The sequence below is a fragment of the Myotis daubentonii genome, chromosome 16, assembly GCF_963259705.1.
Source record: "Myotis daubentonii chromosome 16, mMyoDau2.1, whole genome shotgun sequence".
In the NCBI taxonomy this organism is placed as follows: Eukaryota; Metazoa; Chordata; class Mammalia; order Chiroptera; family Vespertilionidae; genus Myotis; species Myotis daubentonii.
Window position 1 is genome coordinate 4,538,438 of NC_081855.1, and position 129,911 is coordinate 4,668,348.

A 129,911-nucleotide genomic window follows, 5' to 3' on the forward strand; every position below is an offset into this window, starting at 1 on the left:
GCACTCGTGACTGGAATCTGACTTCCCAGAAGGCAGTGCGGCCGTGGTCACCGGAGGACATGATGGCGGCAGCAGACACTGAGTTAAGCGGCACTACTCGGATTTGACAGTTTCTTTCGCAGTTTAGACTCATTTTCTCATCAGGTTGCAGCTGTCCCCGGAGCTAGAAGCGCTCACAGGCCTGTGGCCAGAGGATACGGTGGGGCTGTCCCTGCCTGACCGCCACCACCGGTGTCCCTGGGCCGGGGCCCTCCTCGGAGCACGGGCTCTCCCCCAGGGGCACGGGCTCTCCCCCAGGGGCACGGGCTCTCCCCCAGGGGCACGGGCTCTCCTCCAGGGGCACGGGCTCTCCTCCAGGGGCACGGGCTCTCCCCCAGGGGCACGGGCTCTCCCCCAGGGGCACGGGCCCTCCTCGGAGCACGGGCTCTCCCCCAGGGGCACGGGCTCTCCCCCAGGGGCACGGGCTCTCCCCCAGGGGCACGGGCTCTCCTCCAGGGGCACGGGCTCTCCCCCAGGGGCACGGGCCCTCCTCGGAGCACGGGCTCTCCCCCAGGGGCACGGGCTCTCCTCCAGGGGCACCGGCTCTCCTCCAGGGGCACGGGCTCTCCCCCAGGGGCACGCGCTCTCCCCCAGGGGCACCGGCTCTCCTCCAGGGGCACGGGCTCTCCCCCAGGGGCACGGGCTCTCCCCCAGGGGCACCGGCTCTCCTCCAGGGGCACGGGCTCTCCCCCAGGGGCACGGGCTCTCCCCCAGGGGCACGGGCTCTCCCCCAGGGGCACGGGCTCTCCTCCAGGGGCACGGGCTCTCCTCCAGGGGCACGGGCTCTCCCCCAGGGGCACCGGCTCTCCTCCAGGGGCACGGGCTCTCCCCCAGGGGCACGGGCTCTCCCCCAGGGGCACCGGCTCTCCTCCAGGGGCACGGGCTCTCCCCCAGGGGCACCGGCTCTCCTCCAGGGGCACGGGCTCTCCCCCAGGGGCACGGGCTCTCCTCCAGGGGCACGGGCTCTCCCCCAGGGGCACGGGCTCTCCTCCAGGGGCACGGGCTCTCCCCCAGGGGCACGGGCTCTCCTCCAGGGGCACGGGCTCTCCTCCAGGGGCACGGGCTCTCCCCCAGGGGCACGGGCTCTCGGCAGGGTGCCCTCCCTCGCCGCTGCCCCTCTCCCTGTGCCTCGCAGTGAGCCCTGCGGTTGCCCAGGCCTGGGATGGGGGCTCTGCTGGGCAGCTGGGCCTCCCTCCCGCCCTGTCCTCTAACCTGTTGTCCACGCGGCAGCCAGAGTGACCAGGCTGCTGCCTGGGTGTGACCAGTCCGTGCAGTCTTCTGGGGAAGCCGCGGCTTGGAGTGTGTTTCAAGTGCAGTCTGACGGGAAAATGGAGCATGCACCCTCCCCCCCTGCCCTTGTCTTTCCCGTCTCCATGGTGACTCACCACTTTGCCTGCCACATCCCAGCATCCCAGCCTCTGCCAGGGACTCGGAGCCGGCCGGTCCCTCCCTCCTCCGGGCTTGTTCCGGCAGCCCTGCCTCCTCCCCGGGCGAGTCCAGGGGCAGCCTCCTCTTCCCGACCGACCGACCATCACATCTATTCTTCAGCTCTGACAGCCGGCTCTCGGGGAGACCATCCCCACACCCTCCACCTGCACAGCCACCAGCCCTTCCATCCTCCGCTGCGCCAGGTCTCTGGGCCTCCGCCCTGGCCCCGGCCTCCGGACCCATCCCCACTCCCAGCCTCCCATGCCCAGGTCCGCCTTCTCAGTCATTTCCCTTTGTCACCGGTTTGGCAAACAGGCAAGTCTTCTCCTCAGATGTGGGGAGAGAATGGGGGTGGGAAGGGCCTCCCTGGACGGGGCGGGGCGCAGAGGGGCGAGGGAGAGGCCATGAACTCAGGACTCAGGACTGAGACAGGGATCTGGATTCTTTTCTAAATAACGTTTTTGTTATTTCCCTGCCAAATTCTCTCCAAGGAGAGGAAACAGAGCTTCATGGGAAACAGCAGCAACAGTTGGTGAGCGGTGGGGCCTGCTGGATGTGGGTGCAGGCCTCCCAGGCCGGCCGGGCGGGAACACGGGCTGCGCTGTCCCGGGAGGGAGCTCCAGGTTGGATCTGCCCGGATCTGGAGAGGAGGTGGTGCCGGAAATGGCGGGTGCTGCCGGGAGGCCGATTGGAGCCCAGACGGGGAGCGTGGAGCCTCTAAGAACCAGGCCTCTGCCCCACCACCAGGGCCCCACCCTCGGATCCCACCTCCAGGGTGTTTAGGAGGCTGAAGAAGGGATCACTCCTTAGGCGGCCCTAACTCCTCCAGGGAGCCCTGGCATCAGGGGGCTATGGGTGAGGTTTTCACGAGCATTTGTGCCAGGTGCTGGGTGGGGTGCAGGCGCTGATGGGGTGCAGGCGCTGGTGGGGTGCAGGCGCTGGGTGGGGTATACGCACTGGGTGGGGTGCAGGCGCTGGGTGGGGTGCAGGCGCTGATGGGGTGCAGGAGCTGGGTGGGGTGCAGGCGCTGGTGGGGTGCAGGCACTGGGTGGGGTGCAGGCGCTGATGGGGTGCAGGAACTGGGTGGGGTGCAGGCGCTGGGTGGGGTGCTGGCGCTGGGTGGGGTGCAGGCACTGATGGGGTGCAGGAGCTGGGTGGGGTGCAGGCGCTGGGTGGGGTGCTGGCGCTGGGTGGGGTGTAGGCGCTGGGTGGGGTGCAGGCACTGATGGGGTGCAGGAGCTGGGTGGGGTGCAGGCGCTGGGTGGGGTGCTGGCGCTGGGTGGGGTGCTGGCGCTGGGTGGGGTGCAGGCACTGATGGGGTGCAGGAGCTGGGTGGGGTGCAGGCGCTGGGTGGGGTGTAGGCGCTGGGTGGGGTGCAGGCGCTGATGGGGTGCAGGAGCTGGGTGGGATGCTGGCGCTGGGTGGGGTGCAGGCGCTGATGGGGTGCAGGCACTGGTGGGGTGCAGGCACTGGGTGGGATGTAGGCGCTGGGTGGGGTGTAGGCACTGGTGGGGTGCAGGCGCTGGGTGGGGTGCAGGCGCTGATGGGGTGTAGATGCTGGGTGGGATGTAGGCGCTGATGGGGTGCAGGGTGGGAAGCAGGCGCTGGGTGGGGTGCAGGCGCTGATGGGGTGCAGGCACTGATGGGGTGCAGGTGCTGGGTGGGGTGCAGGCGCTGATGGGGTGCAGGAGCTGGGTGGGGTGCAGGCGCTGGGTGGGGTGCTGGCGCTGGGTGGGGTGTAGGCGCTGGGTGGGGTGCAGGCACTATGGGGTGCAGGAGCTGGGTGGGGTGCAGGCGCTGGGTGGGGTGCTGGCGCTGGGTGGGGTGCTGGCGCTGGGTGGGGTGCAGGCACTGATGGGGTGCAGGAGCTGGGTGGGGTGCAGGCGCTGGGTGGGGTGCTGGCGCTGGGTGGGGTGTAGGCGCTGGGTGGGGTGCAGGCGCTGATGGGGTGCAGGAGCTGGGTGGGATGCTGGCGCTGGGTGGGGTGCAGGCGCTGATGGGGTGCAGGCACTGGTGGGGTGCAGGCACTGGGTGGGATGTAGGCGCTGGGTGGGGTGTAGGCACTGGTGGGGTGCAGGCGCTGGGTGGGGTGCAGGCGCTGATGGGGTGTAGATGCTGGGTGGGATGTAGGCGCTGATGGGGTGCAGGGTGGGAAGCAGGCGCTGGGTGGGGTGCAGGCGCTGATGTGGTGCAGGCACTGATGGGGTGCAGGTGCTGGGTGGGGTGCAGGCGCTGGATGGGGTGCAGGTACTGGTGGGGAGCAGGCGCTGGATGGGGTCCAGGTACTGATGGGGAGCAGGCACTGGTGGGGTGCAGGTGCTGATGGGGTGCAGGTGCTGGGTGGGATGTAGGCGCTGGGTGGGGTGCAGATGCTGATGGGGTGCAGGCGCTGGGAGGGGTGTAGATGCTGATGGGATGCAGGTGCAGTGCCTGGCACACCATCGCATCAGCTCACTCGATGGCCGCACGTGGCCGGCACTGCCCGCCTGCTGGGCACTGAGGGAGGCCGGGTGGAGGCAGCCTTGCCCAGGCGGCACTTGGTCTGAGAGCCAAGGTTTCACCCTCCAGGCAGCTCTCTGCTGCCCCGGTTCTGACCCTGAGTCCCGGCCCCACATGCTGCTCTCAAATGACCCGTCTGCCCCCACCCCAGGCACCACGCACCGTCCCCCAGGCTGGAGTGGGGCCTGGGGTCCCGGCCCGGGGCGCCTCCGGAGCCGCCCACCTGCGCCCTCTGCCCGGAGCAGCGGCGCGAGCCCTCGCGGGACCACGGCCCCGACGCCCGCAGCCGGTGCTCCCAGCGCCGCAGGGGCTGCCGGCGGAAGGGCCTCCGGGGCCTGGAGGAGAGGATGGGGCGCCTGCTGCGGAGGCCGCCGCCCGCCGTGCAGGTCAGGACCAGGCCCCCTGGCGGGGTGGGTGGGTCCGAGAGGGGTGGCTCTGTATGTCCTGGGGCGCCGGGTGTCCTGAGGCGCGGGGTGTCCTGGGGCGCCGCTGAGAATGGGGGTGTTGGACGCACCAGCTGGGGACGCGCAAGCGGGCGCTGAAGGACCCCCCTCCTCGGGCAGGAGAGCTGCGCGCGGCCGGAGCCGGAGCCGCTGCTGCTGGTGCGGGTCGGCGCCGCTGGAGGCCCGCGGCTGAGGATGGGGGCCGTCAACCGCTGCCTGAAGCACCCGCTGGCCCGGGACACCCCCGTCTGCCTCCTCGCCGTGCTGGGGGCGCCGCGCTCCGGGAAGACCCTGCTCCTCGACGGCCTGCTCCGGGGGCTGCCGGGCCTGGCGCGGGTGGGCTCCGCGGGGCTGGGTGGCTCGGGGGGAGCGGGCTGGACGCACCCTGATGCCCTCCCCTGCCCCGCAGGAGGCGGGCGAGGGCTGGCCGAGCGGAGGGGGCGCCCTGCCGGGGTGCAGATGGGGCGCCGACAGCCTTGACCGGGGCGTGCGGATGTGGAGCCACCCCTTCCTGCTGGGGAAGGAGGGGCGGGAGGTGAGGGAAGGCCCAGGAGGTCAAGGTTGGGCAGGGAGGGCAGGGGAGGGAGGAGCTGAGATGGGCCAAGGGGAGGAGGACGGAGGAGAGCTGGGGCGGACGAGGAGCCATGCGGAGGCCGGAGGCAGGCTCGCCCGCAGTCTGCCCGCCCTGCACAGGTGGCTGTGTTTCTGGTGGACACGGGGGACGCCATGAGCCCTGAGCTGAGCCGAGAGACAAGGACCAAGCTGTGCGCCCTCATCATGATGCTGAGCTCCTACCAGGTGAGGCGCTGCCTCCTGGCCCCGGGGCGCCTTGCTGGGTCTGGCCCTCAGAGCCGGGCGGGCACTCGGTCTCGCAGGCTTTTGTGTCCGGGGCCCTGCAGATTCTGGGATGTCCCTGCCAGGGAAGGATGCCCCAGTCGGTGAAGGTGGGAGCATCGCTTGTTCTAAAGGAGGTTGAAGTCGCTGGGGGGCCGTTGAAGGTCAGGGTCATCCCGCCTGCCTGCGGTCCCACAGGCTGTGCGGACCCTGGGCTGCGCTCTCCCAGGTCCCGAGACCCACAGCCGGACTGGGAGCGCCCTCCTCACTGGGGTCTGCCCAGTGTCTCTGCCTTCGCACACCCTCTTCCATTTGCTCTTGTTCCAGATCCTCAGCACTTCCCAGGAGCTGATGGACGCAGACCTCGAATACCTGGAGGTGAGGAGTCATCTGGTGTTGGGGTGCCACCCCGTCCCTGCCTGACCGTAAGGCCAGCGGGGGGACCAGCCGGAATCGGGTGCCCCCCGGTTCCGACCCAGCCTCCCCTGACCTGGCTTGGTGGGTTCGAGGCAGAGGATGAAGCCCGAGACGCCCGGTGGGAGGGAGGCTGGGAGCGTGCATGGTCCTGTGGGCCCCTGGGGCGGGCGGGCGGCCACCCTGGGTGGCCCAGCTGTGACCCTCGTTGCCTCTAGATGTTTGTCCACGTGGCTGAGGTGATGGGCAGGCATTATGGGATGGTGCCCATCCAGGTGAGATCCCCGTTTCTGGACTCGTCACTCAGACCCGGACACCCGCTGGCTGCCGGTGTCAGGAGCCCTTCTCTTCCAGCGCCTGGATCTCCTCGTTCGTGACTCACTCCGCCCCAACCAGGCAGGGCGGGGGCCCGCGGGGGACGCCCTCGGGGTGAGTGTGCGGAGGGCGGGCTGCGGGCGGGCGGCAGGCCGAGGCGAGGGTCCTGTGGGTCAGCGAGGAAGGGGGCTGGGCCGCAGCTCAGAGATCTCCTCCTCCGTCTCTCCGAAGCCTGGCAAATACCCCAGGGTCCGGGCGCTGCTGCGAGGGAGGCGAGCCCGCTACTGCCTGCTGCCTGCTCTGCGGCGACCATGGGCCGGCAGAGACCACGGGAGCCCGGGCAGTGAGTGTCGCAGCAGCAAAGGCCCCCAGCTTGCCCTCCTCTAGCGACCGGACCCTCCTCCCTCAGCAGGTCCCCCCTCCCCCCAGCAGGTCCCGGCCCCCTCCCCTTGCAGCGGCCCTCAGTGAGTCTCTTCTCAGGCCCGGAGGACGAAGCCTGCCCGCTGCGGGCCTACATCGCGGACGTGCTGAGTGCCGCCCCGCAGCATGCCAAGAGCCGCTGCCAGGGGGACTGGAGTGAGGGACGCCCGGTGGCCAGGGGGGACGGCCGCCTGCTCACAGGGCAGCAGCTCGCTCAGGAAATCAAGGTGTGACGCCTCTCCAAAGGCCCAGAGCGTGCCCGCCCCTCCCGCCCTGACCCCTCACGATGTTTCCGCAGAACCTCTCTGGCTGGATGGGGCGGCCAGGGCCCGGCTTTGCCTCTCCGGATGAGGTACAGAGCTCCCGGGGGACCCAGGGGGACGGGGGACGGGGGACGGGGCAGGGCGGGGGCCCGGGAGGAAGGAGAGGCAGCCTGGGCTTTCCTGTGGACAGATGGCCGCCCAGCTGCACGACCTGAGGATGGTGGAAGCTGCCAAGAAGGAGTTTAAGGAGTACGTGCGGCAGCAGGTGGGGCCCGGCCTGTGTGGGGCACAGGTGCCCAGCGAGGCGGGGCCGTGGGGGAGAGGCTCTCGAGCCTCCTGGTCAGGGAGCCCTCTTTCTCCGCCGACATAGGACGTGGCCACCAAGCGCATATTCTCTGCGCTCCGAGTCCTGCCAGACACCATGAGGAGCCTCCTCGCTGCCCAGAAAGACGCCATCCTGGCGCGCCACGGAGCGGCCTTGCGGTGCCAGGGCAGCGCGCAGGCCCTGGAGGCCCTGGAGGCTGAGCTGCAGGCCCAGGCCAGGGCCTTCATGGACACCTACACCATGCGCTTCTGCGGCCACCTGGCCGCCGTGGGCGGGGCCGTGGGGGCCGGGCTCATGGGCCTGGCGGGGGGCGTGGTGGGCGCAGGCATGGCCGCAGCGGCACTGGCCGCGGAGGCCGGGATGGTGGCTGCCGGAGCTGCGGTGGGGGCCACAGGGGCCGCCGTGGTTGGGGGTGGCGTGGGTGCTGGGCTGGCTGCCACCTTGGGCTGCATGGAGAAGGAGGAGGAGGAGAGGCTGCAGGAGGGGGACCGAGAGCCGCTGCTCCGGGGAGAGTAACAGCCCCAGGAGACAGGAAAGGAGGGAGGGATGCGAGGCGGGAGGGAAGGAAGGGGGGTTCCGAGGACCCCCATGTCCACGCTGCCCTAGTGAATGCCCAGGTCTGGGTGGCTGGCTGAGCTGGAGAATCCAGGGATCCCGGGGAGGGGCCCAGGGGCAGGAGCAGTGGTGGGGTGGTAAGTAGGATGTAGGGCCTGTTTTTGGCTGCAGGCGATTGCTGACTGGCCACTGACCCAAATAAACCTGACCACGTGTCCCCAGCGGTTGTTTGCTCCACCCTCCCCGCCCTGGCTTACCCCCGGCGGGGGGCTGAGCGAGCTGGACCTCCCGGGGGGAGAGGGCCTGTCCTTTCAGATGGGGGCAGCCCTGGGCTCAGCGACCTTGGTGATCAGTATTGGGGAGCACTAAAGTGGCCTGACCCCTGGGGTGGAGAAAGCTGTCCCTGGGACTGCTCCCAAGCTGCCCAGCAGGGGGTGTCCCTGCTCCTGCACCTCGGGGAGTCTGCAGCGGGGCCTCGGGCTGTGCCCTTTGTCACGCTGGTCAGGTGCAGTGTGCCTGTGCTTTGTGTGGGGTGCCACCCCGGCGCCGGGCTCGCTGCCAAAGATGAAACCCCTGCAATTGCATCCGCTCTGCACAGACGGCCCCGGGAGCATCTGCGAAAGTGCTCGAGCTTCAGCGAGGGAGCACGCTCAATCCTGTGCCCCCACCAGCCTGTGGGGAGACCCTCTGCTCCAGGTCAGCAGGAGGCCTGGGTGCAGCCCACAGGGAGCCTGAGGGCCCAGGGCCTCCCAGGGGGCCAGGAGGCCCTGCCAGGAAGACTGCCAAGCTATTGAACTTAAAAAGTTGATGGGCACATTGTACGAAAAATAAAATGTGTGCTTGAATGCTCGCTTCCCAGTCAGTTATCGAAACAGTTCTCTTCAGCCCCCAGAGGGTTTGGGGCAGGAGGAGGTGGACCAACCGCTCCATTATGGGGACTCATGGACGGGAAGAGGACGCATGAAATTCAAGAGACCTGGGAGCTGCGTGTCCGAGGCCCCCACGGGGCAGGGGGGGGGGGGGCTGCGGGATTGTAGGAGGGATCAGGCCAAAGGCTTGTCCACTCGGACTTGGGTCTTGCTCCCTGGGTCCCTGCTGCTTCAGATGGGCCTGTGGTCAGGTGACCACCGGCCTCCGTCCTGGCAGGAGGAGAGTGGAGGTCTAGTGGGAAGTGCTTGCTGGAGTGGAGAGAGGGGGCCAGGCCACTTCTGTGGGGCCGGGCGGCTGAGGGTTCATGGGGCGTCTCCCCCTGACCCGGGCCGCCAGCTCAGAGTCGCCGCAGTGGCCGTGGTGTCCGCACCCCGCCTTCCACAGGTGCAAACGCAGAGAGAAGAAGTCTCGGCTAAGGCCCCCCAGCTGGTGACAGCAAAGCAGGGGCCCGAACGCCTGATCTGCAGCCAGGGCTCCTCCCAGACGCGGCCTCGCTGTGCTGACACTGAGATGCTCCTCTTGGGGATTTCTTGCCCCCGCCCCCAGTCCGGCTCTAGGAGGCAGTGTCGGGGGGCAGAGGCGGAGGACCGGCCGGGACGCCTGGCTCAGCCGTAGAGGTTGCAGTTAGTGAGATGGGGGCAACACAGTGAGCGGAGAAGCCTCTCAGCCAGGGTGGAGCACCGGTGGGTGGAGATGAAGGGCCGAGCGGACCTGAGGGCGGAGCCCGCGGGGCGGGCCCACACTTGGCGAGGAATTTGCTGAGAAAGGCTCCCTGAAAGCATCTCGTCGGTCCCTCCATCTGGCGGACATAGAGCTGCAAAATCTCCCAGACCTGGGGCGCAGGGTTCGGACGTGGGGGTGTGGGTGGCATTGAGGAGCCACCCAGGCAGGGGTTGTGCTTAGCTAGAGTCCACCCAGTGGCGCTGGAAGGAACTGCAGCGGCCACTCCCTGTCTTCGGGAGGGGACACGGGGTCACAGGGGGTCGCGCTCCGCAGAGGCAAGAGGAATCTATGAAGTGCTGTTTGTCTTGTGCCTGATAGTTCTCTTCTTAATTCTCGCCCCGGCCTTTTTTTCATTGGTTTTCAGAGAGTGATGCAGGGAGGGAGAGAGAGACACACACACACAGAGAAACATCTGTGTGAGAGAGACACATCCATTGGTTGACAGGGGCCAGGGGACGAACCTGCAACCCAAGTATGTGCCCTTGATCTGCAATCAGACCTGAGAGAGAGCCTTTGGTGTGCAGGCCCGATGCCCTACCACTGGGCCACACTGGCCAGGGCTGTGCCTTCTAGCTCTCCAAGCATTTCCCCAAACACCATCTCTCCTCAGCCTCAAAACCGCCTCATGCAGCATGTACTTATTTTTTTAAAATATATTTTATTGATTTTTTTTACAGAGAGGAAGGGAGAGGGATAGAGAGCTAGAAACATCAATGAGAGAGAAACCTTGATCAGCTGCCTCCTGCACACTCCCCACTGGGTATGTGCCCGCAGCCAAAGTACATGCCCTTGACCGGAATCGAACCCGGGACCCTTGAGTCTGTAGGCCGAAGCTCTATCCACTGAGCCAAACCGATCAGGGCTTATTTTTTAAAATATGTTTTCATTGATTTTAGAGAGCGAGGGAGAGAAACATCAATTGGCTGCCTCCTGCACGCCCCTCCTAGGGCTGGAGCCCACAACCCAAGCATGTGCCTTAATGGGAATCGAGCTGGCAACCTCTTAGTACCTGGGATGGTGCTCAACCAACTGAGCCACGCCGACCAGGGCTAGAGTACTTATTTTTACAGAAGCTCAGAGGAATGATGTGACCAGTTGAAACAACTAGTCCAAGAGAAGCCAGAAAACTTGAACCCAAGTTTTCTGGTGCCAAATTCCTTGCTCAAGTGAGCCCTCTCCCAGTCTAGCCAGACTCCAAGCCTTGGCCTCTCGGTCCCAGCCCAGTTAGGGGGAACCTCTGGCTTCCAACTTTAATTCACAAGAGCCTAGGTGACGCTGTCCCAGGGGTCAGCCGCAAGCTGACGTAGCTGGCTTCTCCTCTCTGCCCTGTGGAAGGTCACTCCAAGGTACTTTAAGATTCTTGTGTGACAAGTTTCTGGGGTGGAGATCCGGCGGCTTACTTTCAGTTCCTGCTTCTGAGGGCTCCCTCCTGTTGAAGACGGCAGTACCACAGCACAAAGGGACACAGCCCTGCTTGGACTGAATGCTCGATTTCCTCAAACTCATGTTGGCATCAGTCCTCCCTGTGATACAATTAGGTGGTGCGGCCTTTGGGGTGACTAGGCCATGAGGGTGGAGCCCCCACGCGTGGGATCAGTGCTTCCACCAGGTGGGGACATGGCCACCGATGAGCCGGGAAGCGGGATCTCATCAGCTTCTGTTACCAGCGATGTTGGCGGCAAAACGGCACCAGTTGTTATCAGTGAGGTTGGGCCTTGGTTCTTCTTCTTTTTTTTTAATCTTTATTGTTGAAAATATTACAGATGTTGCCCCTTTTTTTTTTGGACCTGGGTTCTTGAGCTCAGCAAAGAAAGAATTCAGAGCCAGGAGCTCAAATTACAAAAGAAAGTTTAATTAGAACATTACAGAAGGAAGTGAGCCAGATGGGCTGCGTGGGCTCAGGAAACAAGCTACAGGAGCAAAAGAAGGGCCCTTGGAGCTTAGGAGAGGGAAAGGTAACGCTCTGAGGGGGAGGGAAGGTGATGGGAAATGTGGGGTGTCTCCTGGGAGGGAGGGCATGCTGGGTCCTTTCTCATGAGTGTTTTGTTGTTGTTGCTGTTAATCCTCACATGAGGATATTTTTTCCATTGCTTATGAGACACACACACACACACACACACACACACAGAAAAACAATGATGTGAGAGAGACACATTGATTGGTTGTCTCCTGCATGAGCCCTGACTAGGAATTGAACCTGCAACAGGAGCCCCTTTGCTGCAAGGGCTGGTGCTCTAACCACTTAGCACACTGGCCAGGAGAGTTTTAAAGACTGAGAGTTTAGGGGAGATCTTATGGGGGGGATCTCAATAAAATTCAATAGCTTTATGCTGATGCACAAAAAAAAAAAAAAAAAGAAAGAAAGAAAAAGAGAGAGATTTATTTCTCTGACTTATCTGTCCTTGGGTGTGGTTGGCACAAAGAGCACTGGATTGGATTTCTGCTGTCTGTCTCCCTGAGGCGGGTGACTTAAGCTATTTTCCCTCTGGTTGGGAGGAGAAGTATAAGCCAGTATTCCTAAGTGACCTTGGGCAGGGGAGACAGGAGTTTGAGATTTACTGCGTGGCCTTTTAACTATGTCAGTTTCTCTATTGCGCGGTCCTGGCTTACTAGCCTGTCTCAGCATCTCACCGCATTTGCTGGCCCCAGGATCTCGGGCTCCCGATACTCGGAACTGTGAGGTAAGTGTTTGCTGCTTTTAGCCACCTGGTACTGTGTTTTGTTATAGCAGCACCGTGACCGCATGGAGCAGGGCCCCTGACTGCATGAAACCATGTCATGAGCAAGAAGAGCCCATGAGAGCCGGAGACGCCACACGCAGGAGGGGCTTGGAGGGAAGGGGGACCTAGGTTGTAAGACACCAGAGCTGGGGGTGAGGAGGTGCACCTTGGGGTCTTGCCAGGCCATGGCAGGACAACAGGAAGGGCGGATGTTAGGAAATAGAAGCTTGCCCTGCCCTATAGATACGTCAAAAGAAATCTCTGCCTGGCCAGCGTGGCTCAGTGGTTGGAGTCATGAACCAGGAGGTCACGGTTCGATTCCCAGTCAGGGCACATGCCTGAGCTGTGGGCTCCATCCCTAGTGGGGGGCATGCAGAAAGCAGCCAATCATTGCTCTTCTCTCATCATTGATGTTTCTATCTCTCTCTCCCTCTCCCTTCCTCTCTGAAATCAATAAAAATATATTTTCAAAAATTATCTCTGGTAATCTCCCCTGGTGGGCAGGGTTCTTCATTCAAGTCCTTCTAGGAAGTCAGGGAGGGACAGAAGTTTCTCTCGAGCCCGTGGCTAAAGCCGCCTCTAGCACAGAGCGATCTGCTACAGAGGCACCACTTGGGGCGACTCGTTCAGACTCCACAGTGCGATACGTGGGCTTATTTATTACCACATTACAGCCTCCTCTACTCTAACTAGACAGAGATTTGTCCCCTGAAGGGGGTGGTGCTCCAACAAAAACCTGCCGCGCCCATGGCTGGGGGGAGGCCTTACGGAAGCACTGCTGGGTCCGCCGCAAGCGCTGGCACAGCGTTTGGTAAAACTCTCCCGCGATAACATGGGGGGCAGACCCTGTGCTGTCGAGGGAAATTTTTAAAAATCTGCCGTTTGCGGAGGTTTTCTAGAAAACCACCGTAAATGTAGAGAAGAGATAGTTTTGGTATTGAATAAGCATTAAACCAGACTGGGCTGTGTTGAGGAGTTAGGAGCAGGCCAGGCAGTTAGGGGTGGGACCGTGGGAGAGGGATATGAAAGGGAGGAGCAGCTGAACCCCGTGAGCAGAAACCAGTTCGTCAGCCACATCCTGTCCCATGTAAAATCGCCAGAACAAAGGGCCCTGACCCCAGGCTGAACACCCAGGGCCCAGAAAATGAGCCCAAGCCCTGATGTGTATGTAAAATGTATGGCCATTGCTGGGGCCACATTTTTAGAACCAGCCAATGGGAAGTTAGCAGGGCGCATATCAACCTCTAGACAAAGGAGCTGCCGGCGGCCCACCTGGGTCCCCGCCCTGCAGCAGGGCGTCTTTATGTAAGAACACTTGGCTTTCACGCGTCTCTTTGTCCCTGAACTCATTCTTCCATTTCGTGAGACAACGAACTCGGACCCGAACAGAAATGTTGGATACCGGTGTCACACGTAATCTCCTATTTATAAAGGAGATTACAAAGAGAGAAAAGAAACCCCACCATTTTCATACAGCCAAGCAGATACAACCCAGCACATGCGTGTTCTCAGGCATGAGGACTCGGCCTAGGGCTTGGCAGCGGCACCTGCTCTGTGTGCCTTCCTAGTTCAGCCTCTAGTAACTGCTCCGGGGCCTGGCTGGCACCTGTGCTGGCACAGCCTTGTCTGAAGGAAACTTAGAACCTGTATCTATAAGGAGCTGGCTGTCAAGGTGTCTCAGCTACAGGCCCAGGTGACAAGGAGATGGGAGTTGGTGTTGATATTGAAGAGTTGACTCCCAGGCCCTTCTGGAAAAAAAAATTCCTGGGTTTTAATGCTGGTAAAAGGCTTATTTAGCCTTTAAACAGATTTGCGTATTATTAAAAGGACAAAGTACTTGCAAATACAAGTTTGCTCTAAGAAAAAAGAGGGGGAGAAAAGATCTCTTTCCATTTTGGTAACAGGGAAAACTCGCTCTCATTTTTACTTACCCTACCATTTCCGCCCTTTGTCACTGTTGTGTCGCAGCCATGTCAGCACAGGTGGCTGGTTAGCTACGGGAGCCAGTGGAATGGACAGGAAGCCTGACTCACTAGGAAGCCACAGCATTCACAGGCCCCCGGAGGACAGCTGCGGGCTCCCCCAAGGGGACTCCATCCCCAAGCGGGCAGGAAGAGTCCCTGCCGGTTCCCTCAAACTCCCAGCCTATAAAGCCCCTCAAACAAAGGTCCCGGGCACCCTCCTTCCCAGGGGCCGCCCGCGCCTCTGCCCCCTGCCCCCCACAGGCCCGCATCTCCTAAACTCTAGGGACCCCACGAGGCTGCGGCCAGGGCAGCAACGGGCAGAGGCAGTTGGTCTCAGGCTACCCCCCGCCCCCCCCGCCCGGCTACCTGCCCCCAAAGCCCCCTTTTCTCTGACTTCTTAGTGAGCCAAAGCAGCCCGGCCGAGGCCCATTCCCCGCCCTTCCTTGTGTGAGGTCCCCGGCGCTAGCACACGTCCTCTAACAGTCACCGGGACCCGTGATGTGACATCTTCCCTGCACCGAGCCAAGAACACACTCAGGGGCAGCCTGCAGCCGGGAGCTTTTCTGTAATGAAACTGCTTTCACGCATCAAAAAACGAAACAAAAAACCCCACAAAAACAAAACAAAAACACGCTCATTACCGGCTGACCCCAGCAGACCCGCTCAGGGCCCGGTCCCCTTCCTGGGAAAAGTCGTGCCTGAGAGCCTGGGCACCGGGAAGCGGTCCTTCACTTTGCTCACTAAATCTCACCACTAACCTCACCTTCCTGTGCCTGGGCCCCCGGAAGAAGCCGATTTCCACCGGCAGCACTGGCACCATGTCTAGCGAATGCCAGTGCGGCTTCTGCCCTCCTCCTGGCGTCTCGCGGCGTCAAACAGCCAGCGCGTCTATAGCAGAACGCAGAGCAGAGACCAGACTCGCCGTGGGGTGAGTGAGGAAATGAGGTAAGTGTGTGGCGTGGGGAACAACCTTTAAACACGTGCAGCACCTATGTCAGGGAGGAAAAAACATGCTTCTTCTACTTGTGAGACACAAGACAACAGCCCCAATGGCGCTGTTTACGCTCAGCTCTGCATCGCTGGACCGAGACGGAACGTAAGCAGAGTTTCTGCTCCCTGAGAAATGGAACCTCAGCCGGTCAACCAGGATCCCGGGTCAGCACTCGTGAGGTCACGGGCCTGCCGGACCTGCCACCCTGCAGGAAGTGACCTTGCAATGCCCAGCTCGCTCCGTCCTAGAACAGCTTTCTTGTTCCTGCTGCCTTCTGCCTGTGAAGGTCTTTCCTTTTCCGCAGCCCCTCGGAGCTCCCCTTCATCTGCTGGGCGGGAGGCTGCCTGCTTCATTGAATAAAGTTAATAAGATCTTTAAAATGTACCCAGTTGCCCAGCCGGGTGTGGCTCATCGGTTGAGCTTCAACTCAGGAACCAAGAGGTCACCGGTTCTATTCCCGGTCAGGGCACATACCCGGTGGTGGGCTTGATCCCCAGTGTGGGGTGTGCAGGAGGCAGTCAATCAATGATTCTCTCTCATCATTGATGTTTCTATCTCTCTCTCCCTCTCCCTTCCTCTCTGAACTCAATAAAAATATTTAAAAAAAGAGCAACTGGAAAAAAAATAATGTACTCAGTTGATTTTTTAAAAATATATTTTTATTGATTTCAGAGAGGAAGGGAGAGGGAGAGAGAGATAGAAATATCAATGATGAGAGAGAATCATTGACCAGCTGATTCTGCAAGCCTGGCACAACCCGGGCATGTGCCCCTGACCAGAATCGAACCCAGGACCCTTCAGTCCACAGGTCCTCACTCTATTTACTGAGCCAAACCATCGAGGGCAGTTGATTTTTGTTTGTTTGTTTGTTTACATGTTTTCTAAATTCTTGGCTGGATCCATATAACAAAAGGCAGATTAATAAGATAAAAGCATACACATTGTGTAATACAAGTTTTATGTGACATGGGAGCCTTCGTAAGAAAACGGAGACCCAAGGCTGGGGACGAGGGTTGGCTCTGTCCCTGGACTGTGGGGGGCTTGGTGGCCCTGGGAGCGCAGAGGGGGTGGGGACTGGGGGTGGGGGCCTGCCCACCCCCTCTCCCCGCCGAGCCCCCAGCTGCTCGGTCCTCCCGGCCAGGACGAGGGCGGCAGTCTGGCATCCAGGGGCCGGTGCAGGCGCCTCTCCAGGCTGCTGTGTAGGAGGAGAGCCGCCTGCAAAGCCTAGACCTCCCTGCTCAGCCCCGGGACGCCCCAGCTGCCCTGGTTTACCGTTTACCTGGAGAGGAGCTCCCTGCCGAGTGGCGACACCGACTGCCGACTGCCGGGCGGTCGGGAGGAAATGTCTGCTGGGTGATGCGTGAAGGCAGCTGCCCCTTGCCTCCTCCCTCCGCTCCATCTGTCCTTGCCGGCAGGTGCGACAGCCCCACAGCAAACCGCTGAGGGGCGCCTACTCGGGAAAGGTGTGTGTTTGATTACATTTAAACGCTTCCCTGCCATCCTCTCCATCTTACCCCCTCCTCCTAGAAGAAAGATCACAGACTAAACAGCAATTACAGCTACCGCCCCGCCCGAGGTCTCGTGGCTCCTGGTCTCTCCAGGGGCAGTGTTCCCTCAGGGTCTGCGTTCTGTCTCTGGGTTTGCTACTCCTCACCGAGGACATTTCCCCATTGAAATGTGAGAGCGTGGAAGGGGCGAGGAGAGGGAGAGAAACAGGGATTGAACCTGCAGCCCGAGTACGTGCCCTTGAGGGGAGTGGAACCCAGAATGAGACCCTTCGGTGCTCCGCTGCCCTCGAACCACTGAGCCACGTGGGCCGGAGCTTATCTCAGGATCTTTAGGAAACGCTTTCCTGAGGCACTGGCTTCTCTGATTAGCTTTAGAATGTGTGTGTGTGAGTGGGAGGGGGACACAGTACCAGACAGAATGGATTTTGTTTCTAACTAACGAGAAAAGTGCATTTTCTGTGGTTTGGGGTCTACTTTGCTGGGAGTGAATGAGTGGCCGCGTGCAGCCTGCGTGGCAGCAGCACTGACATTTCGTCACCTGGCCGTCTGCATGCAGTTTGACCTTCCCCAGTCTAGTTTCTAGTTTCGAGGTTTCAGAGCTTTTTTGTGCAGATGCACAAACTAAACTCAAGAAACAAAAGCATACCACGTGTGGCCGGGCCGGTCTGATCTTTCTGGGTCGCTGAGTGCTGTTTACACTCTACAGGCACCTTTTTGGCCTAGCGATGTCTATCAAGTGTGTCTGCGCCGAGAAAATCAAGTGCACCCCTGAAAACTGTGCTTTTTAAAACGCTGGGCCCCTGCACCAGGTCTTTAAGGCACCGTGCTCTTCAGGTGATGGCATCACAGGGCCCACTCACCTTAAACGTCACCGCGCGTTGGCTGAAGTCACACGCAGCCTCTGTTCAGCTCCGCGGAGCAAAACAAAAATCTCAGAGAAACAACTCCTTTCGGAGACAACGGAGTGGGTAGCGTCAGACCAACTTCCCGGGGAGGACCTGAGACAGAAATGTCCTGTGGAGCCCGGCCAGGGTGGCTCAGGGGCTGAGCACCGACCCACGAGCCAGGGGTCACGGTTTGATTCCCGGTGGGGCACATGCCCGGGTTGCGGGCTCCATCCCCGGTGGGGTGTGCAGGAGGCAGCCGATCAGTGATTCTCTCTCATCATTGCTGTTTCTCTCTCTCCCTCTCCCTTCCTCTCTGAAGTCAATAAAAATACATTTTTAAAAGACGTCCTGTGGAATCTGCTGTGACAAGCACGGCAGCCGCACATGGTGTCTCCAGGCCGGTCCCTGAGTCTCCCCTGAGCAGGCGTTTCCCTCGGTCACCACTTCAGTCAGGCACGGGCCAGCGGTGCCTGCGGGGCCTGCAGACGCCAGCCGCCCCATGGGAACCGGGACTCGCTGGAGAGCCGGCTTCCTTCGCCTCGGCAGCCAGCCGCTCCCGACAGAGGGTGCTGCAGGACGTCCCGACACGCTGAAATTCCGGTAGCACCGCACAGAGCCCCGTGTACAAATATAACAAACCTAATAAAGAACAGGCCTCCCTAATATGCACACAGTATGAACACTGGCTTATTTATTGATATTACAATTTATGTTAAAAAACACCAGTCAGAATTTTTAGAAAATGTAGCGTTTTTCCTAACATTTAGGTAAAAGGTTTTAAGTCCAGAAATACTGTACATTTTGAAAATGAACAAAAACGAAGTGGAAAACACACAAAGAGATATCGAGATACGTTTTAAAACAAAAAATTAAACATGATGAGGCTTTTGCAGAGACTGAAGAGAGCACGTAGTCAACCAAAAACCCACGCTCAGGGAATCAGAACGCGTCACCTCGGAGGCCGTGGACGTGGGCACAGACTGGCGCCCGGTGAGCTGCGAACACCGGCCTGACTTCCGAGCGCTGGCCTGGGGTGCGTGCGCCCCGACGCCAGCTGTGGGTGTGCCCTGTGGTCCCCACACGCTGCTCCAAGAGGCCCATTCATGCAAGATCCCGGCCTGAGGCCCTCGTCCTGGGCTCGCTGAGAGGGACTCAGCCGTGTCCTCCCTGGCCTGGCAGGGCTCCCGGAGCAGGAGCTTGGCCCCGGCTCTCACAGGGGTGGAGCTGACTCCCATCTCCTGGGCCTGGGCGTGAGCTGAGTTCAGCACCAGGGCCCAGGGCCGCCTGGCGCTGGATGGACCCTATTCGCCTGGAGCGAGGCCTCCTCTGGCAGAGGGGGAAGAAAGGAGGCCCGAGCAGCCCAGCTCCTCTGTGGGGTCAGAAGCTGCGCCAGGGCCTGGACCCGCTCCTCCCAGGACCCCTCCTTCACTGCACAGGCAGGGCCGGGCTCCTGGGGCCAGGTCTGAACGATCAGCTTCTCTCCGTTCAGGTCAGTTTCCTAAGAAGCTTTATCCTGGTCCTGGCCCGTCTCTGACGTGTGTCTGTCTGCGGGTTCCCTCTGCCGGCCTGTGCTGACTCAGCCAACCTCCTCTGCTTCACCAGCGACAAGGATCAGGCTCACTGCACCCCAGCAGGTGCGCCAGCGTCCGAGGCTTTGCTGGAGGAGGGCAGCACAGGGGCCAGGAGAACAACCGTGCCTCCTGTGGCTTACCCGCCTCAGGAAGTCCCAGGCTCCGGGGTCCCGGCCGCTTCTCTGGATCCAAAGCCACCTGGATGAACTCAGATGTTCTGCACATCACTGGGCTGGAGCCTGAGGACCAGGCTGTTAAGATACAGGACGGGGCGGCAGCCGTAAGACGGACAGGTTCAGACCCACGGTGACGGGAGCCAGGCATCGCCCTGCCCCCCGCCCCCCCCCCCCCCAGCAGGTGCAGCCCCTGCTGGTCCGCCGGACGTCCATGGAGCTCGGCGGTGACTCCTGCTGTCAGGTCTCCGTTGCACCTACTTCTCTGTGGACCCTTAGCTCTGCCAAGGTCACATCCTCGTCTTCATTACAAGCAACTATTAGATTTATTTCCTGCTCTTATTCTCACTGTGTTCATGGTTTTTACAAGCAGGGTTTTCTAGGTCAGAGATAAAAACTTCCCAGTGCGGACATTTGAGGAGTCAAATCAGGTTGGTTCCGGCCATGCCAGCTCGGGCTGAGGAGGGCCGGAGGTGCCTCTGGTCAGTGTGCTCCAGTCCGAACTTCGTGATACAAGCCACACACAGAGGTAAGCTGTGCTCCCTATGTGAGCAGAGGATTGCCAAAACGTTTGGAATTCACATCGATACCATTGGCAACACCAGCTCTCTCCCCGCCTCCTGGCCGCCACCACACTGTCGTGGCCAGGGTGAGCACCGATGTTCTTCAGCTGCTCCCGTCAGCGGCCGCATCCGGCACCCCCCCACCTCCTCCTGGGCTCTGGCCAGGCTGTTCCATGTGGCCATGCTTCCCCTTCCATGTTGTCCGTTTGTCTTGTTCATTACGTCTCACGTACAGTATTTGCCTTCTTCTAACGGCTTGTTTCACTTAGCACAGTGCTCTCCCGCCCATCCGCGCGGCGGCAAAGGTCAGAGCTCCTCCCTTTCACAGCCCGGCTGGGCCCCCTTGGGGTGGTGAAGGCGGGCAGCGGGCGGGGAAATAGGGAGGCACAGGCGAGGATGTGAGCATTACACATTAAAAAAGGAGACACTTAAGAAGTCTGAGAATGCCTTGGTCGGTATACACACCAAAGGGTCACAGGTTCGATTCCCGGTCAAGGGCCTGGACCAAGGTTGCAGGTTCAATTCTGTCCCTGGTTGGGGCAGACTCAGGAGGCAACCAATTGATGTGTCTCTCCCACATCTATGTTTTTCCTCAGGTCAGGATTCACACACACACACACACACACACACACACACACAATAAATTTGAGAAAAACGTACAGTGAAAACTATAAAAATTACAAGGAAATTAAACTTGAGTAGATATTTCAGTTTGCTGTTCAAAATACCCAGTGTCATTGAGATAACAGTTTGCCCCTAATTGAATTAAAAACAACTACAAGAGCCCTAGCCGGTTTGGCTCAGTGGATAGAGCATCAGCCTGCGGACTGAAGGGTCCCGGGTTTGATTCCAGTCAAGGGCACATGCCCGGGTTGTGGGCTCGATCCCCAGTAGGGGTCAGCCAATCAATGATTCTCTCTCATTATTGATGTTTCTCTCTCTCTCTCTCTCTCTCGCTCTTCCTCTCTGGAAAAAAAAAAAAAAGCTACCAATCTGAAAATGTACCAACGGGGTGTGATTTCCCCAATGCTTGTAGGGGCCATGCGGACCAAGCCACCTGAAGGCCACTGACCTCGTGCAAATCTCTTGGGGAAGGTGAGGAAACTGAGGCCGGGAGGAGGAGACAGACTTGCCCACGACCGCACGGGTGTTGGTAAGACAGAGGCAGGGTGTACAAATGACCAGCGGGCCTGGGAAAGGTGCTGAACGTCCTTAGTCATCCAGGAAATGCAAACCCAAACCACCAGGAGATGCCATGCCCCCGTAGCAGGGCTATAGTCACTTAAAAAAAAAAAAAATATATATATATATATATACACTAGGGGCCCGGTGCACGAAATTCGTGCACTGGGTGTGTGTGTGGGGGGTGTCCCTCAGCCCAGCCTGCCCCCTCTCACATACTGGGAGCCCTCAGGCATTGACCCCCATCACCCTCCAATCGCCTGATCGGCCCCTTGCCCAGGCCTGACACCTCCGCCAGAGGTGTCAGGCTTGGACAGGGGACCCCCATCTCCCCCTGATCACTGGCTCTGGCCCCCGCCCAGGCCTGAGGCCTCTGGCCCAGGAATCATGCCTGGGCAGGGGACCCCCATCTCCCTCTGATCGCTTGCTCCACCCCCCGCCCAAGCCTGACGCCTCTGACCCAGGCTTCAGGCCTGGGCAAGGGGACCATCATTTCCCCCCAATCCCCGGCTCCGCCCCCCACCCAGGCCTGATGCCTCGGCCAGAGGAGTTGACCCTCATCACCCTCCGATCACCAATCACCGGATCGGCCCCTTGACCAGGCCTGAGGCCTCCGGCAGAGGTGTCCGGCTCGGGCAGCAGGGACCCGCAGCTGCAGCGGCCCCGCGATCGTGGGCTCCGCTTTAGGCCCAGGCAAGGGACCCCTAGCTCCTGGGACTGCCAGCTTCGACCGTGCCCAGCTCCCATCGCTGGCTCCACCCCTACTTCCTGCTATCACTGGCCAGGGCGGCAAAGGCGCCTGATTCTCCGATCATGGCTTTGCCCTGCCCCCAGCTCTTAGCTCCCCCCTGGGTTTCCGATCACTGTCAGTGGCAGGGGGCTTCTTCCTGCTTTCCCTTTCGCCTCCCTGCATTGTGCCTACATATGCAAATTAACCGCCATCTTGTTGTCAGTTAACTGCCAATCTTAGTTGTCAGTTAACTGCCAATCATAGTTGGCAGTTAACTGCCAATCATAGTTGGCAGTTAATTTGCATATAGCCCTGATTAGCCAATGAAAAGGGTATCATCGTACGCCAATTACCATTTTTCTCTTTTATTAGATAGGATATATATTGATTTCAGAGAGGAAGGGAGAGGGAGAGAGATAGAAACATCAATGATGAGAAAATCATTGATCCGCTGCCTTCTGCATGTCCCCACACTGGGGATCGAGCCCACAACCGAGGCATGTGCCCTGACCGGGAATCAAACCTTGACCTCCTGGTTCACAGGTGGATGCTCAACCACTGAGCCATGCTGTCCAGGCAATCCTGTGTATTTTGAATAATTGTTAGAGGTCTGTGTGAGCCATGTCCTGCGTGGCTTAAGGTTCGGGATCTGGAGAAGGGCCGCGTGCAAATGACAGAGACAAGACAAGAAATAATAATTTGGAAATAATGGGGGCCAGGCAGAGAGTCCAACACAAGGGGAAGGACTTCACTGGTGCCCAGGCCTTGCCAACCTTTTATTCAATTTTGGATACACATATAGCCCTTAGTCAGGCAGGCAATTCCAGTAACAGACGGACTGCCTTAAAGGTTAGTAAATATTAGTAAAGATTTACTCTGAGACTATTTGGTCAGGAAATTGCTTGAGCCACCATTGTCTCAACTAAACAATCAGTGCATAGCTCTGGCCCTTGCCAGGGCTCAAGGTTCACCAGCGTTCCAGGCTCCTTGTTTACACTTCTCTGGTAGGGAAGACAATGGGTAGCTTCCAACAGAGGTACCCAGATATTTAAAACTACTCTCTCTCCAGTTAATCATCCTATATGATAAAAGGGTAATATGCTAAATGTCCAACCGATTGGTCAACTGTTTAGTTGACTGCTCGACCAGTCGCTATGACACGCACTGACCAACAGAGGGCAGATGTTCTGGTAGGTTAGCTTGCTGCTGGGGTCCGGCTGATTGGGACTGGGCGAGAGGGCTGGACACGCCCTGGAGCCCTCCCACAGTCCCTCCCCGGCCGGCCAGCACCCATTGGCCCCGACTGGGACTGGGCAAGACGGCCCCGATTGGCCCCAACCACCAGTCAGGCCAAGGGACCCCACCCGCGCACGAATTCATGCACCGGGCCTCTAGTCTATCTATATAAAAGGCTAATATACTAAGTGTCCTTCCCACTATCCAACCAGTCACTATGATGCGCACTGACCACCATGGGGCAGACACTCAACGCAGGTGCTGCTGGGAGGCACACTTGCCATTTATAGACAAACGGCAGCGCGGACCTGGCCAACAAAGCAACACTCGGCTTCCCCCAAGTGAGTCACAGGCCCTGCCACCACCCTGGAGTGACACCCCACCAAACTGCAGCCAATGCTGCCGAGAATCCATGGCCAGCCTGGAAATGGCTCCGGGTAATGATGTCACATAGCAATGCCCAGCTTCCTCTCCCTAGCGACTAGCCCAGTGGTTGGAAAACTGCGGCTCACAAGCCACATGCAGCTCTTTGGCCCCTTGACTGTGGCTCTTCTACAAAATACCACGTGTGGGTGCGCATGTACAGTGCGATTGAAACTTCGTGGCCCATGCACAGAAGTCGGTATTTTGTGGAAGAGCCACACTCAAGGGGCCAAAGAGCCGCATGTGGCTTGCGAGCCAGTTTTCCGACCACTGGACTAGCCTCCTTGCAGTTTCTTCAGCCCAGGATCATGACTTGCTTTATAGCCAGGTGGAAACACTTTACACTTTAACCAAATGTCTGTGAAGCGTTTTCATGTGCCTCATCTCATTTGATCCTCACAGAAGTCCTGGAGTAGGTAGATAGGAGACTCAGTGGAATCCTATTTTCTTTTTATTAGCCAGAAAACGGAGATTTAGAAAGCTTAGAAACTTGAACCGACTGAAAAGAAGAAATGGTGGATCTTGAAAATGACTTCAGGTTTTCTCATTGCACAGAATATAGTCAAACACTGCTGCAGTTAAATATTTTACCCTTTGTTCTCCCTGCGTGATCTACAATAATAATCTGCTTCGTGTTGATATTTACTGCTGTGTTGCTGACAATTACCTGAAAGAGAAGTTGGGGTGCTTCACTGGGCTGGAAAAAGTTTTGCTACATCAGAAAGCAGGTCTAATTAAGCAAGTTTATTCTATATCTATAAAAGGCTAAGTTGACTTGCACATGCATGATACATATAAAGCTCTCGCTGGTGCCAATTGCACATGTGTGTTTCCATCTGTCATTGTCGATCGTGAATTTGGTTGACACTTCTATTATAAAGGCCAAATAGCGATATTAAAACATTTCTTCTAATTAATTTCCTTTCAATGTGCACGAATTCGTGCACTGGGCCACTAGTATATATCAATAAGAAGATGTCCAGAAGCTTCTAAAACAAATGAAACACTAATTATTCTTAAAAATTTCTAGAGAAGATAATTTATTCCCTTTCCATGCATATCCTACAAAAAACAATTCCCACAAGTGGAATAAAACAACTAGAAAAGGTGGCTCAAAGCTGTCTCTAACCTTCACAAGTCATAAATAACGTCACTTTTGTCCCCAAGGCCCAGCAAACGACAAACTGTTAACTAAAGCGTCGTGAACAGTCGTGTGGTCTTTGATTTGCTCTTAGCCAGTCGAGGGGAGCTCATGCTATAGCACACATTTCTTATGAGGCCTACACAGGGACTCCAGGGCACAGAGAACAGCGTGACTAAGCCGGAAGGACACGGACCCAACTCCCTAAAACAAACGCCACGAGGTTCTGGGCCCCCTGGCGTTACGCCCGTTCAAGCTCTAACCGTCATTTGTCTCTTTCAGTTGGTTCCTATGTCCTGTCTGGAGTGTTAATGCTGCTGCACAGCCATTGTCAGGCCAGGTGGCTCAGCAGCTCATCCTGCAATGAAAGGAAAAGAGAGGCCGACCGTGGGTTAACTGCAGAGTAAATTTAAAACGTGTGCATCTGATCTTAACAAGACCGTGACCAGGGCTAAACCCCGGACGTCATGAATGACAGGCCTGTGGCCTGATGTTTGTGCGTGGCCGAAGGAGAGCCGGAGAGAGCCGCTGCTGGGCTCCGCCAGGCCACTATGTTCCGTGGGACATGAAATCCTCACAGACCATCAGCCTCAGAGGTTACCCAAGACCAGGACGAAATAAAACAAAACAAGGCTGCTTCATGATTTACCCAAGAACAACACGAAGTGCCAGTCACGGACCTGCCCCTGCGTCCCGATGGCATTCCATCTAGATCAGAGGTTCTCAACCTGTGGGTCGCGACCCCTTTGGCGGTCGAACGACCCTTTCACAGGGGTCGCCTAAGCCCATCCTGCATATCAGATATTTACATGACGATTCATCACAGTAGCAACATGACAGTTATGAAGTAGCAACGACAATAATTTTATGGTTGGGTCACAACATGAGGAACTGTATTTAAAGGGCCAGAAGGTTGAGAACCACTGATCTAGATCAAATTCCCGGCTTCCTTGGACCCTCCACCAAATCACCCACCTAACACCCAAATCCTGCCCTGGGCTCGTTCTAACACCTTCTCGCTCAGCCCTGCCCCTGGTGTCCTCGCTCCCTCTGCGCAGCCAGTCCACGCCCAGTGCGCTCCCGGTGCGTGGCTGAGGGGCGCTGCGGAGTCAGGTACACGTGATGCAGAGGCTGCGAGTGGGCTGGGCGCGGGCTCCCACGCCTCCTCCCTGCACCCTTGTCCCACCCACTCGTGATCTTCTGGACACCTACCGCCCAAGGACCCCCTACCAATTCTAGGAGACCTGCTTTACCAAATGCATAAAACGGGAGCATTGTATCGCAAAGGGGGTGGTGTGAACAATGAGAAGAGGCAAAAAAATAACGAAAGATAACAGTGACTGTTACTATTTCTTCTTACAATTGTAAATTATTCCAATCACAACGCAAGGTCTGAGGTCTGCAGTGCAGGTGTCGCTCCTGCAGGCAGCACCCGGAGCCCCACGGCCACCACTGCGGCTCCGCAGGCCACCGGGGGGCCACGCTGGCTCAGGGTGGCTCACCCTCCAGGTGTGGAGAGGGCCCACGGACCTGTTCCCCCTCCATCTCACCAGGGAGCTCGGCCGGTCTCCCCAGCCCCCTACTCCTACCCTGAATGGAAGTATCACCATTAGCTTTATTGTATCTGTGGCCAAACCCTTCTGGGGTCTATAGATTCTCTCCCAATTCCATCAGGAGAGGGAACAAGTGGCCAGACCCCGCCTTCCACCTGGGACTGGACTGTCTCTAGTTCGTTCTGCCCGTGGCAGGGAGAGGAGTGTGGCAGCAGAAGTTACCTCCCTCCTCAAACCCGCGTCCTTTACCCGTGACCCAGTGATGGATGGAATGTTTAATTCACCCAGCACCCTTAACATTTTTCAGTTAAAAATTAAGCTATTTATATTTGTTGTGGTAAAATATACATAGCATAAAATTTGCCATTTTGCCATATTTCAGTATACGGTTCTTGGGCATTACGTACATTCACATTGTCCAAGTCAGCAGCATCACAGAGCAGCGAGATGCTTGTCTGTGTCCCCTATAACTCAACGCATGGGATGCCCGGGAGACCCACACACCTGCACCCCGAAGGTGGTGGGCTAGCACGCGTAGGGGAGGTGGAACTGGGGAAACAGCAGGGATGGTGCCCACAGCCCCGTGGCCCCTGCCATGGCAGCTGAGCCCACGGCCAGTGTGGTGGGGATGGCAGATGAGGCCCGTGGCTCTGCCCCCACCCCACCAAGCCCACGAAGGAGAAGGAAGGCGGCAGCCACATCTGTGCCCACCACTCTGGCTCCCTCCACGGGCTGTGGCAGTGCTTGGTGGCAGAAGTGGAGGCCGTGCAAGTGACTCAGGCATCCCAGCTGCAGTGGCACTGAGGCCACAGGGCACTGGGCAGCAAGACCCCCCACCCCCCCAGCCCTTGGTGCAGAGATCCCGACGCCCCAGGAGCAGCAGGGACACAGGCTGTCCTGGTGCCCCGTGGTGATACCTGCAACTGCAGTAAAATGCGTGACTGCAGTGACATGGCAGCAACACGGCCCAGTGACTCCGGAGGCACAAGCCGGGACAAAGAGGGCACCTGGGAGCCTCGGGCCCAGGCAGAGGAGGGTGGAAAGCCCTGGCTCTCAAATGTAAGGAAGCACAGGCGAGAAAAATAAAAAAAAAAAAAAAACCAAAAAATAAAAAAAAACTGTGCTGTAGCGCCACCTATGGGAGACAAAAGAAAGGCCTCTAACTTCCAACTTCCTGAATTGTTAAATGAAATAAAAAATGTACCTAAGTAAGAAGTGTTTGCTGCTTCAAATGTGCTGACAGAACAACAACCCATCAAGAACCACGAATAATCACAGTAACACTGTCTCACCCAACGGACGTGACAATTCTCCAGAAGCAAACTGGAGGCGCAGAAGATGTGATGTGAACGACAGAGAACTAAGTGTGGCTCTCAGGGAAGAACTCAACGAGATACAAGGAAACGGAGAAGGGCAGTTCAGTGAGTTCAGGAGTAAAATTAACGAGCAGAAGTAGTACTTTACCAAAGAGATCTAAACTCTGACAAACACATTCTGGAGCTGATGGACTCAATAAATAAGATGAAAAATTTACTGAAAGCAATGGAAACAGAGCAGACCATGTAGGAGAGAGCAGCAAGCTTGGAGATGGAAACAGAAACGGCTCCTGTGGCAGAAGGAGCTAGGATGTTCTAATGAGAGAACTCTGTGGGCACTCGCTGACTCTAACAGGAAGGGCAGCAGAAGGCCACGGGAGTCCCAGCAGAGAGGGAGAAGGGAACAGAACCTGCTTGAAGAAATAATAGAAAGAACTTCTCAAAACTGGGGGCGGCGCGGGGCATAAGAGTACAAGAAGCTAATAGAACAGCTAGTTGTCTCAACAAAAAAAGACCTTCTCCAGGACATATTAAAACAGCGACAAAGTTTATGGTACAGAGAGAATTCTAAAGTCAACCAAGGGGAGGAAAGACAGTCCCGTAGAAAGGAAACCCCGTCCGGCTGTCATCAGGTTTCTCAGCAGAAACTCCAGACCAGGGCAGGGTGGAGTGCCATATTCAAAATATTGAAAGATGAAAGCTGCCAGCCAAGAATAAGCTCTCTAACACGGTTCCACTCCAGGTGTGAAGGGGAAACAAAGGCTTTCCCAGACAAACAAGAGTTGAGGAGTTCACAACAGAACCTTCTAGACACGAAATGTTGAAAGGAACTTTGCTGCCAGAAAGAAAAAGGCAAAAGTCCGTCAAACTTTGAGTAGGATGACGGAGTCAGAAAACTGAAACTCTATTACAGGACAAGGGTGTTAACACAGTTATAGCAGAAAGGTCCAAGGGGGGAAAGCATGAAACATAGCTACAGCCACTTCAACGTGGTAACGAACACACAACATGAAGGGAGAGTCTGTGACAACAAAAAGGAGGGAAGGAAAAGGTCTGAGGTTGTACAGGCAAAAGGAAATGATATGCTATCGCCTAGGAGACACTTTAGGTCAGCGGTTCTCAACCTGTGGGTCGCGACCCCTTTGGCGGTCGAACGACCCTTTCACAGGGGTCGCCTAAGACCATCCTGCAGATCAGATATTTACATGACGATTCATAACAGTAGCCGCATGACAGTTATGAAGTAACATATGGTTGGGTCACAACATGAGGAACTGTATTTAAAGGGCCAGAAGGTTGAGAACCACTGCTTTACGTAAACCTCAGGATGACCACAAGACAGAAATTTAGAGCAGAGACGTAAAACATTTAAAAAAGGAAAATAGAGAAAAGTTATACAAAACCACCAAACTAAAAGGGTAAAGAGACAATGTAGAGAGAACCAAGCTGGCGGCCCAGGTAAATGCCTGTACTCGCCGCCTCCCTCAACCACATCAACATTACAACTAAAATACAGAACCTCCTGAGAGCTGGCTGAGTGGAAGTCCTGCAACCAGAGACACAGGGAAGGCACAGTGAGACTGTAGGAGGGGTGGAGTGCGGATGGGCTGGTCCGGCACCCACGTGTGCCATTTTTTAATCAGGAGGGAGATCGTCTCTGCAGAGGCCTCCATGAGGAGCAAGGGGTCCCAGCCCCACAACAGATCCCAGCCCAGGGTCCCAGAGCTGGGAAGAGAAGTCCCCACAACTATGGGCTGTGAAAACCAGCAGGGATGGTGGCTGAGTGTGTGACACGGAGGCTATGGGAGACCCAGGTGTTCCTCTTAAAGGGCCAGCGCATGAACTTACTTGGACTCACTCCATCTGAGCTCCAGCGCCTGGCACTGGGCGGTGGCTCTGGGGGACCCAGACACATATGAGGAGGAACTGGAGTGTCTGGCAGTGGGGCAGGGACTTGGGGAGGCTTTCTCCAGACGGAGGTGCTTGCAGGGGTCATTGTTCCTGTGCTGGGGCCTCCCGGCCTCGGCTGACTGGCAGCCATTTCTGTTTGCTCCACTCTGGTGATTCCCTGAGACCCCGCCTCAACCAATTCGCAGCCCCACCCAGCACAGTTTACAGTAGCTAAGGTCTGGAAACAGCCCAGTGCCCATCAGTAGATGAGTGGATAAAAGCTGTGGTACATTTACACCATGGGATACTATGCAGCTGTAAAAAAGAAGAATCTCTTACCCTTTGAGACAGCATGGAGGGACCTGGAGAGTATCATGCTAAGTGAAATAAGCCAGTCAGAGAAAGACAAGTATCACACGATCTCACTCATATGTGGACTCTAAGTAACAAAATAAACTGATGAACGGAGTGGATCCGGAGCCATGGAAGCAGGGAACAGAGTGCAGAATCTCAGAGGGAAGGCTGGGGGGGGGGGGCAGATGGGGGAGGTGGGGGTGGGGGGGGTGGGAGCTAGTCCACCAAAGTCCTTGTATGCACATATGCATGGCCCTGCACAGACAATAGGGTGCTGAAGGCCTGGGGCAGGGGGTGGGGCGGGCTGCAGGGGGTCAGGGGTCAATGGGCGAAAATGAAGGACATATGTAATACTTTCAATAATAAAGAATTAAAAAAAAAAGAATTAACATGAAAAAAAAGGGCAGGAACTTAAGATCCCCCTGAGGTGGGCAGGAACTTAAGATCCCCCTGAGGTGGGCACGCACCATTTAACAGGATGCTAGGGAAAAACATGAACTCCGGAGGCCAATATAGCAAGTGAGAAAATTAGCGTCGTGTACAATATAATCTCCCTGCAATTGTTGATGTTCTCTTTCTTATCTGGGTGCTGGGCCCAAAGTATTTGCACTTTGAGAAAGTGATGGGTATTCTGCCAACTGAAGATCCAAAAACACATTTGGAGATACAAAATCAACACCCAAGAACCGGTGGCTTTTTTATACACCAATAATGAATTCTCAGAAAGAGAAATCAAACAATCCCATTTACTACTGCAACAACAACAACAACAACAACAAAATTAAGATACTTAGGAATAAACTTAACTAAGGAGGCAAAAGACCTGTACTCAGAAAACTACAGGACGTTGAAAAAAGATAGAGGAAGATATAAACAAGTGGAAGAATATTCCATGTTCATGGATTGGTAGACTCAACATCATTAAAATGTCCATACTACCCAAGGCAACCTACAGATTCAGTGCAATCCCTATTAAAATACCAACAGCATATTTCACGGATCTAGAACAAATACTCCAAAAATGTATATGGATGGGATCAAAAAAGACCCAGAATTGCTGCAGCAATTTTGAGAACAAAAAAATAAAGTTGGAGGAATCACATACCAGATTTCAAGTTATACTACAAAGCCGCCGCACTATAAATATATTTGGGACATATATGTAGCCAGTAAAGTCCTGCTTCGGTACTATTCCTCCTTTCCGCAAAGAAAATGCTTACAGTTAAAAAATAATAAAACTGCGTTTCCCAGCTCCTTCATCAAGCCCGCTGTCCTCTGGCGCGGGAGTGGCCGGCCGGGGTGGCCGGAGGAGCCGGCCCGGGTCTCGGCGCCCAGGGGACACCGTGGGGCCTCTGTCCGGCTCCGCGTGGGGCTGAGGCTGGGGTCAGGCGGGGTGGGTGCTGCGCGGGGTGCGGGTCTATGAACCGACAGGCCCCCGGATCCGGGGTGGCCGGCCTGGGCGGGAGGGAGCTGGGGGGCGGGAGGGGAGCAGAGGGGCGGTGGCGCGGGGCTGCATCCGTGATGCTCAACATTAAGATTTAAAGAACGAAGCAGCAAAGTGAAAAAAGCAACTTAGGGAATGGATTAAGTTATTTGCAAATCGCGTATCTGATTGAGGTTAATATCCAAACGACACCGCCCAGTAGCAAACACTCTGACCTTTAGAATCGGCAGAGGAATTAGACGTTTTCCCAAAGAAGACGTCCCGGGGAGCAGCAGGCACAGGCGGCGGCGCTTCCCTCCGGGAGGTGCGGCCGGGCCGGGCGGACCGCGTTCCCCGCCTCCAGCCGGCCCCGCGGCGCAGTGAGGACTTCAGTGAAGCGGAGCCTCCCGCCCGCCAGGACCTCGTGGCGCAATGGTAGCGCGTCTGACTCCAGATCAGAAGGTTGCGTGTTCAAGTCACGTCGGGGTCAATCGGCTCTTTTTCTCCCCCGACTGCGGGGGAGCGTCGCCACCAGCCCCGAGCGAGCACTTGGGCCTCGCGAGGCTCGCTAGCTCCCGACAGCCCAGAAAAGCCCGCTCCTTTTTCCTTCATCGCGAAAATGACATAGAATTTACCAGCTCCGACCGCGAGGGCTTCCTTCCGGAGGCGACGGAAGCCGCCGCGCCGCGCCTCGCGGAGCCCCGAGGGGCGGGGACTGACCCGCCGCCCACGGCAGCGGCCCCACCGGCCCCGCACAGCCACGCTCCCTCCTGCCCCCAGGTCACTCCCCCGGAGCCGTCCAGGTGGGCCTCCTCCCGCCCCGCCTCCATCATCTCCCGTGGCCGTGGTCCTCCTCTCACCGCTGGGCGGTCCCCACTCTCAGGAGCTCCATGGACCTGGTCACATCCAGAAGACCGAGGCATTCACGGCAATATTGTTTGTTAATAGTTTTTTTTTTTTTTAAAAAAAACATCCCTGCCTGCTCACCAGCAGAGGAATGTATAGGAAAAAAGCAGGTTGCATGGCATATTAAAAACAAAAAATGTAATATGTACATGTAGCCATATTAAAGCTGTGAATGGGAATTACACACCAACTCTGGAATATGGTTACCTCTGGGGAATGGGGAAGAAGGGATAAGACAATTTCTAATTTTTGTTTTTAACGAACATTTTCAAAACGTTAATATTTGTTAAATGTGGTTAGAGGGTTCATGGAATCTAGTGCTGTGAAGCATGAGTTTCAGGTTGGAATTCACGCTACGTGCATAGTCCAAAACCTCCGAATAGAGAAATCCATTTACAATTTCCCAGGTTAGTAGGACCCGGAGCATGTCGGCAGAAGCAGAGTTAAATTCTCTGAAAGAGATACACCCTCAACACAGGCCTTCTAGTTTTCACACATACAAAGTCCCAATCAAAATTTGCTCATAATATATTTTATTTTTATTTAAAATAAATGTTCTTATTGATTTTAGAGATGAAAGGAGAGGGAGAAAGAGAAACATCAATGATGAGAGAGAATCATTGATCAGCTGCCTCTTCACTGGGGATTGAGCCTGCAGCCCAGCCCAGGCATGTGCCCTGACCAGGAATCGATCGGTGACCTCTTGGTTACTAGGTCAACACTCAACCACTGAGCCACACCGGCAGGGCAAAATTTGCTCATAATATATTTGAAACGAAAATAAATTGATAGAGAAGCCCTCATAAATAGGAACCAGCAAAATCAGATCCACAGACTTCAGATATGGGGATTAACAGTTATATAATGCACAATTACCCATTTAGTCTCTTAAAAATAAAAGAGAGAATTTTAAAAATAAATAAAAATAAAAGAGAGGACTAAAAAATGGACCACAGAATAAGGGGCAAAAAAACGGACCAAGTATACTAGTATTGTAAATAACTGAAAAGTATATATTTCTAAAAATGAAAGAATTAGGAACAATAGTTATATTAAACAGCAGATAAAACACAGCTGAAAAAAAGATTAATAAATGGAATATTTCGGTGGTTCCAAATATGCCCACAAATTCTTGACACTCCCTTCAACAGGTGATGCCTCCTTCTCCTTCCCTTGAGTGTGGACGGTACCTAACGCCTTGAGTCTAATTTAAAGAAAAAGCAGAAGTTGTAGCATGTGACTTGGGAGGCGAGGTCATAGAAGGAGCTCTGGTTCCCTGCTTGTGTCTCTGTGGGCCACTGGCTTTGGGACAGCCAGCTGCCATGCTGGGGGGGCACTTAGGAAGTCCTATGGGGAGGTCCACTCGATGCAGAACTGAAGCTGCCAGCCAACAGCCGTGTGAGTAAGCTTGCCCACGTCTGTGGCCCCAGCCAACATCTTGACTCCAACCTCATGGGAGACTCAACCAGAACCAAGCAGCCAAGTCACACCTGAATTTTGGACCCTCAGAAACTGATGCTTGTGAGATAATTAATGTTAAGATCTTAGATTTGGGGGGTTCTTGCTTTCTTAATTTTTTCTATTATTTTTTATACTCTATTTTATTTCTTTTTTTTTTCTTATCTGATTGTTATTATTTCCTTCCTTTTACTCAGTTTGGACTTTGTTTTCCCTTTTCTAGTTACTTAAAGTATAAGGTTGGATTATTTATTTGAGATTTTTCTTCTTTCTTGAGATAGGCCTACATTGCTATGAATTTTCTTCATGGAACGACTTTGGCTGTGTCCCATAGATTTTGGTCCGTGTGTTTTCATTTTCGTTTGTCTCAAGGCACTTTTTGACTTCTTCCTGCTCTCATGGTTAACTATTCACTGTTTAGTAACCTGTCACTCAACCTCCAGGCGTTTGTGCGCTTTTCCGTTTTTTCTTGTCATTGATTTCTAGTTTCATATCATTGTGATCAGAGAAAATGCTTGATATGGTTTTAACTTTAAATTTATTGAAACTTGTTTTATGGCCTAAAATGTGGTCTATTCTAAAAAACATTCTATGTGCACTTTACAAGAATGTATATTCTGCTGCTTTGGGGTGAAATGTTAAAAAATATCAATTAAATTTATCTGGCCTAATATATTATTTAAGGCCACAGTTTTTTTGTTGATTTTCTATCTAGATGATCTATCTACTGATGATGATGATGATGGGGTGTTACAAGTTCCCTACTAGCTTTGTAATTAGTTGATCCACTGCTTTTACTAAGTGTTTGCTTTTGTTAGTTAGAATATGTTTCTTTCCTATATCTTCTTACTCATATTTAGATCTATTCTTTTCTACTTAAAGAAGTCCTTTCAATACTGGTTAGTGGTGATGAACTTCTTTACCATTTTCTTGTCTGGGAAACTATCTCTTCTTCAATTCTAAATGATTGCCTCTGCCATGAAATATTTCTGTTGAAAAATCAGCTGATAGTCTTATGGGATCTCCCTTGTAGGTAACTAACTGCTTTTCTCTTGTTAATTTTAAGATTCTCTCATTGTCTTTAACCTTTGGCATTTTAATTATGATGTATCTTAGAGTGGGCCCCTTTGTTTTCATTTTATTTAATTAACTAGAGGCCCGGTGCACAAAATTCATGCATGAGGGAGTGGGGGGGGTCCCCTCAGCCCGGCCTGCACCCTCTCCAATCCGGGACCCCTTGGGGGATGTTTGACTGCCGGTTTAGGCCCGATCCCACAGGGTAGTGGGACATCCCTCTTACAATCTGGAACCGCTGGTTCCTAACTGCTCACCTGCCTGCCTGCCTGATTGCCCCTAACCGCCTCTGCCTGCCTGCCTGATTTCCCCTAACCACCTCTGCCTGCTGGCCTGATCACCCCTACCTGCATTCCCCTGCCCGCCTGGTTGCCCCTAACCGCCTCTGCCTTGGCCCCCACAAACGTGGCTTTGTGCAGAAGGATGCCCAGGTGGATGTCTGGAAGACGTCCAGTCTAATTAGCATATTACCCTTTTTTTAGTATAGATTATTGCCTATTTTTATTAAATATATTTTTTATCAATTTCAGGGAGGAAAGAAGGGAGGAAGAGAGAGAAGAGAAAGAGAGAGAGTGAAATATATTAATGATAAGAGAGAATCATTGATTGGCTGCTTCGTGCACGCCCACCACTGGGGATAGAGCCTGCAACCCAGGCATGGGTCCTGATGGGGAACTGCACTGTGACCTCCTGGTTCGTAGGTCAATGCTCAACCACTGAGCAACACCAGCCAGGTTATTATTATTATTTTTAGTCCTCACCTGAGGACACGTTTTTCACGTATTTTAGAGAGAGAGAGAGGAAGAGGGAGAGGGGGAGAGAGAAACATTGATGTGAGAGAGAAATATCGATTGGTTGCCTCTCGTATGTGCCCTGACTGGAGATAAAGCCGCAGCCAAGCCCTGATCTGGAATCAAACCTGGGACCCTTTGGTGCACAGGACGTCGCTCCAACCAACCGAGCCACACCGGCCGGCGGGTTGGTTTTGTCTGCGACTCTCTGCACTTCCTGGATTTGTGTGTCTGTCTCCTGCACCAGGCTAGGGAAATTCCCAGTCATTGTTTATTCAAATAGGGTTTCCATCCCTTGCTTTCACTCATGATCTCACAGTCTTTGCATCAATCTTAGAAGGGATTTAGTCTCTTTCATCAGATGGTAGTTTACATTCAAATAGATAAATGACTTGCTCAGTGAGAGAGGACTGGAAATAGCTTCCTCCTCACTCCAGAGATAGGAGCGGGAATAAAAGGTCGAAATTTAAAACCAGATAATTAAGAGACAGGAATATCCAACTCTGCCCATTTGGTCATCAGTCACCTAGCAAATGCATGTGATCACTTGCTGTCCCCAGAAACTAACATTAAAAATAAATAAACTCTGTATCCTCTATTGTGAGGGGTCAGAAAGAAAGGCCATCATCTCTGACATGTCAGGAGCAGCCTAACCCCCAGAGTCTATGAAGTGTCTGTATTTGCAGTCATTCTGGCTGTTTGGCTCTTTCTCTAAGATGCCTCAACTTTATTTCATCTAGAATAGGAGAGCAGGGGGGCCTGCTATTTTTTTCCCAGGGTGGAATATCTTTAAATTTCTATTTACTTTAATAAATACTATATGGGTGGGTTTTTTCCCTAATTTACCATACGAAGAAACGTATTTCTAGTTTTACTTTTGAAGTAGTTGTTCAAAGCAGCAAACTCCGGCGTTAACCTATGCCGCCATCTTGGTTCTCCTTGAATATTTTTGAAGAAACGTATTTCTATCTGTATTAGGAAAGACTTGTAAGTTAAGCAATTGCATCAAATACAGTCACTCTTTATCAGTAACTGAAAAGACTGATCAGCACTGATGATCACACATAATTACCCAGTGGAAAAGGAGCCCAGCACGTAATTAGCACTAACAATCTACATGGGCACAACTGTGTTTCAGACATTTGATAAATTAGCAAATTATCTAAAAGTAGTAACTATGCGGAAATAGTCTTTTATTTCCTGGTAGATAAAAACTTAATAGCTCTACATAATCTCTCTCTATAAAAGCCTAATATGCTAAGTGTCCCCTTGGGAGTTTGACCTACTGGAAGTTCGATCACTCGCTATGATGTGCGCTGACCACCAGGGGGCGGAGCAGAATGAAGGAAGGCCCCGGCCAGCAGCTGGCAGCCAGGGAAGGGAGGCCCTGGCCAGTAGCCAGCAGCCACTAGGGACCCTACCCATGCAGGGTTTTGTGCACCGGGCCTCTAGTAAAGACATAATCATGAAAGTCCATGAGTTTTTAATAACATTAATATGCCAGGCACATATATAATAACAGGAACATTGTAACTTAAGCAAATGATTTTGTGAGGGGACACTAATATTGGATAAAATTAAAAGCTGGGGTTGAACTTTAAAAAAAGGCCTAACGGCATATAATGAGTAAATTTTCATTGAAAAAGTAAAGTCCAACCTGATGGCCAGTATCCTGAGTTTAAATCATCTCTGACTGAAATTCCAATGACTAGGCAAAAGATTATGTCGCTAACAACCTAGAATACACCAATTTAAGAGGCAACCTTTTTGTTTTTTTTTAAGCAGGGTATGGTTACTAAATCCAAGGGAAGTACAAAAATAGACTCAGGTATTTCTGAAATCTCAGGGAAACAAATCTTTGTGAAATTCAGATTAAAAGTCCGTAAACCTGAGGGGGGCTCTGCATTTTACTCCAAGACATGCCTCTGCTCCAGGTGGAAGGACCACATTGTGAGTGTCAAGGCTGGAGAGAGTGAGATTGGAGAGTGTTCACCTGGACGGGCCTTAAAGAGGATCCAGTACAGTCCTTGCACTGAACACCTTGGTAACTCGGCCGAAGCGGGAGAAGAAACCTGCAAATGACCAACCGCACAGGAATTTAGGGGAAGAGCTGACCTGGAAGTCAGTGACCTTAGACCAATCGGTATGAAAACAACATTGGTCAACATTAGTATGAGGGTAACCAACATTCTTTAACATCTCCGGGCCCTGGAACACATTACGCCATTTGATTCCTATTGGGGGAAAAGAGAGCAAGTTAGGCATTTTATTCCTTATTATTATTATTCAGTTTAAAAATGTTCAAGGCTTGCCCGACTGGCATGGCTCAGTGGTTTTGCATTGCCCTATGAACCAGGAGGTCATGGTTCGATTCCCAGCCTGGGCACATGCCTGGTTGTGGGCTCGATCCCCAGTGTGGGACATGCAGGAGGCAGCCAATCAATGATTTCTCTCTCATCATTGATGTTTCTATCTCTCTCTCCCTCTCCCTTCCTTTCTGAAATCAAGAAAAATATATTTTAAAAAAATGACCTACATAAGGTTTATAGCTCTACATAATAAAGATGTAATCATGGAAGTACATGAGTTTTTAATAACATTAATGTACCCGGCATATACATCATAACTAGTAGCTGGTACATGAATTCATGCGCATTGAAAGGAAATTAATTAGAAGAAATACTTTAATATCGCTATTCGCCCTTTCTCTATAATAGAAGTGTCAACCAAATTCACGATCGACAATGACAGATTGAAACACACGTGTGCAATTGGTGCCAGTGAGAGCTTTACATGTATGGTGCATGCGTGAGTCAACTTAGCCTTTTATAGATATAGAGTAAACTTGCTTAATTAGACCTGCTTTCTGATGTAACTAAACCTTTTCCAGCCCAGTGAAGCACCCCAACTTCTCTTTCAGGTAATTGTCAGCAACACGGCAGTAAATACCAACACGAAGCACATTATTATTGTACGTCAGGCAGGGAGAACAAAGGGTAAAATATTTAACTGCAGCCGTGTTTGACTATATTCTCCACAGTGAGAAAACCTGAAGTCATTTTCAAGGTCCACCATTTCTTACTTCTTTTCAGTCGGGTCAAGTTTCTAAGCTTCCTAAATCTCCATTTTCCGGCTAATGAAAAGAAAATAGGATTCCCTTGAATCTCCTATCTACCTACTCCAGGATTTCTGTGAGGATCAAATGAGATGAGGGAAAACGCTTCACAGACATTTGGTTAAAGTGTAAAATGTTTCCACCTGGCTATAAAACAAGTCGTGTTTCTGGGCTGAAGAAACTGCAAGGCGCTAGGGAGAGGAAGCCGGGCGTTGCTACGTGATGTCATTATCTGGCACCCACAGCAACCATTTCTGGGCTGGGTTGGGCTGGGCTGTGGGCTGCATTTTGTGCCATAGGGTCTTGGCCACATTGGCTGCGATTTGGTGGGGTATCACTCCTGGATGGTGGTGGGGCCCACTTGGGGGAAGCCAATGGCCAGCACCTGTCATGGCAGCTCCTGCGTTGAGCATCTGCCCTCTGGTGGTCAGTGTGTGTCATAGCGACTGGTAGGACAGATACTTAGCATATTAGCCTTTTATATATATAGACTAGAGGCCCGGTGCACAAAAATTTGTGCACTCGGGGGGGAGGAGGGTCCCTCAGCCCGGCCTGTGCCCTCTCGCAGTCTGGGACCCCTCGGAAGATAACGACCTGCTGGCTTAGGCCTGCTCCCAGGTGGCAGAAGGCAGGCCCAATCCCTAGGTGCAGCCCCTGGTCGGGCTCAGAGCAGGGCGATCGGGAGGTTGTGATGCCACCCTCAGTCACACTCAGGGTAGGGCTGATTGGGGGGTTGGGGCACCATCCCCTGTCACACTCAAGGCAGGGTCGATGGGGAGGTTGTGGCGCCACCCCCTGTCACGCACAGAGCAGGGCCCATCAGGGGGGTTGGGGTTCTGTACCCTGTCACGCATAGAGCAGGGCCAATCACGGGGTTGGGGCGCAGCCTCCTGTCATGCACAGAGCAGGATCCATCAGGGGATTGGGGCGCTGCCCTCTATCACCCACAGAGCAGGGCCGATCAGGGGGTTGGGGCGCCGCCACTCTCACACTCAGGGCAGGGCCGATGGGGAGGTTATGGCTCTACCCCGTCACACACAGAGCAGGGCCCGTGGGGGGGGGGGGGCGTTGGGGCGCCGCACCCTGTCACACACAGAGCCGCAGGGCAATCAGAGGTTGGGGAGCTCCCCCCTATCAGGCACAGAGCAGGGCTGATCCGGGGGTTGGGGCGCCTTCCCCTGTCATGAACAGAGCAGGGCGGATAGGGAGGTTGTGGCCCCGCCCCCTGTCACACACAGAGCCGCAGGGTGATCAGGGGGTTTGGGCGCTGCCCCCTGTCACGCTGATCCCTGTGCTGGGAGGCATATTACCCTTTTACTATATAGGGTAGAGGCCTGGTGCACGGGTGGGGGCCGGCTGGTTTGCCCTGAAGGGTGTCCTGGATCAGGGTGGGGGTCCCCACTGGGGTGCCTGGCCAGCCTGGGTGAGGGGATGATGGCTGTTTGCAGCTGGTCACACACCCTTCAGGGTGGGGGTCCCCACTGGGGTGCCTGGCCGGTCTGGGTGAGGGGCTGAGGGCTGTTCTCAGGCTGGGGGTGACTGAAGCTCCCAACCACTCCTTTTTTTCTTTTTCTTTTTTTATTCTGGGCCAGCTTTAGCTTTGAGGTTTGGCTCCAGCTCTTAGGCCTCCGCTGCTGAAAGTAGGTTTCTGGCCTTTGCTTACAATGTTGCGATCCTGCTGGCTGAAGCCCGGTGGACTAAAGCAGGTTTCTGGGGTTTTGTTTAGCTTCTATATTTGTTACATAGTTGCTTAGAGTTGCAGCTCAGAGGCCTGCAGCGGCAGGCGGGGAACGTTGGAGTCCTCCGTCACTGAAGCAAGCAAGCCTCATGTTAGTTTCAAGCTGCCTGGCTGCCGGCCGCTATCTTGGCTGGCAGTTAATTTGCATATCTCCCTGATTAGCCAATGGGAAGGGTAGCGGTCGTACGCCAATTACCATGTTTCTCTTTTATTAGATAGGATAACAGGATTTGATTGTAAACTAACTTCAAGACACACACATATTTATCCTATTTCAAAACATCTAAGACCAGACAGCATGCATGATTTTCAAATACCAGGAGACTCAAACTGCATTCAATTACAAACTATCCCTATTTTTCAAAATGAAAAAAATACACACACCAATGAGATGGTTTTCAAATATTTTGATTTTCTCATAATCAAATTCTACTTATGTGGCTTGCTGTAAACAGAATTTAAAGTTCTGTAAATTACTTCAATGATCCAAGTAAGACAATCCTAATATATAGAAGCCCAGGGTTGTAACCACCAATCACAACTGAAGGCTGACCAACCCTGAAGTCCTTCAGTCAGAGCTGGGTTGCCATGGCGACCCAGCACTGACTGTCCAGGGTGCTGAGACCCACAGAGAGAGGCAGGGTCTGATCCACGGCTCAGTAGCAGCTGTTGATCAGTACTTGCCTCTCTCTTTCTCTCCCTCTTTCTTTCCAGGCTTCCACGTCAACTGGGCCTTTCTTTCTCCCCTGGCATCCTCGGGGGGCTGTTGTTCAGCCCCACCTCTCTGACCCGGCCTGGAGATAGGCCCGGAGATGCTGACTGGCATAGGAACCAACCAATCAGAACCAAATGTGGGTGCTGTGAAGAACCAATGGCTGCCTATGAGGCAGAGCTTTTGACACTGACTGGCATAGAAACCAACCAATCAGAACCAAATCTGGGTGCTGTGGGGAGCCAATGGCTTCCTAGCAAGCAGAGCTTTTGACATGACTGGCATTGAAACCAGCCAATCAGAACCAAATTGGCCAGCAGAGGAGGGCAGTTAGGGGCAGTCAGGCAGGCAGGTGAGCAGTTAGGAGCCAGCGGTCCCAGATTGTGAGAGGGATGTCTGACTGCGGGACATCCCCCAAAGGGTCCCCAATTGGAGAGGGTGCAGGCTGAGCTGAGGGAACCCCCCCCCCCCATGCACGAATTTTGTGCACTGAGCCTCTAGTCCAGCCGTGGGCAAACTACAGCCCACAGGCCAGATCCGGCCCGTTTGAAATGAATAAAACTATTGAAAAAAAAGACTGTACCCTTTTATGTAATGACGTTTACTTTGAATTTATCTTAGTTCACACAAACACTCCATCCATGCTTTTGTTCCGGCCCTCCGGTCCAGTTTAAGAACCCATTGTGGCCCTCCAGTCAAAACGTTTGCCCACCCCTGGTCTAGTCTATATAATAAAAACCCAGTGGTTGTAATGCCGTAAGGACCAAAGGCCAGTTGCTATGACGCCCACTGTGACCAGTGAGCCCGGCCCCACAGCAAATCAGCCTTTCCCACCACGATTGAGGGAGGGGCAGCTAGCTAACCCCCCACCCCGCAGCCCCTCCCCCAGGCCCGTCCAGTGCCCCAGAGGGGACCCCGGCCACGATCAGGGGTGTGGCCAGCTTGCAAACTGCCAGTGACCCCTCTCCCAGGCTGGCCCAGCACCCCAGAGGGGACCCCCGCCTGGATTGGGGGCACAGCCGTCCTTCAAACTGCCGGCGGCCCCTCGCCCAGGCCGGGGCGGCACTGGGGGCCGGGCGTGTGAGGCGCAGCCTTTTAAGATAAAGAAAGACCCGCTGGTGTTCCAAGGCGCCTCCCAGCACTGGCCGCCCTGCCCCGACCCCCACCGCGTGGAGCCCCAGGCAGAGCAGCTCGGGTGGGTGTGGGCCGTGCGGCCCCGGGCCCCGTGGGGGTGGAGAGGCTCGCACCGCAGCCAGTGTGGCCGGTTGTTTGCTGGGGAGGCCGCGGGCTCCCGTGTGCTCGGGGCAGCCTGTTCATGCCGGGACCCAGGTGCGGGGCGGCACACACGCGGTGGGCATGTGCTGGGAGCGCGGTGCAGGCATCATATGGGCATCTGTGCGTGAAAAGGTGTGCACACACACCTCTGTTTCTCAGAGGCGTACCTGGAAAGGCGCTTTATCTGTAATAGCAGTTTTCAAAATGTAACCCGGAGCCAGGGATCTGCCGTGAAAACACGCCCACAAGGAAAGGATTTGATACTAAACACAGAGCTGGAATGGAAGTGTTTATGCCCAAATTCACTGTGAGTCAGACGTATGGTGATACTTACCTGCTGGTGGGTCTGTGTGAAAGGTTTGGTCGATCAGTTCTCATTTCAGAAAAATAAAATAAGGTACCTAAGTGATTCCTAAATGTACGCTCTAAGGCGAGTAGTTTGCCGCTTTGTGTACTTTTTGCACGGGTGCAGCGCATCAAGGCTGTTTATAAAGTGTAACCGGGATGCTGTGACACCAGGTTGAGGAAGGGGGGGTGGCCAGTTGTTTTTGAAAATTAGGCACCTCACAGCTTTAAAGACAAACGTGTTAACCTACAATCTCAGAAGGCAGGTCGGGGTCTTTGAAGACCCTTGTATAGGCCTCAGACATAGAAAAGCAGCTGCCTTTTTAGGATGTGGCCTGAAAGAAACCTGCTATTTTCAGTTATGACTGTCTTCCAAGTAAAATAACATTTTTGCAGCCTTTTATATGTGAGGGTTTTTTTTCATACTTTCATTGCAATATTTGAAATAGGTGTCGTTATTTTAAAGCATTAGTTTTCTCCTCTCAGTGTCGGAGACCTAAACTTTCACATGCACCCCCCCCCCCCCCAACAATGTTTATTTGAAGTAACTTATGCGTCTGGACTCCGGTGGCCTCATGAGCTCAGTGATGAGGCAGGTGCTTTTATGGCCAAGGTCAAAGGCTCTTTCCCTGATTAGCCCTTGACAGGGAAGCAGCCAGGGGCCTTCCTGACCAGCAAAGAGAGAGGGGGGAGGGGCAGGTAAAGAAGTGGGATTGGAAACTCCCTCCCAGCCACCCTTCAGAGAGTTCAAACACTGCAAGCAGCTGTGGGCGGGTGGGTGGGGCGCATTCGGGTGGGCGGGGCTGCGGACTACTGCGTGATTTCGAGCACTGGGCCTCTAGTTAAGTATAATATAGACATTAGTAATACTTATATAGTAAAACTATTTAAAATAATATAAAACATTTAGAGTAATAAAAACCAATAGAATTTGACAAATTTCAAAATCATTTATGATAAAAACTCTGCAAAGTGAGAATAAAAGAGCCTGTGTAGCTCAGTGGTTGAGCGTTGACCTATGAACCAGGAAGTCACAGTTCAATTACCAGTCAGGGCACATGCTGGGTTGCTGGCTCGATCCCCAATATGGGGCATGCAGGAGGCAGCTGATTAATGATTCTCTCTCATCATTGATGTTTCTATCTCTTTCTCTCCCTCTCCCTTCCTCTCTGAAATCAAGAACAATATATTTAAAAAAAATAACTCAAAATAATAAAGGTCATATGTCACTGAGAGCTAACATCATACTCAATGGCGAAAAGCTGCAAGTATTTTCCTTAACCCTTTGAGTGCCAACCAATATCCTAGGAACTATGCTAAAATTGCCAAGGCATTTTTGCTGATTTTACAGCAGTTTAGGAAAATATTATGAATCACAAGTAAATGAAGTTACATATTCAAAAACGTAAGGAAACCTTTACTACACTGACATATTTAGCAATATCATCATCACTAATAAAAGCAGACTTAGAACTGGACGCCATTTCGAAGCTTTGATAGCGCTCCCGGCACTTCTGGCGAAAGACAGGAGGAGCCCGCTCGCTCGCGCTCCCCGGCACTCTAGGGGTTAAGATCAGGAATGTGACAAGAATGTACCCTTTCACCACTTTTATTTGACACAGTGTTGGAAGTCCTACCCACAGCAATCAGACAACAAAAACTAACTACAGACGTACAAACTGGAAAGGAAGAAGTAAAAGTGTCAATGTTAGCAGATAATTTAATCTATATCTATGAAAGCCTAAGTGACCGGTACGACCAGACAACTGGAACGACTAGAACGACCGGTCGACCAGTCACTGTGACGCGCACTGACCACCAGGGGTCAGACGCTCAATGCAGGAGCTGCGCCCTGGTCAGTGTGCTCCCACAGCCAACCTCCCCTGGTCCCTCCCCCCAGCTGGTCCCTCTCCCCAGCCAGCAGGCCCTGATCAGCACGGTCCTGATTGGGACTGGGTGAGATGGCCCCAATCGGCCCTGATCGCTGGCCAGGCCCAGGGACCTCACCCATGCACGAATTCGTGCACCAGGCCTCTAGTACTATATATAAAGAACCTTAAAGATTACACCAAGAACTATTAGGACTAAAAAATGAAAGAAGCAAGATAAAATTGATATTCACCAACACAAACTTTTATATGGCATTAATAAGCTATTATAAAGAGAAATTAAGAAACCAATTCCATGTACAGTTGCAACAACAACAACCTATGAAAAAAATTTACTCTATACTTGGAAACCTGTAAGACAATGCAGAAAAACAATGAAAAGATATAAGTAAGTGGAAGTATATATTGTGCTAATGGATAGGAAAATCAGCATAGTTAAAATGCCCATATTATCCAAAACAACCTACAAATTTAATGCAATCCTTATCAAAATATCAATGGCATTTTTTCATTATATATATATTTAATATATTTTTGTTGATTTCAGAGAGGAAGGAAGAGGGAGAGAGAGATGGAAACACCAATGATGAGAAAGAATCATTGATCAGCTGCCTCCTGCGTGCCCCACACTGGAGATCGAGCCCATGACCTGGGCATGTGCCCTTTACCAGAATTGAACCCGGACCCTTCAGTACACAAGCTGACGCTCTATTCACTGAGCCAAACCAGCTAGGGCAGTGGTTCTCAACCTTGGCTGCACATTAGAATCACCTGGGAATCTTTTTAAAATCCTGATTTCTGGGCCTCATCCTCCAGAATTCTGTTTCTTTGTTCCTAATGTTGTGGCCTCACCCCATAACAAAGAAACAGAATTTCCAGAGGATGAGGCCCAGAAATCAGGATTTTAAAAAGATTCCCAGGTGATTCTCATGTACAGCCAAGGTTGAGAACCACTGAGCTAGGGCATCAGTGGCATTTTTTACAGAACTAGAATAACCTTAACATTTATATGAAACCCAAAAGTGGAGGTATCATGCTGCCTGAATCAAACTATACTATAAGGTCATAGTAATTAAAACAGCATGGTACTGGCATAAAACAGATTCATAGATTAATGGAACCCAGCAGAGAGTCCAGAAATAAATACATGGCTATTTGGTTAATTAACCCATGATAAAGGAGGCAAAACTATATGATAAGGTAAAGACAGTCTCTTCAATAAATGGTATTGGGAAAACTGGACAGATACATACAAAAGAATGAAACTGGATTACTTTCTTATACACAAATAAACTCAAAATGGATTAAAGACTTAAATGTAAGACCTGAAACCATACAACTTCTAGAAAAAAACATAGGCAGTAAACTCTTTGACATCGCTCTTGGTAATACTTTTTGGATATGTTTCCTCGATCAATTGAAGCAAAAGAAAAAGCAAACAAATGAGACTACATCAAACTAAAAAGGTTTTGCACAGCAAATAACTTATTTACATAATTGGAAATTTGTTTTGTTATCCAGGATTGATTTCATTTGCTTGCATCTCATAATAATTAATATTTTAAAGTTTTTTTTATTAACTCTGTCTTAGCTGATTGTTTTATTTTTCTTTCAGCCTCATCCCAAGTGTAAAATTAATGAACTACAATGAAATGAATGTACTTTTAAAAAAATCCTCACCCAAGGATATTTTTTTCCACTGATCTTTAGAGAGAGAGCGGAAGGGAGGAAAGAAAGAGAGAGAGAGAGAGAGAGAGAGAGAGAGAGAGAGAGAGAAAGAAAGAGAGAGAAACCGACTTGTTACCTCTCGCACATGCCCCTACCAGGGCCAGGGACTGAAACTGCAACTGAAGTATGTGCCCTTGACCAGGGACTCAAACCTGCAGCATTTGTTCCTTAGGCCAATGCTCTAACCATTGAGCTCCCAGCCAGGGCAGCTTGCTACTTTGTTGTTGTTGGTAATCCTCACCGGAGGATATTTTTCCATTGATTATTAGAGAGAGTGGAAGAGAAAGGGGAGACACAGAGAGAGAGAAACATCAATGTGAGATGAAACATATTGATGGGTTGCCTTCCACATTCGCATCAACCTGGGCTGGAGATTAAACCGACAACCCAAGCATGTGCCCTTGACCAGAATCGAACCCAAGACCCTTCTGTCTGTGGGCCGGCGCTCTACCCACTGAGCCGCACCGGCCAGGCAGCTTGCTACTCTTTCTGGAGGAAGATGACAGTCGCCGCTCACATCGGCATGATGCAAGCGCCTGCGTCTTTCCCTTTTAGAAGCAGCGCTGTGCTCCGGGAGTTGCCAAGCTGCTTCGAGGTGGTGCCGTTTCCCTAAAAACAGAGAACATAAGAGGCCCGCCCCACTTACTTTATTTTTTCATTTTTTAAAATTCATTTATTTTTAAGTGGTTTTCTTAAATGTATTTATGTCTTTAAACATAACACGAGAAGGAGTTAAAACTGTTGTAAGAGCTCAACAGAATAAGTATCCGGACTGTGGGGAGGGGTGAAGGGGGAGCCGGTCAGAACCCTTCGCCAGAGGCCCCACCTGATCATGGATTAGTGATGTGCCTGTGCAGGTGGTTATGCTGGGGTCCAACCCCAGCAGGTCCAGGGGTCCCCAAAGGTGTGGACGGAGTCGGCGAAGAAGGAATGACACGGAGACAGCGTTCAGTTGATCAGCAGCCTAGCCAGGATCTCTAGCCAAGTTCTGGTCAGGATCTCCAGTGAAGTTCTGGTTAGGATCTCCAGCCAGGTGCTGTGTAGGATCTCCAGCCAAGTTCTGTGTCTGGGTTCTCTAGCCATGTTCTCTAGGATCTCCAGCCAGGTTCTGTAACCATGTTCCCTCGCTAGGTTCTCCAGCCAGGTTCTGTCCAGGTTCTCCAGACAGGTTCAGTCACCAGGTTCTAGTCAGGTTCTCTTGCCATGTTCTATCTAGGTTCTGTAGCCAGGTTCTGTCTCTAGGTTCTTCAGCCAGGTTCTCTCGCTAGGTTCTGTCTCTAGCTTCTGTGGCCAGTTTCTGTCTGGGATCTTTTGCCATGTTCTCTCACTAGGTTCTGTCTCTAGGTTCTGTGGCCAGTTTCTGTCCCGGATCTTTTGCCATGTTCTCTCTAGTGAAGTTCTTCTGTCTCTAGGTTCTGTGTAGGTTCTGTGTGTAGGTTCTGTCTCTCTTGGTTCTGTCTTCTAAGTTCTGTCTTGTTACATCTGTATTTATACCAGTTGATTCCAATCCTATCAATCTCTATTCCAAAGGTTAGGGCATTTCTTATCTCCATTCCAGGGAGTAAAGATTATGTAGCTTAAGCATGATTGTTCGTAGTTAAAGTGATTAATTACTCGCCTGGCACTTAGTTAAGGGGTTTTATTCCCTCCCTAACTTCAGGGGAAAATCCCTACCTGGGGAAACAACCTTTCTCAGAGAGGTGACCTTGGTTAAAACACATAGTGCCAAGAAGGTGAGCAAACATATTAAGAACAGTATGCCATATATGCCAGGTCCCTTGAAACAGCAAGGATGGACCGGCTCCCGGCAGTTAGTCATGACAACAGCCTGACGATCTTTCTTTCGACACCAACCCCCCTGGGCCACCTGGTCCCCTTGGGAGGAAGAGCCACTAGGCGAGGAGCTATCGATCGATAGATCGATTGGTCGTGGAGCTGCCACAGCCTTGGGGCCCTCGCAGAGCCCCCACCCCCTGCACGGTTGCAAGCGTTGCCCTTGCCAGTGCGCCGATTAGGAATCGCTAAGAGTTCGAGCTCCAGCCTGTAGCTCAGTGCCAGCCTGGGCTGCTTGCACCTGGCGGGAGCTGCTTGCTATCTCCCACTTCACAGTTAATGAAGCCAAACGGAGCTTTCACACACGCACAGCGGCCCTTCGCAGAGGGGTGATGTAAGCCAGTCGGCATTTTGGCCCAGAACAATTGGAATTTGACACTCTCCCCTTTCTTTTTTAAAATATATATTTATTGGTTTCAGAGAGAAAGGGAGAAAAAGAGAGAAACAATGATGAGAGAATTATGGATTGGCTGCCTCCTGCACCCCTCTCTCCCCCCACTGGGGTTGGAGCCCACAACCTGGGCATGTGCCCTGACCTCCAGGAATCAAACTGTGACCTCCTGGTTCATAGGTTGAGGCTCTACCACTGAGCCACACCGGCCTGGCAACACTCCCCTTTCTGCAGGCAACCCCTCTGCCAGCCATTCCACTGTGCCCAGAGGGTGGCCCCCTCCCAGACCCCTTCCTCCGAGAGCTCGGTCTTTCCTTGGTTCTCAGCCTGTGTTGGACCGTCATTTCTCAAGGGCGGGTGGCTTTACCAGGGCAGACGGCAGGGTGAGTTCACCGAGGGTTTGTTGGCTTTCCCTGCACTGACTTTGTTGCCGGACCATGTCCCCCAGTTCCAGGCGATCGGCACCCCCAGAGGGCCCTCTGTAACGGAGGAAGATTTCTTATCATGATTGGCTGTTTCAGTAAATCCCACTTATCCTTCAGAGCTGCAACGTAGCCCAAGAGCCTCTTGGAGGTAGAATGATGACCTAAAAGTCACACACAGGTTGCAGCCTGCTGCCCAGGCCTGTCATGGTGCTAAATTCAACCTCATCCCCTATTCGAGAAGTAGATCCGTCCACATCCTTCGCTTGAAAAGTAACAGTCAGTTCACCCCACAACCCCACAAGCAATACCATCCCGGCCTCCTTCTCCTTGCCTTTACCTGGGCTGGTGGTTTCAGGGTTAGGAAGAGTGGCTTCTTTCTCTACAGCGCCCAGAAAACCAAGGTCTGGATGGGGGTGGAACGGAGCTGGGCCCCGGAAGCTTTTTCATCCTAATAGTGTGCTGGGCAGTTCGACAAGAGCAGAGCAGGACCAGGCCAGGAACAGGGCGCCGGGCGGAAGCCAGGTGCCGAGCAAAGGACGATCAGCTGGAGGGAGGGACCTCGCCCCAGGCGACCTTTCCGCCCCAGCATATCGCTGGGCATGAGGTTTGGACTCCTGACCCTTCTGCCCTGGAGATACCTTCTAGGCCTCAGCTGTGTTCCGCTCCAGGCCCAGAAATGCAGCACACCCAGCCACCGCTGGCCTCGGGACCAGCCGCGTTGGATAATGGCCCTCCGCCCGGTGCCAGTCAGTCAGTGGAGACCACACCCTGGAAGCACACACCTGGAAAACCTGCATGTTCTACTGCGATCTTCCCTGGAACCGCCCTAAAATCTCTGCCCTGGCATGTGCCCTTCAGTCCACAGGCTGACACTCCCTCCACTGAGCCAAGCAAGGGCACACGCCTGGGTTTCCGGCTCGGTCCCCAGTGGGGGGGGGGGGGGGGTGGGAGTCACCCGATCGTTGATTCTCTCTCATTGATTTTTCTATCTCTTTCTCCTTTCCCCTTCCTCTCTGAAATCAATAAAGATACATATATATATTAAATTTCTGCCCTTAAAACCCTTAGGATGGAGGACCCAGTGCCTCTCCCTCCAGGGAGCATGCCTGTGCCTTTCCCTTTTCCTTCCTCTCTCACCACCCTCTTCCCCATCCTCTCCCTCTCCCCCTCTCCCCCTTCCCCCTCCCTCTCCCCCTTCCCCCCTCCCTCTCCCCCTCCCCACCTCCCTCTCCCCCTCCCCCCCTCCCTCTCCCCCTCCCCACCTCTCTCTCTCCTTCCCCAGGCACATTTCAGCCTGGAGCTGATATACAACTGAGGCCTAGATTGCCCTGCCGGGCACATCACCATTAGCTTCCTCATTCCCAAGCTCCAAGGGCCCTTTCTTTGCCCCTAAAACTTGTTTCCTAAGCCATTTCTTCTAGGAGTTACTTCTACTTCTGCCTCTGTGATCTACCCAGTAAACGTTGTCTCAGTTTGCGTCTGGACCTGAATTCTTTCCCAGCCAGAACCCAGGTACTGAGACTGCTGAACCCAGGTTTGGTCTGACCCCGCTGGCAGACACGTGGCGCCCGGCACCGCCTGCAACAACGGCCAGCCTCCGGGGGCGGGGAGCAGGTCCGCAAGCCCAGGAACCCCTCACCTGTTGCAGGGCACCCCCACAACAACGGCCGGCCTCCGGGGACGGGGAGCAGGTCGGCAAGCCCAGGAACCCCTCACCTGTTGCAGGGCACCCCCACAACAACGGCCAGCCTCCGGGGGCGGGGAGCAGGTCCGCAAGCCCAGGAACCCCCTCACCTGCTGCAGGGCACCCCCACAACAACTGCCGGCCTCCGGGGGCGGGGAGCAGGTCCGCAAGCCCAGGAACACCTCACCCGCAGCAGGGCTGGTTCGCACCCCCACCTCCTCGCGCTGCGGAAGGACAAGACCATCACTGCCCGCGCACTTGAACCCAAACCCCGCCCCGGCCCCAGGCACCCACTTCTCGGCGTCACTGGTGACCAAGTGTGTTTGCTGCAGCTCCACGCGGGTTGCGCGCTCTAATTTGTCACGTCAATCTGTTGAAATATTAAACCTCTAACATGGTTGCCTTCGGGAGATACAAAGATTGTCTGTCTTTGTCTGGAAAGGAACGTTCTTTAGGAATCACAAAGTTAGCTTCAATGCGTCCTGGCTCTTATTGGCAACTTTTAGGGTAACGTTGGTTACATTTCCCTCCAAAGGTTCCAGGCTGATGTCTTCGGAAACGACTGTGCCGTGAGGCGACAGCCTGACGCTGTTGTGACGCCTTTACCATGTCGGTCCGTGGCTGAGGCCTCGCCTCCGGGCTGTGAGGCTCTCGGTCCCCCCGAGTTCACCGGGGAAGGCATCTCTCTCCCGCCCGCCCGGAGCCTCCTTCATGGCCGAACACCTCCCGGCGGGCTGGTGTCCTTTCCAACAGCGTCATGGCCAGGCTCTTACAGCACCAGCGTGCTTACTGTTATCAGTTGCAAAGTTATTTTATCTCCGGTTTCCCGAACGCCCCGTCCAGGTCTTCAGGGGAGAGGTCAGATGACACACCCCCCGGGCGCCCGCCCCTGTGGACTCTGACCGGGCAGCTGGGGAGCTGGTCTCTCAGTCGTGAGGAACAGCGCGCGCAACCTGTCCACTCTTTCGTCTTCAGGGAGGCTTTCCTGTTTCATCTTCACCAGTTTAACAGCCATGGGTTTCCTGTCCCCAGGTCCGACGGTGCTTCGAATCCCCCACCATCTCCCGCTGTGACATCTGCAGGTGGCCACTGCATGGAACAGTGGGAGGAACGCCTAGCTTGACGCCATGAGCCCTGAGTACACGCGGGAGAGGTTAGCATCTTCTCAACGCCCAGGTTCCTGCGGTGCTGCCCACGGACCCATGGTGCCCCTGCTGTGGGGAAGGTTCGGACCAATGCCCGTCTCGCAGTGATATCAGACATTGCCCTTCCAGCAGTATTTGCCGATTCTTTTTCAGCGCACGTTTTAAAGGGCGAACGTTGCTAATATTAAAAAAAGCGCGGGAGAAAATGGCCCATCAGAGATCTATCCTTTCTGATGAAGAGAGCACTGCTGTGGCCAGGCTGTCAGCGATTGCAGGAGTGTCCCTCAAGGCTGCGGGGGCACAGCGTCTCCTCTCAGGTCAAGCGCTGTGTCTGCAGCTTAGGGCCCCCATCCTGGTCTCGTTGGCTGTTTCAAGGCTCTCCTCGCCTGATCTGCCCTGGGAACAGCAGTTTCTGGTGGTGAAGTCTGTTCTGTTGCACGTCACACCCACAGCTCAGCGCCCACTCTCCAGCGCCACGCACAGTGCGCCCAGTGTGTGGGCTCCTTTGTTTAAATGATTAAACATTATTTGTTACTTCTGTGAGGTGAAGTACATCAAACTTGGGAAAGATTTGAGGAGGCTTACAGGAGGAGGGACTTTTTTTCCCTTTTATTTTTTAACTAGAGGCCTGGTGCATGAAATTTGTGCACTGGAGCGGGGGGGGGGGGTGGTCCCTCAGCCCGGACTGTGCCCTCTCTCAGTCTGGGACCCCTCAGGGAATGTCCGCCTGCCAGCTTCGGGGGGTCAGGCTTAAGCTGGCAGACAGACATCCCTCTCGCAGTCGGGTCTCTTGCAGTCCAGGACCCCTCGCTCTTTACCACCTGCCTGCAGTGGAGGTGGGAGAGGCTCCCGCCACCATGACTGTGCTCGCCAGCCGTGAGCCCAGCTTCTGGTTGAGTGGTGCTCCCCCTGTGGGAGCACACTGACCACCAGGGGGAAGCTCCTGCGTTGAGCATCTGCCCTCTGGTGTCAGTGCACGTCATAGCAACTGGTTGTTCTGCTGTTTGGTCAGTTTGCATATTAGGGCTTTATTATATAGGATATATTTTTATTGATTTCAGAGAGAAAGGTAGAGGGAGAGATAGAAACATCAATGATGAGAGAGAATCATTGATTGGCTGCCTCCTGTACGCCCCACACTGGGGATGGAACCCACACTCTGGGCATGTGCCCTTGACGAATTGAACCCAGGACCCGTCAGTCCACAGGCCTCTATCCACTGAGCCAAACCGGCTAGGGCAAGAGGGGTGGGGGGGACGGACATTTTAGAAGTGATTCCAGAGGAGAAGAGGTCAAACACTTCACAGTTCCTTTCTCTGCCAAGAGTTCATCATTCAGTGAAAGATTTCAGTTTTTTTAATGTGTTCCTGTCATTTTATTTTTTTCTGAAAACCATTTCCAAAAACTTGAAAATAAAAATCACAGTCTTTTCTTCTTATAAAAAAATGAAAGACAACCTACTGAATGGAAGAAGATATTTGTTGATACATCGGTAAGGGGTTAATATCCAAAATATATAGGAAACTCATACAACTTAACATAAAAAAATTCCTATTAAAGAATTGGGCAGAGGACCAACACCTTAAATGTTCTTGTGTTTCCATGTTTGGACATTGCCCTAGTCCAGTGGTCGGCAAACTCATTAGTCAACAGCCAAATATCAACAGTACAATGATTGAAATTTCTTTTGAGAGCCAAATTTTTTAAACTTAAACTATATAGGTAGGTACATTGTTATTAACTTAATTAGGGTACTCCTAAGGCTTAGGAAGAGCCACACTCAAGGGGCCAAAAAGCCACATGTGGCTCGCGAGCCGCAGTTTGCTGACCATGGCCCTAGTCGGTTTGGCTCAGTGGATAGAATGTTGGCCTGCAGAGGGTCCGGGGTTCGATTCTGGTCAAGAGCACGTGCCTGTGTTGCGGGATCGACCCCCAGTGGGGGCCATTCAGGAGGCAACCAATCAATGATTCTCTCTCATCATTGATGTTTCTATTTCTCTCTCCCTCTCCCTTCCTCTCTGAAATCAATAAAAATATATCTTAAAAAATAGTATCTTGCCATTTGCAACAACATAGATGTGTATAGAAGGTATTATGCTAAGTAACATAAGTCAGACAGAGAAAGACAAATACCATATGATTTCACTTACATGTGGAATCGAAAAAGGAAAATGAACAAACAAAACACCTAAATTCTAAGGGTCCCCGTTGCAACCAGAGGAGCAATGGGCAGCGGCAGCTCGTCCCAGGCTCACCCTCTGATCCTGTCTCCAAGGCTCCTTTCCTCTGCCTCCTACGCTAAGCCCTGTGCTGTCTCCCTGTCCTGAGGGTGCGCTCGCTGCGGCCAATCCATTCTCGCCTGCTTTGCTGCACTTGTCTCTTGATTGAAAGCTTTCCTTCAAGAAGACAAGAATGTATTGTCTCACCAGTAACAATCGTCGATCTCTGGACTGTTAAAAAGGCAAAATAATATTTTGATGGGGCATAAAGCAGTATTGTCTCTCAAAACCCTGTTTGTAAAGATAACAGGAAAGCAGTTATTATGACTACTGGACTGAAAGGTAAAAACATTTATTAGAATTAGCATCACTCTGTATGTTCCCTGCACCAATAGAAATGCCTTTCTTCTGTATCAGTGTAATTGTCCCCTTTCCTTTCTCATAAGCACCCCTCGCCTTTGCCTCCCAATCAGAACACTATGTGGACTTGTGCCTGAGTCAGTGCTTCCCGTGTTGCTATTCTTATTGATCTCAATAAATGCTTGTTGCCTCTCACTTTTATTTTTAAGTTACCAAAACTCTTACCCATGCAGGCCAAGACTTAGGTCTGCTTTTTTCCTGGTCACCTCCCATACCTGACTCCCTCAACACCCAATATCTTCCTTTGTCTGTCTTCAACTGAAGATGGAATTTAAGGTAATGGCTTCAGCCGTTTTGATGAGTTACTTTTATTTGTTTCTCTCTTGTTGACCTGTCTTTTATTACAGGGAGGCTCAGCCAGAAACCCAGAGGGTGGAGGAAAAGTTATTCCCCCGCCGCCCCCCCTCCCCCCGCCCCCTGTACTGAGGATCTTATATGACCTGGAAATCACCCATGGAGGCAGTTCTCAGAAATCCCATTACTAAGCAGCGGCATTTAGGGGAATCCCACAAACTGGCTGGATTAGGGGTGTGATTAAACTAGAAGACTCGGCATCTAATTAGGTACATTCTTTCTGAATAGATCATGGATGCGATGTAATGTCAGTCAAAATCCCAGCACTTCCCAGAGCACACGGGCTTTTTTCAGCTTCTGAGACAGGTTGAGCCCTCGTCTTCCTAGTGAAAAGCACGCCTCCGGGCGGAGAGTGAACATTCTGATGCAACACATGACACATGAAAAGGCAGGTCGTTCCACTGCACGCACGTCAACCTCAACCGCTACACACGTAGGCGTCACCTTTCCGGTCTCAATTGCTTCCAAACGGTTCCAGCCTCTGTTCGGGGAGCGGCGTTTTCCCTCTTCCGTGGGCCGACTCCCTGTGTGCAGGAGCGTTGTAGTAAACCTCCTGTCTGGTGCTGCTTTTGTGGGGAACTACCTCCATTTCCCTCTTGGGAGGCCCCAGGAACCCCTGCACCCATCACACTTGTAAAATAACCTTTTTCTTCTTCTTCAGAGGTGACATTAGAACGTAATGGACCAGAGGCCCGGTGCATGAAAATTAATGCACTGGAGGGGAATCTCTCAGCCCGGCCTGCCCCCTCTCACAGTCTGGGAGCCCTCAGGGGCGGGAGGCGATACCCCATCACACCTCTGCTGCTGCCACTGCCGGCAGCGCAAGCCTCGGCCGGCCCTGGTTACCTGAGCCCCGGGAGGCCCTGGGCAACTGGGGGCCTGAGGGGACTGGGCGCCACCATCTTTGAGGGTGTGGCAGTCAATTAGCATATTCCCTCCTTATTGGCTGTGGGCGCCGCCATCTTTGCGACAGCATGAGGGTCAATTAGCATATTCCCTCCTTATTACATAGGATGAGGTCACCTACGGATGAGGTCAATTTCTTGGATGCCTCTTATTCCCTTATCTAGTTGTATAGTCTTGCGCTAACTGCATATTGTTTTAAAAACTATTTATTGATTAATAAAGTTACTTCTTCCCCCATTACTCTGTGTGTTGTTTTTTCCAGAAAATGTTTTTTTTGTATCCTTGCCTGTTTATACTCTCAAATTTTTTTTAGAACCACTATTAAAATTTAAAAATATGAAGTAGAGGGTGTCCCAAACACATGTACATACTTTCACAGCTGGTAGCTCAATTGATGTTGCTTTCTTTTCAGCCAGACTAAGCTTTGAACAAGGGAAATTCATCCTGAAAAGCTACTGGGAGTTTGGGAATACAGTTGAAGTACAAACACTGTCTTTATAATTATTCAAAGTGTGTATGCATTTTTAGGGTATCCCCCAGTAATGGCTGAAACCAGACTAACTTTGAACAAGGAAAATTTATCCAGTAGACTTTTTATGGGCATACAGAAATGATAAGTTTATGGCACTGAAGCATAGTAATCCCTCCTTTGGAAAACTGCTGTTTGAACTACTCTGTTATTTTTAGACAGTCTCTTATTCGGTAAAATATAACTTTGTCTTTTAGCTTGAATAATAGAAAAGATAAACTTAATTGTCTGACCTTGCAAGCTAGCCATCTAACATAAGGGACTGATATGCTGATACTGATGCAGGTGTCTGTATAGATAGGTACTCAAGGTTACAGGTGCCTGTATAGATAGGTACTCAAGGTTATAGGTGTCTGTATAAATATGTACCCAAGGTTACAGGTGTCTGTATAGATATGATATGTACTCAAGGTTACAAGTTGTCTGTATAGACATGACAGGTGTTTGCTAGATATGATATATACTCAAGGTTACAAGCAGTCTACAAAAATAACTTACACAAAGAACTAGAAGGATATAAAAAGGAAACACTTCTTCCTGTGTTTGTTCAGAATTTGACAGAGGTAATCTGCTCTGAACCTGAGCGCAACAAAGATGACTCCTAACTAACTGGCTCATTAAGGCGCCTTGTCCAGCTCGCTGATTTGCGATACAACAGCACAAAACCAGCAACAGCTGGTGAAGGTACACAAATATCAAACTGAATGATTCTTGATGTTTGCGACTCCATTGCTTCGCATTATTGGCTGTGTCTGGGCCAGAACGGTCATCAGCCTGAAATCAGACATTGACAAAAAAATTATTCATTTCTGTAGGTTCTTTTAAATTTTGAAAATGAACGGTATGATAATAAGCGCTGACTTTAGAACCATTCAAAGGGTGTATACTTTTTGGGGGACACCCTATAGGTCGGGATGGTTTAAAGCCTGGCATAGTGATGGGAAAAGAGGGGTCCTCTTCAAGGACAGCATGTGCTTTCCACTGAAGAATGGACCTTGAAAGAACTGACTCCTAACCAGTATTATATGAAATACTGAAAGGTATCCTTTAAGAAGAGGAAGAAGAAGAAAAAGGTAAAGATACAAATTATGAACAACAAACATGCATCTATCAACAAGTGAATCTAAGAATCAAGTGAATAAATAATCTGGTTATCATAATAGAATTAGGGACATAGAAAGGGAATGGACTGACTATTCTTGGGGGGGAAAGGGGTGTGGGGGATGCGGGAAGAGACTGGATAAAAATCGTACACCTAGGGATGAGGACAGTGGTTGGGGAGTGAGGGCGGAGGGTGGGGTGGGAACTGGGAGGAGGGGAGTTATGGGGGGGAAAAAGAGGAACAAATGTAATCTGAACAATAAAGATTTAATTAAAAAAAAAAAAAAAGAAAGAAAGAACTGACTCCTTCCCTCCCCTGGCCCTCTGCCCGAACCTTCGGCATGCCTTTTCATTCCCATCAGTTTTGTTAGGACTGCCTCTCAGGCACAGATGGTCCATCAACCTGTTAAGTCCAGGATATAACTAAACCAGGTAACTATGCTATTTCTAGCTTCTGTAAATATGCTTGATTAATGGGAAAGTGAAGGGGGTGGGGGCTGGAAGTTTGGGCCTGTGACGGAATCTGGTGCACCTTCTTATCAGTCTATGGTCTGGTCACTGCTCCCTCTTAAATCATCTGTCTTGCAGGACCTGTTTGCTTAAGCGTTGTTACCACCCTGGGAAGGCCAGACCTTGAGATAGGGTCTCACATCACCAATCCTAGAGTTTTGTGTGGATTTTTTCCCCTCTCTTTGCCTTTATAAGCTTACCCCTAACTTCATTTCTGGACCCCGAGGTTTGGAGTGGCCATAGCCCTTCCCAGTCGCCGTCGGCTTTGAAATAAAAGCTCCAAAATTCGACCCTCTGGTTGTGGCGTTTTCTGTTGGACTCGCTGAATTTCAATAGAACACACTAACTCAGGTCTTCCCTAAAATTCATAAATAAATGCCCCATCTATTTCACGTTACATTTACCCACATTAAAAACGCACCAAAAAGTGCTTGGAGGCTCTGCCACAATAGGAAGTGACTGGTCCGCGCTACTGGCCCCGGGACCCCTCCCCTCGGTGGTGCGGGAGCGGGAGGACGCGGGACCTAGCGGCGGCGTTTCCTTAGTAACCTCACCTCCAGGGACACTGAAAAGCTGCAGTTCTCTCTGCAAGCGAAACGCTCCCGACGTGTCCGTGTCCGAAACCTCCTGGCAGATTCACATTCTCTAATGCAATAGCGGGTGGGAGACGGATAGGAGCAAGTTCCAAACTCAGTCTCGAAGCACGTGCTAAGCTAAGAGCTGCGCTGCAGGCGGCCCCAGAGGCTCCGGAGGCCGGGGGTCCGGGCGGCGGGCGCGGAGCCTGCGCCCCGGCGGCGCCAGCTGGGCGACCACCGCCTGCGGCACCGAGTCTCAGCCCTTCGCTCCCGGCGCCGGCGCCGAGCCCGGGACAGCTCGGCGTCCGAGGCTGGAGAGCTCCGGCCCGCAGCGCCGGGGTGTCCCGGAGCGTGGCCCAGCGTGGCCGCGGGTCTGGGCGTCCGCGCAGAGGTGCAAGGGTCGCCCGCTCCCGGCGCCTGGCGGCTGGCGGCGCGCCCACCTGGCGGGGCGGCCGCGGGGAGGGCGGGCCGGGGCGGGACCGCGAGGAGAGGAGCCGTCGCCCTTCGCCTCCCGCCGCCGCCTCCGCACTCCCCGCGCGGCCGGCCACATGGAGACGCCCGAGGAGCCCGGGCCCGGGTCCCGCAGCCCGGAGGCCGCCCCCGAGCGCCGCGGGCCGCGCTGCTCGCCCTGCCCGCCCTGCCCGCCCTGGCCCCACTTCCGAGAGGAACTGAGGGCGCTCCTGGCCCTGGCGGGCCCCGCGGTGAGTCGCGGCGCGTGCAAGCGCACGGAGTGACCTTGTCGCCCCGGGACGGCGGCGGGGGGCGGGGGGGGCGCCCGGGGTGCATGCCCAGCACCCGGCGCGCGTGTCCCGACGGCGCCCTGCACAGCGCGGGCCTCGGGCGCAGCTGGCTGGCGCGGCTTTGGGGGCCCCTGGGAGCGGGGACCCTCGGGCCCCGAGGGGCTGGGCCTGCCTTCTCCTCCGGTGCGCATTTTGGGAAGCAAGCGAGTTACCCGAACCGCCAGACACCGGGAACTGGAAACGCAGCCCTGGGGCTGAGGATCTGCATGACCCAGAGGCAGCGGAGGGCGAGTTCCCTGTGGCGGGCGAGGAGCTGCCAAACCCTGCCCGCCCAGAGCTCCGCCGCGCGGGACGCAGGGCCCCGGGGATTGTGCTCAAAGAAGTTTGAGGTTGAGTTTATGTGCTTATTTCTGTCAGTTGGGCGCTTTCTGCGCTCTCTAGTGAAGGCAATGCGGCTTTAAAAACCACAAGACCCGCGAGAAACGTAACCCCGCGCCGTGCCCCCGCCAGGCCGGGTGGTTTCAAGTCCACAGGGTGAGTCTCCTGCGCGAGAGCCTGTGCGGCTTTGGGGCGCAAATGAGCCTTGGACCTGAGCAGACCCGCATCTGCAGAGCCCATGGGCCAGGGTGCCTTCTGGGGGGGACCGCTTGTCGGGTCCTGTGATACCCACTGTGGGGTGCACAGTGGCGCGAACACAGCCGGGGCAGAGCCCGACCGGCGGGAAGGAGTTTGTGGAGCCCCCGCAAAGGGAAAGAGAGAGAACGCAGGCCGTGGAGTCTCCATGCCTGGGCCCAGGTCCCCCGACCTCAGGAGGCCTAGGAAGCGGGGTGGTCTCCCCGCTTCTCCCCTGCGCACTGGCCCAGACCCGAGGGAAATAACCGCTTGGATGGGCCACTCGCAGAGCCGCCGTGGGAAGGTCTCGGGAAGGCGTCCTTGCTCCCACAGCACAAAAATAGACAGGGCAGCTTGGGAGACCCAGCCCGGACCGGCCCTCACCCTCTGGCCTCCTGCAGTAACCAGTCCCTTCACCTAGGGGACCTTGCGGTCTCCAGGGATGAGCACTGACTGACAGCTACGCCCTGCATGTTTGTATGTCTTCATCATAGGTACGAACTGTGTTAAGTGCAAATGTGGCATATGCCTTGTAGACAAATAGGAAGCCAAGATAACAAGAGAAAAGCTCTGAAACTTCAGCGCGGAGCGGAATGTGGCCTTTCCCTCCAGTCCTCTGTGCGTGTCTGTGACTGCTTTCCCAGCGAGGTCCTAGGCTCTGGCACCTGCTTGTCTCTTAGGAATTGTACACGGAGCCCCTGCTGGTCCCCGTCTGGGTTCCTGCCTGCACAGCCCTCTCGCCAGGGGCAAGGAGAGGGAGATGGCCCGTCTCCCATGCTCGGCCGTGCTCTGCTCTCCCAGCCCCACGGTGCGTGAGGTAGGACCCTGGTCTGGATCCCTGCCGACCGTCTCCCTCCCGTCGCGTCTCCCTAAGGCCTCCAGCTCAGCACTGAGCCGTGAGTCTCGCAGAGGACTCACCGTCCTCCCACGGACTGTAATGGGGCCTGGGAAGAGAGGACAGTGCGGGACACAGTGCCTTTCTCACTCACCCGGCAGGAAGCTGTGGGGAAGTGTGCGCTTGCGAGGGAGGGACGGTGGCCAAGCCTTGGGTGTTTCCCCGACTTTCTTTGTTAACAACTCCTTGCCCGGCTGAATTGTCAAAAATCTGGAAAATAATCCCGAGGAGGGCCTACCTGTCCGCTGCATGGGCTGTGCCAGCGAGACGAGGGGATGAGCCTGGGCCCAGACCAGGGCGCTGGTTTCCGTCCATCTGTGTGGAGAAGGGGGTACACGGGCGCCGAGAACCGGCAGGCTGCGGGCAGAGGACACGGAACAGGCGGCCAGGGCCCCACCTTTCTCTCGGTGGCAGTTTGGCTACATCTGAGCCCTGCCGGTTCAGGCGGTTGAGAGCCCTGGGGCACAAGCCAGGGTGCAGGCGGTCAGTTCTCTGGGCACACAGCGTGCCCTGGGGTGGGCAGTTCTGAAGGGTCTGGTTCTTGATTAGGTGAGGGTGTGCTCCCGGGAGGGACAGCCCACGGGGTCCTCCATCCTAAAAGCTTTTTAAAAAATATATATTGTATTGATTTCAGAGAGCAAGGCAAAGGGAGAGAAAAATATAGAAACATTAATGATGAGAGAGAATCATTGATTGGCTGCCTCCTGCACACACTCTTCTCCCCACAGGGATCAAGCCTGCAACCTGGGCATGTGCCCTACCCGGGAATTGAACCATGACCTCCGGTTCATAGGTCGACACTGAGCCACACTGTCTGGAATGATTTTTTTTAAAAAATATATTTTATTGATTTTTTACAGAGAGGAAGGGAGAGGGATAGAGAGTTAGAAACATTGATGAGAGAGAAACATCGATCAGCTGCCTCCTGCACACTCCCCACTGGAGATGTGCCTGCAACCAAGGCACATGCCCTTGACCGGAATTGAACCTGGGACCCTTGAGTCCGAAGGCTGACGCTCTATCCACTGAGCCAAACCAGTTAGGGTTGATTTTTTTTTTTTTTTTTTAAAGAAAGGGGAAAGGAGAGGGAGAGAGAGAAACATTGATGTGAGAGCAAAAGTGAAACTTTGATTGGCTGCTTCCTTCACACCTCCTACCAGGGATCCAGCCTGCAACTCGTGCAAACCAGCAACCCCCAGGGGCATGGGGCGACCCCCAACCAACTGCCACACTAGCCAGGGCAAGAGGATATGTTTTTTTATTTTTAATATATTTTTTATTGATTAAGATATTACATATGTGTCCTTATCCCCACGTTACCCCCTACCCCCCCGCCCCTCCCGCTCATGCCCTCATTCCCCCCTCCCCCCCGTTGTCTGTGTCCATTGGTTAGGCCTATATGCTTGCATATAAGTCCTTTGGTTGATCTTTCCCCCTTTACCCCCACCCTCCCCTACCTTCCCTCCAAGGCCCGACAGTCCAATCAGTGCCTCTCCGTCTCTGGATCAGTCCTTGTTCATCAGTTTATGTTGTTCATTATATTCCACAAATGAGTGAGATCATGTGGTATTTATCCGCTCTCCAGTTCCATCCATGCTGTGGCAAATGGTAAGAGTTCCTTTTTCTTCTTCCTCTTCTTAAAGAATACCTTTCAGCATTTCATATAATGCTGGGTTGGTGGTGATGAACTCCTTTAGCTTTTTCTTATCCGTGAAGCTCTTTATCTGACCTTCTATTCTAAACGATAGCTTTGCTGGATAAAGTAATCTTGGTTGTAGGTTCTTGCTATTCATCACTTTGAATATTTCTTGCCACTCTCTTCTGGCCTGCATGGTTTCTGTTGAGAAATCAGCTGACAGTCGTATGGGTATTCCCTTGTAGGTAACTGAGTTTCTTTCTCTTGCTGCTTTTAAGATTCTCTCTTTGTCTTTTGCTCTTGCCATTTTAATGATGATGTGTCTTGGTGTGGTCCTCTTTGGGTTCCTTTTGTTTGGGGTTCTCTGCGCTTCCTGGACTTGTAAGTCTATTTCTTTCACCAGGTAGGGGAAGTTTTCTGTCATTATTTCTTCAAATAGGTTTTCAATATCTTGCCCTCTCTCTTCTTCTGGTATCCCTATAATTCTGATGTTGGTGCGCTTGAAGTTGTCCCAGAGGCTCCTTACTCTATCTTCATATTTTTGGAATCTTTTTTCTTTTTCGGTTGGGTATTTTTTGTTTCTTTGTATTTCAACTCTTTGACTTGATTCTTGGGATCCTCTTGTCTGCTGTTGGATCTCTGTATATTATTCTTTATTTCAGTCAGTGTATGCTTAATTTCCAGTTGGTCCTTTTTCATATCCTCGAGGGTCTCACTAAATTTATCGGCGGTTTCCATAAAATTCTTGAAAAACCTTATAAACGTGGTTTTGAACTCTATATCCAGTCGTTTGCTTTCCTCCATTTCTGTCATTTGTGACCTGTTTCTTTGTCTCCGCATTTTTTTATGCTTCCCTGTGTTGGTAGAGTGGTTTTGTGTGCTAGGTGTCCTGTAGGGCCCAGTGGCCCAGCCTTCCCCATTACCTGAGGTGGACACTCTTGGTGCACCCCCTTGTGGGTTTTGTGCACAGTCTTGTTGTAGCTATGCCTTGATTGTTGTAGGATCACTGGGAGGAATTGACCTCCAGGCCAATTGGCAGTGAGAATCGGCTGTGTCTGCAGTGGGAGGACTTCTGTGCTGAAGACACCCTTATGAGGCAAGACTTGCTTCAGTGGGGCTTTGGTGCTCACTGAGTCTGCCCCCTGGGTGTGTCCCTTATGGATCTGAGGAGTTGTAATCCGGATGGTCCCCCTCTGACCACTGGGTACACTGGCTCTTGGAGGTTACCCAGCAGGAGCTATGAAGAGAATTGCAGATTCCCCTTCCTTTTTTGGGGTTTGAAGGTGCCCTGATGAAGCCCAGCTGTGAAGCAATGCAAGCAGCTGTGGGGCCTTGGGCCTTCTCTTGGAAGTTCTGGGTCTGTCTGGCCCAGCTGCAGTTTGTTAGGTAATTTTCAGGTTGCAAAGGGCCAGGGCATTCATATGCAAGAACCTCTGCCGCAGCCTGGGTGGGGCGGGGTCTCAGGGAATCAAAGGGTGGAGCAAGGAACTATGGCGGATTCTCAGCCCTGCCCTAAGGGGCCGCGCGCATCTCAGTGTCCTGATAATTTAATTGCTGCAAGCACCTCTGAGGGAAAGCCGCCCTCGAGTTCTGAGTTCTGCCCGCTGCCAGACAGTCCAGTTTCTCCCCGTATGAGTCCTGGGTCCCCAGAGACTTCCCCGAACCGGAGTTCAGAGCAGCCAGGAGCTTGTGACTCCCTCCCGATTCAAAAAGACAGTCGTGTCCTCAGGCACCAGACCCTTTCCACTAACTCTCGAGCCTCCATACCTTTGCACTTTACTTCCGCAGCTCCTGACCCTCAATGTGCTTTTCTCTTTCCTTCTAGTTGTAGAATTTCCACTCCGCCAGCCTTCCTTAAGTTCTGGATGTTGTCCGTTTTGTCTTTTTATTGTGTTTTGAAGTTGTTGTAGGAGACAGCAATTTCGGTGTTTCCCTATGCCGCCATCTTAGTTTCTCTCCTTTTTTTTATTTTTTAAAAATATATTTTATTGATTTTTTACAGAGAGGAAGGGAGAGAGATAGATAGTTAGAAACATCGATGGGAGAGAAACATCGATCAGCTGCCTCCTGCACATCTCCTACTGGGGATGTGCCCGCAACCCAGGTACATGCCCTTGACCGGAATCGAACCTGGGACCTTTCAGTCCGCAGGCCGACGCTCTATCCACTGAGCCAAACCGGTTTCGGCAAGATGCTATGTTTTCATTGACTTGAGAGAGAGAGGAAAGAAGGGAGGGAGACAGAGAAAGAGAGAGAGAAACATCAATCGGTTGCTTCCTCCCATAGGACCCCAACCAGGGATCAAACCTGCAACCTAGGTATGTGCCCTGACTGGGAATCGAACCCGAAAACTTTCTGTTTACAGGGCAGCGCTCCAACTGACTGAGCCACCCAGCCAGGGCAGCTTGAGGGTTTTACAGGCGGGAACTTCGGGAAGGTCGTGTGGGATTAGCTCAACAGAATATCCACCAGCTTTATGCTGAGGCACCAAAATGGGATTTGTCCCCCTGGGTTCATCTGTCCTTGGGTGGGGTTGGCACAGATGGCACTGACTGGGTTTCTGCTGTCTGTGTCCCTGAGGGGGGTGATTTAAGCTGTTTACCTCTGGTTGGGGAGAAGTGGTAAACCATTATTCTTAAGTGTCCTTGCTTAAGAAGGGAGGGTTTGCAGTTCACTAGATGGCTGTAAACTGCTTGTGTGTGTAAACTGCTTGGCCGTTTAACTATCTGCCTCAGTTTCTCTGTTCCGCTCGTCCTGGCTTACTGGCCTGTCTCAGAAAGACACAGCAATGTGTGTGAGTGCCTCCCCTCCTGGCGCTCCCTCCTCCTGGCAGCTTGGGTGTCAGGTCACTAGGGCAGCTGAGGTTTCCAGCCCCACTGTAATCTTACAGAACCGCCGTCGTATACTAGCTCCTCATAGGCCATGCCGAATGAAAAATAATATCGGCTCGGTGTTTCATTGCCAGAAAGGATTAATTTGGGGAAAAATAAAAAGGTTGGGATAGACCCAGCACTAGGCCAGGAGCCTGGATGAACCAATCAAAGGTGGAGCCCCAACCAGCCGGGAGGTTCTGCACCCAGGCTTCTGCTTCCTGTTCCTGGAGTACATGAGCCGAGGGTGGGGTCCCCGCCAGAGGAATCAGGGGTCGCCCGAGGGAGGCGCAGGGCTCTGGGCCCCAGGTCTGTCCCCAGGTCCCTCACTGCATCACTCCTGGTCTCAGCCCCCCTCCCTCCTGGGTCAGTCCTGGGATTTATCCTGGGAGTTGTTTCGCCCACTCAGCCTGCATCGGTGAGAAGCCCTCGCCACCTGCCCCATCTGCCAGCTGCAGGCAGTCGCGGCAGGGGCTCCAGCCAGAGGCGCAGAGGGCCAGCCTGCGAGTCTTCTGCCAAGTGCAGGTGGCTTTATGTCCTACCTCCACAAAGCCGGGGTGCTGCAGTACCTACCCTCACAGCACGCCCTGGTCTGAAGGGGCCTTGAAATCTGGGGATGCGGAGGCTGGGTTAAATTTTCCTCCCTCCCCAAACCCTCTGCGTGCACACACACACACACACACACACACACACACACACACACACCCTTGGGCTCTATCTATGCAAACTTGAAACACCTATACCTTTTGACAACAGCTATACCTCTAGGAATTTCTCTTAAAGGGTATCTTCCCCCAAGTGTACAAAGAAATATGCGTACGTGGGAAGTTCATTACTGTGGACAACCTGTGGATTTAATAAGTGATGGTGCATTCATACAACGGAAAAAAAGGTTGCAACCATTGCGTGCAGACATTGCAAGCTGTGTGCACACTGCTCCGTGTGCTTCGGTGGGGAAGTATATGGAGAGGGAGAGGAAGTTAAACGGAAGGGTAGTTACGGCCAGAGAGCTTTATTGTCAGCATGTTTTCTTCTGCAGGGCTCTCCTCCCATGGGCCCTGGCTTCTCCCTCAGGCCATGGCCCCTCCCACAAGCCCTAGCTCCTCCCACAGGCCCTGGCTCCTCCCACAGGCCATGGCCCCTCCCACAAGCCCTAGCTCCTCCCACAGGCCCTGGCTCCTCCTGCAGGCCCATGTTCATGAGTCTCAATCATAATATTTATCAACCAAAATGTCATTATGCGGCACATGACTGTATTCCCACCCGTGGACTGGGCATTCGCCCTAAGAAAATGCCGGTTCTCCACCCAATTGTGAATGTGTTCTGTGCAACACGATTTGTAATATCAAAACCTGCGAAGCCACCCAAAGGCCTGGCGGTGGAGGAGACCCAGCAGGCTTCATGTGCAGCCACGGGAGTGTGCGCGTGGCTGCAGGGAGCCCGGGCATGGGGGCAGCGCGTGCTCCGGGGAAAGGCAAGCAGATCTGTGCCGCTGATGGCAGTGGTGTGTGCGCATAAAGGCGCCAAGGACGAGGACTGAAAAGATGGGAAAGATGCTGAGGTTACAAAAGAAGAAAAAAGAGGGGGACCCTGAGACCTTTAAGTTATACTCGAAAGAGACACCAAGCTGCAGCCAACGAAGCCACGGGGAGTGTCTGCGAGTGGCTGGCCCGGGCCCACAGGGTCCGCTGGCTCCAGCTCGGGCTCTGCAGCGCTGGGTTCATATCAACCTTCTCCACGTACACCCCTGCCTCTCGCTTTTCAGGCCTGTCCTCTGTCTGCTTTTGGCTTACTTTGCAATACATTCCAGAAGCAGCCCTCTGCTAAGCAGCAGGAGGCCATTGGAGATTAGAGTCACCCTTGTTTTCTGCAGCGAGAGAGGCACTGGGTCACGGTTCGGAAGTCGGTGCAGAAAAGATGTGCTCCCCCACCCCCACCTCAAAGCAGGCCTTCCAGGAAGTGAGGTCTGGGCCCATCCGCAGAGCGGAAAACTTCCCCCACATGCGGGTTTGGGGAAGGGAAGAGGGCTGCCATCTGAAACATCAGGGGCGGGGACCGGTGAGGTCCCAACATCGCAAATTGGACCCGCAGCGGTGCTGGCCGGTGGGCTGGCGGAGGGGAGGCCTAGAAGCTTCCTTGGGAGCCAAGAAGACAGTGTCGCCTGCGCCCCAGGCCCAAGGAGCTGAGCGGGGGCAGCAGCAGTGAGTCCTCAGGCACCTGTTCTCTTCCCTTGGGAGTGGGAGTCAGGTGACCCACCTCTCGGGCCACATGAGCTCCCAGAGAGAGAGGCTTTCCCAAGGTGTCCTGGGTTTTCTGGGCCTGAGGGCAGCTGGGAGGCGGTTTTAAATTAATGAAGGAAATAAGAGTACAAACCTGCAGCTAAAGCATTAGAGCGACTCCTGCTGGCTGCTTGGAGCCGTGAGGAAGAGTAGCTCCATGGCCGCGAAGCTGGGCTTGCCCTCCTGGCGAAGGCTTCATGGAATTCAGGAACTACCGTGCGCTGCAGGCCGGTAACATGTCACTCAAATCCCAGATCCCGCTGGTCTGGTCGGATGGTCTTATTTCAGCCTCAGCTGCTCTGCCTGTGGAGTTTCTTGCTGGCTATTGGAGGCTGTGTCCTCTCCAGTTCTCATTATGAATCTAGGATAGCAAGAGGCTTATCTCATAAGGCAGCCTCTGAAAATCTCAGAAAAAATATACATGTGATCTGTGGCATGAGAATCTAAAGTGAGAATAGATTTGAAAAGCTAGGAAGCTTTTAAAAATGTGATTCTGAGAGCAGTTACCAACGGGCTTTTCAATGTTTTCAAGAAGCCCACCAGGACCTGCACATTCCCTGTGGGAGCTGGCAGTGCTCCCTGAACCCTGGCGCCTCACTTCTAATGAGTTGATTCAGAGGGCGAGGGCTGGGGGTGCCCCAGGAATCGCACTCCTCTCCCTCTGTGATGGTTGGCATTCGTATGTAACTTTTTGTCCTCTGTCTCTTTCCAGTTCCTGGCCCAGTTGATGGTGTTTCTGATCAGTTTCATAAGCTCCGTGTTCTGCGGCCACCTGGGAAAGCTGGAATTGGATGCCGTCACACTTGCAATCGCAGTACGTGTGGGACTGTTCTGACATGTCCGTATTATTTATGAAAGCCATCTGTACGCGCTGCCTCTTGCTATGCTCAGGAATGACACAGGTTAGCAGCTTAAACCAATGCGGATGTGTTAGCGTCAGTGCTGGAGGTCAGAAGTCTGAATTGGGCTCCACTGAGCTCCCTAAAGTCAGATGTTGGCAGGGCTGTAGCCCGAGTTCCCCTTTGCCTGTAACTTCACATAGTCCCGCGTTCTGCGGTGGAGACAGGGACCTCTTTGAGGGGCCTTCATTCTGTCTACCGCATCAGCTTATTTGTAATCCATGGAGATCTGGCTCCCATTCTTGGTCCCACGTCTGGGAGAAGGGAATCGGAAAAGAAGGGCTGAACTCTGACTTCAGAAGAAACTGTGGAGAGGGCCTGTCTGGAGGGGCCGTGGGGGCATGGAGTCCCGAGAGCATGAGCGCCCGTGTGGGAGCGCTTTCTCCGGAGCCATGGGAAGGAGCCGAGCACTTCTCCGAGCCCGTGACCAGCCGGTCGTCGTCCCACATGCAGCGTGAGTACTGAAAAGCAGCTGAGGTCATGAGGGTGTAAGTGTTTGAAGGCCTCGCACCTTCTACTCCAGCCACCATGGGTAAGCTGGAGGACAAGGACCAGATGACACCCAGAAGAGAAGTTTATAGGCCCCCTGTTGCCAGAGGTTAAGTGTGGCATTTTGACAAACAAAAGGCAAGACCCTCCATCAACAAAAAGATTATGATTTGATTTATTGCAATAGCCGCTTTCTTACAATGTTCTGGAACCAAACCTGCCATATCTCTGAGGCATGCCTGTGTAAAGAAAATAATAGAGAGTGATGCCAGAGGAATGGCGGCGTGAGAGAACCCTTTGGTTTCTTCCCTTAGAGTTTTAACAATTTGAACAACTCTAACGCAGCATGGGATTCCCTGCTCAAGGTACAGGCACAGCTGAGAGATCTTCACATTGTAGCATCTAAAGGTGGGCAAGGGGGAACAAACGGGGGAGGCGGAAGGGAGGAGGGCTCAGACGAGCCATGGATGCAGGGGAGGGGAGGAACCCGGTTCAGCCGGGAGGAGCAGAGAGACGTGGTGAGCACGCCTGCAGAAGTGAGCTACACGAGCTGCAGCTGATCCAGAGACCGGGGCAGGACGCAGCATTGGCTGCTGCTGCAGTTGTCTGGCAGTTGGAATTCAAGACAGAGAAGCAAAGCCACGGAGTCCTGCCACCCGAAGACTCTCAGGACTCCTCTCCCTTCACCTTTGGTGTTGGGTGTGAAGCACATTATCCACAAACCTGACTGGCCCCTGGTTGGGGCTCAAAGGGGCCTTTGCAGAGGTCCAAGGTGGCCATTACTGGGAGGGCAAAACAAAGAAGGCGGCTGGGTTCCCTCAGCCAACCCCATTTCCATGCATCGCGGCTGTACTGATGGCAGCCAGAACCACTGCTGGGGGTCAGCACTCTGGTTTTACAGAGCTAAAAGAAACTTGTGATTCATTGCCACCTGCTAGAAACTAAAAAAAAGACCTCTTTTCGTAATCAGCTAGAAAAGGGGCACTCATACATAGCTGCCTAGACAGAGAAGAAATCCATCTAATATCATGAGTAGCCAAGGTAGTGAGGCAGCTCAGAAACAAAATGAAAAATCTCCAGAAAACAAACTTAAACACATGAAAATATGTGGCATAAATGACAGAGAATTCAAGATTGCTGTTCTGAAAATACTCAATGAGATGCGAGAAAATACAGACAGCAATTTAATGCATTCAGAAAACAAATTAAGAAACAAAACCTTTACCAAAGAGATTGAAACTTTATTAAATAACTAAACAAAAATTCTGTAGGTGAAGAGCTCGATAAAAGAGTTTAAAAATGAACTAGTGAGCATAGGAAATAGAGCAGACCAGATGGAGGAAAGAATTACTTTATCTAAGCGAGAAATATCGAAATGATGCAGCGGGAAGAAGGGAGAAACCTGAGCTTTAAAAAAAATATGAAAGAACCCTATGAGAACTATCCAACTCCAACAGAAAGAGCTGTCTGGGAATAACAGGGCACAGCAGGAGGAGAAGAGAGGGAGAAGGGAATGGAGAGCCTATTCAAACAAATAGTGGATGAGAACTTCACAAACCTATGGAGAGAAGTAGACCCAAGAAGCAAGCAGAGCACCTAGTTAACCTCAATCCCAAGAGGCCTTCTTCAAGGCACATTGAATTAAAACTGTCAAAACTTAATGACTTCGCAAGACAGCCAGGGAAAAGAGGAAAGTAACCAATAAAGGCAATCCCATTAGGTTATCATCAGACTTCTCAGCAGAAACTCTACAAGCCAGAAGAGAGGGGAACCAAATATTCAAACATCTGAAAGAGAGAAATTACCAGCCAAGAATAATAGCCAGCAAAGTTATCCTTTAAATATGAAGGAGAAATAAAGATTTTTTCAGACATACAGAAGCTGAGGGCTTTTATCACCAGAAGACCTCCACTGTAGGAAATACTCAAAGGGGTCATCCTACCTGAAACAAAGAACATAAGGTCACAACACTATGGGTAAGATCACCAAAAAACTTAAAGCATTAACAAGGATAATTTGTGACAACAAAAACATAAAAGGGGAGAGGGAAGGTCTGAATTTGCAAAGGAGGATGAAGATCAGATGCATTCAAAAGAAAAAGGACTATAGTATATATGAAACTTTATATTTTATAAATCTAACTAGAGGCCCAGTGCACAAAATTCATGCACTTAGGGCGGGGGTGGGGGGGGGGAGTGGTCCCTTAGCTCAGCCTGCACCCTCTTGCAGTCTGGGAGCCCTCGGACTCCCCTGGGGGAGCGGGCCTAAGCTGGCAGTCAGACATCCTTAGCACTGCCATGGAGGCGGAAGAGGCTCCCACCACTGCCGCCGTGCTCGCCAGCTGTGAGCCCAGCTCCTGGCTGAGCGGCGCTCCCCCTGTGGGAGTGCGCTGACCACCAGGGGGCAGTCCTGCATTGAGTGTCTGCCCCCTGGTGGTCAGTGTGTAATACAGCGACCGGTTGTTCTGCTGTTTGGTCAATTTGCATATCAGCCTTTTATTATATAGGATGGTAATCACACACAAAAAAAAAACCAAAATGGAGAAATATAGCTTTAAAAAAAGGAGAAAACAGAGGAGAGAAGCATGGAATATCACCAAATAAAAACAAAAGACAGAAACACAAAGGACAATAACCAATGGAGGCACAGAGCTACCAGAAAACAGAAGATGAAATGGCTGTAGGAAATCCTCATACATCAATAATCACCCTAAATGCCAATGGGATGATTCACCATTAAAGGGCACAGAGCAGCAGAGTGGATCAAAAAACAAAACCCATCGCGCGGCCGGCGTGGCTCAGTGGTTGAGCATCGCACTATGAACCAGGAGGTCACGGTTCGATTCCCAGTTAGGCGCATGCTCAGGTTGCAGGCTCAATCCCCAGTGTGGGGCGTGCAGGAAGCAGCTGATAAGTGGTCCTCTCTCATCATTAATGTTTCTATATCTCTCTCCGTCTCTGAAATCCATAAAAACATATTAAAACACACAAAAACAAAAATAAAACCCATCCATATGCTGCCTTCGGGAGACACAGCTAAACTACAGACAAAGGTGTATTCAAAGTGAAAGGGTGGAAAATGATTCTCCAAGCAAATCACATCCACATCCGTACTTACATCTGACAAAGTAAATGTCAAGATAACAAAGGTATCAAGAGACAAAGATGAAAATTTTATAATGATAAAGGGGACATATGTCAAGAAGACAAAACACTTACCAATATATATATGCACCCAACCAGGGAGCACCAGCATATATAGAGCAACTCCTAATAGAAGACATACAAATGCCAACAGATGTGGAAATATGTTTAACCTCACTAGCTATTAGGGAAATGCAAATCAAAACTACACTGAGATACCACCTCACACCTGTTAGAATGGCTGTTATCATTAAGACAAGTATTAACAAATTTGGGGAAGGATGTGAAGAAAAATGAACCTTCGTTCACTGCTGGTGGGAATGTGGGCTGGTACAGCCACACGGAAAACAGGCTGGTGCTTCCTCAAAAAATTACGAATAGAGTTAACATATGACCTAGCAATCCTCCCCTGGGCATCTACCTGAAGAACTCGAGAACATTTATTCACAAAGCTCTATGCACCCCTATGTTCACTGCAGCATTAGTCACAGTGGCCAAGACATGGAGACCACCAGAGTGTCCTTCCATAGAGGACTGGGTAAGAAGATGGGGTACATACATGCTACGGAGTGCTACTCAGCCATAAGAAAAGATGAAACACTGCCATTTGCGACAACATGGATGGACCTTGAGAATATCCTGCTAAGCAAATAAGTCAGTTAGAAAAGCTAAGAATCATATGGTTTCACTCATTTGGGATATAAAACTAAGACGCATAGACACAGACGACAGTCTGGTGGTTACCAGAGGGAAGGGGGTGGTGAGGTGGTGAGGTGGTGGGGGGTAAAGGGGCCACATATATGGTGATGGAAGATGATTTGACTTTGGGTGAGGGGCACACAATGCAATACACAGATCATGTATCATAGAAATGTACACTTGAAACATGTATGATCCTGTTAGCCCATGTCACCTCAATAAGTTTAATTTAAAAAAGAAGAAACCGAGACCTCTACTCCCATCCCAATGATTTTTCTGTCTTACCGAGAGTCCTGATATAGAAATTAAACTGGAAAATGAAATCCTGTATCCTATTATCTAACCCTAAAGTCAGAAAGAACCCCAAATCCTCTCTGTATCTCAAATCCCCCCAAACCAGAGAGAGATGTCCTTGAGGGGTGAATTGGCTCTGCATGGCCAAAGGGCCCGCCCTCTTGCTCTCAGCATGCGCTCCCCGGCCTCCCCTGTGCCCCTGGCTCCTGCGGACAAGGCACACATTCGCCTTCCCTGCCGGCTCCCTCCAGGCTTTGAGCTGCATCGGTGAACCTTGCGAGACTCCCACTCTGCACTAGCCCCAGCGTAAGCAGAGTATTTTGCTTTCAGGGAGCAAGTGGACAGCCCCAGGCTTCATTTTCCTTTTTGGTTTTTGCTGTTTGGAAATTTGGGGGAGATAGAAATGTACTCAGCTGGCCCCCAGCAGATTCTCTTTGGTCAAGGACGTGCAAGAAAGCTGGTGCTCTCAGGCTGGGCTGGTGTGGCTGCTGCCCCGGCACCTCCCTGCAGACTCCGGCGGAGGTAGCAGGTTCCAGGCAAGGCCAGCGTCAGAGGTCCCGCCGTGCCCCTCCCTGACTTGGGGCTGCAGCCATGGGCTCCCCAGGGCTCCGGAAACCCCAGGGCTTGCTGACCTGGTCAAACCAGCACATGTGGGAGCCCCTGGCATTGGCCTTGACTTCAGAGACCGGCTTCTGCACTCCCAGAGTCCTCCGGGACATTGGAACAAGCCAGGCTTGGTTTTGAGCAAGTGGACTTACCCGCCTGGCGTCCTGCCCCGTTGCCTGCCCCTTAGGAAGGATGCGCGTTCCTCTGAAATTAGGGAGCAAAATGCTGAAGATTAAAAAAGAAAAAGTCTGAGTAGAGCCTCTGGCCTACACGTCTCTTCTCTAACCGTGTGCACGTCCTCTGTGCCCGCCCCGCGGTCTCTGCAGGCGGAGGCCCTGCGGGCTCTCCCAGGCGGCCGGCATCCCCTCCTGTCTTCCCTGAACGCTGAGCGGCCTCTCCTTTGCATCTCTTTCCAGGTGATCAATGTCACTGGTATCTCCGTGGGATTTGGCTTATCTTCCGCTTGTGACACCCTCATGTCTCAGGTAAATGGGGCCCAGGCCACTCTCAGCGACCCTGGGCGTCTCCCTGGGCGTCTCCCTGGGTGGATCTGGAAGAGCCGAGTGCACAGAGGGACACAATCTGACACCCTGCGGCCTCCGGTTCCAGCTCCCCTGCCTGCTCCCTCTCAGGGTGGCCGGCACCCCCTCCGCTGTGCAGGTCGTGTTCATCTGCGCGGCTCCCTCACATGACATTTTGACCAAAGGGGACATTTATACCAGTCCCTCTGCCGCTTTCCGCATCATTCAGTGTGGTTAGCCCGTGGCTCTCCAACTCTAGTGTCCATCAGAACCTCCGGGGCTTGTGCCTTGGTGGAGGGAGTTCCTAAAAGCCCCTGGGCCAGGGCCGAGGAAGAGGCTGACCCTCCGCCTTCCATCGAGCTTGTCACAGGGGAGGCGTGGCTGGCAAGTCCTCTGTGCCCGCGTGGCAGGGCAGGGTGGAGCGGGCACTGCAGCGGCCCGCCCAGGTAGGGAAAAGACCTTGCATGCTTGCCAGGGCAGGGCCAGGGCATGTTCTGGGAACCACACACACCAGCCAGCACGGGGAGGGCCCATCGGACGTCCCTGTTCCGTCCCAGAGCGAGCTGCGGCCTGGCAGCGCCAGGCAGTCACACCATGGCAGCGTCTCTCCACAGTCCCCCCTGTGCCTCTCCCAGGAGGCGCCCTGGGTGTCGGCAAGGGGCTTCGTTAGCAGGGAGGCAGCTCGCTTAGTCGCCAGTGGCGCACATTAGGGACACAGTCCACAGCAACAAGATCGAGGTGCAAGCAAAGGAAAAACACTAAAAGCAGGAATCCAGGTATTAGTAACGATGTTTTCCATCATGGCCTCAGGATCCGAGGTGGGTGCTAGGTCACCAGGACATGGTGTCGGGGCACTGACGCGTTTACGTGAGCCTTCATATGTGTTAGCAAAGAAGAAATACGAGCAGATTCATCTGGTATAAAAAACACCTCATTCAGACCTGGCCTGTTTGGCTCAATGGATAGAGCGTCAGCCTGCAGCTTGAAGGGTCCCAGGTTCGATTCCAATCAAGGGCACATGCCCAGGTTGTGGACTCCATCCCCAGTGTGGGGCGTGCAGGAGGCACTAATCAATGATTCTCTCATCATTGATGTTTCTATCTCTCTCTCCCTCTCCCTTTCTCTCTGAAATTAATAAAAACAACAACAGTAACAAACAGCAGCACCCCCGTTCAGTGGGGTGCCCACAAGAGCACAGAAGTCCAAGGTCAGCAGGGACTTGAGTTGGGAGGTCTTCCTCTGTGAGTGTGACTCTTGCAGCCTGGTCTTTGGATGTTGACGTAGCCACGGCCTCGGGAACCTGGCCAGGCTGTGCAAGCTCCACGTGTTGGCCAGGGGGGTGGTGCTTCCTGACACGAGGAGGTAAATAGGGGGAGGACTAGCCAGCCCGGGACCCCACCCTTCTCCCCTGTTTCATTGGTGTGTGTGCCAGTCCACATGTGGCTTGTCTCCATGGGTCCCTACTGCCTTAGAGTGACAGGGTCCCACAGGAGACCGAGAAGTTCCTCTCCATCCAGGGACGTGAAGTCACTGACCCTTCGCACAGAATCCCATTGCAGATTCCAGGAACAGCAGGTCTGGTGTCCTTATGACCACGCCCTCCGGCCCAGGGCCAGCATCTGTGCCTCGTTTCCACGCCCTCACTGTATAGGGCCTCTGGCTGAGTCCCTAATGTGGCTGTGGGGCAACAGCACCCACACTTGGTTATTTAAATGTAGTAAGGCCCGGGGCCCTGGCCAGGTAGCTCAGTTGGTTAGAGCATCGTCCCAATATGCCAAGGTTGTGGGTTCGATTCCCAGTCAGGCACATATAAGAAGCAACCAATGAATGCATAAACAAGTGGAACAACAAATCTCTCTCTTTCTCTTCCCATTCCTCTCTCTCTAAAAAAGCAACAACAACCAAAACAACAACAACAAAAGCCCATAAATGCTGAATGCCTGCGAAAGCACCTTTGTTCACCTGGCCAACGTAGGTTTTCCAGCTAATAATTTTGTCTGTTGCTCAAGGACATCATCTTTCTGACTTACCCTCCCCACCGCCTGCGGTCACAGGGGAGGTGGAACCTCCGTTCTGTACCGTGTCCTTCTGCCCGTGCCTGCACATCATGTCCTCTGAAATGTGACCCCCACCGTCACTCTCTACGACCGGGGTCCCCGTACATAGGTGGGACTTGGACTTTTCTAGTCCCTTTGTGGGGGCAGCCTCATTAACTGCCATCCTGTTCAGACACTAGGCTGTCCACTTCTTCAAGTTCCCAGTTGCTGGGTCTGCTGACGGTCAGTTGCTAAGGCGTCTGCCTCCTGCTTACCAGGAAAAGGTCAGCTCTGTCGCCGGCTTTTGCCAGTGAGCCCAGATGTGTCCCCACGTCTCCTGTCCTATATAGGCTTGCTCATTGCTGCCCACCCCTCTGCCTCCCATTGTCACAGCCCACCTGGCTGTGCCAGCGTCAGTGATCAGACAAACCACTTCTAGCTCAGCCCACTGGCTACTGCGCTTTGTTCCTGCTTCCATCCGGACAGGATCAGTGGGCGGCGGAATGGCGACAGCATCCAGTAGACAGATTGTCCCGCTAGAGCAGGGGTGGGCAGACGTTTTGACTCGAGGGCCACAATGGGTTCTTAAACTGGACCGGAGGGCCGGAAAAAAAGCATGGATGGAGTGTTTGTGTGAACTAATATAAATTCAAAGTAAACATCATTGCATAAAAGGGTACGGTCTTTTTTTTTTTTTTTTTTTTTAGTTTTATTCATTTCAAACGGGCCGGATCCGGCCCGCGGCCCGTAGTTTGCCCACGGCTGCGCTAGAGCCATCAGTTCAGCAAGAATGCCCCTCCTTTCTTGCGGGTCACAGGGGCTGAGCCACACCGGCCAGGGCCACCAGCATTTTGCTTCCTCAAAGGCAGCCTGCTGTTCTGCCCCCCCCCCCCCCCCCATCTATGTCCTTTCCTAACCAGGCAGTAATGGGCGAAGGCATTACACTCAATGGGGTATAAGAGTTCACTGATACCCCAGAATTCCCGTGAAAGACTGTCCCTCTTTCACATGTTTTGCTATTTATTGGACAGGACTGTACTTTGTCTGTGACAGCCTTGGGGACCAAGCAGGTCTTAGCCAACCACGTGATGCGATCCCTCCGCGCGTTCCCGTGGAGCCCGCTGCGTGGGCCGCGGAGCCTGCGGGGCCTTCCCGGCAGCGGCGGACCGGACCTCCGCAGGTTAACGCTCGTCCTCAGCGTGGCAGCCCATCTCACAGAGGCGGGGAAGGAAAAGGGCCAGGCCCCGAGCCACCATCCATGGCCTGCGGTGGGGCTGTGTGAAGGGGGGCACTTGGAAGGTACACCCCACATGGAGACACCTTGCGTAACAGTTGTTGGCCACTGCGAGGGCATCAGTAGGGGAGGCTGCACCCCCTCCAGAAAGTGTACACGCGCCCAAAGCGCGTTGGTGACCAAACTGAGGGCAGCCGGATGAAGTCCAGGTTCAGCATTCGGGGGCGCGAGGGATGCAAACAGAGGGGAATGGGGCTTGGCAGGAGCCGAGGGGAACCAAGAGGCCACGTGGCCTCCCAAGACCCCAGCTGTTCACCCACCTGGTTGCTCTGATTCGGGAGCAGCCTGTTGCCATGGTTACAAGGACCTCAAGGCGATGCAAGCCCGGCAGCGAGGGCTTGTTTTTGCAGAAACAGGATAGACTTCACACTCTGACACTCAGGGTCAGTCCCTTCCGTGTGGCCTCAGTTTTGATGACAGGCGTCTTATGTCAGGAGAGCTCAGATTTCCAGCAATTTCACGGAATTTCTGGAACACTTATGTGCAACTACAACATAAAGAAGGCTCGATGTTATTTCTTTTTTTAAAAGAAAAATATATCTTACTGATTATTTTACAGAGAGGAAGAGAGAGAGGGATAGAGAACTAGAAGCATCGATGAGAGAGAAACATCGATCGGCTGCCTCCTGCACACTCCCTACTGGGGATGTGCCCGAAACCAAGGTTACATGCCCTCGATGGGAATCGAACCTGGGACCCTTCCGTCTGCGGGCCGACACTCTATCCACTGAGCCAAACCAGTCAGGGCTCAATGTTATTTCTTATTTGACAATGTTTCCCAAGTAGTTTCAACATTCCAGGTAAGCCTAGCCTAGTATTGTTCTCTTTTAAGGAGAGAGAACAAACCTCGAGGCATCCCAGGGCCTCTGGGTACTGCACAGCCACTGCCAGAGGAAGACTCTGGCTCTGCATCTGCTTCTCCTGATATTGAAATCCGCGTCCGTGATGAGTTCAGCTTGCCCACACGGATTTCTGTCTCATTACTACTTTGCACAAACCTTCTATAAGTCTCCTTTTTTTATATTCAGATTTTGTCCTGCTTTTCCTCTTTTCATTCTGAAACAACCAGCCTCGCTTTAGGACAAACTTACTTTTCTTTCTCTCAAAAATGTATTTTCACACCTTTTCCTTCTCTGACTGAAAGCGTCTATTATTTTCTTTTCATCTTAATTAGAATTATTAGCCCGTAGATAACTCAAGAACATGTCTGTTCTACATAAGTCAACAAACTTAAATCAGCTTTTATTTACTGAAGATTAATCTTCGGTGGTGAACTTGAAGTGTGTGTGTTTGTTTCTGCGTTTCTGAGAATTGTAGAGTAGCCAATCCTTGTGCTTGTTTGTTTTTGGAGCCAGTTAAACACAGCTCACTTACAAATTAGCAACACCACCCAGAGATGGAAAACGCCACACACTGAACACATGTGTAGACACACATGCACACACACCGCTGCAGGCAGACCTGTGGCCTCCATGAAAGAAGTGGCTCTCGAGACCCCCCTCCCACCTTTACGTCAGTCCCGCTCTAATAGAGGTGTGGACAGTATTCTATCTTTTTCTAGTTTCAGTTCATCCCCTAATTTTCTAACCCTGGCGGTCAGCCAGCTGCCCACCTGAGGGGCCAGCCCTCAGCCATGGCCGCGTGCTTATCTTCTGCGCCACAGCGTATAAAGGGAACTTACACAAACCCCTAGGATCAGCGGCACTTTCGGGCACCCCTGTGCTCACACTGCAGTCTAGTGGTCAACCCTCCCCACATGCAGGTCCTGGCCAACCCGGATTTCCCCTGCGGATGCCTTTCCCCAGGCCCATTTCTGGGGTCTCCAGGCTGAGAGAAATGTCCTGGGCTGAGAGACCCAAGAGAGGGGCTGACATCTCCGTTATTACACCGAGTTTACTGAGGGAACGTCTTGGGCAGTGGTGTGATGGGATATTCTCCACCCCACGTGACAGGTGCTGAGGGGCTTATATACACAGGGCAGGGTGGAGAGGGGTACTCGGGTGTGACACCCGCCCCCACCCAGATAAGGGCAGATGCCTTGCATACTTCCTGAGGCAGGGCCACAGCCTGTTCCAGAACCAGCCCGCCTGATGCAACAGTCGTCAGGGTCCTGGGATTGTCAGGAAGCAGCGTGTGGCCAGCATCCAGCTGGTGGGGGCGAGGCAGCGGTGGGCGGCGGTCAGGCCGTGGAGTGGTCTCCACAGGAGAGAAGCATTTTGACTTGTGGGTGGGCTGATTCCAGTGGTGTAAGTAGCTCCCTCCGTGGCGAGTTGCAGCCTCCCACACGTGTCACTGCACAGGGCGTGGGAAGGGATGTGCAGTTTGGCGTCGGTAAGCCACTAGCCGCTGGCCCCAGCCACCACCGTTTCTTCCCCCGGAGTTTCTGCTTAGAAGGCCTGTGTGGGGCCCAATGTATTGCATTTCTAACAACCCGAACTAGAAAGCTTTTATTTATTTATTTACTTACTTACTTACTTACTTACTTATTTAAAAACCATTTTTATTGATTTCAGAGAGGAAGGGAGAGGGAGAGAGAGACAGAAACATCAATGATGAGAGAGAATTATGAATCAGCTGCCTCCTGCACGCCCCACACTGGGAATCGAGCCCAAAACCCCAGAGATATGCCTGACCGGGAATCGAGCCATGACCTCCTGGTTCATAGGGCGATGCTCAACCCCTGGGCCACACCAGCTGAGCAGGAAGGTTTTTAAAATTATGATATTTGGGCCCCACCCCGGACGGTCACATCGAGGCGCTCGTCAGTGAGACGCCGCCTCCGTGCTTGGAGGCTGTTCCCAGGCGGTTGTCGGGAAGGCAGCCAAGCCTGTAGGGCGCCTGTCCGTCCTGAGGCGCCATCCAAGGCCTGTGGGGCGTGGGGCCCTGACGGGCTTGCGTTGGCTGTGTGCCCCCAGACGTACGGCAGCCCCAACAAGAAGCACGTGGGGGTCATCCTGCAGCGGGGCGCGCTCATCCTGCTGCTCTGCTGCTTCCCCTGCTGGGCGCTCTTCCTCAACACCCAGCACCTCCTGCTGCTGCTCCGGCAGGACCCGGCCGTGTCCAGGTAAGGCGGGCCGCGCAGGGGGGGCCGTCCCCGCAGAGATGCTCCCATCCACGCCTGGCCTCCGGAAACGCCCAAGGCCAGGCCCACAGCCCCGCACGAGGCGGTAGGCTTCCTCGGTGGGTCCTGCCGGCCCGGCGCTCGCACACCTGCCCCTGTGATCCAGAGCCTCTCCTGGTGGCTGCAAAGGCAGATAGTCTGCGGAGAAATACGACTTGCCAGCATCTCCACGAGAGGCGGTCGTTGAAGGTGTTTATTTGTGGTCTTGTGCTTATCGACCCTGGCTGGTATGAGCCTCGGTGCTTTCAAAGCCCAGCGCTGCCGGGTCCTCCTTCCCGCCCAGCACGCTGTCCTCATGGGTGGGGGCAGCCGTGGCGGCGGTGTCTCTCAGAGGTCCCCTAGATGACTCGAACGTGCTGCCAAGATTGGGCCCTGCCAGGGCAGTCCTTGTCTCAGACCCGCGGCTCTGACCCCAGGGGGCAGTTGGCAATGTCGGGAGACATTCTGTTATCAGAACTGGTATTAGGGCATCGCTACTGGTAGAAGCCCAGGATGCTACAAACCACAGGAAAGTTTCCCACAGCAGACAATTCAGCAGCCACAGTGCCGAGTTGGAAAAAATGCCGCCCTAGACCCAAAGGCTTGGAAGAACCCAGAGAGGTAATTTGGGTTATGAGATGACAAGCTCTATTGTAAATGTGCGCATTTGCTGCAGCAGTTGAGTCCATTAGCTTAGAAAGAGCCAAGGCTGTGAAAGGCAGTGACAGCTGGTTTGCCCTGCCTTCCTTTTCCTCGAGATGGAGACCTCCTCACATTTGTTTTCTTTTTATTGTATAGGCTTACCCATACCTATGTCATGATCTTCATTCCAGCTCTTCCTGTAAGTTTCCAAGTGTTAAGCTGTTTTCTTCTTGCGGTCACTGAGAAAAAGCAGCTGAGATGCCCATGAGCTCAATGAATTGGATCGCATGTGACACCCACGTTCCAGAAAGCGTGGCTTTACTTATGCTCAGGAAAGACACAGACATTTGTCCCTCAGGAAATTCCAAGGCTCAGGTGGCTCCAGTGGGCACTGCCCTGCCTCCTGCAGCTGGAGGGACTCTGGGGTCATGCAGGGTGACGAAAAGAGCAGATGTTCATGAAATAAAGGTTTTCCCTGCCATAGGGGTGGGCCTAGGAGGTTATTGTGATAATCTCTTATTAGGGGCAACACCCCTAATTCAAGTGCTAGGTAGTTAAAGGGAGGAGCAGAAGTTTCTCTTGAGCCCGCAGCTACAGTTCTCTTTAGCTCAGAACAATCTGCAAGAACAATCTGCATACCACTGCGGCTCATCGCGGGGTGACTTCTTCTGGGCCCCCCAAGCTGAAGCATTCCCACTGCCCGGTGAAGCTGCAGCTCCCCAATGCCGCCGCACCGCGCATCACGCACACCGCTGTGCGGCGGCTGCCCGTCTGCAGCCCAGTGACAGCCTGTGCAGACTTGCAGCCTAGGGCTGTAGGGAACGCTTTGTCACCAGAATGTGTCCCTTCGGCATGAGGGCTATTTTCGGCCGGTTCCTTTTAAGAAACAGCAGACAAGGGGGAAGCTGACACCCAGTAGGAGCTGCCCTGTGTGAGGTGCGTTTACCGTGTAAGGACCTCTCCACGCGCAGGGTGTCTCCCAGGCTGTGCCAGGAGGAGGCGGGGCCTCATCCCCAGAAACTTATCTGGGAGCAGATGAGCACTGAAATCTGCACCACGCCTGACCCTTGTGATTGTGCGTGTCCCGGTCACTTCCCATAACCGACTCCCCACGGAAGATGCTATTTAAGGTGGTGGCTTCAGCCGTTTTGGCGCGTTCCTCTGCTCTCTGGGGTCTCCTCGTGTGTACAGCAGGTAGACATGTTATTACACTTTAGTGGTTTTTCTCCTGTCAGTCTGTCCTGTATTACAGGGGTGTCTCAGCCAAGAACCCAGGAGGGTTAGAGGGAATTCATTCCCTCCCTACAGAGCCAGGGCGATAGCACACAGGCTGGGGTGCAGTAGGCCGACCCCCCAGGTTTGAGTAACACACTCAGGGTGTTCGCGCAAGGACGAAATCGCCTAGGGATGCACCCTCCGAAGCATTCCTGCCCGCGGTTGAGCCGGGACTGGCTGCATTAGTTGGCCGGGGCTGCCGTGACAAAAAGCCACAGACCGGGAGGCTTAAACCCAGAAATCTATTTTCTCATCGTTTTGGAAGCTAAAGTCCAAGGTGGTCCAGGGCTGGTTGCCTCTGAGACCTTCTCCTTGGCCGGCAGCCGCCCTCTCGCCTCTTCCCACGGCCCTGCCCTTCCTTGTGCAGGAAACTGTTGTGTCTCTTGTCTTACAAGGACACCAGTCCACCCGGATCAGGGCCATCCTCGCGGCCTCACTTAACTTAATCACATCTGTAAAGATTATCTGCGGATTCAGTCACATCGGGGGTTAGGGTCCAGCATATGAGGGGGACACAGTTCAGCCTTAAAAGCAGTCCCCTGCTCTCATTAATCGGTATCGTGGTCTTTAATTTAGCCTGAGACCTTAAACAGTTCAGTTCGTTACTGTATCGGCAGAAAGGACGACAGGCTCGTCTATAGAAGGAGCGTCCCTAGAGTTTGCCCAGGGCTTTCTTTCCAGCCCATACCCTACTGAGGCGTCCTCACTGCGCACAGGAGGCTGTACCCCCGCCTCAGGGCCAGCTGGGTCATGCGCGTTTATAGGAGATGTGCGGAACCCTCAGCTCTGGACACCTCTGTCCCCTCCCCCTCCCCCTCCCCGGTGACACAGTTCTGTGGTCCCTGCGGGAGCAAAGGGCAGTCCAGCAGTGGCTCTCAGCTCTCTCTACATGATCAGGCCAAAATGTGAACATTCGTCTCTATTTTTCTCTCGTAGGCGACGTTTCTTTACACGTTACAAGTTAAATATCTGCTCACCCAGTAATGCGGACTTTCCTCTTCCTTTGTGGGGCTAATAGGAGTTCACAGCTTTCAGGGATGGGGCCCTGGAAGGATCAGAGATGGGGGCCGGATGGGAAGCCGCCTGCCAGCACTGCCTTAATGCCCCCAGCTCCCGCCCCGTGTTCCCGCCGTGGCTCGGCCTCTCCCCGCCGCCGGTCTCGCCCCTGTGCTCACTTGCACCCCCTCTATCTACTGTCACCTCCACCCGCAGTGCAGCTCGGGCCCCCTCACTCCTTGCTTAAACTAACCAGGGCCTCCTGATAAATACGTGACCCACGCAAATGGTTGGCCAAGGCCTTCGTCCTGGCCTCTGAGCCCAAGTCCACCGAGGCCACCGGTGACCAACACGTAGCCCGGCAGTCAGGTCTGTCAGCCGGAGCATCCACAGATCGGGGCGTGGGTTCTCACCGAAGGGGGTGCAGTTCAGTGCGACCCAAGGACGCCCGCTACGGGAGGCTCGGAGCAGAGCAGGCCGAGCGGAGAAGCCAGGGCCAGGCCGCCCGCTCTCCACCCGAGTCCTCTCGGCTGGGAAGCCGCAGAGCTGGGGTCGATGCGGACGGCTGTGTTGGAGCTCGGGGAGCTGGGCCTCTGGGTGGGACCTGGAGGCTGCTCTGTGTGAAACTGACTTCAACCCTCCAGGCCGAGTGGGATGTCTTACTTTTACCGACAGGATTTCAAACAGCAAGGCTTTTACAGATGTGGTTTCAGAGAACCAGCTTTCCCAGAGATAAGAAAGGTTTCAAAGGGGCGAGGTGACACCGCACGCGGCTCGAGCCGGTCGGCTGCTGTTTCCGACGCCTGGCAGCAGCCGTTCACTTCCTCAGTGCAATGCCATTTTACTCCAGCTGCACGTCTCAGATGTGAGATGCCAGATAAGCCTGGATGCCTCTGCTCTGTGCTTACGAGCAGAGCCAGATAGGAGGGAACGCACCCTCACTCCAGTTTCCCAATTTCCATTTCGCTTGAGAAGGTGGTGTACTTGCACCCACAGTCCAGTGTGGAAAGCAGCTTGTTCATACGATGTCATCCCTGCTGGCGCTGGCACTATTGTAGAGTTTCTCTCCTTTCCTCTCTGCGTCCCACCTCCTGCCCTGGTCTCGCCATGGCGCCGAGAGGAGGAGGAGAGGGGGTGCTGGGAGGGTGGGAAGGTCCGCGCAGCAAGGAGGCACCCACAGCACGTCGGCTCACGCGGCAGCCCGTGCCCCGCTGGGTCCAGGGGTCTCTAGCAGGTGCGGTCTCTCCTCGCTCTAGGGAATCATACTGCCCCAGATCCTAACCGGAGTTGCAGCCAACCTCGTCAACGCTCTCGTCAACTATCTGTTTCTCCACGAACTGCATCTTGGGGTGATGTGAGTCCGACCGATTCTTGGGACAGCGTGTGGCTTCTCCAAGGCTGGGGGGGAGAGACCTTGACCTGGGCGTGTCCACGTGTGGTCTCCGCCTTGGACCCTCTGGAAAACAGGGTCCGGTCAGGGGTGGGGGAGAGGAATGCTCTGGAAGGAGGGCCTGCCTCAGATATCCCAGCGCGGATGGGATGGCGCCCCCGCTGAGGGGGGCCGGGAGGGGCGGGGAGCGGCACTCCCCTCACGGGCTGTTCTTCCCAGGGGCTCAGCACTGGCCAACTTGATTTCCCAGTTCTCCCTGGCTCTGTTCCTCTTTCTCTACATCATCTGGAAGAAACTGCATCGAGCTACCTGGGGAGGTAAAGGCTGTGTTTTGTTTTGCAACGTGGCCGTGGGTTTTTGCCGCGGGTGCACTCCGGGCGGGTGCCCAGCTGTGTTGAAACTGTGCGTCCCCCCCAGGGTGGTCGCTGGAGTGCCTGCAGGACTGGGGCTCCTTCTTCCGCCTGGCCATCCCCAGCATGCTCATGCTGTGCATGGAGTGGTGGGCCTACGAGATCGGGAGCTTCCTGAGCGGTCAGTGCGGGAGGGGACGCTGGGGGGGGGGGCCTGGCCCTGGAAGCGCGGCACCAGCGGTCTCTCTCCTCAGGCATCCTCGGCATGGTGGAGCTGGGGGCCCAGTCCATCGTCTATGAACTGGCCACTATGGTCTTCATGGTGAGTGTCTGAGGCTGGCTGTGCGGAGGGGCTAGATGTGTCTCTTGACAGGGGCCCAAGACAGGCGCACGTCTGTCCACCACATTCAGTCCTAAAGCTGATCCCAGAGCCTGAGAGGTCCTTTCGGTTAGGGTCTTCCTGTGGGCTCACTGGTGGGGGGTGGGGTCTTCCTGTGGGCTCACTGGTGGTGGGGGGTCTTCCTGTGGGCTCACTGGTGGGGTGGGGTCTTCCTGTGGGCTCACTGGTGGGGTGGGGTCTTCCTGTGGGCTCACTGGTGGGGTGGGGTCTTCCTGTGGCTCACTGGTGGGGGTGGGGTCTTCCTGTGGGCTCACTGGTGGCGGTGGGGTCTTCTTGTGGGCTCACTGGTGGGGGGTGGGGTCTTCCTGTGGGCTCACTGGTGGGGGGTGGGGTCTTCCTGTGGGCTCACTGGTGGGGGGTGGGGTCTTCCTGTGGGCTCATAGGCGGGGGGGTGGAGTCTTCCTGTGGGCTCACAACTGGGGGGTGGGGTCTTCCCGTGGGCTCACTGGTGGGGGGTGGGGTCTTCTTGTGGGCTCACTGGTGGGGGGTGGGGTCATCCTGTGGGCTCACTGGTGGGGGGTGGGGTCTTCCTGTGGGCTCACAACTGGGGGGTGGGGTCTTCCTGTGGGCTCACAGGCGGGGGGGTGGGGTCTTCCTGTGGGCTCACAACTGGGGGGTGGGGTCTTCCCGTGGGCTCACTGGTGGGGGGTGGGGTCTTCCTGTGGGCTCACTGGTGGGGGGTGGGGTCTTCCTGTGGGCTCACAGGCGGGGGGTGGGGTCTTCCTTTGGGCTCACTGGTGGGGGTGGGGTCATCCTGTGGGCTCACTGGTGGGGGTGGGGTCTTCCTGTGGGCTCACTGGCGGGGGGGTGGGGTCTTCCTGTGGGCTCACTGGTGGGGGGTGGGGTCATCCTGTGGGCTCACTGGTGGGGGGTGGGGTCATCCTGTGGGCTCACTGGTGGGGGTGGGGTCTTCCTGTGGGCTCACTGGTGGGGGGGTGGGGTCTTCCTGTGGGCTCACTGGTGGGGGGTGGGGTCTTCCTGTGGGCTCACTGGTGGGGGGTGGGGTCTTCCTGTGGGCTCACTGGCGGGGGGTGGGCTCTTTCTGTGGGCTCACTGGCGGGGGGGTGGGGTCTTCCTGTGGGCTCACTGGCGGGGGGTGGGGTCTTCCTGTGGGCTCACTGGTGGGGGTGGGGTCTTCCTGTGGGCTCACTGGTGGGGGGTGGGGTCTTCCTGTGGGCTCACTGGTGGGGGTGGGTCTTCCTGTGGGCTCACTGGCGGGGGGGTGGGGTCTTCCTGTGGGCTCACTGGCGGGGGGTGGGCTCTTTCTGTGGGCTCACTGGTGGGGGGTGGGGTCTTCCTGTGGGCTCACTGGTGGGGGGTGGGGTCTTCCTGTGGGCTCACTGGCGGGGGGGTGGGGTCTTCCTGTGGGCTCACTGGTGTGGGGTGGGCTCTTTCTGTGGGCTCACTGGTGGGGGGTGGGGTCTTCCTGTGGGCTCACTGGCGGGGGGTGGGCTCTTTCTGTGGGCTCACTGGTGGGGGGTGGGGTCTTCCTGTGGGCTCACTGGTGGGGGTGGGGTCTTCCTGTGGGCTCACTGGTGTGGGGTGGGCTCTTTCTGTGGGCTCACTGGTGGGGGGTGGGGTCTTCCTGTGGGCTCACTGGTGGGGGGGGCGGTGGGGGAGAGGGGCTTCCATCCCCCAACATGGTCCATGTCTGAAATATGTCATTTGATTGCCAGACTTGCCAAATAGTTGTCACAACACGAATGCCTTGAGGGCAAGCTGTGTTCCCTTTCCCTTTCTTTTCTTTTATATATTTTATTGATTTTTTACAGAGAGGAAGGGAGAGGGATAGAGAGTTAGAAACATCCATGAGAGGGAAACATCCATCAGCTGCCTCCTGCACCCCCCCCCTACTGGGGATGTGCCCGCAACCAAGGTACATGCCCTTGACAGGAATCGAACCTGGGACTCTTCAGTCCACAGGCTGACGCTCTAGCCACTGAGCCAAACTGGTCAGGGCACCTTTCCCTTTCTTATCCTTCCTACCTCCCTTCCTCCTCCTCCCCCTCCTCCTCCTCCTCCCCCTCCTCCTCCTCCTCCCCCTCCTCCTCCTCCTCCTCCTCCTCCTCCTCCTCCTCTCCCTCCTCCTCCCCCTCCTCCTCCTCCTCCTCCTCCTCCTCTCCCTCCTCCTCCTCCTCCTCCTCCTCCTCCTCCTCCTCCTCCTCCTCCTCCTTCTTCTTCTTCTTCTTCTTCTTCTTCTTCTTCTTCTTCTTCTTCTTCTTTTCTCTCTCTCTCTCTCTCTCTCTCTCTCTCTCTCTCTCTCTCTCTCTCTCCCCTAAGCTCTAAGGGCCCTTCTTTTGCCTCTATAGCTTGTTTCCTGAGCCCGCACTGCCCAGCGGACTCACTTCTTCCACGGTTCCCTTCATCTACCCCTGTGACTTTCTAAATAAGCTTTCTCTTATAATTTGAGTTCCTTGGCTCTGAATTCTTTCCCAGCCAAACTCAAGAACTGAGGTAGCTTAGCCAAGGTAACCTCTGGTGCGTGTAGCCGTCACCAGATTTGTGCCATTGGTGATATTAACTGGCTGCGTGGTGACAGCACTGTCTGCCCGGTTTCCCGCCATCAAGTCACGCTCTTTGCATTGTGATGATAAAGAATTTGTTGGGAGACCCCTGTGTTTGCTCCCACTAGGGCTGGTCTCCCATTTCTTTTATCTACCTCGCTCTGTCCGTTTCTATAGCCCTTCCTTTAGCGATCCTGATCCTAAGGCAAAATCTTTGTTTAAATGAGTGATAAATATTTTGCCTTAATTAATACTTAATTTCTCACATGATAAATTTATAGATAACATGTGCACCGGTGGGGTCCCTGGGCCTGGCCTGCGCCCCCTTGCAATCTGGGACCCCTCGGGGAATGTCGGAGAGTTGGTTTCAGCCTGATCCCTGCAGGCCAAGCCGAGGGACCCCACCGGTGCATTAATCTGTGCACCAGGCCTCTAGTATACATATAAGATCTTTGGTTAATCTCTTCCCGTCCTCCCCTCTCCCCCTTCCCTCTGAGATTCATGTCTGTTCCATGTTTCCATGCCTGTGCGTTGAGTGTCTGCCCCCTGGTGATCAGTTTGTGTCATAGAGACCATTCGACTGTTCAACCAGTCACTATGATGCACACTGACCACCAGGGGGCAGAGGCTCAACACAGGAGCTGCTCCCAAGCGGAAGCACTGCTCAGCTGACCAAGGGAGCCTCTCCCACGGACACTCCCCCTGTGTGCCCCTCCCCCATCGGGACCAGCGACGGGCCTGACTGGGCACAAGCCCGCAGTTGCTTGTCAGTCATGGATGCACCGTATTGCCCGAGGATGGGCACGGAAACCGCAGCGGAGCGGCAGCGAGCCTACGAGCCACTTCACGCACTACTACATCCCCCGGGGGATGTTGGACTGCCGGTTTCGGCCCAATCCCTGTAGGCCACGCTGGGGGGCCCCACAGGTGCATGAATCTGTGCACCAGGCCTCTAGTATATAGATAATAATGGCTACTTTTTCCTGAATAATTGCTGTTTGAGGCACTGTTCTAAGTAGTTAGCATGCATGGACTCATTTGCTCCCGACATAACCCTGATATGCAGGTCCTCTTATGAGGTCTCTTTCACAGGTAGCTGAGGTCTGGTGAGGGCAGGGAACCTGCCAGGTCACACAGCTCGGAGGTGCCTGGGCTGGGATCTGCACCCGGCAGTCTGGCTTCAGGATCCCTGTTCCTAACCACAGCCCACATCTCTTTCCTCTGTCTCCTTTGGCACCACCTCTGCTACTGGCTTGGGCTGGGTCTTCCCGTTTTCGTAAGTTCTTTTGATCCAACATTTGCAAGGGGAGGGGTCACCCTTTTAGGATTCCGTTTTCTAAACGTGCCCCCTGAGGATCTTTCAGAACAGACCTGTTTGGGCTCCTGGCACCCATCCTTCCACACCCAAGGGCGAAAGTGACAGTGCAGCCCTCCCAGCACCCAGGCTGGACTCTGTGCAGAAAAGCCAGGCTTGTGGCAAGGATCACAGCCCAGGGTCCCAGGTCCCATGTTAGCTGGGCGGCTCCCAGCGAGACACAAACTACCCTTCTTATAGCTTTAGGACCAAGTTCTACCAAGGAGGCGTGAAGCTCGGTTTGCCTAGTCCAGCCGTGGGCAAACTACGGCCCGCGGGCCGGATCCGGCCCGTTTGAAATGAATAAAACTAAAAAAAAAAAAAAAAAAGACCGTACCCTTTTATGTAATGATGTTTACTTTGAATTTATATTAGTTCACACAAACACTCCATCCATGCTTTTGTTCCGGCCCTCTGGTCCAGTTAAAAAACCCATTGTGGCCCTGGAGTCAAAAAGTTTGCCCACCCCTGGCCTAGTCCCTCTTCCCTGGAAGGTGCAGAGCAGGCTCCGGAGCCGGGGGGCAGGGCTGGTCCCTGCGCTGACCGCTCCCTTCTCCTTGCAGATACCCACGGGCTTCAGCGTGGCCGCCAGCGTCCGGATTGGGAACGCGCTGGGCGCCGGAGACATCGCGCGGGCCCGGAGGTGCTCCGTGGTCTCCGTGCTGGTCACAGGTGCTCAGCTTTCCGGCCCGCGGCTCCCCCAGCCGTCTGCGCGGACCGCCGCGCCCGGCCCACGGGCCTCCTTTCTCACGGGCTGTTTCTCTCTCGTTTTTCCTCCAGAGCTCTTTGCGGTAGCCTTTTGTGTCCTGCTGTTAAGCTGTAAGGACCTTGTGGGGTACATTTTCACGACAGACCGGTGAGTGCGTGAGTGCCGAGAGGGGAAACCTGTGGTAGAGACAGGGCTGGGCAGGTGCTGCCACGCTGAGCCCTGGGGCCTTGAGTCTTGGCAGGCTCCTGCGTCATTTGCAACATCAGAAGCTCATTGGTGTTCCCTGGGGACTGGCGGGTGGGGACCAGTGTCCTGGCATTGGTGGTGGCACACGCTCTGGCGCTCAGGACACTCGTGTGTTTTCAAGGAGGAAACTCCTTTTTGGTCCCATTGATTGCATTTTCGGTTAATTATTTTGTTCCCATGACAAAAATCGCCGTGATAGCTCAGCGTGTGCCGGAGCGCCTGGTGCGTAGTGTTCACACAAGACCCCTGTCAGCGGGGCGGAAGTTAAAGTCGCACCAGTGGGCTGTCTGTCAAGGCGGCGCCATCTGATTGATCACCGAGGCAGAAGTCTTACCCGAGGGGTGCCCTCCACGGCGCGGCTGCTGTGTGGCTGGCGCTGTCGCTTTCAGCCCGAGGCCAGCCGGGCATTTCTCTGTGGCTAGACTGTGGGGCTACCTCTTCTCTGGGACTTTTCATCAGCAGTTACACAAGCAAGCCGACTCCCATCATGGAGGCAAAGAGCAGGCGGAGGGACAGGACTAACCTTCGCGCCGGTCCTCCAGGTACTGGTCAGCTCGGTCTCCGCCATTCCTGTGGGCAGCTGAGCTGTCTAGCTGTCGCTCCCTTCAGACCGAGCGGGAAGGCAACGCAGACACCCATTCTCTCCGGGGATCAGAGTCCTTCATCAGATGTGCTCGCCGCACTGAGGCTTCGGCGGGAAAGTGGGCGTTCGGTTCGGAGTCCGTCCCCTTCCGGAAACCATGCAGAGCAGGACAAGAACAGGAAGCAAGAGGCTCACAGCCGATGCCTTGATGAGATGAGGAGACGCCACTGAAAACGTGCAGACAGCTGTAGGCTGGCCGGGTCGCTGGAACTGGCGGAGGCGCGCACAGGTCCCAGCGATGACACTCACCCTGGCCTGACGGGGAGGGTCGGAGAGCGCCTCACAAAGCCGGGGACACAGCGGTCATGTTCACGCACAGGCCTGCGTGTGCATGACTTGCGCGAGTAAATGTGAAAATCCTGGAGGAAAAGATAATTTTCTAGGAAAATAATTTATCAGAACTTGCCCTAGACAACATAGAAGGTCTACAAAGATGGATTTCCTTAGAAGAAACTCTTTAAAATTTCAACATCACCAATCCAGAGGGTTCCAGAGGAGGATTTATAAAACCTCTAAAACCTAGAGGGCGGCGAGGTCTCTGAGCGGTTCCAGGAAGCAGGAGAGGGACAGTCCACATCCTGCCGATGAAGCGAATGGACGTCGGCACCAGCTCTGACCAAGGCAGCACCGCAAGAAAGAGGCACGGCCATCGTCACTGACTAACATGAACTTTAAAATCCAAAGCAAAATGTTGGTGGACAGAATTCAGCAGCACATCAAAAATAGCACATTTTGATGGAATGTAAAACGGCATGGAATGTGTTAGGTGGGAAATGAGAGTGCAGCGCATCATATAGCGAATGCTGCAATATGAAACAGTAGAGTCTAGAAGGGGGAAGTAGGAATACATATTTGTATTTCCTATTTTTCATAAACACTGAGCTAATACAGACAGTGGCGGAATTGTTACCGGTTGCGGGATGGAAGGGTTAGGAGGGGGGTGGGTGGGGTTAGGATGGGGGTGAGGGGGGTTAGGAGGGAGTGGGGGGTTAGAAGGGTGGGTGGTGGGGTTAGGAGGGGGACAGGAGTGGATGAGAGACTCTTCGGTTTCCTTTTCATTTTGTTTGATTTCTCTTAGCCACTTGCACATCACCTACTCAAAAAATACAATCCATTCTGGATACAATAAGTGTTTCTATCGTTGACTGGGGCGGCAGTCGTCCTGTTCCGGGCTGGGTGTCTTTCTTATTCATTCATTCAACAGCTGTGTGTTGCCAGCCAGTGTCCTGGGCAGTGCGCGCTGCTGGAAGGCGGTGCAGGCCGCCTGCCCGGCCAGGGCCTTGGTCTCGTTACCGCGGTCTCCGCTGCGGGGTTCGGCCGCGGGGCCACAAGGAGCCGTGGACCGTCTACGCCTGCACCTTGCCAGCCGGTCCCCGGGGAGAACCTGGCTCCCGTGCGCTCCCTCCGCGGACGGAGCCCGTGGGTGTCCGGGCCCGTGGGTCGGGGTTTCTGCTAAAAGCGCGACACGCGGCTCGGAGCCGGGGCTGCGGGCTCAGCAGCACAGCCCGCCCCCCCCCCGCCCCCCCCGCACCCGCCCGACCTGTGCCTCTCCTCAGGGACATCCTGGCGCTGGTGGCGCAGGTGGTGCCGCTGTACGCCCTGTCCCACCTCTTCGAGGGCCTCGCGGTGAGTACGCGGCGGGGGCTCCTCCCGGGCGGCAGGGGCTCCCCTGGCGGGGCCTGCGCCCCTGACCGCGTGTCCATCCGCAGTGCACGGGCGGCGGCGTCCTGCGCGGCAGCGGGAACCAGAAGGTGGGCGCCATCCTCAACGCGGTGGGCTACTACGTGATCGGCCTCCCCATCGGCATCTCCCTGATGTTCGCCACCAGGCTGGGCGTGATCGGTGAGCCTGCGTGTGTGTGTGTGTGTGTGTGTGTGTGTGTGTGTGTGTGTGTGTGTGTGTGTGTGTGTGTCGGTGAGCTTCCCGCTGCGGGGAGGAGACGCGGGGGGGGGGGGGATGTCCGTGAACTAGGGGGCGGGGGTAGACGCGATGGTGGGGAGATGCGGGTGGGGGAGATGCAGGTGGGGGAGATGCAGGTGGGGGAGATGCAGGTGGTGGGGAGATGCAGGTGGGGGAGATGCAGGTGGGGGAGATGCAGGTGGTGGGGAGATGCAGGTGGTGGGGAGATGCAGGTGGTGGGGGAGATGCAGGTGGTGGGGGAGATGCAGGTGGTGGGGAGATGCAGGTGGAGGAGATGCAGGTGGGGAGATGCAGGTGGGGAGATGCTGGTGGTGGGAGATGCTGGTGGTGGGGAGATGCTGGTGGTGGGGAGATGCAGGTGGGGGAGATGCAGGTGGGGGAGATGCAGGTGGTGGGGGAGATGCAGGTGGTGGGGGGAGTGAGCAGGTGGTGGGGAGATGCAAGTGGGGGAGATGCAAGTGGGGGAGATGCAGGTGGTGGGGAGATGCAGGTGGGGGAGATGCAGATGGTGGGGGCAATGCAGGTGGTGGGGAGATGCAGGTGGGGGGGTGATGCAGGTGGTGGTGGAGATGCAGGTGGGGGGTGATGCAGGTGGGGGAGGCTGGCGGAGCCAGTCACTCAGAGTCCAGCCGGAGGCTGTGAGGCCTCTGGAACGTCCCTGCCGCCCCTGCGGTCTGGGAGGCCAGGGCGGGTGGACGGCACCAGGGCCAGCTCCAAGCCCGGGCCCTCCTGCCCGGGGGCGGCTTCCAGCCCCCGCCTCGCCTCTCCCCCCTCCCACCCCAGGGCTCCCTCCTCCCGGGGTGAGGACCGGCTGCAGTGCCTTCCCGATGTCCCCGGGGCTCAGCTGCGCTTTGGGGAGCCCGGCATGCAAGCCCTGAGCCGGGGCCCACTGACGCCTCCTGAACTGGCCACCCTGGAGGCGGGGAGGCCACGGGACAGCTGGGTGCGGTTCCTACAGAACTTGGGGGAACCTCTGTGGTGCCATTTCTGTCCGGAGCAGCGCCCCCTGCGCATTGGCGGGGCGGGCGGGGGGGGAATTCCCGAGGGCGAAGCCCAGAGAATGACCCCAGAACTGTGCTCTCTAGGTCCCGCCCCCCCTGCCCCCCCCCCCCCCCGCCTCCTGCAGCCTCACCGCCCGCTGGCGCGGCCTTTCCCACCATGTCTATCTCCCCACAAGGCCGTGGGTGACCGTGTGACAGCAGGAAGGAGGCGGGGGGGGGGGGGGGCCCATCCCTTACCTCATCGGGAGGAAAGAGGTTAACCTACAGGACATGAAGTTACCAGAGCGAATTTTTTAAACAGCAGGGAGAGAAATGACTGCGCAGCTTTGGTTTCTAAAATAACAGTTTGGAGCACATGGGCGATTAATAAATGACGCCGTTAACATCTGAGCGCGTTACCCTTGGGCTCAGGCGCCGGCTGTCCGCGCCCATCAGTGCGGCGGGCTCGGAGGAGACGGAAGCCTGACGCCCAGAGTGAACTTGGAGTCCAAAGTGCCCCGGCGGACTGGACATTTTTCTCAAGTTCAATAATATTTTAGTGAAAAATACTTGAGATGTACAAAGAATGGAGTTGCCAATGCAAAGTTCACCGGGCTTGCATTGTGGTGCAGAGAATTATTTAGCCGAGTTCCTGGCGTTACTTACATTTCAGTTTTGACAATGGCAGAGCTAAGGGGGATATTAGCGGAATCCACTGAGAAATATAGATACATCTATGTCCCAAGTGCTGTACTGGGCCCCAAGTCATTTAACAAACAAACCTACTATGTGCAAAGCACAGGCAGTAAAAGAATCACTTAAAGGAAATGCTGGGGCCCAAACTTCCAGGTATACACTAAGTCCTGGGGATGTGATGCGTGCATGGTGGCTGTCGCTATGAATAGTGTCGTATACTTGAAGGTTGGTAAGAGAGTAGCTCTCAAACGTTACCATCATAAGAAAACACTAGCTGCATGGTGGCGGGTGTTACCGGACTCACTGTGGCCGCCGTGTCACAGTACAGCGGACCCTTGAGCAACATGGATTTGACCTACACAGGTTCATTTATATGTGGGTTTTTTCAATAAATACAGTCAGCCCTTCATCTCACAGATTTCACATCTGTGGATTCAAACACCCATGGATCAAAAACAGTATTTTTGTATTCCCAGTCTGCGGGTTCCCAACGGTGGGTTGAAAATACTGTTTTTGATTCATGGTTGGTTGAATCTGAGGTTGCAAAGGACCAGCTATGGTTAAATTTTGGGACAGTCGAAAATTATACGCAGACTTTCAACTGTGCAGGCATCTGTGCCTTTAATCCCCGCATTGCTGGAAGCAAATTCCAGCAGGTGATAATTATGCAAGAAGTTCATCAGAAGGCTGATGGACCTTGGGGCTTCAGCAGGGCTGAAGATCTGCAGATATTACTGCCTGCTGCCAGACAGCTGAGGGCAGTTCCCCAACCCGATGGTCCTTTGCTGTTAACCACACCTGACCTCTGATATGTATATCTGCTTTGCTATAAGGCAAAATCCATATATATAAAAAACCAGGGGCTGTCATGAACAAAACAACTGGACAGACCAAACAGGCTGCGTGGGGCAACCAGGCCGGCAGGGGGGTTAGTGAGGGATGACCAAATGACCGAACAGCAGGCTGTGTGGGGTAACCAGGCTGGTAGGGGGGCAGTTAGGGGCGACCTGGCCAGCAGGGGTGGCAGTTAGTGGTGACCAGGCCAGTGAAGGGGAGGCAGTTGGGGGAGATCAGGCCAGCAGGCAGAGGAGGTTAGGGGTGATCAGGTTGGCAGTGGGGGCAGTTAGGGGAGATCAGTCAGGCAGGCAGGCTAGCAGTTAGGAGCCAGCAGTCCCAGATTGTGAGAGGGATGTCCGACTGCTGGTTTAGGCCTGATCCCTGTGCACGAATTTCAGACATCCCCCAAGGGGTCCTGGATTGGAGAGGGTGCAGGCTGGGCTGAGGGGACCCTCCCTCCCATGCACAAATTTCATGCACCGGACCTCTAGTCCTATCTAATAAAAGAGAAACATGGTAATTAGCGTACGACCGCTACCCTTCCCATTGGCTAATCAGGGCGGTATGCAAATTAACTGCCAGCCAAGATGGTGGCTGGCAGCCAGGCAGCTTGGACCGAACATGAGGCTTGCTTGCTTCAGTGACGGAGGACTCCAACGTTCCCCGCCTGCCGCTGCCGGCCTCTGAGCTGCAACTCTAAGTAACTATGTTACAAATATAGAAGCTAAACAAAACCCCAGAAACCTGCTTTAGTTGCCCGGCTTCAGCCAGCAGGATTGCAACATTGTTTCAAATACAGAAGGTAAACAAAGGCCAGAAACCTGCTTTCAGCAGCAGAGGCCTAAGAGCTGGAGCCTCAGAGCTAAAGCTGGCCCAGAATAAAAACAAAAAGAAAAAAAGGAGCGGTTGGGAGCTTCAGTCACCCGCCAGCCTGAAAACAGCCCTCAGCCCCTCACCCAGACTGGCCAGGCACCCCAGTGGGGACCGCCACCCTGAAGGGTGTGTGACCAGCTGCAAACAGCCATCATCCCCTCATCCAGGCTGGCCAGGCACCCCAGTGGGGACCCCCACCCTGATCAGGACACCCTTCAGGGCAAACCAGCCGGCCCCCACCTGTGCACCAGGCCTCTATCCTATATAGTAAAAGGGTAATATGCCTCCTGGCACTGGGATCAGCATGACAGGGGGCAGCACCCAAACCCCCTGATGGCCCTGCGGCTCTGTGTGTGACAGGGGGCGGGGCCACAACCTCCCTATCCACCCTGCTCTGTTCGTGACAGGGGAAAGCACCCCAACCCCCTGATCAGCCCTGCTCTGTGCTTCATAGGGGGGAGCTCCCCAACCCCCTGATTGCCCTGTGGCTCTGTGTGTGACAGGCAGCAGTGCCCCAACCCCCTGATCGGCCCTGCTCTGTGGGTGATAGAGGGCAACGCCCCAACCGCCCCCCACAGGCCCTGCTCTGTGTGTGACGGGGTAGAGCCATAACCTCCCCATCGGCCCTGCCCTGAGTGTGACAGGGTGCGGCGCCCCAACCCCCTGATCCGCCCTGCTCTGTGAGTGACAGGGGGGAGCTCCCCAACCCCCTGATGGGCCCTGCTCTGTATGTGACAGGGGGGAGCTCCCCAACCCCCTGATAGACGCTGCTCTGTGCGTGACAGGGTACGGAGCCCCAACCCCACTGATGGGCCCTGCTCTGCGTGACAGGGGGCAGCGCCCCAACCCCCTGATTGGCCCTGCTCTGTGCGTGACAGGGGGTGGCGCCGCAACCTCCCCATCAACCCTGCCTTGAGTGTGACAGGGGGCGGTGCCCCAACCCCCCAATCGGCCCTACCCTGAGTGTGACTGAGGGTGGCATCGCAACCTCCCGATCCGCCCTGCTCTGTGCATGACAGGGGCGGCAGCCCAACTCCGCAATCAGCCCTGCTCTGAGCGCGACCAGGGGCTGCACCTAGGGATTGGGCCTGCCCTCTGCCACCTGGGAGCAGGCCTAAGCCAGCAGGTCATTATCTCCCAAGGGGTCCCAGACTGCGAGAGGGCACAGGCCGGGCTGAGGGACCCCCCCCTTCCCCCCGAGTGCACAGATTTTTGTGCACTGGGCCTCTAGTAAGGGAATAAAAAGCCAGGGGTCCAGAGATTCAGAGAGCTTAGTCACTAAAGCTAAGTCTCCCCTGGCTCCCCCAAATTTATATTTCATGTCTAGTTTATTTAATTTACATCGCAGCCCCTTCTCCAGATTCCTGAACCCTTGCAGCAGCGGATAAGACCCTAGCACCACATTATTCAAGGGTGAACTGTATATATACGTGATGAATTATCATGTTGTGCGCCTGAAATGAATGTAATGCTGAGTGTCAATTGCATCTCAATAAAAAAATGCTGGGTCCCGGGGAGGTGAGGGCTCTGCAGGAGGACTGCAGCCAACCTCTGACCCACCACTTAGAACTGGACACGTAGCGCCGACTGCACACGGCGCCCTCGGGCAGCACAACACTGCTGGGGTCCAACCCCAGCAGGTCCAGGGGTCCCCAAAGGTGTGGACAGAGTCGACTGCCGGGAGCCGGTCCATCCTTGCTGTTTCAAGGGACCTGGCATATATGGCATACGGTTCTTAATATGTTTGCTCACCTCCTCGGCGCTGTGTTTTAACCAAGGTCACCTCTCCGAGAAAGGTTGAATCCCCAGGTAGGGATTTTCCCCTGAAGTTAGGGAGGGAATAAAACCCCTCAACTAAGTGCCAGGCGGGTAATTAATCACTTTAACTACGAACAATCATGCTTAAGCTACATAATCTTTACTCCCTGGAATGGAGATAAGAAACGCCCTAACCTTTGTAATAGAGATTGATAGGATTGAATCAACTGGTATAAATACAGATGTAACAAGACAATAAAACAGCAGAACCTCTCTGGAGAACTTGGCTGGAGATCCTGGCTAGGCTGCTGATCAACTGAATGCTGTCTCCGTGTCATTCCTTCTTCGCCGACTCCGTCTACGCCTTTGGGAACCCCTGGACCTGCTGGGGTTGGACCCCGGCATCTGGCGCCCGAACAGGGACCCCTAGGTAAGCGCCCCGCACTCGGGACGGATAGGACTCCACCCTAGGAAGAGGGTGGATAGTCTTCGCCGACTCCATCCACACCTTTGGGAACCCCTGGACCTGCTGGGGCTGGACCCCGGCAGTCGACGAAGAAGGAATGACACAGAGACAGCGTTCAGTTGATCAGCAGCCTAGCCAGGATCTCTAGCCAGGATCTCCAGCCAAGTTCTGGTCTGGATCTCCAGCGAAGTTCTGGTTAGGATCTCCAGCCAGGTTCTCCAGCCAGGTTCTGTAGCCATGTTCCCTCGCTAGGTTCTCCAGCCAGGTTCTGTCCAGGTTCTCCAGCCAGGTTCTGTAGCCATGTTCCCTCGCTAGGTTCTCCAGCCAGGTTCTGTCCAGGTTCTCCAGCCAGGTTCTGTAGCCATGTTCCCTCGCTAGGTTCTCCAGCCAGGTTCTGTCCAGGTTCTGTAGCCAGGTTCTGTCTCTAGGTTCTTCAGCCATGTTCTCTCGCTAGGTTCTGTCTCTAGGTTCTGTGGCCAGTTTCTGTCCAGGATCTTTTGCCATGTTCTCTCCAGCGAAGTTCTTCTGTCTCTAGGTTCTGTGTAGGTTCTGTGTCTAGGTTCTTTCTTCTAAGTTCTGTCCTGTTGTCTTGTTACATCTGTATTTATACCAGTTGATTCCAATCCTATCAATCTCTATTCCAAAGGTTAGGGCGTTTCTTATCTCCATTCCAGGGAGTAAAGATTATGTAGCTTAAGCACGATTGTTCGTAGTTAAAGTGATTAATTACCCGCCTGGCACTTAGTTAAAGGGTTTTATTCCCTCCCTAACTTCAGAGGAAAATCCCTACCTGGGGAAACAACCCTTCTCAGAGGGGTGACCTTGGTTAAAACACATAGTGCCAAGAAGGTGAGCAAACATATTAAGAACAGTATGCCATATATGCCAGGTCCCTTGAAGCAGCAAGGATGGACCGGCTCCCGGCACAACGCTGCAGTGTCCCGTGGGCAGCTCCACAAATCATAAGGGCCGCCATCATTCCCTGGGAGGCTTTTCAAACACACACGTTCCTGGGCTCTGCCCAGGGATTCTGATAACCTTCTGGTTTTAGGGTTCTTAGGTGAGGTCAAACAGCAATCTCTTAAATAGTGTATCATGAAATTCCTGGAAATCTAATTCATAGCTTGCAAATTACAGCTAGAGACAGCTGGTTATATTCTGTTTACTAGTAAGATGGTTAGGGTGAGCTCATAGTTTCTATAGGTTGGGAACAATAGATTGAATATATATGTGCTTCTGTTTGTCCATTATAGGAGTGACAGTCACCAACTTTATTCTAAACTAGAGGCCCAGTGCACCTACTTTATTCTAAACTAGAGGCCCGATCCCCCGGTGTACGGGGGGGATCGGGCCTAAGCTGGCAGTCAGACATCCCTCTGGCAGCCCGGGAGCCCTCGGGGGATGTCTACTTGCCAGCGGAGAGCAGGCCTAAGCTGTAGTCGGACATCCTTAGCGCTGCTGAGGAGGCGGGAGAGGCTCCTGCCACCACCGCTGTGCTGGCAGCTGGCAGCCTGGCTTGTGGCTGAGCAGAGCTCCCCCTGTGGGAGTGCACTGACCACCAGGGGGCAGCTCCTGCATTGAGTGTCTGCCCCCTGGTGGTCAGTGTGTGTCATAGCGACCAGTCATTCTGTTGTTAGGGTCAATTTGCATATTATCCTTTTATTATATAGGATATCAGGTTCATCACACCTGGAAAGTGTGATTTGAGAATGATTGGTACTTGGCACTGAATCTGGGCACCTCCCTGTAAACCATTAGCCCAGCCTGGCCACTGTACCTTTACCCAGATTCAGAAAGAGCCAAAGGCCAACCAAATGGGACACACCAAGGCCGCTCATTCAGAGCTTGCTCTGCACAGCTAGCCGCCTGCACTGTGCTTGGCAGAGACTTAAAGGCAGGCAGCGGGGAGGGAGCGCGCTGCAGTGGAACAAAGCGAAGGCTCCGCTGAGCCCTGTGGAGGCCGGCGGACTAGAAGTGGGGTGTCCTGTGCAGTTGGTTAGGGGTGCGTGCTTGGTTTTCTCTGGCTGGTCCTAAATAGGAAGCAGGGACAAAATTTCGGGAAGCTGTCAGTTATTGGTCAAGGCCTGGTCATTTTGGATCAATTGGTGCAGAAGTTGTTATTTCACTTCCTAGACTGTCCCTAGCAATAGCCATGTGGCCTCGCTCAGGACTGGAGCAGAGCAGGCTGGTGTCCTGGGATGTTAATTGCAGATACGGTCGGTTTAAGACAGGTTGTCATAGGCTGTGGGTCAGGGTTCTATTTTTTCATGTGGTTTGACCTTTGTCTGTATATTTAGTCTCTCACGGCTATGGCTATTGTTAGAGTTTCTGATGCCGTTAGTTCACTGTTGACCAAAAATCCCCTCACCCCCTGGGTCTCCCTCTGGCCACGTGTGGGTTATTAGGTGGCGTATGGATGGTACTTCAGGATCTGCAAGGCTTTCCTCGTCCTCCATCGTCACTCAGGTACCTGCCCTAGAGCTGCCAGCTTGGCGCCTGAGCAAGTAGGTTCTGCAGGAAGCGCCCAGGGAGAGAGCGGCAGCGCTTTAGGCGGCTGTGCGTCTGCTCTAATTAAAGCGTTAGTTCCTTCTCTGAATGAAATGGGGCGTGGTAGTCTGGCAGTAGTATTAGAGACGGGACGTTGTTTGTCCTGGAAATTTCCTTTCCTAATGTCACTTTTCTAACATGATTCTGAACATTTGTTCTGAGATCCAAAACTCCAGGAGGTAGCCCAGGGAGCCCTGGGCCTCCCGGAACCTTCTGGAAACTGAAGGAGCGAGCAGGAGAGAGGCTCTGGCTCAAGCTCGGCGGTGGAAGCAGATGCTGAGACGGGAGACGGGAGAAACACGCTCCGCGGGAGGCTGGTTCCACTGTTAACCTCCGCCCGCTGTCCCCCCAGGTCTGTGGGCGGGGATCATCGTCTGCACCGTCTGCCAGGCCGTCTGCTTCCTGGGCTTTATTGCTCGGCTGAACTGGGAGAAAGCCTGTCAGCAGGTAACGCGCTCACTGCCGCCCGGCCAGGTCCTCCCTCGGAGAGTCCGCTCGGCTCTCCTCTCTCCCCTCCCCTTCTCTCTCGCTCTCATTCTCTTTACTCTCTTGTTGTGGTTTTATCTGCATCTAATTCAGACTTGAAGGGCCAGATGACCCTCGCTTGACTCATTCCCCTTTGTTTATTCATCGAATAGGAAAATGGGGGGTTCCTTTCTTCCTGGGATCCCATGCTGGGCCACTTCCCTTGTGTCTGACAAGCCAATTTCAGGACAAATTTGAAACTGGAAAGGTGCTGTGCCATCATGTGTCTCCTGATACTGTTTTTATGACCCCAAAACATTCTGTTAAGATACATGTGTGCACCTTTCTCCCCAACTTTCTAGGGTCAATGTGGGGTTTGAAAAATCGGTGACAGATGAATGAGATAAAGGGCAAGAGGGGCTAACTCGAGATGATCTTGGGCCCCCTCCTCCCCCTCATCTTGTGCTTTTCCATCCAACCTCCCCCACGTCAATCATCATGAAAGATGAGTCCATAGGTGTGAACAGGAGAAGCTCCACTGTTACATGTGAATGACAGAAAATGGCTGGGCTTTCCCTGAACTGGGTAGTCAAGTCAGATAGGCCCCTACACCGTGGAGAGCTGGGGATTCACTTGCATTTCGTTTGTAGGCTCAGGTACATGCCAACATGAGACGACCCGTGGCCCAGGATGGGACGTCGCTGGCTCAGGACCTACTTGACCCAGGTATGCTCTGGCTGCTGCACCGGGACAGCCGCTCCAAGCGGTCCTGGGGCCCTTCGTGGGCCACACTTCCATCTGCTGCTGTGAGTTTCCACTTGAATAAGGCGAGAAACACCCAATTTGGGGTAAAAGACTTGAGATTCATTTGCCCTAACTCCGGACATGAGCCTACTGCTACCGACGACCCAAGTCTGCAGGTGGCCACTCCGGGGCTGATTCGTGGTGCTCCTGTGGCCCCTGTGGGGCAGGGGTCCTCAAACTATGGCCCGCGGGCACCTGCGGCCTGCCGAAAACATTTATCTGGCCCGCCGGGTGTTTTTGCCGCTGCTGTGTGCATAGGAATTTGTTCATAGTTTTTTTGTTATTGTTTTTGTTTTTTTAATATATTTTTTATTGATTAAGATATTACGTATGTGTCCTTATCCCCACGTTACCCCCTACTCCCCCCACCCCCCCTCTCATGCCCTCACCCCCCCCCCCCCCCCCGTTGTCTGTGTCCATTGGTTAGGCCTATATGCTTGCATATAAGTCCTTTGGCTGATCTTTCCCCCTTACCCCCACCCTCCCCTACCTTCCCTCCAAGGCCCGACAGTCCAATCAATGCCTCTCCGTCTCTGGATCACTCCTTGTTCATCAGTTTATGTTGTTCATTATATTCCACAAATGAGTGAGATCATGTGGTATTTATCCTTCTCTGACTGGCTTATTTCACTTAGCATAATGCTCTCCAGTTCCATCCATGCTGTGGCAAATGGTAAGAGTTCCTTTTTCTTCTTCCTCTTCTTAAAGGATACCTTTCAGCATTTCATATAATGCTGGGTTGGTGGTGATGAACTCCTTTAGCTTTTTCTTATCTGTGAAGCTCTTTATCTGACCTTCCATTCTGAATGATAGCTTTGCTGGATAAAGTAATCTTGGTTGTAGGTTCTTGCTATTCATCACTTTGAATATTTCTTGCCACTCTCTTCTGGCCTGCATGGTTTCTGTTGAGAAATCAGCTGACAGTCGTATGGGTACTCCCTTGTAGGTAACTGACTGTTTTTCTCTTGCTGCTTTTAGGATTCTCTCTTTGTCTTTTGCTCTTGGCATTTTAATTATGATGTGTCTTGGTGTGGTCCTCTTTGGATTCCTTTTGTTTGGGGTTCTCTGCGCTTCCTAGATTTGTAAGTCTATTTCTTTCACCAGGTAGGGGAAGTTTTCTGTCATTATTTCTTCAAATAGGTTTTCAATATCTTGCTCTCTCTCTTCTTCTGGCACCCCTATAATTCTGATGTTGGTACGCTTGAAGTTGTCCCAGAGGCTCCTTACACTATCTTCATATTTTTGGATTCTTTTTTCTTTTTGCTTCTTCGGTTGGGTATTTTTTGTTTCTTCGTATTTCAAATCTTTGACTTGATTCTTGGGATCCTCTTGTCTGCTGTTGGATCTCTGTATATTATTCTTTATTTCAGTCAGTGTATGCTTAATTTCTAGTTGGTCCTTTTTCATATCCTCGAGGGTCTCACTAGATTTCTTGAGGGTCTCACTAAATTTATCAGCGGCTTCCATAAAATTCTTGAAAAACCTTATAAACGTGGTTTTGAACTCTATATCCAGTCGTTTGCTTTCCTCCGTTTCTGCCATTTGTGACCTGTTTCTTTGTCTCCGCATTTTTTATGCTTCCCTGTGTTGGTAGAGTGGTTTTGTGTGCTAGGTGTCCTGTAGGGCCCAGTGGCTCAGCCTTCCCCATTACCTGAGGTGGACACTCTTGGTGCGCCCCCTTGTGGGCTTTGTGCACAGTCTTGTTGTAGTTATGCCTTGATTGTTGTAGGTATCACTGGGAGGAATTGACCTCCAGGCCAATTGGCAGTGAGAATCAGCTGTGTCTGCAGTGGGAGAACTTCTGTGCTGAAGACACCCTTCTGGGGCAAGACTTGCTTCAGTGGGGCTTTGGTGCTCACTGAGTCTGCCCCCTGAGTGTGTCCCTTATGGATCTGAGGAGTTGTAATTGGATGGTCCCCCTCTGACCACTGGGTACACTGGCTCTTGGATCTAAGGAGGTGCTAATTTAGTCTCTGCCTGAGGTTACCCAGCAGGAGCTACGAAGAGATCTGCAGATTCCCCTTCCTTTTTTGGAGTTTGGACGTGCCCAGATGAGGCCCAGCTGTGAAGCAATGCAAGCTGCTGTGGGGCCTTGGGCCTTCTCTTGGAAGTTCTGGGTCTGTCTGGCCCAGCTGTAATTTGTTAGGTAATTTTCAGGTTGCAAAGGGCCAGGGCATTCATATGCAAAAGCCTCTGCTGCAGCCTGGGTGGGGCGGGGTCTCAAGGAATCAACAGGGCGGAGCAAGCAGCTATGGCAGATCCTCAGCCCTGCCCTAAGGGGCCGTGCATCTCAGTGTCCCGGTAATTTAATTGCTGCAGGCACCTCTGAGGGAAAGCCGCCCTTGAGTTCCGAGTTCTGCCCACTGCCAGACAGTCCAGTTTCTCCCCGTATGAGTCCTGGGTCCCCAGAGACTTCCCGGAACTGGAGTTCAGAGCAGTCGGAAGCTTGTGACTCCCTCCCGATTCAAAAAGACAGCCGCGTCCTCAGGTACCAGCCCCTTTCCACTCTCGCTCGAGCCTCCGTACCTTTGCACTTTACTTCCGCAGCTCCTGACTCTCAGTGTGCTTTTCTCTTTCCTTCTAGTTGTAGAATCTCCACTCAGCCAGCCTTCCTGTGGTTCTGGATGATGTCCGTTTCGTCTTTTTGTTGTATTTTTGAAGTTGTTCTGGAGGCAGCAATTTCGGTGTTTACCATCTTGGTTTCCTTCCCATAGTTTTTTTTTAAACTATAGTCTGGCCCTCCAACGTTCTGAGGGACAGTGAACTGGCCCCCGGTTTAAAAACTTTGAGGACCCCTGCTGTGGGCGGTTCTGGTGCCGTGGCCCTGGGCTCAGGCCTCGCTGGGAAACTGGCATCTGCACGTTTGTTCCAGTGGGGTTTTCCTGTTCACCAGGCAAATGCGTGAGCCTTAAACGGATTATTGTCTTGGCTGTTGCTTCTGACAAACACCCTGCAGATGACTTTCTCGTTTTCCTCTGTCAGTTTAGCAATTCCCGGGTTCCGGGTTCCCGAGGCACTCAGCACTCACACTCGTCCTTCGCTCCTTTAGAACAGAAACCCTTTGAGCTCAGGGGTGGGCTCAGTCACAATCAGTGGTCGAGTCTGTTTTTCTGCCATATCTCGTCCTCATTGCGTAGTCTCCCAGGTGCCTCGTAATCGCAGGTCGTTTGCTAGGCTTTTCGCGTTTGAAAGTGTTTGTCCAAGTAATTTGAGGCCCAAGATGGTGTTGTCTGTCTCCAGAGCGGGTTCCTTTGCTTCTAACACTTGCTTACTAGCCGTCCAGAGCAGTGGCAGAAATGGGAGCTCTGGCCCTCCCATCCCCCCGCCCCCGGCCCCCGGCTCCCCCAGAGGTGGCCGTGTAAGGGCTGGCTACTTCTGGTTCATGCTTGTTCTCAGTGCAGCCCTTCAGAGCTCCAGCCTGCAGTACAGAGGGCTCGCCTGGGGCAGGGCTGGGCTCTCCACCTGCTCCTCCAGGGGAGACTCTCGGCCAAGGTGGCCCCAAGTGCCAGCTCCCTGGCCGGGTCCACCTGCCCCAGGCCCCAGGCCCAGGCCTTGCGCTGGTGCCTGTCCACTGCACTGCTGTGCTCCGGTGCCTTCGGGGTGGTGTTCACTTGCTTCGCCAGCTCTCAGATTGTCTTCAGGGAAGGGCTGGCCCAGTCTTCTGCCCCCACCACGTGTGAAAAGCAGGAGACAACAGCCTACCTCGCATGGCTGTGTGAGAGCAGTGGCCTCTCGCAAAGAAGCACTTTGTAAGTGCAGATGACACTGTTCTATTTGCAGTTGTTTTCCCTCCGAACCGAGGGCATTGTAGCATCCCTCACGCCTGTATGCTTAGTGACAGGTCTGTTCTTGCTCCATTAGGTGACCTGCCTTTGTTCTCCTCTTGGGAAGTTTTCAGGAAATTGTTCTCACTCTCACTATCTAAGGGTCTCGAGGCTACATCCAGGCCAGTCCGGTCCGTGAATGGCCCTGAATTACTGCCTAGGCTTTCCCCTCTGCTGGCCATCTCCTCTTCCTGACGGTTGCATAGGTGTGGTCCCTTGAAGTCTCCTCCGAATTTTAGCTTCGAGAGCCACCACCTGCCTCTAGGTGGTGGGTGGGCAGGGCTCCCTGGGCCCCCGCGGCAGCAGCGCCGGCCAGGCTGCGGTGGGCGATGGAGAGGCCTCTGAGAAGGAATTTCTTTCATTTCTCCGTGGAGCAACTGCTTCCGGAACCACCTTTCTCCGCTAGTAACACACGGTACAGGCACCTCTGCTGTCCCTTTTATGCGGATGGATGGAGAGTTCCTGCCGGGCGGCTAACTGAGTTCCTTTCCCCAGGGGGCCCTGGGAGCCGGGGAGAGACCGGGGTGAGAGACGCTGGAAAGAAAGACGAAGCCCCGCTGGATCAGCAGCTGCACCAGGAAGCGGCCCCTCGGAGGCCGAGGCCCCGGCCGCCGGCCGGCCTGACCGGGAGGCAGCTGGCGCTGCGGCGGGGGCTCCTGCTGCTGGGGCTCCTGGCCGTGCTGCTGGCGGGCGTTCTGGTGCGGGTGTGTGTCCGAGCTTAGGGCGGCGGAGAGAGTCGGGCCAGTAAGACTCTTGAGCTCACAAGCAAATCATAGGCACCGTGGGGATTTGTCTGCAGGTAAGGCAAGTCAGCCGTGCCCACGGCTTTCAAGAACTGAGAGTTCAAAGACGTATTTTCCAAGGAAGAAAATGAACCAAGTAAAAGCTACGTTCTTACCACGACAATGTCTGAGAAGTCACGTCAGCGGGAAGTTCATCCCCCACGGCCTCGCCAAGGACCACTGTGCGGACTGCATTCCTCGTGGCTTTGCTGTTCTGCTCACTGTTTCTTTAGATACAAACCCATGTGCTGAGTGCTTAAGGGCTGCTGCTATCTGAATTATTTAAAATATGTTACAATATATTTTTCCTTGTGTCTTAGATTGTTATTCAGTGGGAAACGATACTGTAAATTTTCATCTGGGGTCAGAGCTCAGGCACCGAGGGCACTGGAGACGCTTACGAAACGAAAAGAGGAGACCAGGTTACTCAGAAGGCGGACCAGGCCTGGCGAGGAGCCCCCGCGGCCTCCAGTGAGGAGGGTGGCGCTGAGCGAAGGCCCCTGTGGTGGCAGCCCCAGAGAGAACCGGCTGGAGGAGCCAGCCGGAGGGGAGGGCCTTTCGGATTGTGCCGGAGGGATGATAACGTTGGGGCAGCCCCCACGCAGCGGCGCCTTCACCCTGTCACCCTGCGATCCAGGAGGTGCCACCTTCGTTTTCTCCCTTTGTTCGAGGTTCCCACAGATCAGGGTGCGGGGCTGCTGTACCTGCTGCTTCCTCCTTCTCCCTCCGCAGTCCTTGCCCAGTGGGCGCTCTCACTGGCATCGCCATGCCATGCGGGGGCAGCGGGGACAGCGGGGGGGGAGAGGGGGGGGTGGGGGGAGTCGAGCTGTATGCCCCGATGATCGCTGTATCGGCAGGTTTTTAAATGTTTATCTTTTTATTTGGGCTGACAATGTGGTAAAGCCCCAGAACTGGAGTTGTATTATGTCCGACAGGCCTTCCTTTGCAGCAGTGATTCCAACCAGCTGCTGAAAGAAGTTTTAAACATGCAGTGCCTGGCTAGTCAGGGCGCTGACCTCTTTCCCCTTCGACTGTCAGGTAAAAAAAATGACAACAGCCAGCACAGTAGCCCTCGGGTGTGAATGAATCACAAGGATACTTTTTTGGGGTCAGATCTGCAATAGATATATTTTCTTGGTGCGCTGCAGAACTGTATTCATTAGTTTATGTGCCACGAGGTGCAGAGGGTGGAAAACCCTGCTCTACAGGGTTGGAGCCTGACCAGGGATGCCAGTACCGCAGCTTCAGATCCGAAAGGCGATCTTGCCAACTACCTACCACGCTGCAATGGGAACTCTGAGACGTCCCGGGGGGCGGGCTCTGCTTCCCGGGGGCGGCTGCTGGCAGGAATTTGTAGCAATGGGGTAAAGTGCACTGGGAAGAGGACAGCGCTTCACTTTTCCCTGTTGTGAAGTTAAACCAAAGAGCTTTGGGGTCTTCAGGTTGCCTGCTCTTACACATGCGGCCAGGCCGTTCCACCCTCGCTGCAGGCTCTCTGAACTAGAGGCGATGGGATTACAAGAGCTCCCTGGTGCCTGCTGCTTTGGGTTGGTAATTCAGGGGGAAGTTGCCTCTCTCTTGCATTTCATCCAGACTTTCAAAGAAGATGAGAAAACTCCTCCTGCTGGTGATGGCAGTTGATTTTTCCCAGGCTCAGAGCCCTGGCTGGGTGGCTCAGTTGGTTAGACTTAGCAGTGATGGCGAACCTTTTGAGCTCGGCGTGTCAGCATTTTGAAAAACCCTAACTTAACTCTGGTGCTGTGTCACATATAGAAATGTTTTGATATTTGCAACCATAGTAAAACAAAGACTTATATTTTTGATATTTATTTTATATATTTAAATGCCATTTAACAAAGAAAAATCAACCAAAAAAATGAGTTCGCGTGTCACCTCTGACACGCATGTCATAGGTTCGCCATCACTGGGTTAGAGCATCGTCCTGAGATGACCAAGGTTGCAGGTTCTATTCTGGGTCAGGGCACATACAAGAGTCAACCAATGAATGCATAAATACGTGGAACAACAAATTGATGTTTCTCTCTCTCAAGTCAATTTTTTAAAAATCCCCCTGTCCCCACGTGAGCTGGGCATATGCCCTAAGATTACGGTGGGGCCACAGAAATTTCTCTTTCAGCTTTACAGTTGCGTGAGCTTGGTATGTGCAATCACAGTTTATGTGCAGGCTGTTATTGGGCGAGCTAATTTAGGCTAAGGGACATTTCTGCTTCCTTTGAGAGCTCAGATTTGAAACTGGAACTACGGTTGGCTGCCTGACACATCAGAGTCAACTAGTAGAGACAAGGTTGAATCTTTGAGGTGATTTTATCCAGATGCTGGCGATCTGGCAGGTATAATACCCTGAAAAACCGCTCTCTCATCTCATCTCATCTCAAGCCAGCCATTATATAGGTCTAGACTCGCGGCATTAGGAAGGTTGAGAACCACTGGGCTGGGGGGGGGGGGGACCTACACCTGTGTGAGTATCCAGGTCTGTTTTCTAACATTGTCCTCTCGAAGGTCAGCCCCCAGACATCCCCGCTTCAGCGTGCCTTGTCCTTGATTTGCTCTCAAAATGTACCTTCTCTCTGAGTGATGGAGCCACCTTCAAGGTCAATTTATCTCTATGACTCTGTTTTTCTTCTTACAACACGTCCTCCACAGTTTCCCAGAATCTGTAAGAAAAATCCCTCACCCAGAGTTAGTGCAGTGAATAGCCACTAATCCACTATGTTCTGTTCTTATGCGTACCCCTCCCCTATCCTTTCCCCGTTAGCCTCAAATCGCAGGCCTAGGGGACTGGTTTCACATGGAAAGTGCTGCTGAAGTGCATTAGTCCCGGCCTGCCTGTCTCCCTCCCTCCTCAGAGACAGACTTCCCTCCCTGAAATCACTTAGGGGTGAGGGGGGCGGACGGTCTGTCTTTAGTAACTGCTTCCTGTCTTTAGTAACTGCTTCCTGTACGTCCCGTACTGGGTGTGGACGTCTCTCCCTGCCTACCTGAGGGACACAGGGAATGTTCAGAGACTGGAACAGAGGCCGTTAGCTGATTCTCCCAAAGGAGGGACAGGCTGGAGTCCCCAAAGCATCATCATCTTTATTGATTGCTCCATATTTCATTGATTTAATTATTTAGCCTGAAAATTAGTCAGTTTTGTTAAATCGTTGAGTCTCACTTCAGGAGGCGGTGATGCAGATGGGCTTTCAAAGTGAGACCTACGTTGTGTAAACAGTACCCAGGTATTTAATAAGGGGTCTGCCTATGAAAACAGAAGAAAAACGCCAAGGTTAATGATCAGAGCAAATTATAAACCAGTTTCTGAGTTTGTAAGACTGTCAGTCAAGAAGGGTTAAAGTTTCTTTTGCTGGAATGAAAGCAAGCAGTGACAATCTGATAGGTCCTCTTTATCTGCAGTTTAAATATCTCTGGTGACGTCATCAGGTGCTCATAGATTCTTTATGGTTGACATTGTATCAGTAGCTCTCAATTACTCCAAGTCAAAGGATGGGAGAAAAAAATGAAACATTAACTTGGAGGGTTGAAGACATCTGGAAGATTCAGGAACCAGTTCAGTTCACAGTTAAAAACAAAACTTTGAAGACAATCAACTGTATTGTGATTTCCATTAAAACACAATTTTTCTCCCTAAAATGGCTGTCATTTTTATTAGAGACTTCATTAAATCTAGTTTTAATTTGGCCTGATTATGAAACTTGGGGCTTGGGGTGCAGATTCTTCTCGTGGGTTCTTGTCCAACAAAGTTAAAGAATAAATTCGTGGACTAATAGATTTCGTTAATAAAAATGTGGACGTTTATTGGAAGCATATACAAACTCCATCTGGGCAGGGATGTCCCCAGAGGGGACCTCCTGGAGAGGGGCCCCCAACTGGAAAAGGCCAGCTCTCCCTCCCCCCCTCTCTCTCTAATGGGGAAATATCTAAATAATCTGAATCTCTCTTTGTCTCCGGGTTTATAAAGGCTGTAGCTCTTCGTCTGAGCATGACCTCTTCTAATTGGTTTCTTCCCTTACTTTGGGGCCCCCGTGCTTTCCTCATTGGTCATTCTGCTCCATAGCTCTAAGCCCACATGGTGCCCTTCACACAGCCATCTTACCTGTTCAGGGTGGAGCTGCTTTTGCTCTCCCTTAGGGTTCTCTCTCCGTCGTCCTGGCCGAAGGTGTTTTATTATCGCTATGGCTCTCCCAGCTGCTCAGGTCAGGGCTGCTTTAATTGCTCAGGCCAAAGAGACCTCTGTCCTTCCTGGACCCCCCTCCTGTCTGCCTAATTAAACTAGCTAGCTAACCCTGATCAATTATTTGCATAAACACAACAAGAATAGGTTGACCTTTAGTCAACCCCTCAGGGCACAGAAGCCAAGCCATCTGGTTTTGCTTGCACTACTTATAGGTTAGGGTGCATTCCTCAAGTTCTTGAGGCCCCCAAATGTCTTGAGGTTCTTTCTTTGCCATCTCCCAGGAAAGCAACCCTTGCTCCTTACCAAGAGAGACTGCCATGAGCCATATGGATAAGCAAGGCACCAGGACGTTTATCCCAGGGGCTTCTACCAGCTTTAAAAACAGTCCCCATTTCTTAAAGCTTTCTGGTGACATCCAGATTCCTGGCATTCTCTCTCAGACATGACATTTCAGTCAAAGTCTTGGTTAATAAAACCATAATTGGAAACTGGTTTATGTCCTGTTAAAAAGAAATCAGGCCGAAACCGGTTTGGCTCAGTGGATAGAGCGTCGGCCTGCGGACTGAAAGGTCCCAGGTTCGATTCCGGTCAAGGGCATGTACCTTGGTTGCGGGCACATCCCCAGTGGGGGGTGTGCAGGAGGCAGCTGGTCGATGTTTCTCTCTCATCGATGTTTCTAACTCTCTATCTCTCTCCTTTCCTCTCTGTAAAAACTCAATAAAATATATTTAAAAAAAAAAAAAGAAAGAAATCAGATTCTTATTGGATTTATGTGAACAAATATATAGCCATGAGATTAATAATGCTCACTTATTAAAAGTTTTCTAATTAGGGAGGGATCAGGTAGAAAGAAAAATATAAGTGCCTCAATATTGTTTATGAAAGTATAATTTACCAAATTGCTTTAAGAAAAGAAGCAAGTTTTCTTAAGCCTGGAAAACAGAAAGATCAAAAATCAGCAATATTTTCAACAAAAAGTTACCAAAACTACAATTATTTTCAGTTCATTCAGTCCCAAAACCAGTTTTTGTTGCTCTGGATTTTTGCAAGTATTTTCATAAGTTCAGACATTCCATAGAGTTTTAGTTATCCTTGTCCAGTTTAAGGGTATGATGTGAAAATGTATACTTAGAGACGTATAATTTAAAATAAGCCAGAGTCCTTTCCATGGATTTTTTAGAAGATGTAACATTTTTGTAAATGTATTATAACAAAATAATACTGTCTCTAAATGACAAAAAACAACCTTAAAATGACATGATTATAGATCTGATTATAATGCAATTGACACGGAACTCTGTCCTTTTTGTAAGACACAACATTCCAGAATAACAATCAGAGTTATGAATGAAAGTATATCAGAATTTGTAGACCCTTGGAGATTTTTATATAATTTCTAGAATATCCATTTTAATAGTATGTGTATACAAATAAAACGTAGCTATTATTTCTTTATTTGACAAGCTTCCCATGTATTTTAAGCATTTCAAACATGCCTGATTAGTTTTAAATTTCTCCTTCAGAAGGAGAAAGAACAAATCCTTGAGACATTCCAGGGGCCGACCAGAAATACCCAAAGCCATTTCTAGGCTAAGAAAAAGTCTCTTAAAATTCAAACCCTGGGAAGGTTGCCAAACATATTTGACCAAAAGATCATATATCATTATGAAATAACTAGAGGCCTGGTGCACAGATTTGTGCACCGGTGGGGTCCCTCCGCCTGACCTGTGCCCTCTCACAGTCCAGGACCCCCCTCCTGTAGCTCCCCCTGTCCCCCTCCCCCCTCATAGCTTGCTGCCCAGCATCCTCCTGTAGCTCTCCACCACCTGCTTGTAGCTCACTGCCCCAACCTCCTGCTGATCCATGATCTGGTTGTTATGTAATGACCATTTGCCTATTACATCTTTATAATATAGGATATTCTATATATTTCCTTCATGATTACCATGGGGATTATATCTAACATCTTAAATTTATAACAATGTCATTTGTATTGATACCATCTTAACCTCATTAGCAGACAATATCCTACTCCAATATAGATCTGCCTCTCACCTCTTACATTGTTGGTGTTACAGTGCATCTTTACACATGTGTGCCCAGTAATAAATATTTATTTGTCCTTTAAATTATGCGGGGCATGAAATATGGATTCATTTCTTTTTATAGCTGGCTTTTATCTTTGTCCAATAGTTCCCTTTCGTGGGGGTCTTTATTTGTGCATATAACTTTGAGTTACTCACTGGCATCCTTTCCTTTCAACCTGAAGGAATCCCTTTAAGCCATTCTTTTAGGGCAAGTCTATTGCCAAAACTATCCCTTAACATTTGTTTATCTGAGTGTGCTCTAAATTTCTCCTTCATTTTTAAAAACAATATTTTTATTGATTTAGAGAGAGAGGAAAGGAGAGAGAGAGAGAAACGTTGATGTGAGAGAAACATCGATCTGTTGCCTCCCATATGCACTTGGACCAGGGATCGAATCCACAGCCTGGGCATGTGCCCTGACTGGGATCGAACTGGTGACCTTTGGTTCATGTGAAGAAGCTCAGCCAACTGAGCCACACCAACCAGGCTCTCCATTTTTAAAGATTACTTTTGTCAGATACAAAAGTTTTGGTTGATGGTTTTTTTTTGTTGTTTTGTTTTTTAGTAATCAAATTTGTCATTCCACTGCCCCGCGGCCTTCATGGTTTCTGACTGACGAGGCTGTTAATCTTACTGATGATCCCTTTTATATGCTGAGTCACTTCTTTCTTGCTGATTAAAACTTCCTTTGTCTTTTGACTATTTGATTGTAATACATTCTGCTGTGGATGTCATCGAGTGAGTTGAGCTTCTTGGATGTGTAGAGTTATGTCTTTCTGGTCGCCACTAACCTACTCCAGTCTCTGTGGATTTGCCTATTCTGGACATGTCACATAAATGAAACCATCTACACTAATAAAAGCGTAACATGCAAATTGGCTGAACGACCGAGCAGCGGAATGACCGTCTGGACAGCCTTCCAGATGAAGCTGGGCTGCGAGGGCTGAGGAACTGGGGCTGCAAAGGCCGAGCCCCTGGCATGAGTTTCGTGCATCGGGCCTCAAGTACAAAATATGGTCCTTTCTGACTAGTTTATTTCACTTGTCATAATGTTTTTAAGGCTCATTCATGTTGTAGCATGTATCTTTCTTAATTTCTTTTTATAGCTGAATAATGGATATATTACTTACCTATTCAACAGTTAATGGACATTTGGGTTGCTTATATTTGTGGCTATTATGAATAATGCTGTTACAAACACGCATCTACAACTTTTTGTGTGGATATAGCTTTTAATTTTGGGGGGTAAGCACCCAGGGGTGGGATTGCTGGGTGTACAGTAATCCTGTGATTACCCATTTGAAGAGCTTCCAGACTGTTTTTGAAACTGGCTACACCGTTTTATGTCCCTACCACATTCTTGCCAACATTTATTTTCCTCTTTAAAAAAGTTATTTAGAGAGAACCAAGATGGCGGCATAGGTTAACGCCGGAGTTTGCTGCTTTGAACAACTACTTCAAAAGTGAAACCAAAAAACGGAAGGGACATCACCCAGAACCACAGGAACGCTGGCTGAGTGGAAGTCCTACAACTAGGAGGAAAGAGAAACGCATACGGACACTCAGAGGAGGCGCAGTGCTGAAGTCAAATTCTGAGGTGCGGAGTGCGCGGAGCGGGCTGGAGGCGGAGGGCGCGGTTGTTGTTTTCAATCGGGAGGGAGTCGCAGACTCTGAGCACCAGATCCGGGCGAGTCTTTAGGGACCCAGACTCAAACGGGAGAAGCGGGACTGTCTGGCTTCGGTCAGAGCGAGTGCAGCTTTCTCTCCGAGCTTTGCAGCGGGTGCTGGGACTCAGAGAGGCAGAGCCCCTTGGGACAGGACTGAGAGCCGCCATAACTGCTCTCTCCGGCCCACCCTGTTGATCCTGTGCGACCCGCCCCGCCCAAGCCCTGCACAGAGGCATTTGCCGGATAGCCTCAGGCAAAGGCTAGATTAGCACCTCCCTAGAGGACAGAAGTTCTCTCACTGCTGACACAGCTGATTCTCATAGCCACTTGGCCTGGAGGTCAAACCCTCCCTGGAATTAGCTACAACAATCAAGATTTATCTATAAGACTGCGAACAAAGACCACTAGGGGGTGCACCAAGGAAGCATAACAAAATGCGGAGACAAAGAAACAGGACAAAATTGTCAATGGAAGAAATAGAGTTCAGAACCACACTTTTAAGGTCTCTCAAGAACTGTTTAGAAGCTGCCGATAAACTTAATGAGATCTACACGAAAACTAATAAGACCCTCGATCTTATATTGGGGAACCAACTAGAAATTAAGCACACACGGACTGAAATAACGAATATTATACAGACGCCCGACAGCAGACCAGAGGAGCGCAAGAATCAAGTCAATGATTTGAAATGCGAGGAAGCAAAAAACATCCAACCGGAAAAGCAAAATGAAAAAAGAATCCAAAAATGCGAGGATAGTGTAAGGAGCCTCTGGGACAGCTTCAAGCGTACCAACATCAGAATTATAGGGGTGCCAGAAGATGAGAGAGAGCAAGATATTGAAAACCTATTTGAAGAAATAATGACAGAAAGCTTCCCCCACCTGGTGAAAGAAATGGACTTACAGGTCCAAGAAGCTCGGAGAACCCCAAACAAAAGGAATCCAAAGAGGACCACACATAGACACATCATAATTAAAATGCCAAGAGCAAAAGATAAAGAGAGAATCTTAAAAACAGCAAGAGAAAGAAACTCAGTTACCTACAAGGGAATACCCATACGACTGTCAGCTGATTTCTCAACAGAAACTTTGCAGGCCAGAAGGGAGTGGCAAGAAATATTCAAAGTGATGAATACCAAGAACCTACAACCAAGATTACTTTATCCAGCAAAGCTATCATTCAGAATTGAAGGTCAGATAAAGAGCTTCACAGATAAGGAAAAGCTAAAGGAGTTCATCACCACCAAACCGGCATTATATGAAATGCTGAAAGGTATCCTTTAAGAAGAGGAAGAGGAAGAAAAAGGTAAAGATACAAATTATGAACAACAAATATGCACCTATCAACAAGTGAATCTAAGAATCAAGTGAATAAATAATCTGATGAACAGAATGAACTGTTGATTATAATAGAATCAGGGACATAGAAAGGGAATGGACTGACTATTCTTGGGGGGGAAAGGGGTGTGGGAGATGTGGGAAGAGACTGGACAAAAATCGTGCACCTATGGATGAGGACAGTGGGTGGGGAGTGAGGGCGGAGGGTGGGGCGGGAACTGGGAGGAGGGGAGTTATGGGGGGGGAAAAAAGGAACAAATGTAATAATCTGAACAATAAAGATTTAATTAAAAAAAAAAATAAAAAAGTTATTTAAAAAAAGAGATAACAAAACACACATGCACGCACACATGCACACACATGCACACGCACACACACACACATAAATAAATAAATAAATAAATAAATAAATAAATAAATAAATAAAAAGTTCTATGCCCTAACCGGTTTGGCTCAGAGGATAGAGCGTTGGCCTGCGGACTGAAAGGTCCAAGGTTCTATTCCGGCCAAGGGCATGTACCTTGGTTGCGGACACATCCCCAGTAGGGGGTGTGCAGGAGGCAGCTGATCAATGTTTCTCTCTCATTGATGTTTCTAACTCTCTACCCCTCTCCCATCCTCTCGGTAAAAAAATCAATAAAATGTATATATTTTAAAAAATAAAAAGTTCTAGTGCCCTCATGGGCAGGAAGAGGTGCACTTGTTTTGACTTGCGTTTCCCCAGTGGCTAATGATGCATCTTTTCTTGTACTTGTGGGCTTGTTTGGCCTTTGCATTTCCTTCTCTCTCCGTACATTGGTGTAGCTCCCTGTCTGGCTTTAAGGACAATTTCTGCCATGCATGCCACCATTGCTGTCCACCTTTATGTCATTCTCTGAGCATGTTCTTTACCTTTGTCACTGACTGGATTCTGTAGTCTTCCAATGCCCTCCTGTCTAGCTGGGACTGAAATGTAAGTTGCATCTGATTGGGTTTTGTGGTTTTGGCCCTGTGGGTACAGTATTAAGGTCACAAATTACTGAATATTTAAATGTCTCAGAAAGGTATAAAGAATATGGAATGCCTATAATTTACAATACTAGATGTAATCAATGTTAACATTTTATTTTCTTTCTGCTATTTTTTAAAAAAGAAAGTAAACATTACAGTAAAATTTGTTTTTAGTCATGATTACGTTCTTGACTAAATATATATATATATTTCCCCACTAAAAGGTTATATGCCTGGGATGTGACTTACCCACCATAACATGCCCAGTTAGTAATTATCAGATTACCTTGTGAGTTACTTTTTATAAAACCCTTTTCATCCAAACTTCCCCCTTTTGGCCATAAATCAATCCAAAGGATGCAATGATGGCCAGTCTTTTGGTTGGATGCTGCCTGTAGTCTCACAGCACTAGGAAAGCTCATCCTAGGCAGTTTCAGTATTAATGTCATCTTGTTGACCATTGGCGATGGGCAATACTGTAACCCTGGGTTCTGAGTTGAGGCTGAATTTTTTTCAAAAAGGGAATGCAGGTAAATGAAGGGCAGAAAGGGGGCTTCCAGTCCAGATGGCAGAGCAGGTAAATGCAACGCACTCCTCCATAGCCACATGAAAAATGCCATCATTGAGAACTGCCTTGAGTCCAGCTGAACAGAAGCCCTGTAACTAAGGACATACAGAAGAAGCCACATCGAGACTGGTAGGAGGGGCAGAGACATGAAACAGACCAGTCCTGCATCATGTGTGGCTGTTAAAAACTGGGAGGGATATCTTGGCTGTGGCAGTTCCTCCTGAGGAGCAAGGAATCCCAGCCCCACACCAGGCTCCCCAGCCCAAGGTTCCAGTGCCAGGAACAGACGTCCCCATGACTGTTGGCTGTGAAAACCAGCTGAGTGTGACTGAGGGCTCCTGGAGTCCCACGCGTTTCTCTTTAAGGGTCTGTGCATAGACTTACAGACAGAACTCACTCGCTTTGAACTCCAGCCCGGAGGCAGCAGCTCAAAAGGCATCAGAGACGTAGAGGAGGAACTGAATTGTCTGGCATCAGGGTGAGGGCTGCAGGGGCAGCTTTCTCCCTGACAGAAGTGCTGGCAGGGACCATTGCTCCTTTGCTGAGCTCTCCCACTGCAGGCAGGTGCCATATCAGAGTCTCCATCAACCTGCCTAACGCGGGTGGCCCCTCCCTGGTGATTCCCCAAGACCCTGCCCCACCCACTTGCAGGCCCACTCAACTTGCTTCCAGTGTCTGTTCATGCAAACTGCTTGTCTTGGCTCATGCTGTGGACGTTCCTGAATCTCTCCAAGGCTCACAAGTCCTAAACAAGAATCATCTGGCTTTGGCATGCCCCGTATCTCTTGCTAAGAGACTCAGGCCTGGCACTAGTGGCATCCAGTCCCCAACCCCCTCCAAGCCCAGCACAGTGGCAACAATCTGCAGATGACTTTGTAGCTCATACTGCGTGGCCCTGCCAGGGCAAAGGCAGTAACTGATCTTTGCCTGAACCTCCCCAGAGGCCCAAGAACCAACACACCTGGTGGACAGCTTCACACACCGGAGTGCCACCCAACCACCTTCATGAGTGACACACACAAGACTCAGCAGGCACCAGAGCCCACCTAAGTGAATCCTGCTTTATAAGTTCAGCCCCTGTACAACAGCTGTACTCACAGAGAATCCTTCCAACCAATCACCCTGAAGGTCAATCCTTCCCACTGACATTCCAACAGCAATCAAGGATCAACTGCAATAGCAGGGCACACACAATCCACACAAAACACACGCCTGGATGATGTGGCTCAGGTGACCAAGGAGACTGCAGCCCCAGTCCCCACAGGATACCTACTACATAAGGCCACTCTGCCAAAACTGGGAGTGTAGTAGCTCTATGTAATACATAGAAACAAACACAGGGAGGCAGCCAAAATGAGGAGACAAAGAAACATCCCAAATAAAAGAATAGAACAACATTCCGTAAAAAACTTAAACAAGCAATCTACCAGATACATCGTTCAAAACACTGCTTATAAAGATGCTCAATGAACTTGGGCAAAGAGTAGATGAACTCAGTGAGACATTTAACAATGAGATAGGAAACATAAAAGAGAATCAGTCAGAAATGAAGAAGACAATAACTAAAATGAATAATACACTAGAGGGAATCAATAGTAAATTAGATAAAATAGAGGACTGAATCATCAATTTGGAAGACAAGGTAGCAGAAAATACCCAATTAGAACAGCATAAAGAAAAAAGAATAGAAAAAAAAAAAGATAATTTAAGGAGCCTCTGGGAAAACTTCAACATTTACATCACAGGGGCACCAGAAGGAGAAGAGAGAGACCAATAACTGAAAACACATTTGAAGAAATAATGGCGGAAAATTTCCTTAACCTGGCAAAGGAAATAGACATACAAGTTTGGGAAGTGCAGAGAGTCCCAAGCGATATGAAACCATATAGTCCCACACCAAGACACATCGTAATTAAAATGCCAAAAGTTAGAAGGGATCCAAGATGGTGTGGAGTAGGTGGAAGTTACACTCTCCTCCTCTCAGGGCCAAACTGGAATTACAACTAAAATATAGAGCAATCAACCTGAATAACCAACGGAAGACTAGCTAAACACATCTTATAACCAAGGATCTACAGAAGAAGCCACATAGAGATTGGTAGGAAGGGCAAAGATGCAACGAGGGAAGGCCCCTGCAGACACCTGAGGGGGCTGAGAATCTGAAGGGCTGTTGCAGCTGCAGGGGTTCCCCGGGAGCAGTGATAGGTTTCAGCCCTATGCCAGCGTCCCCAGCTCAGAGCACTAGAGGTGAGAGGAGGTACCCATATAACATCTGGCTGTAAAAATCAGTGGGGATTTTGACTGCCAGGGAGAGACAGGAATTGTAGGAACCTTGGTGTCATCTTAAAGGGACAATGTACAAAGTATCATTTACAGTCACTCACCCTCCACTCTGATGGAAGGTGGAGAAGATGAGTCATGTGAGGAGAGATTGTGTTTTGTGGCTCTGGGAAGAGAGTGGAAGGGAGAGCTGCTATGGTCCTTGTGCTGAGTCCCTCTCCCACACCATAGATGTCATCTTCCTTGGGTTGAGCACTCGCCTCCATAGAGCATTAGCCTGGGGGAATGCAATAGCCCCTTCCTCCAGACTCCCTGTCACCTGCCCTGCAGAGCTCATGCCCTGCAGATAAGTCCACTGCCTGGGCCTAGGTGTAGCAGTCCGGGTGGACTTGAACCTCGTCAGTGACAGAGTTGTGTGGCTCTGGGGCAGAAGTTATTCCCCCCACCATCTCCCAAGCCAGGCCAACCACTCCCCCTCACAGTAGAACCACTAGCCTCACCCTCCCAACTCCCAGTGGCCTCAGGTTGCTGAGCTCAGGCATTCCAGTATGTCCAGGCAGAATTAGGGACAGACTGATTGTGTGGCTCTATGACGAGGACCATTTTTTCCAGTGCACACCAAACCTCCTTGCATATAGCCAAATCCTGTTTTTGCTGGCCTCACTCTGATGATTCCCTGAGACCCCACATGACCACAAAGCTCTGGGGGAAACTAGTGGGGGGAACTAGCTTCAGTGCACCCTGGGACTTTTGCTGAGTGGCCTCAGACCCAGCACTGGCACCGAGTTTGAACATATATCAATCTGGCTAACATCACTTGCCCCTGCCTACCTGGTGCTACTGAAGTCCTACCTCACGCAGCTGTGTACTGCCAGAGGCTCTTAGAGTGACTGAGCCCAACAGGCAGCAGGCCATTGGAGGCAGCTCTTGAGGTTCCTTGGGCCTTTTGATGATCTCCCTGTGCACTCTGTGCTGGTGGAAGCCAGCATTAGTGCACAGTGTGGCAGTTTCCACACTCCCAGGCATAGCCCAGGTAGTCACAGTCTCTGAACCGCTTTCTGGCTCCAAGCAGGTTGCCCAGGGCCAGTAACAGGCAGTGCCTGACACTGATCTGAACCAGTCCTTCCAAGAGCTCCCAGAAGCAACATACCCAGTGGCCAGCTTTTGATCACAACAGAGCAGGATCCAATTGGCTCCTTAAGCAGCACATTCAAAGGAAGGTCTTGGCAGGCACCAGCGCCTGCTGAAGCGAATTCCACTTGGTGTGGTCAGCACCCACACCAGCTCAACACTGTGGTCAGGGCTGATCCTCACATTCGGCCAGCCCGAGGTCAACCCCATGAGTACATGGGCCACCAGCAATCAAGACTCAATTACAACAAGGGGGTTCACATAATTCACACAAGGGACATTTCTGGAGCACCCGGCTAAGGAATCAAGGAGACTGCACCACTTGGTCCCACAGGACAGCTACTACATACTGGTAAGGCCACACTACCACGACGGAGAGACATAATAATAAAAATATATTAAAAAATAATACTTTAAGGGACATTTGGGACCACATTTAGTGTAACAGCATCTGAATCATAGAGATTCCAGAAGGAAAAGAGCAAGGGGTTGAGAATCTATTTGAAGAAATAACGAATGAAACTTCCCTAGCTTGGTGAAGAAAAAGTACACAAGCCCGGAAGCACAGAGAGTATCCAACAAGATGAAGCCAAAGAGGCCCACACCAAGACACATCAACATTAAATGGCAAAGGGTAAAGACAACAAGAGAAAGGCAGTTATTACCCACAAGGGAGCTCTCATAAGACTGTGAGTTGATTTCTCAAAAGATATTTCAGGCCAAAAGAAATTGGCATAAAATATTTAGAGTGATGAAAAACAAAGGCCTACAACCAAGACTACTTTACTCAAACTATCACGTAAAATTAAAAGATAAATTAAGAGCTTCCCAGACAAGAACAAGCTAAAGCAGTTTATTACCTTCAAATCAGTACTTTAAGAAAATTCACAGGATCTTCTTTAAGAAGAAGAAAGAAAAAAAACAGAGGAACATAGTTTTAATCATTTTAAATAAAAACGATGTAAGTGTTCCAATCAAAAGACATAGGTTAGCTGAATGGATAAGAAAGCACGACCCATCTATATGCTGTCTACTAGAGACCCCCCTCAACGGAAACCCCTGCCTCCGCTGTGGGCACAGCCATCTTTGTGATGGAGTGATGGTCAATTTGCATATTCCCTCTTTATTGTATAGGATAGTACTGGAAATCCAGCCACAGCAATGAGCCAAGAAGAAGAAATAAAAGGCATCCAATTGAAAAGGAAGAAGTAAACTTATTGTTTGCTGATGACATGATACTGTATAGAGAGACCCCTAAAGATCACACCCAAAACTACTAGAACTGATAAATTAATCCAATAAAGTAGCAGGATACAAAATAAGTATTCAGAAATCAGTTTAATTTTTATACACCAATAATGGGAACCTAAGAAAACAATCTTATTTACAATTGCATCAAAAAAATAAAATCAGCCCTAGCCCTTGTTGCTAAGTGGTTAGAGTATCTGCCTGCAGATTGAAGGATCATGGGTTTGATTCCTGGTCAAGGGCATATACCTGGGTTGCAGGTTTGATCCCCTGCCCTGGTTGGGGTGTGTGCAGGAGGCAACCAACTGATGTGTCTCTCTCACATCAATGTTTCTCTCTCTCTCTCTCTCTCTCTCTCTCTCTCTCTCTCTCTCTCTCTCTCTCTGTCTCTCTCCCCCTCTGCCTTCCCATCTTCCCTCCCACTGTTTCTAAAAATCAATGGGAAAAATATCCTCAGGTGAGGATTTATATATATACTAGAGGCCCGGCGCACAAAAATTTGTGCACTCGGGGGGGAGGGGGGGTCCCTCAGCCTGGCCTGTGCCCTCTCACAGTCTGGGACCCCTTGGGATATAACGACCTGCTGGCTTAGGCCTGCTCCCGGGTGGCAGAGGGCAGGCCCAATCCCTAGGTGCAGCCCCTGGTCGGGCTCAGAGCAGGGCCGATTGGGGAGTTGGGGCGCCGCCCCGTCATTCACAGAGCAGGGCAGATTGGGAGGTTGTGATGCCACCCTCAGTCACGCTCAGGGTAGGGCCAATTGAGGGGTTGGGGCACCGTCCCCTGTCACACTCAAGGCAGGGTCGATGGGGAGGTTGCGGCGCCACCCCCTGTCACGCACAGAGCAGGGCCAATCAGGGGGTTGGGGCGCTACCCCCGTCACACACAGAGCAGGGCCAATCAGGGGGTTGGGGCGCCGCCACTCTCACACTCAGGGCAGGGCCTATGGGGAGGTTATGGCTCTACCCCATCACACACAGAGCAGGGCCCATGGGGGGGGGGGGGTTGGGGAGCTCCCCCCTATCAGGCACAGAGCAGGGCTGCTCAGGGGGTTGGGGCCCTGCCCCCTGTCACACACAGAGCCGCAGGGCGATCAGGGGGTTTGGGCGCTGCCCCCTGTCATGCTGATCCCGGTGCCGGGAGGCATATTACCCTTTTACTATATAGGGTAGAAGCCTGGTGCGTGGGTGGGGCCAGCTGGTTTGCCCTGAAGGGTGTCCTGGATCAGGGTGGGAGTCCCCACTGGGGTGCCTGGCCAGTCTGGGTGAGGGGCTGAGGGCTGTTTTCAGGCTGGGAGTGACTGAAGTTCCCAACCGCTCCTTTTTTTCTTTTTCTTTTTTATTCTGGGCCAGCTTTACCTTGAGGCTTGGCTCCAGCTCTTAGGCCTCCAGCTGGAAGTAGGTTTCTGGCCTTTGCTTACAATGTTGCGATCCTGCTGGCTGAAGTCTGGCGGTATTTGTTACAATGTTTCTTAAACTGCCCGCTCAGAGGCCTGCAGCTGCAGGCGGGGAACGTTGGTTTCCTCCAACGATCCTCCGTCACTGAGGCAAGCAAGCCTCATGTTACTTTCAAGCTGCCTGGCTGCCGGCCGCCATCTTGGCTGACAGTTAATTTGCATATCTCGCTGATTAGCCAATGAAAAGGGTAGCAGTCGTACGCCAATTACCATGTTTCTCTTTTATTAGTGTAGATATATATATATATATATATATATATATATCCCTGAAGAAATAAATTGAAGAAAATACAAATAAATGGAAGTATATGCCATGCTCATGGACAGGAAGAATTAACATTGTTAAAAATGTTTATGCTATCTTGCCCTAACCGGTTTGGCTCAGTGGATAGAGCGTCGGCCTGCGGACTGAAGGGTCCCAGGTTCGATTCCGGTCAAGGGCATGTACCTTGGTTGTGGGCACATCCCCAGTGGGGAGTGTGCAGGAGGCAACTGATCGATGTTTCTCTCTCATCGATGTTTCTAACTCTCTATCTCTCTCCCTTCCTCTCTGTAAAAAATCAATAAAATATATTTTTAAAAAATGTTTATGCTATCCAAAGCAATCTACATATTTAACTCAATTCCTATCAAAATATGAATGACATATTTCACAGAACTAGAAAAATTATCAAATAATTTATATGGAACCACAAAAGACCCCCAAATAGCCACAGCAATCTTGAGAAAAAATAAAGTTGGAGGAATCACACTGATATCAAATATATTCTGGCATAGAAACACACCCATAGATCAACAGAACAGAATAAAGAGCCCAGAAATAAACCCATGCCTATATGGTCAATTAATATTTAACAATGGGGGAAAGACAGTCTATTCAATAAAAGGTGCTGGGAAAACTGGACAGATACATGCAAAACAGTGAAACTGGACATCCTTCTTACACCATATGCAAGAATAAACTCAAAGTAAAGACTTACATTTAAGATTCAAAACCATAAAACTACAGAAGAAAAAACAGGCAGTAAAATCTTGTACATTTTTCTTAGTAATATTTTTTCCAGACATATTTTCTCACACCAGGGAAACAAAATAAAAAATAAACAAATGAGACTACATCATAATAAAAAGATTTTGCACAGCAAAAAAAATTATCAACAAAAAGATAGCCCACTGAATGGGAGAACATATTTGTCAATGACACACATTTGTTAACGGGTTAATATCCAAAACTCATAAAGAACTCATGCAACTCAACACCAAAAAAAAAAAAAAATCCACTTAAAAATGGGCAGAGAACCTGAATAGACACTTCTCCAAAGAGGACATACAGACAGCCAATAGACATGTGAAAAGATGTTCAACATCACTAATCATCAGAGAAATGGAAATTAAAACCACAATGAGATATCGCCTCACATCTGTCAGAATAGCTACCATCAATAAAACAACAAGCAGTAAGTACTGATAAGGATACGGAGAAAAGGGAACCCTCAGGCCCTATTGGCAGGAATGCAGGTTGATGCAACCACTAAGGAAGACAGTATGGACAGTCCTCAAAAAATGAAAAAGAACTGCCTTGTAACCCAGCAAATACACTTCTGGGTATATATCGGAAGGTACCCAAAAGTACTAATTTGAAAAAATATATGCACCTCCATGTTCACTGCAGCATTACTTACAACTAGAAGCCCGTTGCACAAAGATTCGCGCAATAGGCCTTCCTTCCCCTGGCTGCTGGCACCGGTTTTGCTCCAGCACCCGGGACCTAGGCCTTTGGTCTGGCTGTAGGGGAGAAGCCAAGCCTCTTCAGTCTTCAGTCTTCACTCTTCACTCCGGCCAGAGCCTTCAGTCTTCGCTCCTCGCCTGCGTATGCAAATTAACTGCCATCTTTGTTGGGTTAATTTGCACAGTCACTCTGATTGGCTTGTGGGCGTAGCAGAGGGACACCAATTTGCATGTTTCTCTTTTATTAATGTAGATCAGGGGTCCTCAAACTTTTTAAACAGGGGCCAGTTCACTGTCCCTCAGACCGTTGGAGGGCCGGACTATAGTTTAAAAGAAAACTATGAACAAATTCCTATGCACACTGCACATACCTTATTTTGAAGTAAAAAAACAAAACGGGAACAAATACAATATTTGTATTTGCATGTGGCCTGCAGGCCATAGTTTGAGGACCCCTGGTGTAGATAGCTATGGTGTGAAAGAAACCCAACTACCCATCTTCTCTCTAGTTTCATTTTTAAAATTGATGTAAAATGTACATCACATAAATTTACCTTTTTAAAGTGTACAATTCAGTGGCATTAAGTACATCCACTCTAGCCGAGCCCCATGTGATTTTAATGCTCCTAGTATTTTGGCAGCTAGAACTAAATAATTTAATTATTAATTAGGCCTTTGTTCACATGTTAACCCCTCCTCCTGCTCAACTCATTTTGTCCTCACAGATGTAGTCAGAAGTTGTGTCGTGCTGTCTCATGGTCAAGCAGGAGGAGGTAACCTCAGGGTCTCGAGGAGAATTTATGGGTTTGTTTTGCAGAAGGAGAGAGATCTTCAGGGCAGCTGCAACCAGCTGCCGCCGCCCCGGAGTCTATGACAAAAGAAATGAATTCTCTCTCCGTTCCTGGAACTCCCTCCCTGCCTACTCCCTCGCTGCCTAAAAACTCCCTGCTTCTGCTTTCTGATAAACAAATTTGAGAGACCTCGCTCTCCAGTCCTCCCGACTCGGCCAAATCAAATAAACCTTTCACTGTCTTCGAGCACCACACCTCAATGTTTTGGCCTACCAGTGCATCAGCACACCAACCTGGATTTTGAGGGGTAATTTGGTCCCATCACCACCATCCATCCATCTCTAAAACTCCCTCCGCACTCCACACGGGCACATTAAACAGCACTCCCATCACCCCACTGCCCTCCGGCCCGTGACCACCGCGCCGTTCCTGTCTCCATGAATCTGACTGCCCCAGATACCTCAGAGAGGTGGGATCCGCAGCACTTGCCTCCATTTCATTTTATGTAATTTTGTCAAATTTTTCTTATTTTCTCTCTTCTTACCTTTTGTTGTTTCTGATTGGCTTTCATCGCTGTGGAAGTGTTTTCTCTCCCATTTCTTTCCTGAGTTTTAATTACTTGTCATCTCCTATAGTTTTATCTTCTTTAATCTCTTACAGCATTTTGGGGGCTTTTTCTCTAGTTTTCAAAGATTATGTTTCAGTCTCTCAAGAGATGGTGAGAATTACACATCTGGATTGTTCTTCCTTTGTAGAAGATTTTTACCTCCTCTTCCTTAGAGGTATCTGTGTGCGTGTGTGCGGAATCTATGCAGGGGTCCTATGTTTGTTCTCTTCTGTTACTGAACGGTGGACACAACAGCTGCGTCAGGCATGTCCTTGCCGGCGAAGAGTGTGGGAGGAGCTAGGACAGGTCTCCAGGGCAGTCGGAGGCTTAGATGCAGGTTTGCTGTCCTAACACTTGTCATCAACTCTGCTATTCCCAGCCATGGACATATATGTAAACAGCCATAAACATATGAACATGTGACCTTATCATTAGTCACCAGGGAAATGCAAGTTAAAATCACAATGAGACAGCATTACTCATCCACCAGAATGGTTATGTTTTAAAAATTGACATTATCAAGTCTTAGAGAAGCGGTGAAGCTACTGGACTGTCATATTACTGGTGAGGAATATGAATTGTTGGGAAATTATTTGATGACTGATAGTTAAACATGCGAAGGATTTTTTTTGCTTTCACCCAGAGATTCTGTGGTAGCGACTGGGAGGAGCGTCAGGACTCTGGCAATGTTCCGGGGGTAGGCGCGTCGGTGGCGAACTGTGACCACTCACTGCACAGTTAGAGCTTTGAGTTTACCTCATGTCCAGTAAAAGCGTAACGTTTATGCCCCCAGAAAGGTTTTTGCAAGGCCGAGACATTTGATTTCCTCAGTGTGACCAGGGAGAGCTTTCTTAAAGGCCAGGGCGAAGCAGACACTTAATTCTCTCAGCCACGGGCGCTCGGTTATAACGTAAGCCGGGCGTCTCTCTTCCTTCTGGCCCTAATGTGGTCTCCTAGGAAGTTGAATGACTTGCCATGACGTCCTCTCCCCCTGCAAGGAATACACCGCTGCTCCCACAGGCTTTCAGACCTTCTACCCCACGGGGGAATCCCCCCGAGGGCCTGGCCACAGAGTCAGGGAAATGTGCCAGTGGCTCTGTGATAAAAGTCTCTTTTGGTAGCAAGTGGCAAAAATTCAATTCGGGTTTTGGTTCCCTGACATTTGGAAGTGCATTGGCTTATGGGACTGTGAAGGTGCCTCACAGGTGTGCTTTCAGCTTCGAGCCTTACGCGGCCACCCGGGCCGGTCCGGCCTGCCCCTTGCTCCTTCCTCCGCATTCGCTCTGTTCTCAGCAGCTCTTGCCTTCCGCGTGCCAACGAGGGAGCTGCCCACAGAGGTAGAGCGCCCCGGGGAGAGCATGTCTCTTCCGCAATAGTTCTAGCAAAGCCCCAGAGAGGCTGAGGTCCGGCTCCAGCCGCCTGCGTATTCCTGAACCAATCGCTGTGCTGGGAAGGAAGGCTTGGTTCTCTGACTACATGTGGTCATATGTTAACCCTACGGTTGCGCAGGGGAGGGGTGATGGAGTCGATCACCCACAACAAAGAAACTGTGGTTAAGAACATAAAAAGGGGGCAGAGTAGGAAAAGGCCTGTGGGCAGGCCTACTGATACGACCACGGTCTACATTTCCTGAAGAAGTCGCTTGTGAGCATTTAGCCCGTAGTCCTGCATCCTGCCGAGGTGACTTCCTCAGCCCACGGCTACTTAAACCAATGAGTGTATCATATTCAAAACGCTGAGAGAATGGTTCACCTTGGAAATTTGGTAAGAGAATTCCCAGGCCTCTCTGGTTACATAAATATATCACATTGTTCTATTAAAGCATTTGGAGGTGGTTTTAAAATACGCACCACAAATCGCCATCAATTGACTTCTGCAGTAAAGAGCATGTTCCAGAGTTGGCGAGGAGTCAGACTCTCGGCGATTGTGCCATTAGAAGCAAAATAGATTCTTTTTAAAAAATGCTCACATCTTATTCTTAGCAGAGAAGCAGCTCTTTGCTACTCAGAGATGAACTTGCCTTGGATGATACTGATTTCTGTTCTATTTTCATGTTAAAATTCTGTTCATTATTTAAATTTTTTTTAAAAAAAATGGTGGCATGGCCCGGCTGTGGTGGCTCAGTGGTTGAGTGTCGACCTATAAACCAGGAGATCACGGTTGGATTCCCGGTCAGGGCATATGCCCGGGTTGCAGGCTCGCTCCCCGATCCTGCAGGAGGCAGCTGTCAATGATTCTCTCTCATCGTTGACGTTTCTCTCTCTCCCTCTCCCTTCCTCTCTGAAATCAATAAAGATTTTTTTTTTAAATTGTGGCATGATTCATACCTCAATTTGCCTAATCCCTTACATAATGTTTATTAGCTCAGGGTTAATGGTCACTCAGATCAGATTGAAAAGATGATTGGGAAAACTGTGAACTTTGAGCTAATTTAAAACATTGCTCCACAGTTCTAGATAGCTGTGCACAGGCCACCCGCGCAGTTGGCATGGCGTTGCTTTCAAGGCTTGGTGTGTTGGAGGCTACAGCTCTTCCCTGTGATGTCAGAAGATTGCTCACCTGCAGTCTCCCATTTAACGATGGCACTCCCGCCGGACTGTCCTCCCCCCCCCCCTTTTTCTTTTCCAAAAGAACACAGAGTAAAAGTAGAGGTAAAGTGTTGATGTTCGTGCCAATTTTCTTCCTTCCTTCCTTCCTCAAGAATCTCTTTAAGCCTCCAATGTTACAGGCTGTTGAGAAAACCACAACAGCGGAGAGCGCCAAGACACCGAGACTAGAGTGCTTGAGAGTTTACTGTTCATGCTTTCAATACTTTATTGAGTGCCTACTATTGGCCAGGTTCTATAATAAACACTGGTATTACAGTGAACACGAAAAAGCCCCTGACTTTTAAGACTTTCAGTGGGGATGACAGACAGAAACAAATAAACTAAAACGCGGCCAGGGACCGAGTAGCAGGCCACAGGGGGAATTTAAAGCCGCTGCTTTAGACACGGTGGTCGCGGAGGCTTCTTCAAGGAGGCAGCATGTGAGCAGAGACTGAACTGAGGTGACCGAGCCTCGGCGGGGAGAGCAGCAGAGTGCAGAAGCCCCGAGGGCCACGCAGTTAGTGCTCAGCGAGCAGCAAGGAAACCCTCCAACTGCGAGGATAATACAAAATGAGGCTGGAGGGGAGCTGGGGGCCACCACATCCAGGGCTTAGGGCCTGCGGTGCGGCTGGGGGTTCATTCTACCTAAACGACAGAGTAAGCCCCGGAAAGCTGTGAGCAGGGAAGGAGCACGGTCAAGGCGCCTTCGGAAGGATTACTGAGAGCAAGCT

At 52.5% G+C, this 129,911-nt stretch overlaps 2 protein-coding genes and 1 non-coding gene across 4 annotated transcripts; all 3 read left to right on the plus strand.

Moving 5' to 3' along the window:
• Positions 1-1,333: 1,333 nt before the first annotated feature.
• Positions 1,334-8,380, plus strand: RNF112 (ring finger protein 112). The gene is made up of 14 exons (XM_059668443.1): positions 1,334-1,782; positions 1,959-1,999; positions 4,118-4,352; positions 4,530-4,745; positions 4,819-4,944; positions 5,103-5,207; positions 5,571-5,621; positions 5,876-5,932; positions 6,012-6,086; positions 6,204-6,315; positions 6,453-6,619; positions 6,691-6,744; positions 6,846-6,920; positions 7,026-8,380. The coding sequence occupies exons 1-14, from the start codon at positions 1,729-1,731 to the stop codon at positions 7,494-7,496; spliced, it is 1,839 nt and encodes a 612-aa protein (XP_059524426.1). The 5' UTR covers positions 1,334-1,728; the 3' UTR covers positions 7,497-8,380.
• A 22,851-nt stretch (positions 8,381-31,231) lies between these two features.
• TRNAW-CCA (transfer RNA tryptophan (anticodon CCA)) lies at positions 31,232-31,303 on the plus strand. The gene has a single exon. It is a non-coding gene; the product is annotated as a tRNA-Trp (tRNA).
• A 27,031-nt stretch (positions 31,304-58,334) lies between these two features.
• SLC47A1 (solute carrier family 47 member 1) lies at positions 58,335-106,812 on the plus strand. 2 transcript variants are annotated; one of them, XM_059668444.1, is made up of 17 exons: positions 58,335-58,637; positions 67,681-67,782; positions 73,515-73,583; positions 79,865-80,013; positions 80,848-80,890; positions 82,903-82,945; positions 84,217-84,316; positions 84,572-84,669; positions 84,770-84,883; positions 84,957-85,024; positions 89,524-89,632; positions 89,741-89,816; positions 92,115-92,184; positions 92,268-92,400; positions 100,988-101,082; positions 101,751-101,826; positions 106,224-106,812. In XM_059668444.1, exons 1-17 carry the CDS (start codon positions 58,485-58,487, stop codon positions 106,448-106,450), a joined length of 1,725 nt encoding a protein of 574 aa, XP_059524427.1. In that variant the 5' UTR covers positions 58,335-58,484; the 3' UTR covers positions 106,451-106,812. The 2 variants fall into 2 exon arrangements, with proteins under 2 accessions (XP_059524427.1, XP_059524429.1); XM_059668446.1 differs by having other exon boundaries at positions 58,486-58,637; positions 67,681-67,870.
• Positions 106,813-129,911: the final 23,099 nt, after the last annotated feature.

What these genes read in the sequence shown, in the direction of transcription:
- RNF112 (XM_059668443.1), top strand. Translation starts at nt 1,729, where the DNA reads ATGCCCAGGTCCGCCTTCTCAGTCATTTCCCTTTGTCACCGGTTTGGC. An exon ending in TGGGGAAGGAGGGGCGGGAG is followed by an intron (nt 4,945 to 5,102) that starts GTGAGGGAAGGC and finishes CGCCCTGCACAG; the next exon opens with GTGGCTGTGTTTCTGGTGGA. An exon ending in AGGAGTACGTGCGGCAGCAG is followed by an intron (nt 6,921 to 7,025) that starts GTGGGGCCCGGC and finishes CCGCCGACATAG; the next exon opens with GACGTGGCCACCAAGCGCAT.
- SLC47A1 (XM_059668444.1), top strand. Translation starts at nt 58,485, where the DNA reads ATGGAGACGCCCGAGGAGCCCGGGCCCGGGTCCCGCAGCCCGGAGGCC. An exon ending in GAACTGCATCTTGGGGTGAT is followed by an intron (nt 84,317 to 84,571) that starts GTGAGTCCGACC and finishes TGTTCTTCCCAG; the next exon opens with GGGCTCAGCACTGGCCAACT. An exon ending in ACCTCTTCGAGGGCCTCGCG is followed by an intron (nt 92,185 to 92,267) that starts GTGAGTACGCGG and finishes GTCCATCCGCAG; the next exon opens with TGCACGGGCGGCGGCGTCCT.